Source organism: Lagopus leucura, unplaced genomic scaffold (genome assembly GCF_019238085.1).
Source record: "Lagopus leucura isolate 7727_CA_CO unplaced genomic scaffold, USGS_WTPT01 Super-Scaffold_100016, whole genome shotgun sequence".
In the NCBI taxonomy this organism is placed as follows: Eukaryota; Metazoa; Chordata; class Aves; order Galliformes; family Phasianidae; genus Lagopus; species Lagopus leucura.
The window spans coordinates 1,361,377-1,493,714 of NW_024962270.1; the positions used below are offsets into that span (position 1 = coordinate 1,361,377).

Here is a 132,338-nt window from a genome sequence, read left to right on the forward strand (position 1 = left end):
TGTGCAGGGTCACCAACCACCAGACCAGGCTGCCCAGAGCCACATCCAGCCTGGCCTTGAATTCCTCCAGGATGGGGCATCCACAACCTCCTTGGGCAACCTGTTTCCAGTGTGTCACAACCCTGTGTGTGTGAAAAACTTCCTCTGCATCCTCACACATAGCAAAGCTTTTCTTAACTTAGCTTTTTAAGTAGCCTGGTGGAAAAACGTGCCTTGGCATACAGTTTTGAAAGATGTAGTAAGATGAATTAACAGCATGTTGTTACAGAAACGTGGTGATGCTCCTGCTTCTCACCTTGCCCAGATGCTAGTGATCACCAAACCCTTCTGAGTTGTTTTAACTGAGTAACTGAAAGCAACTGAAAACAAGGAACAGCAAAACCTCTTCAGTAAGTTGAAACAGCTGCAGCCTGAGAGGATGGAGAGAGGGTAGGGTGAAGATGCGGGATTTGTGGCTAAAAGCAGAAGTGGGAAGCTGGAAACATCCATTCTTTGGTAACAGTGAGCCACTAAATCTGTCCCAGCTCCATATCTTACCTTTTATTTGCTACAAGTAATGCTGTCTGTCCGGACTTGCAAGTTTCCCCCACCTATATTAAGTAGTTCCCCCACCTTGCTATGGAATAAGTTAAAAGAAATTAAAACTGAAGTTCTTTTTTGTTTCCTATTGCTCTTCCATAACCTATAAGAATGCATGATTGGCTCAGATCGATGGCATCAAGTAAGGAGATCTCAGAGGACTTAGTTTGCAATGTGGATACTGAATCTGTCATTCAGTCTGATATTCCATCTGTACTAACAACATAGAGTATTTTCTCTAAATAAGCTTTGGAATTTCCTGAGAAATAATTTCACATTTACATTGGAGGCTTTTTGGCAGCAGGCTTGTAGATTGCAGTTCTGACACTTATACGTGTGTAATGGCACTGAGCTGCGACCCACAAAATAGGGAATTTCTTGTGAGAGGAAGGGCAACCAAAAAGTGTGTGTTAGCATCTGCATTTTCAGTTATTTCCTTACACATTCATGTTCTGATGATCAGCAAAAATACACAGGAATATATATATATATATATATTTTTTGCAGCATATACTATAAACAGCTTTTTGCAAAGTAGTGCAGATAGATTTACTTTCATTAAAAGTGTTATTTCTCATTTCCTCCCCACTGCCCTGCATAGGGAAGTTTAATAATTGCTCATATAGAAATTCTGAAGTGGTGACTTTGCTTTTTGGTTGCTTTACTCATTACTGCTGTGATGTGTGAGAGTGGAATTTTCAAGTTGTATGGAAGCTCCCAGTTCCCCCTCTTAAGTCAGTAACTACCAATGATCAAATCTCTCTCTGAAGGAAAGCACCATATCCGTAAGTTTGTGTATAACTGGTGCTTCGTAAGGATTAATTAGCAAAAATGGCAGAATTAGCTACCGAATGTCATTTGGTAATTGGCTGAGATAGCTCTTCTGAACTGATGATGTGTGTGAGCCGATGTGTGATGAAATAAAATGTTTGGAGACTTCTCCACTGCCTGCAGTGAGGTCTACATCCTTCCCTTCTGCTGCGGGTCTTTTGATGTGTAACTGCTTTTGGTATGATGTACGGACATTTTATTGTTTGCTAGGTCCAAAGCAATGTCTGCTTCTGTAAGCATCCTAGGAAAAGAGATCTAGGTGCCAGTGTAGCCAGTCAGTGAAGGCACCTGTTGGTCCTGTGGTCATTGGAGTGGGGATGGAGAGGCAGTGTGGCAAAAAACATCCTGACTGAACCTCTGTCACTCCACTATCAAAAGGCTGTAGCTGAAAAAAGGTCAAGGAAAAAACCTCAGAAGTTATTGTGGGCATGAAGGAGGATGGCAGTTGTGAGAGAAGAACATGAAGTCAGGCACAGTTGTTTGGATGCAGGTACATGACTCGCTTTATTTCTTATAAAGAAACACAGTTCACCTACTGTGTAATGAAGAATTGCTGAATACTGTATTTTGGGTACTGCACTAGAATTACTGGTGGGAGAGTGACTTCCTTGTGGCTGGTCAGTATTGGGATGAGTTCTGCAGCTGAATAAATACAAAGATCTTCTTGAAGTGTTTATCTGGTGTTCAGATTAATCAGACCTGTGCTGTTTGTGCAGGTGAAATAGGAATTTTCTTCCACTATTGCCCGATCTTTGCAGGTAACTTTTAACTCCTCTCTTTGTTAAACTGATGGTACTGGTGGTGTCATGTTAGGATACTGGAGTTAGAAGCCTTTTACTTGAAATGCAACCTGCAAAATCTATTATAAAATATTGTAGTGGAAATGCTAAATCATGGCTTGAAGCAGTGATGGAGCACCTGGTGGAAGGCAGGGCCGGCCCAGTGGAGTTCAGGTGTATGAAGTGTACCTGAGTGGATGGAAGGGCTGGAGCCAGGATCCACCCCTCATATCCCTCATGTAAGGGTTGGTAGCGGAGGTGGGGGCATCTCTGCATACCTGAGGCCTTCTGAAGGTAAGCAGCTTCTTCCCTTTGTTTCTGTGCCCACAGCTGTTGCATTTGAGCACATCCTCACTTGCTGCAGCCAGGGACCTTGCTGCTCTGCTGTCATTGCTGTGCTTTCCGTTATGTTACAAATATGTAATCCCATCATCTACTGAGCAGTCCTATGTGAAAGAAAACTAAATTTTTTGTGCTCTTCTGTGTTGTGTCAGAGCATCAATGTGGGATGCTGCTTTTGAGTGCAGATTTTCCACAAAGCTGAGTATTTGAAAGTTAAGGAATTTGGGAAGGGCAGCTACATTGTTTGACCTTCGTATGGTGTGTTACTAGTGAGGGAGTGATGTGCCTGCAGCAGAAGGGAGTGTGCTGGTAGCTGGCAAGTGTTGTGACAGGACAAGCGCTGTGATAGGAAACTGTACAATCTTGTCATCACAATAAGACTCGGTGTTTAAATATCTAACAGCATTCTGAGCTGCAGGTCTGGGATGTAGTGAAAGTTGACAGTTCACTGATTGGTTTACGTGGTGACCTGAAGAGAAGTAATTGCATGATGCCAGTCCCCAGAGATACCTCCTTTTTTTGTGTAATTAGTGAAATGAGAGGTCGTCTCAGAGTGGATGCTAATGCAGCTAGAGTGTATCAGGGTATGCATTATGTGTAATGGGAGATGATTTTAAATGTGTGCTTGGAGTAACATCGGTACACTAAGAAAAGGATGACAGAAAGATGGTTTGTAGAAGCTGGAGCTGAGAAACTGTCAGGGATTAGAGAATCTCCAGTGGGTTTATGACAGACAGAAGGGCTCTTTACTCTCTTTGGAGTGTTCTGTATAAAGGAGCAGTGTATCAGAAGCATTCACTGCTTGTCTGAATCATTAAGTATACCTCATTGTAAAGGAAGACCATTAAAACTGTTTAATACAAAGCTTACTGTTGAGATTTCTTTCCTGGAGCTCTGCATAAGTCTGTCTTCTCTTTCTAACAGGTCACCATCAAAGGTTGGATCCTTTGTATTGAAGGTGAGTTTCTTAAAATCAATCAGATGTAAGCATTTCTACTTAATGTAGGTGTGCTGTGGCAGTCCTGACATCTCCTTGAGGAATGGTAAGCTTTCTTTGCTGCAGGGAGCAAATGTTCTGCTTGTGTCTCTTGATGTTCCAGCTTTACTTTTGGGGAACTTTAACATGTCTTGAAGCTAATTTGATTCTAAAAATGAAATTTGCAAATTAATTGAGCTGTACTTGACTGCTAGACTATCCTCTTTCAGATGATTTGTGAATAGGAAGCACATTTCCATGGGACTTGGTTTTTTTTGGGATCCTGGTTGATCTGAAATGCTGACTTTATTCCCTTCAGTCTTCAAAATAAGAAAAATCTGTGTGTGTACTTCAGGTGACGTGAAAATACAGCACTATATTTAGCTGATGGAGATGGCATTGCCACTTCCTACACAAGTAATTGGTGTGCTGCATCTGTGCACAGCGACAGTCAGCTGAATGTGACACCTGTTAAATTAAGGAGTTGAATAGTGTACAAATGTCACTGTTTTTCTGGTCTCCAAAGAGCCAGCAGTGATACTTGTGCAATGCTCAGATGGAGTAAAGGAGGCTCAATATTTTGTCCTAATAAATCAAATGATGCATTTGTCAGCACTGTTAGAGAGTAGGTGATAGCTTCCTCTCTTCAGCTGCCAGCAAATCAGTCGTCTTCTTACAGTGATACCAGCTCCTATGGCATCTCTTGTGGAGCAGCCATCTATTTTGTGTTCTGCTTAATACTTTGAACGTGTAACATCCCTTTAACAATAAACCTTGCAAGAAATGTAGCTATCGTTCTTTCTAAGCTCAGTGCAGCCAAACTGACTTGAGTGTCTTGTTGGCTGAAACATAGAGGATTTTCATTACCAGGTTTTACATGTTGCTTACAGCTCTTTCTTTTTTGTATCGTCCTAAGTCACTGTTTCTGAAGCTGAATCACTGTTCTCTCTCTGCCTGGTACTGTATCAGTTCTCTGAGTGTGTGACTAATGGTACAGTTTGCCTTGGAGTGGGTAAGAAAGATTCCTGAAGTCCAAAGTTTAACAGGTGTGTGAGGTTAAGTCAACAAAATTAGAAATTAATGTAATGGGTTACTGTAGGCACTGATTGCACTTAAATTCTTAAGTTGTGTCTTTGAAGGTAAACGGTGATAAAACAAAAACAGAGTGGAAAAAAACGTATGGAAGGTGGTGGAGGAGTGGACAGAGAGGAATAAGATTTTAATGATTGCAGCTGTCTCTGCGTAGTAGGAAGGAGGAGGAGGAGGACAGTGATTCTGCATCTCTGCTCAGGGAGTCAGCCAAGATATGTTTGTTTTTTCTTAACTTTCTGAACAGGTGTTGGCTTGTTTGATAAACTCGAGCCAGTCACAAAAAGTCTTTCTCTTTTTCTGAGACTGCCCCATTAGTCAGAAGGATTACGTGTTCTCTGCAGGTCCCTTTCAGCATTGGGGGTTTCTATCAGATTCCCCTTTAGGCAGTGCTCTAGGCAGTGTTGTCAGTACTTCATGTCAACAGGATGCATGTGATGTGCAATAAACCATACTAACTGAGGTTGAAGTTGGCTTCTGGTTAAAGCAGTAACCTCTGTGGTGTCAACTGCTAGCTTTCCTGAGCATAGGATTGTTCAGAAATTGACAAATCCTTTCACTCACAGCTGGGATATTTTCAGTGTTAAGCCTCTGTATAGATGTGTGTACCTGATATACCCAGTGTCTGTTGTTTCTGGAGCTTATCCATAAGTATGATTGGTTAATTATTTTATTATGCAAGGTTTAAGACTCTTACAAGGACTTAATAAATTATTTTGGCACAACCTGCTTTACTGCATTATTTTTATTCCTTGTTTAACAGGCTGTGCCAACGTGGTGTTGCTGTTTGTACATTTCTAAACTACACTTACATTGAAAACTAATAATGTTTCTGTTGTAAGTGGTGATAAAGCAGTTCTGGGATCTTTTCCCACGCTTGACAGAGAGCAAAGTATGTTTATGTATCTTTGCTCCAGGTTCTTAAACATGTATGTTTCTCTAATCGGTTCTATTTTAGTTGAGGCTGGAATCTTTTAAAGACATAGAACTTAGGTCATTTATAAAATCCATCATTTTCCAAGTAAGATATGTTTGTCTTGGAGTCTTTCATCAGATTTCTGTGCATTACAACAGAAGCAGGCAGGAGGTTAAATACCAAATGTTGAATTGCCTTTTGTTTAGCAATGAGCACGCTGATTCTGAGTGTGCCAGTGTGAAATAATCTGCATGTGTACTGTGCATTACTTCTGCCAGATAGGTACTTACTCCATAATGGATGAATATGTGGCAGCATTGTTTTCCTTTATGCTTAATGCAGTTTCTTCAAGCTGTGTGTAATCTTACTCAAGACCTTCTCACTACCATCATCCTGTATCTTTTTTTCATAGGATGTGGACAGCAGGCTGCACAAAGCTGGAAATGAAACCTTTGTACAAGAAATGAAGCAAGATGATTCAAAAGAGGTTAGTTATGCTTCTTTACGCTTCCATCCTCACACTGGAAATATGAAATAACACTAATGAGTTGTCATCCAAAAGCTAACAGAATGTGTGGCTTCTGTTAGTGAGAATATTCATCTGAAGGGTAAACATCAAGCTAAAGTGTTCTAAAAACGTATCTAAGATTTGCAAGCATTGAATTATTTAATGTACAGAATCTTCTATGCTGGTATGTGAAATCTCAAACAGCTGAACAACTTTTGATCCAGTGATAGCTGTCTCTCAAATTAAAGAGGAAAGAAAATTACTCATTCTGTTTCATTGTTCAGATGCACCTATTCCTGCATCTAGGTTCTGGTCCTCAGAATTTTAGTCAAAATATGTTTTGTACACAAAGTAACTCCTCAATGAAGAGTTTTTCTGTTTATTGTATTACTATACAAACTATATGGTAAGTGTTCCCCAGAAGTAGCTACTGTTTAACAGTACAATGTTGTTTTAATTATTTCCTTAGATTATTGACAGTATTATAGAAGAAAGCCAGAAAGCACAGCAACTAGATGATGATTCTTTAGCCTCTAGAGGGAAAGGACTGACTGTTCCAACTTCAGATGCAAATGCTTGGATTGCTGGTGCAGGTATCATTAATAGTATTCCAGAAGTACTGCCTGCTAAAACTTCGTTACAAGAAGATCCAAGTGAACCAGTGCATCAGAGTGTGTGTGAGGACCCTGAGTTGGAAGCTGGGAGGCCTTTATTTACTTCTGAGGAACAGGAAACTGATAAACTAACAAAAGTAACACATACAACTGACCATAAAAAGGATGAAATTGAAGCACAAGAAGAAACACTGAAAGATGAGGACATAACAGACGAGAAAGAGGCAAATACTTTAGGACAAGTGACTTCAGATTTATCTACCAAAGACCTTCCTACAACAGAAGAAATGCCTCCAGCAAAACCACCAAGGCATCTTACTGTGGAACCTGATATTGTTGCTAGCACAAAGAAGCCTGTTCCAGCACGGCCACCACCTCCAACAAATGTTCCTCCTCCAAGACCACCACCTCCTGCACGGCCTGCTCCACCCCCCCGGAAAAAAAAGAGTGAACTGGATTTTGAAGTACAAAAACCTGTTTTAGAAGGCAAGTCATTTATTTAAGTGGCTTCAGCTATTTTTGTGTTCTGAGGGAAGAGTCGTTAGATCTTGTGTTTTCAGTCGACCTGCAAGCAAAGAAAAGCTTTAACAGTTCCAAATCCTTATAGTGTTTAAAAAAAAAAAAAAAAAAAAGCCTTTTGCATTACAAATGCTTCTAATTCTTGGACTCTCTTGCAAAATAACACTTTTTACCAAAAGACCTACTTCTGCAGCAAGAAGAATTAGCCATACCAATGCAGTAGCTAAGGAAAGAAAAGAGGCTTCGAATGAAGTATCTGTTATCTCTGTTAGGTTAGAAATACAAGTCAGTGTGTAGGCTGAGGACTCATGAAAATGAGTATCCTGGGTTACTAGGAAAATAAGCAAAAGAGGAAAAAAAAAACCCCAATTTGTTAGCAGAACTGAAGAAGACCAAGTGTGAAATAGCTGGAGGCATAGATGTGATATATGAAATATGTAGCTGTTAGGACAGATTTAGTGGTGGTTGATGGGGGGGAAAAAAAAAACAACTAATGAACAGAAAGTTGTCAGATAATGTCAGCACTCCAGTAATCTCTGTAGCCTGTCCGTGGCTCTTGTTATGCTCTTTTTACTGTTATGAATCTCCTTTCAGTTCCTCGAGAGACTTTCGCAGCTGGTGGTCTTTTAACTCCAAGTGCAGTGACTGAGGTCATGCCCAAGGATTCTCAGCCTTCTTTGGATTTGGCAAGCGCTACTAGCGGAGATAAAATTGTCACTGCTCAGGTATTGGGAAATGGCTTCAAGTCTGAGAATCACAGTAACGTTTTCTGTCATTCCATTGTTAGAGGTTATGTATCTTCTGTCTGCAAAATTTCAGGAGAATGGAAAAGCAGCTGATGGCCAAACGACAAATGAAGTGCTTGGACCACAAAGACCCAGATCTAATTCTGGAAGAGAACTCACGGATGAGGTATTAATAAAAGCAATCTGTACAAAGTATTTTTTTTGTGCTTGCTTTTTCCAGTCTGCTGAGTTAATTGCAGTATTCACACCTTGCTCTTGCCCTCTGGCCTGCTATAAGCTGTGGCCAGAGGCTCAGAGAGAAGGGATGGCATACTGACTTCATCCATGTAAGGACTTTGTGGTTCTTGAGTCATTTGGAGTAGTAATGTTTAGAAGTATGAGCTGTAATGGGTCTGCGATGCTGTGAATTTGTGCTTGTAACACATTGCAAGGTTAGTGTGAGGGAACGTTAGCAAAGCTGATAATTTTTTCCTGCACAGAAAACAGGAAGAAGTCAGCAACAAGAGAATGACTTTCCTAATATTGAGAAGTAATTTATTCAGTTAATAACTTCAGTTTATCCTAGTGATGCTATCAAACTGTTGTCAGCTTACTATTGCTCAACAGGTGTATTCGTGTTCCAAAAAAACCCATTTCTGTAGTACTTGATAGGTTTAAATACTCTTTATCTGTAGGCAAAGATTCTTTGCCTAAATCTGCTAAAATACCTGGAAGGTGGGGGTGCTTCAGAGTAATTTTATTATATGTTTGATTTTTAGCACAGCTTGTGTCAGGTAGTGTCTGATTTTTATATGGCTGCATTTCTGGTCTATGAAATCAAAGCTTGTGATGACATGTAATTGTTTATCTGTGTGTGGTGCTCTGTAACAATTGCAGTAGCATGCTGACAGCAAGATTAGCCTGAACTTTGTAAAATGCAGTGAACAACATGATCTCTCACTGCTGTAAATAATCTGTAAGACCGCATGATTTCTGTTTTCCTTTTGATGCCTGTTTGAGTCATCTTGACTTCACACCATATTTCTTCCATAGGAAATTCTAGCAAGTGTAATGATAAAAAACCTTGACACAGGTGAAGAAATACCCCTGAGTTTGGCAGAAGAGAAGTTGCCAACAGGCATTAATCCTCTCACTTTGCATATCATGAGGAGAACTAAAGAATATGTCAGGTATGAATGATGATAGCTTTAAACTCTTTCTAGTATTGTTTCTGTCGTATTTTTTTGCATACAGAGGACTCTTTGTGCAAGGGTCCCAATCCAGCTGTCTCTGATTTGCATGTTTAATCCCCTATTCTGTCTGAACTGGGTTATTTATTGAGGCAACAGAATTATTTATTGAAATTTTTCTAATTCAATCGAAAGTTTATGATAATACTGCAGTGTGGGCCTGTGGTCATTGTGGCTTCTACTGGAAGGTTTCCCTGCTCTGTTCAGAGCTTTGGGCCTTTCTCATCTTTAAAACTGAATGTTTGTTGTTTTTTAAATTGAATTTTATATTTTAATGATCATGGAATTATGTCAACTTAGAAACTGGACTTATTTCTAAGGCCTAGATTGATGCATATACATAAAAAATCAGGATTTTTTTTTTTTTTGCATTGCTGTTTAAAATAAAATTTCACTTCCATAGAACTGTTTCTTGGACATCTAGGACATATATGCAGTTTTACTGTCGAGATTCCTAAGAAATGAAAGACCTGTTTTATCATTTGGTCCTACTTTACTGGTTTTTTACTGTTTACACACAGTAAGATTTCATACTGAACACCAACTCCTGTATTTCCTAGTAACGACGCAGCACAGTCTGATGATGAAGACAAAATGCAGACACAGCAGACAGATACTGATGGAGGGAGGTTAAAGCAGAAAACGTAAGATGCTGTTCCATGTCTCTACAAATAAATGTCAGGTTTCATTTTAAGCTGAAACTCCCCTTCTTAAATCCAAACAAGTTATTTAATTGGTATCTGAAATTACTTAAGCCTATTTTTCTGCAGTTAAACTGAAGATTACATGACTGCTGGCAAATTAAATGCTTATTTTTAGAAGCAGTAATGGAAAGCAATAATGCTGCGTTTCAAATCGAAGCTACTGATTCGTAATAACAAAAAATAAGAATTTGCCACTGTTGTTGAATAAATGCCTCCCTTCTTAAGCACGCAGCTGAAAAAGTTCCTTGGCAAATCTGTAAAGCGAGCAAAGCACCTTGCTGAAGAGTATGGGGAACGTGCTGTAAATAAAGTCAAGAGTGTTCGAGATGAAGGTCAGTGACATGATTTCTGTGTGTTACTCCCCCACCCACCAAATAAATCTGTTTATCCTTGGGCTTCTCAAATTCAAAGCTGGCTGAAGGGTCACATACTGGTGTGTGCTACCTGAGTACAGTTGGCTTCTTCAAGTCTGTAGCTTGGTAGGTATTCTGAGGTTACAAGGCTGGTTTCTTTTGCAGCAAATGTTAACTTTTAGTTAAGCCAGTTGAATAGTATGATTTTTACTTTCATATCTAGACAGCTTTCTAACAGTATAATGATCTTTCTTAGAGTTATTCCAACACAGTTAGAAGTTGGGATTTTCTTAATTGCTTTAATGAAGTCACTTGGCCTTCTGACAATCAATGCTCTATCCTCAGACAGCTGGAACTCCTGGTAGAACTTTTTCTGAAAACAGCTGAGTTGTCCCTTTGTTTCAGCAGTTTTCCAGACAGGAATCTAGTACTTAACTAGGCCAGTTTAACCACAGGCAGAGACATAAGTGCCACTGAACTGCTGCACTTCAGGATCCTATATTGCCACTGGAATTTTGTGCCAGTTTTTCTGCAGTTCTGCTTCCATGGGCAGCCCACCAGGCCCTTTCTGCATACTGTAAGAAGAAACCAATGTGATTAAATCTGTAATTTTCAGCATGTGTTAAATTGGCAGAAATTGCGACGTGCAGGATGTACTGAATGCAAAACCTGGTGCAAGATATGAAGTAGAACAAAAATTCATGGCAGTTACTTTGGGTGTTGAGTGTTTGGATGTACTGCAAACCAAAAATAGTATAGATGTGTTCTTAGACCTTGATGCAACGTATTTATCTTTTGCTTTAAGGTCTTACAGCTGTTTATCAAAACTTGCAAATTCAAGACTGATTTGCTACTGAAATGTATTGGCACACATTCTTGTTAGTAGAAAGTGTGCTGCAACATTCTGAATTTGTGTTCCTTTTAGTCTTCCATACAGATCAAGATGATCCTTCTTCCAGTGATGATGAAGGGATGCCGTATACGAGACCAGTTAAGTTCAAAGCAGCACATGGCTTCAAGGGACCTTATGATTTTGAACAAATTAAAGTTGTTCAGGATCTCAGTGGAGAGCATATGGTATGTCTTAGATCTCCATTTTTGTTTTGTTGAATCTGTTCAGCCTAAAATTCAACTTTTAGCCTTTATCTACTTGATGACCTTCGTACTTTTTCTTGAAGGGCAGTTAGTTCCATTCTGTAAAATCAATATTCTGGCAAGAAATGAAAACTTGACTGGTTTGATCAAATTTTTCAGGGAAAAGAAAGGGGTAATCACATAATTGGGCATGAGAGATTCTCTGGAAGTTTTCTTCAAAAGAGTTTGTGTTGCATGGTACTTGTTTTCCTGATTTCTGTACCTAGAAATGTAAGCCACAAATAGGCTATGATCCACTAACAGAAGTGAGCACAGAACAGCAAGTTTGTCTAAGTCAGCAAAACTGAACTTATGTGCCTATAAGAAATATAAACATAATTAATGAACTGAAATACTGGATGAATTCTGCTGGCAAAAGTAGGGAGAGATTAATGGGTTGTATGAACTGCGATGATAAGGAGGGAAGAGACTGGAATGTGATATTTCCAAACAGGCAACTGTGGAGGGTAAGCAGCAAAACCTCCCATCCATCACTGTTCTAGTGCTGCACATTCACCTGTGGAGTCTGAAACTCATTCATTCTAGTATTGGACTCCCCAGGTACTTTTACTGACAGCAGATGTGACAACAATTGAAGCTGTCCCTCATCTTAAAGTGTTAGGCTGAGGATAAGGCATATAGCAGTCAGTTTCACTGGGGAGTTCAAAGCTGTCCTTCAAAACAAACATTTCCAAGACTGCATCTATATTAGTTTCTATCAAGCCAGTAGTTGAGTTCTTAAAACCTAGGAAGTTCCCCAAAAGAATTTGAAAAGGGAGCTGGGTTGGTGTGGTCGAATACCTGGTGTCTGTTCATTAAACAGAAGATGGAATACTGCTGGTGTGGTACCATGTTCTTATTGGTTGACTCTTTGGACTTTGCACTGGATAAAGAGTTGTCACAAGCTTTGCAAAATCCTCATTTAATGTATATACGTAGTACTTGTTTAGGGTGCTGGAATTGTTGTAAACAAGCATGATTTCTCCAAGGGGAAAAAGTGAAATGGTACCACAGCTTGAACTAACTTCAAGCACAGCTACAAATATTTGCTGTGTCTGCATGTCACCTCTGCCTTGCTATCCATTAGTAATCGTACCAGTTTCATGTAGAACACTGTGGTGGCACTGAGCAATGTTAAATCCTCACTTCTACAGCATTGTACCCTGTATGCTTTCAAACTTTGTGCAAAATGTGTTACGCTGTCCACCAGATGTAACCATTACTATTCAGTGCCTCAATCTGCAACTTGTTTTTGTGTATTATGTCCTGAATCACATCTGTTGACATTATATAAAAGCATTTTTTGTATGGGAAGGGTAGTTTATGTAACTTAAACCACAATCTCTTTATTTGAACAGGGCGCTGTTTGGACGATGAAATTCTCTCACTGTGGTCGATTGCTTGCATCTGCAGGACAGGACAATGTCGTGAGAATATGGGTTTTGAAAAATGCTTTTGACTACTTCAATAACATGCGAATGAAATACAACACAGAAGGTAACTTTCCATATACTGCTAGAGCTCTAAAACGTTAGAAATTCTACTGGTGTAGGAACTTGGTGCTGATTGTGGAGCTTCTGCTTCTGTTCTAGGCCGTGTCTCACCTTCCCCATCTCAAGAGAGTCTCAATTCTTCGAAGTCTGATACTGATGCAGGGGTATGTACACTAGATATTGAGAAAGGAAGACATGGTTGCACTGTTCTGTACTGCCAGGTCTTTATTGTTGCTTTATCCAAACACATTTTAAATAGTTCTTGGCCTGAGGCATAGACAAAATGTTTTGTCAATATTCTTCGGTCAAATACTGTTATCCCATGTATCTGGGAAGCAAGCAAGGAACCAAGTCACTGTACTTCATACATTTTTGTAGTCTGCCTTGCTTCACTGTGGCCTTCTGCAACTAACTTGTCTCCCAGAGCAGATTTCTGAAAGAGACATTAAAGGGGAAAAAAGTCTATTGAATTTCCTGGCATAGCATTTTGCCTTCATGCATTACTTACGGTTAACATCTAACTTCATATGCTCTTTTCTGAGGAAGGCCAAGCTGAACAATAGCATACTTAGAAGGCTGGCAAAGCATGATGTTGTTTGCACATCTGGATAGAATAAAACGGGACATCACAGACCAGAAGTGTGAAGACATTGTTACTTGTAGAGTGTTCAGATCCTTTCCTAATCTTGCCATTGAAATCAATGTGATCAGGGTTTTTCTGTTTTCGGTAGTGTAAGAAACAAATGATAAAACCAGGGTTTAACTGAAGCTTTTTAGCAGTAACATTATTTAATGCATGCTTTTGGTGGGGAGGGGGAAATCCGTCCTTACCCTTAGGTAACTGCATGCCATGTACACCAGAGGTGTTGTTTTAAGGCTATTTTTACACGAGCTTTTGTATGGGAAATTCTACTTTTTGTTTTGCCACCTGTCAATGCTGAAAGGCCCTTTTGTTAGGAAGTTAGCATTCTTGATGTGCATTAGAACACCGAAGCTTTAACGCGCAGTTTATTTTCTGCATTGAAATACACTTCTCCAATTTGGTGTACTTGATTCCAAAAGATTATCTTTGAACGTTTCCTTAAATTGCTGTCAAGTTTATCCCATTGAACAAAAGCTGTATTGATGGGCAGTGTGGAGCTGCTTGGTTTTATTTCACGAGGATGTTTCACAGTGGGTTTGTGCTTTAAAGTTACTGTGTTTATTAGTACAACGTTATTTTGTATCATTTAAGAGTCCTTCAAATTGTTACAGGCCCTGTGCTTCATGTTAGCAGTAACTGCTTTCTTTAAGTTTTCCAGCTAACATTTTCTAACATTTCTGTACCTTTATCTGATAGATTTGCAGTGGAGTTGATGAAGACCCAGATGATAAAAATGCTCCATTTCGTCAACGGCCATTTTGCAAATACAAAGGGCATACAGCAGATCTCCTTGATCTTTCCTGGTCTAAAGTAAGGCACCCTAAGACAGGCTGCACAGTTCTCCTGTGTTTTCATTGTTGTATCAAATACCATTAAAAATATTTCTGAACAATACAAAACAATTTAAGAGAAAGGGTTTGCAGAAACATCACTTCATCTGAAATAGCTGCAATAAAAGAATTAACTTCTTGGGCTTCTCTAATTAAGGCTTTTTATAAAAACAAGCTAGTAATGCAGTTGTGGTTTTATATCAGTTTTTGATACTGAAGTAAGTTGAAATGTTTAGAGTTGGAGGGAAGGAATTTTCACTGAGCTGTTTTGTAATTTGAGTTCTGGTGTTAATGGCTTTTCTTGTCTTCTGTATGCTTTGCTGTTTTTATGCAAAATGCACAGATTCTGAAAAACTGCTGAAGAGAAGTATGTATTGAAACTAGAGAACTGCCTTGTGCTTAACTATCAACACTTTTCCCACAAAGCTCAGTTGGGTAATTCTCCATATTGGAAGACTGTTGCTATTTTAAGAGTTCACTCTGGTTGAAGGATCTTAAGAGAAGCTCTCGCCCTGTCTCTGGAACTTGTTGTGCTGATTTTTCTTGTAACTACTTTTCCAAGTACTCGTTTCCACTGAGATTCTTCCAGAAAGAGTTTAATAACTGAGCTTTGGTGTTGTGGGCTTAAGGAAAGCACCACTCAGTAATGGACACTTCTATCTGAAAGAATAAAATGTTGACCTTCATGGAAAGGGAGGAATTGATGAGACCTGTTTCCATTAGCATTTAGGATACCACACCAAAAGAAACTTGATTTCTGAAGAGTTGCCTTTCCTGAAACATGCTGTGAATAGATGGGGCTTCCCTTGTATTTGCCCATGAGAGCAGGCAGTCCTGATGGCTTGCTGTGCTCTGAAGAAGCTTCAGAAATCTTCCCTGCAGTCCCACCCAGGTTTCTTCTGTAGCGGGGGCTGGGGAGCCTGTTAACATTTGTGTTATGGTGCATTACAGTTGTAGTCAGTGTCCTGGAAATGTTGTGCTAAGGAAAATTGCAGCATCTCAGCAAGTTACACAATTTAGTGAAACAGTGTTAAATGGAAACTGGTAAATACATTCATCAGTGATCAAGCATGAGAGCTTTGGGCTGATGCTTTTGCAGTTGCAAGAAAGCTGTACAAAGCACTGTAATTCAAACAAAAATGCATGGTATCAGCTTGCTTCTGTATTTTCTGTTACTTCTGTGCCCATTGCTAACCACGGAATCCTCCTGTTCCACAGAACTACTTCTTGCTTTCTTCTTCTATGGACAAAACTGTCCGTTTATGGCACATATCAAGAAGAGAATGTCTCTGTTGTTTCCAGCATATAGACTTTGTCACTGCTATAGCCTTCCATCCAAGGGTAAGTGTAATAGTCTTGTTTCTTCCAGAGGCAGAATTTGAGACTCTTACCCCTTTATTTATAACTTTAAAAACACATTGAATAATAGTTTGTGTGGTTTAAAAGTATCCCATTGGATACTATTCCAGAATAGTGTTCTCATTTTCACTAAGCATCACTGAGAGTGTCCATGTTTCACCATTTGTTGGAATAAGGTGGAAAGTGAACTGTCTGTAGGCAAACAACATCACAGCTGGCCTAACTTGGAATAACTCAGGGTTAGTATTTCTGCAGCTTGTGTTTGGAAGAAAAAATGTAGTTGTCCTAACAGTCCCAGCTGGAGGTATTTTGTTGTGAAGCCTGCATATATGTGTAATATTTTCAGAAATCTCTTAAGAAATTGAACTTGTCAGTAAGTTTAATACTGTCTTTTCAGTCATCATAAACTTCATAATGAACACATTTATGGGATTCCGCAAAGAAGTTTGGAAATCAGTTGGGATGGTTTTAAGGAAATATTTCTGGGCATCCTTATAGCACAAGCAGAGATTAATGCAGTGTTTCCTCTCAGGATGACAGGTACTTCTTAAGTGGTTCGTTGGATGGGAAACTCCGACTCTGGAACATTCCTGACAAAAAAGTGGCATTATGGAACGAAGTGGATGGGCAGACAAAATTGATTACAGCTGCCAACTTCTGTCAGAATGGCAAATATGCAGTAATAGGCACGTATGATGGAAGATGCATCTTCTATGACACAGAGGTAAGAAAGTTTTCCAGATTGTTTTCTCACGTTAAGCAATAAAGATTGAAAAGTGATGCTTCTTATTTAAGTATCAAGAGACAAAACCTGTTAGAACCTGAAGCAAAATCGGTTAAAACTTCAGTTTAAATCAAATTATTTGAAATAAACATAATTTTTAATTTCTTTTCAGCACTTGAAGTACCATACACAAATACATGTACGTTCTACTAGAGGCCGAAATAGAGTTGGAAGAAAAATTACTGGCATTGAACCCTTGCCTGGGGAAAATAAGGTACTGCCTTTCAGTAAAAGCTGGACTTGATACTGGAGTCTTGCAGTTATATCTAATGCTCATTAAGTTTTTGCTTGCTCAGCTAACCTTTGTTTGCCATAATCAACTTAAATCAGGATTCTTTTTACTCTCCTTAGATGAAAATGCTTTTGCCTATTTTGCATTGCAGGATACTGACTAGTGGTAAAATATATATTCAGTGATACTCTGGTCTGATTCATGTGAAGCTGAGGAAATGTTTATAGATTAAATGGCTTTCGGTGAAAATTTCTGTGGCATAACTAATGTCTCCAAATTTAATATTCATGCAATATTCTGCATTCTTCACCCTAGAGGTGTTCAAGGCCAGGTTGGATGGGCCCTGGCCATCCTGGTCCAGTATTAAATGTGGAAGATGGCCGGGGGGGTTGGAGCTTCGTGATCCTTATGGATCCTTCCAACCCAAGGCATTTTATGGTTTGTACAGAAGCTGAAAAAATGCTGAAAGCTCAAGGCAGATATTCCAAAAAGTGTACTCTGTTCTTTGGAATCAGTCCTTTTGCTTGGCTTTGCTCTGAGCTGAAGCCTTGAGTCGAAAGGTGGAGATAAAGATAGATAAAGATTCAGAATTCTGTGTGATTCTGTGTGAAAGGTGGAGAATGAACTCTGTTGCTCCTTCTTGTACATGCTAACTGCTTCCACTTCTAATTTTCCTTTCATTTCTTTCTAGATACTGGTGACTTCTAATGATTCCAGAATTAGATTGTATGACCTAAGAGATCTGTCTTTATCTATGAAATACAAAGGTTACGTCAACAGCAGCAGCCAAATCAAAGCCAGCTTTAGGTAAGACAGTATTATGGCAAGGCAGTTGTTGAATTTTGAAGGTACCATGGGTGAAGTACAGAGGCTTTTGTTTGAATAATCTGTATACATTGGTACAAATCTGAGCCTCTGAGATGTCTTAAAGCTCAGAATACAGAGGTAACTGAAGACTGTAATTCTATGAAAAGATCCTATAAGTTGTGAACTTGGTCTGACTGCAAGTCATCTGAAGAGCCACTGTAACACTTACTTGAGCATCCAATGAAAGTAATGTTTCTCCTTCTTTCTGTCTTAAGCCATGACTTTACATACATTGTAAGCGGTTCAGAAGATAAATATGTTTATATTTGGAGCACCTACCATGACTTGAGCAAATTCACATCTGTAAGAAGAGACCGTAATGACTTCTGGGAAGGCATTAAAGGTAAGAAGTCAATTATTTTATCAAAGACCTGAAAATAAAATTAAAACCTGGAAGACAAATACTTTTCTGAGCAGTACTGTTCATTTAGTTTGAACAAATAGTTAACATCATAAAGCAAGGTGCATTGTGATTTTCTTAATCACAATGGCTTCTTAATAAGTGGACTCAAAAACCTGATCCTCAGGAGACGTGCATGCGATTAGGATGCGTGGTTGGGATGGCAAGAGATGATGTGGCTTGGAGCTTTTCCAGCTTTAGTCAGATTCTGAATGAATGCCATGTTTCACTGGCAGAGCTGAGCTGTATAAGTGTGTAATCAAAACACTTATCAGCTCTTAGATCCCATATGTGACTTCAAAAACAAATGCAAGCATTTATTTACTTTTTGTCATGTAATGAAAGAAAAAGAGCAACTCTTTTGTTTATCCAGCCTCTGAATCACCACTCAATGCACAGGGCTTTTTGGGAAATGCAGGGCAGTGTTTATATCAAATGTGCTCTGGAACTCTTGCTAGTTAGCTTTGGGTGCTTACAGGAGCGTCAGAGGTCCTCAGAGTTGTAAAACAATGATAATTGTTTCTTGAATGATAAATTTACTTAGTGCAGCTAACACTGGTATTCTTGGATACTTACATGTATGCCTGCTGTTCTTGTAAAATGAACAATCCCTTGGAACAAGGTAATCAAAATTGGTTTGTCTTTCTGAAGCACACAACGCTGTGGTCACCTCTGCGATTTTTGCTCCCAATCCTGGCTTGATGGTGTCACTGGAAACTTCTGATAAGCAAGAAGCTGAAAGTAAAGGAGAAGATTCTGAAACAGCTGATACCATTCCCTCTGGTAGGTGTTAAGATGGCCTCTGCTTGATACCACAATATGAGAAGAATACTTTGATGTGGGAGGGAGGCTTCTTTGGAAGAGAAGTCATTGCAAGGGGCGTGAATGTTCTGGACATCTTGACTGCTATTGCAATGTAAAACTCCCAGACCAGGAAGTGAGGGATGTAGTTGTTGCCCTGTGTATTTTGGCAGTATTCCTGTTGACTTGAGCCATTAGGAGGTACAGCTTTGGATTGTATATAATGCAAAAGTCCCTTTCTTAGAAATGCGGGTGTTTCTTGAAGAAATGGTCAGATAATAAGAATGGGCTGGAGGAAGAAAAGTGTCAGCGATTCTATTAATGAGAGCTTGATTCATTTGTAAGAAATAACAGCTTATTCTCTTTCCTTAAGGAGCACTGAAGACAGATCACACAGAAGTGCTTTTATCGGCTGACTTCACTGGAGCAATCAAAGTCTTCATTAACAAAAAGAAATGTGTATCCTAATTGTTTTGCAACTGACAGTATAAAACCATGGTACTGTGGGATTAAAATTCCATTAATAACGTGGGCAGAAGCAGAGTATCTAATATAATAATGTTACAGGCTGATTTATTTTTAAAATCTTTATTTTATGGCTACTCAAATACAGGATTCTTGGAAAGCAGTGTCTACCTAATTAACACTTTGGCTTGTAGAATAGAAGGGAACGTGTAAGAATAATGCTGCCAAACATTAGACTCTAAACTTTCTGAAAAGAGGTGTTCTGCAATGTCATTGTGAACCTGCACGGGTTTCTGCACGAAAACATCTTCAGATCTGTGTGTGCCTTTTGGTTACATGCACTAAGTTGAAAATCTGTTGGAGGTTTTGGTGGCTCTTGTGGCCACTGGGTGTGGGTGGTGGGGAAGATGGAGGAATGGCTGTAAAAGCGGTGAATGATTCGGTCTGATCGTTGCACAAAATTCCATTTGAGAGAAATGTTGAATTTGTAGTAGCTGTTGTTCAGAGTTTTAAGTTATGCAAGTTTTTTGATGGGTCAGCAACAACGTGTAAATGTTTTTATAAATTTCTCAACTTCAGGACGTGAAACTTTTTGTTGTCTTTTAAGTGTTGTGGACTTTAGATTCCTTTCTTATATGTAATTTTTTGCACACTGGAGCACAATACTTGTGTAAAGAATTCTCTCATTCCTTGTTCATGGGCACCAGGATACATTCACCTTCCAGATAAAATCAAGCTGCATTAGAAAGTTCTTATATTTTACAACTACGTAAAATAAACTGTTTACATTTTTTTAAGCATTGTAGCTTAAAGTTTTAAGTTCTTGTTTGTTTGTTTAGTGCCACTGAATTTTGGAAGTCTTTGTAAATATTCATATAAAACACCTATGAAGTAACATTCTGGGCACCCTGACCCATGAAATGTTATTGATGGTCAAGTGTTTCAGAGGAAAAAATGTCATTAAACTTGGTCACACACTTGGAAAGTGTTGCTTCTTTCCCATTTTGATTCCTAAATTTGCCATTTGTCTAAATAGTGTTGGCTGCTTTGTGAGATCATTGGTCTTGTGTGCTCATTTTTCTTTTTAGTTCTGTTTTGTCCCATCCTGTCACTTCCTTAACAGCTGTGTCATGGGGAATGGAGTACTGGCACTAACTGTGGAGCAGAATGGAGTGCAGTTGTACAGTAATCTGATGTAAGGAGGAGGTTTCAGAAGCGTGTAAAGATTCCTGTTGTTGCCATTAGTGGGAGAATGAAGATATGGGAAGTCAGGGAATTGGTCCCACCATCTTAATTTTCTTCTCAGGTGTTGATGTATTGGCTTGAACGTGAAAGGGAATTGCAAGGGGTATATTGTCCAACAAAATAAATACAAAAAATGCTGTGTCCTTTAGAAAAGTCACAGTTGACACACTTGAAGTAAGTATAGCTCACGGATCTGAAAATTCCTGTATGCATGAGGCAGAAGCAAACTCTTGATTTGGTTTTGTTCTTGGGATTCTATTGACTGACAGAGGTGGGAAGATGGCACAAAGACATTTAATCTGTAACTCCAGAAGTGAGTTTTGGTAATAGGTTGTACATGCAGAAGGCTGTAATTTCTTTTTGCAAGGGTCTACTTATCCTTTTGTGCTTTAACAAAAGCTGTTGACATCCATGTAATCCAGAATCCACTTACAAAATGCAATTGAGAATTTTCAGGAGATAGAAGTGAGGATATGTATGAATCAACCCAGGAATCCATGAACTGAGCTGTCTGTAGTGTCAAAGATGATACAAAGGCTTCCCTTCCAGACCTAATTCCTGGTCAGCTGGTTCCTGTCACAGTTTATTCTGGCAGCAAGCAACTGTGACTGGAAACAGTTGTTTCTCTACTAGCTTTGTCTCTGAGTCTATGAGACAATTTGTCTCTGCAAGCTTGTGCATGTGCAGAGAACAGAAACAGCATATCTAAAGCAGCTCTGAGAAAAAGGGAACAGACTGTAGCAGGTTCTGCTGGGACAGGACATGGGGAAATGGTCTCAAACTGAAAGGGGCAAGACTTAGATTGGCTACAAGGGGAAAGTTTGTTATGCTGAGTGTAGTTATGCCCTGGAACAGGTTGCCCAGAGGTGGTGGTGGGTGCCCTGTTGCTGGAGGCAGGGCTGGATGGGGCTCTGAGCAATCAGGTCAAGCTGTAGGTCCTGTTCATTGCAGGGGAGTTGGGATGGATGGCCTTTAAAGGTCCCTTCCAACTCAAATTAATTTGTATTTTGGCAATGTCCATCTTCTATATGTATCTTTTTTTCCCCTCTAATTATAGGTAATTATAGATTGAGATTTTCATGCAGGCACGTTGGTTTTGATTCATTCTGTGAATGTGAGAACAAACTGGAGGGCTGTTGGCTGGTTCTTAGTAATGTGGTGCTGGAGCTGTGCTTCAGGATTCCTTATGCTAATGGCTACAGCTATTAATTCTGCTTTCCTAGTGTTTTCCTAATAGCAGTGGCTTGCTACTGGGATGCTAAGGCAGCTTTTCAGTTCACATGATTAGAAAATGGTCCTTTTCCTGTGTGTGCTTCAATGGCAATTCTGGCTTCTATGTGGAAATCAGATCAGAATGTAATGCTACGTATGTGGAGCACATAAAAGTAGTGAATTTTGCCTGCTTTCCCCTTCATTGTTTGGGGGAGTAGAGAAATCCTGAAGCAGCATATGGGATTTGTTTCTCCTGTCCTTGAGGAGCTGTGGCCGTGCAATCCTGAGTAAGTCAGCAGAGGGCAGCCCTTTAACAGCAAGGAGCTCTTAGCCCAAAGGTGGCATCGATGTGTTGCCATACAGCTGGAACATGCTCCCAGAAATCGTGAAGTGAGGATGTAATGTTATTCATAACTGTTCCTCCCAGCAAAAAGTCCTGCCTGGGTCTGGGTTACCGAATCATGCTGGCTCAGTGCAGGAACGCAGGCCTCTGTGCAATGAAGTGAAGCAGTGGGATTAATCACCTACTTACAGTTAATCACTTAGTTAAGTGTTTTTCTGGGATAGGCCCGTTTGAAGGTGATAAATAGGCACACAGATAACCAGTGAAGGCAGTGCAAAACAGGATTATTTTCTAATGATATTACCTGTCTTTTACCTTGGATGGCTTGTGAGAAATGAAGCCCTGAGCTTGCCTCTAGCCCTACAGCTTGTCTGAGGGGTTCTCAGTGATGGCCCAGGAGCCCCATATGTTTCAGATTTTATATCAGCGTCAGCTGCAAACTGGTGAGTTAGGCAAAAAATTGGTTGCTTTAGCTCATCCTCTATGTTACAGTGCTACCAATAAGTGGGTGAGGTTTTGCTGTTGGTCTCAATACAGTGTATGTGCAAAACTTGTTCTCCTGTAGTCTGTGCTGTCCTGAAGTCAGCCTGAGCTTGCAGCAGATTATTCCTTCAGAGAAATGTGTTCACTGTGGTTCCTGTACGTGCACAGACCTGGGAAAAGGGCAGCAGTCCATCAGCTGCAGCCCTTCAACTGGAGAGCCTGCAGAAGGCAAAGGGGAGGCTGCAGTTTGGGTCTTCGTAAGAAATGCACTGAAAAAAAACTATTATTTTACTAAACCATGTTTTGAAAAATGAAAATAGAGGTGATTTCAGTGATGGCTGCTTTTTGCAAGAGAGCCTATGCTTTCTGTCCTTTCCTGGGAACAGAACATTTTCACCTCTTGAGGTCTCCAAGCTCTGTTGATGCTGTGAGTTTCTTATGGCTGAGTTCAAGAAAGTTGTTCTCTCTGAGGTGATGCCTTGAGCAGTTCCACAGCACCTCCAGAAGCTTGCTGTGTTCTCACGTGTCGTTGTAATGCTGGTAAACTATCCCTGACCTTTTTTTCCCCATGCAAAAGGAGACTACAGCCACAAGCCTTGCAGCCTTGTGCATCCTCTTGTAGTAATGCTGTGGCTGCTGTTAGCTGCCTTAGTGCTCGTGGTGCCTGAGACTTTTATTCTGATGTTCAGCCTTCCTGAGATAGAGCTTTCTGCATGTTGTTTTCATGTCATGTGTCCTCACTGCTTCTATTTTCCTTTTGTTTCTGTGCTTAGCTCCACAAAACAGCCTCAGTTTGCTGGCTCTTCCTTGGCTCAGCTGAGTGGGATGGTGACTGGGCGCAGCCCCTTGCTGGCACTGCACTGAGCTCATAACCTCACTGGGAACTTCTTGCTTCTGACTGCATAAACAAGGGGTGGGTACTCCAGGGATCACTTTATTTCCTGTCAAATGCTCCATCATGGTGCTGTTCTCAGAGCTTTCTCTGATCTAGGCAGAAAATGGTACTGCCATGAGTGTAAGTCTCCCATCACTGCTGTTGCACTGGCTCTTGCTCTTCCACAGGGCCCAGGCTGTCCAAGTTCCTTCCTGCAGGCAGGATGAGCAGGGCTGCCCTGTTCTGGGGCCAGCAGCCATGTAGAGACTGGTGAAATCTCTGCAAGAATTCCTATGGCTGTAGAGATAAGGAAGTGAACTTCAGTGCTCCGTAGCTGCAATTGTTTGTCACAAAGCTTTCTGCTTCCTTAGAACTAGTTTAGACCGATTTTGAAAAGCCTTAAGGAAGGATATTAGTGAAAATGTTAATGCTCGAGTGATTAAACTTCCTCCTTTTCTGTCCCCCATCTAGATATTTCATAATCAAGTATAAACTTTTTGATTTGTTTTGCCTCTGTTGTAGAAGATCAGAGCGATGTTTAATATGAAATGGTGTCTGCTGCCCCTTCCATGAACTGCTAAAAAGCAGAACAATAACTGGCTTGCATGCTTTAGGAGTCACAAATAACAGTTTCCATGGTTTGGATCATAGTAGCTGTATTCATTACTCCCCTACATGTTGGCTCTTACAATCTAAACAATTCCTCTACATGTTGTGTGACCGGCAGTGTACTGGCAATTCCAGTGCAGTGGTTGTAAATAGGCTTGCAGATTCCATAGGGTGTGACTTTCATGGAATCATAGAATGGCCTGGGTTGAAAAGGACTATGATGACCATCCAGTTCCAACCCTCTGCTATGGCCAGGCTGCCCACAGCCACATTCAGTCTGGCCTTGAATGCCTCCAGCGATGGGGGCATCCACAACCTCCTTGGGCAACCTGTTCCAGTGCTTCTCCACCCTCTGTATGACAATAGGGCAGCTCTATTCAAGGCAGTATCTGTATGCACTATAAAGCAAAGCAATTTAGAAGTAAGGCACTAAGGTATAAAATATCTGCCAAAATGTAGAATAAGGTCAAAGGATCTCTCTGCCTTCTTCAACTCGCCATCCTCGGCACTGCACACAAAGCTACAGGGCGCAGGAGCAGGCATTAACTCCTTTCCACTCCTGACTTCTGGCCGAGCAACCAGGCAGCGAGCTGGGATCGTACGCGCTGTGATCAAAGCACTTTCCTACTGCAAATCCCATAGGCTGGAGATGCTCAGTAGCGGGATCTCGTCCTGCTGGATGCTTAGCCTAACAGGAAGGCAGCAGGAACCCGCTTTGGAGAGGACTGCGTGCGGAGCATGAGCCCTAACGGCACGGAAGCGCCTGTAAGCTCGGCTCTCTGCGGCCGGGAAGCGCCCAACACCTGCTGAGGGGACAAAGCGGGGCCGGGCCGGGGCGGGGGCTGAGCTCGGTCCCTCCTCGTCCCCGCCCGCCGCTCAGCGGCTCCGCCCGGCCCGGCCCCGCCCGGCGCTGGGAGGCAGCAGCCCGCGGCGCGGCCCCGCTCGGCTCGGATCCGCTCGGACCATGTCGCCATGTCGGAAGTGAGGAAGTTCACCAAGCGGCTCAGCAAGCCGGGCACGGCCGCCGAGCTGCGGCAGAGCGTTTCGGAGGCGGTGCGAAGCTCTTTCGTGTTGGTAAGTGGCAAGGAGGGGAGCTCCGGTTCGGTACGGCGCGGCGCGGTGCGGCGGTACCTTGGGCAGCTCCCAGCCCGAGGGAACGGCGGCGAAAGGGGCGGAGATGGGCAGGGGATGCTCAGAGCGGGAGAAGAGGAAGAGGAAAGGGATGGGCAGGGGATGGGGAACGCTGGGTGAGGCAGAAGGGCCGGGCAGGGCGCGGCTGAGCCGGGCAAGAGATGGAGGAGGGCGGGGCGGGAGCACAATGCCCTCTTCGGGTGCTCCTTCCCACGGGTTGTGCTGTGCCATCCTGCCTTCGGCCCCCGCTTGCTGCCTGCCATCGTTGTGCCCATCTGAACGTGCTCCAGAGGTGTGAGGATCGCAGGAACCGATGCTTCTGTCACCTTGGCTTAGTTAGGTGGTACTTGTGTGGAGGGAGCACGGATCGATGAGGATTCATCAGTGCAGGGCAATGAGCAGACAGGTAACGGAGCTCATCCTGGTTGGCTACAGGCATTGCAAAACTGGTAAACAAAGGGTGTGGGATTGAAGGGAGCTGGCATTGCTGTGAGCATCTCAGGAACTGTGCCCCAACATCTGGGATGGAAGCCACGTGTACTGGATGCGTTTCATCCCTCCATGTGGGATGCTGCAGCAGGTTGTCTTCGTTGTGTGCACAGCTGTGCAAATGTTGGCTGCAGTGCCCCGGGGGGATGCTGGGGGTAGTTCAAAGCTTCCCTGAGCTCTGTTGGATGTGTTTCAGCATTGCTCATTGCTCACTCTAGCGTGCAATCACACTTGACCTTGACTTTGATGGAAGGTTAGGAAATGGGACATGCAGAAAGTGCAGCACAAGTTGAGTGAATATTGAATTGTGTGTGAGCTAAATAGATGGAGAGTTTTAAAAATTTCTTAATAAAATAGTTTTCCTGTAAATTTCCTAATTCCTAAGGCCAAAAAAAAGTCACATTGGCAATCCAGTCTGGTTTCCTTGTGCCAATGCGATTGTTTCCTATGTCTTTACAGGTTCCTGTGGGGTTTGCTTTCACTCTTTCATCAACAATACATTCAGATAAATGCTTCATAATAACTGGTGGAACCTCTTGTTTAGAACCTCAAGAGCTTTGGTGTCCTACAGGCAAATGGTGGCACAATGCCTGTGCCGTGTGCCCTCTGTCAGAGCCTAGAGGGATGGGTGGGATTGCAGATGAGAATAAATGAAACCCTGACAGCAGCCTATAGGAGCTGGCAGGGTTCAGCAGCCACTCTTTCTGAGCCTCTCCAGGGTTTCATTGCCTGCACCACCTCTGCCAATTCTCTTTCATTCTCTTTCAGAAAGGCAAATCCCCAGAGCTGCTGCTCTGCTCGCTGCATTTGCAGCCAAGCACTGGAGGAGGATAGGGCAGGTGGCTCTGATTCCTGCTCTTGGCAGAGTTTCCTGCTTTTGACACTTCAGCAGCAAAGGGATAAATCCCAGCACTTCCTCATTCCTGGGAAGAGCCATAGGATACTGCAGCATTTGGAGAATGGGAAAGGAGGTGGTGTGAGCTTTAAGGACTGTCTTGGTTAGCACTTCAGACACCCTTAGCGATGAGGGATGAGGAGTGTGCTCCTCAGGTTGCTCCAGGTGGTTCCTGGAGCAAGGTGGTTCCTCTCCCTTCACGGTTTATAAGAAGTGGATGGGATTGGTGTCCATGATCTGGCTGTAGCTGAGTCCATAGGAAACTGTGAGGATGAGCATGAATGAAAGCGAAGTGTGGGGTGCAAAACTAGCACTGTGTGCACCAGGGCACTCATCTTCCTCCCAAGAGAGAGTGGGTGCCATGAAGCTTTATTGCTATGTGGTGGATTTCAGCACTTTGGGCATCCAGAGCACTCCCTCAGGAGGAGGAACTGTCTGGAATAAGAAGCCATTTGCAGTCTGTGGATGAAATACTGCTAAATGAAAACATCTCTGCGAGGAGAACCTTTAACGTCATGGAAAAGGTCAGCCTGCATGGAGCTGTAATTTGTGCATTAGAGGAGATGCATCTCCAGGCAGGAACACTGCGATGCTGCAAGGCAGAAAGGCAGCTCCCAAAGCGTGGTCCAGCAGGTGCAATGCAGCTCATGTTGTGCTCTTTCTGTTCCTGGTTCCCTAGTTATACTGGTTTAGCAGAAGGAGAACATTTATTTCTCTCTTTGGTGTGCAAACCTGGAGTGACGTCAGTCGGGGGGTGGGTGTAACTTCGCTCCTTGCGTCTGTGAAAGGGATGGGATGGAAAGAGCAATGGGATCTGTCCTGTGCTTCACTCCAGTCTCCTCCAGGTGCCCTGGGGTACCTGCGTCCTTCCTTTGCACCAGCTGCTGGGGTGCAGTCAGTGCTGCTCTTGTTACAAGTGGGGCCGTAGTCCTGATCTGTAGCACCCAGCTGTGGCAGGGAGCCCAGAGACACCTCAGTCCTTCAGTGGATGAAGAAGGATGAAGTACAGCTTTCACTTGATGCTTATCTATTCCCCTTCCTGTGCTCTGTTCCCAGTGGCATTCCTGGCTGGCATTCTGGCATTGCATTGTGTTCACAGATGCACTGGAACTGGTTGCCCAAGGGTTGTGGATGTCCAACCCTGGAGGCATTCAAGGCCAGGCTGGATGTGGCTTTGGGCAGCCTGGTCTGCTGGTTGGTGACCCTGCACATAGCAGTGGGTTGAAAATAGATGATCACTGTGATCCTTTTTAACCCAGGCCACCCTAGGATTCTATGATGCGCTGTGTAGAGAAGCTTTTGTTGAGACAAAAGTCTTCAGTAGGAATCCCTTGAAAGCACACACAGCCCTACAGAGCAGCACCACAGGAACCCTGATTTTTTTATGCCCACTCTTCTTTGCAAAGCCGCAGGGCAGATTGTATCAGCTTCAGCTTTGAATGGGCCTTGATGTATGCTACTGGTTATAAATCAACGGGTGGAAGTTTGGCAAAATAACCAACAAAGTCACTGTTTCAGTAGACAAATTTAGCAACAGCATTAAATTGGCTGGTGAGATAAATGGCGTGCAAAACAATGAAGGAAAGTTTTAAGATTTGGTTAGAGAGAGGATCAGGCCTAAGTGCAGTAATTTAAACCATTCCTAGTCATGAAATTACATGCAGTTTGAACCTTGGGGCAACAGTAGTAAAACACTGCGTTCAAACTACAAATTCATAGCTGAAGTGTTGAAATCCAGGAGAAGGATCCAGGTTGGAGCTCAAGGAGATCAGCCAGAGGACCTTTGGCAGTGAATGGATACTGGCGTTCTTGGCTAAGGCCTTCACTGAAACCTCCTTCCTCCCATTCTCTCCACACTTGGGATGTTACTGACTATTATGGGATGGGATGAGGAGCCCACAGTGAGCTGCCAACAAATGCGTGACCTGCGCAACCACAGCAGTGCCATGGGATGGAGCTCAGCCCATGCCCTGGGGATGTGGATGTGCACTCCGTGGTCTGGTGGAGGTATCCCTGCACCTCTCCTTTGCCTCATTTTAGCTTTCCCCCAAAACTTATTGGGTGGTGTAGAGTTGAGCAGAATGCACATAAATGAGAGCCGTAATCTTGTGGTGCTGCAGCATAGCAAATGCTCTGCCTTCTGCGTGGGAAGCCGGACCGGCTGCCTGGGGTGACTTATTTCTTTGGATGAATCATAGAAACATTCAGGTTGGAAAAGATCACTAAGATCTCCATGTCTAACCCCAACCCGCCCTCACCATGCCCATAACCACATCCCTCAGTGCCACATCCCCACGGTTCTGGAGCACCTCCAGCTACAGTCACCCCAGCACTCCCTGGGCAGTTGTGCCACTGCAGCACTGCTCTTTTGGAAAAGAAATTCTATCTAATATCCAGCCTGACAACATAGATTTGGGCCTCTCTTGGACCTCCTCTCCTCGCAGGAGCCATGCAGTGAGCAGTGGCTGAGTACCAGTATGAGAGGGTTGTCTCAAGCATGTTGCAAGTTTTCCAAAGGTGTCATTCTCTGAGTTGTGACAGAGAAATAAAATGTGTGGGAGAGGATAAGATCAGAGGAGCAAACGTTTGACAAAACACAGACAGTCCATTTTCCCACCGTGCTGCTAAAACAAGTCATCTGGTGGCAATTTTTGATCTCCCACGAGAGCTCTGCTTTTCTTTACATCATTTCTACGCAGATTAACTGAAGATACATTCACAGCTTTACTGAAGGACACGGCCTGGGAGCACCGTATCTGGGCAGCAGGCTTTCCCCATGCTGGGTGTTGGCCAGCTCAGTAGCACTGCTTGGTGACGTGCATGCTGTGCAGTGGGATGTGGCTGCAGGAGTGAGCCCCATGCACGTGGGCACGCTCCCAGCTTCAGCCATATGTCTGCCAGCACATCAGCTCCCAGCAACTGCAGCATGGGAGATCATCTGCGTGCAAACTGCACTGATTCTTGCCATCCAGATGTGAGAGCGCCTTCTCTCCTGTGTTACGCAGTGCTGCTGGTAGCTTTGACATGAGGCTGTGGGCTGCATGCCAGGAGGAGATGGGTTCTGTTTGATCCGGGCTGGGCTGGGCTGGTATGTACCACTCGGTTTCAGGCAGGCACCAAACAGGAGATAAAAAGCTTCCAAAGAGTGATGTTGAGAAGATTTTGACTGGAAGCAAAAAGGCGCTTTGTTCTCTCTGTGTTTTTCTAACAGCTTAATCTATATTATATGCGACTGAATTTATACTCCTGCAGAGGAGATCAGCTTTCTGCATAGGATCCTCCTTTAATAAGCTAAATTCGCTTTGATCAGTGTGAAGGCTGTTTATGTGCAGTGCTTGTAGTGATCTCAGTGCTCAAGAGAGACACGGAATATATGCATGTTCCCCTTTGGGTGCAGTCAATGTGCTGTGTTTGCATAACTTCAATAGCAAAAGAGTCGTAGTGGAGACTTGGGAGGAAATTCTGCCCCTGCTTCAGTGGGAGTTTTGCCTGCGGAGTGCCACCACCGCAAGATCTGGTGATTTCTGTGGAAGTGCTCACAGTGAGGTTATTACTCATAGAAAACACTTAAACGCACTCTTAAAATTAATCACTTGCCTTCCTGAGTTGGTGCTCTTGCTGTCAAGGACCTCGTTTAGCTCAGTGCTAAATGGCCTCGGGCTGTGTGTGCAGTGCAAGTGGTCAGGGCTGCTCCGTCTGAGCGCACAGCAGATGTGCTCTGGGTGAAGGGCATCACTTTGCAGAGGGCAGCAAGGCCTGCACACCATGCAGCCAGCTGGGGCTGCTTCCTGCAAACCTCAGAGCGTCTGCCACTGATACCCAGTCTGGGAGAGAGAATAATGCCTCCTCCTCATGCTGAGAAATGGGCACTGGAGGATGAACCACGTTCAGTGTGGCCCCTTCCTGAGGTTTTTGGAGGCTCCAACAGCTTCATGTAGACAATAAGTCTTATCCTTCCCAAAGCATCCTTGAAGTAGGTTTCCATGAGCTCATTATAGGAAGGCTCTGAGGATGTGAGCTCTGTGCACGCACCTCTTGCCACATGTTACAAGCTCTGTGGCTGTGCTTGTTGGGCAAAGCTGAGAGTAGTTGGTTGTGTGCTGGAGGCAATGCCATGGAGATGCAGTCATCCCTGCATTGACAGCATCTGCCCTGACCTGCTGCCAGCAGTGCCTGGAACAGATGGTTGTCAGCAGTGCCGGCAGCCGACCACCAGCAATGCAGATGGGGATTTGGTGTGCCCAGAATCCAGCAAGGGAATTGCTGTGGGGTTTTGTTTCAGCCCTTTCTGGTATATGGAGATATTTGCAGTGTACCCCCCGAGGCCCAGGAGCGTTTGAAGTTGGGCTGCTAGAGTGCCTATTACAGCATCCTTTTATGTAGGCAGTTTGGTGGCTCTTACGTGATTCCATTTAGCTCTTTGCACACTGATTTATCATCTCTAATGATGCAAAATTACACAAAGCTTTTGACATTTCTACGGCCTGAGAATGCAAATCACAATCGCACACAGAAGCTGAAGAGCAACCAGTCTTAGGGCTGTGGTTTTAGGTTTCCCTGCTTAATTGGCCTCCTCGCTCCTGTTCTGGCTAAGGAAAAGAAGGATGGGTTTGTGTGCCTTTGTGGGCACTGCTGTCATCTTAGAAATACTGGAGTATGATTCCCTGTCACCATCTTTCTCTATCTCTTTCATTCCCTTAAAAAGTGCAAATCAAAGCTCTCTCTTGCTGGCTCTTCCCTTCAGTACAGCCCTGTCTCATCTTTACAGCTTTTCTCTGCCTCCCGCTGCTTCTCTAATGGGGTCAGGTCTGCTTGTTCCTAACCTCTTTCTCACCCCTCTCTCCTTTCTTGCTGAAATGCAATTTCTTTCTCCCTCCTATTAATAACTCCTGTCACGGGGCTGTCCTTGGGGAGTGGCTGTGTGGAAGGAGACCACTGCTTGGGTCCAGAGTATCCTTGCTCCTTCCTCCTGCCCTAACTCCACACTGATTGACATCCCTACTGCAGCACCCTGGCCTCTCCATCCCCTGAGTAGGGACATGGCAAAAGTGCAGCTAAGGGTAAGAATGGCTTCTTTCCTGGACAAAGTTAGGACTTAGTCATATCGTGGTGCTGCAGCTTTTTTTCTGTGACAGCCGTACTTCGAGTTGTATTCTGGTGGTGGTCAGGAGACTGGGATGTAGGTTGGAGCTGTGCTGTGCTGGGAGAGCACAGATGGAGGAGGACAGGGCCACAACTTGCATGCTGAGTGCTTGGGGTGGGTGTACCCGAGGGGTAATGATGTCTGAAAGTAAAGCAAAAGCTGTGGCTCACCCATTTCTCAGGTGTTTGGTGGAAGTGGTGAATCTGTGAGTGGAGAACTTTTTGTGCAGTTCAACCCCGTGCAGCTGCAGAGCCACTGAGTCAGGAGAGGTGAAAGGAGCCTTCCACTGCTGGAGGAAGGTGGTGGAGAGGGCTGAATGCAGCACAAAGCTGGGTTTTAGGGAGGCAAACCCCAGTCCCCCAGGCAGCGGTTCGGAAAGTTACATTCAATCTTTTCCCCTGTGCTCCCTTGTCCCTTTGCATAATGCTGACATTCATATGGATGTCTTCATTCTGGGGAAGCTTGGAGGTGCCTCCACCAACAGCATGATTTTGGCTGGGCTGAAGCACTGCAGATCCTGCCTGGCAGCTGTGGAGCATACAGTCACACAGTGCTTACTGAGGAGAGAACCATTTAACTTAGCAGCTACCGCAGGCAAAGCTGAGATGGGGGCTATGCAGACAACTTCCTGAGCTGTTTCAATCACCGCCAACATCTCTGGGGCTTGACTTCACTGTTGTGGGTGTTCACCTTATTGCTAAGGCAACCCAAAACCCATCTGTGACTTCCTGCTCCAGTTCTTCTGCAGTGCTGAAGAGACTGGGGTGAGCCTCCAGCCATGGTTTGCCTGCAGGAGTGGCTGCAGGGCTGGCTTGGCCCAGAGCACAAGGTTTCTTGAGTGAAAAACAAGGAGTTTTGGGAGCAGGCAGGAAAGGGAGGAGTTCTGCTTATGTGCAATTAATTGTTTTAAGATGTTCTGTAGTTGGATCTTCTGGAACTGGATGCTAAATATAAAACTCGTACTACATAAATAAATGATGAAATAGCAGTGACATCTGAAAATCACTTTGGGGTGCTCCAGTTAAGAGCTTATATAAATAAGTATTATTGTTGTTGTAATTACTATTTCCCCCTTTTTTTAGCATTCCTGCACTTACAGAATGTTTTGAGAATTCATGTCTGGCAGAAATTCAGCTGTCCCATGGAAACCCGGAGCTTTTTGCCAATTTCTATTAGCTCTATTATTTTCAGAGGAGAAAATCAGAGCAGCCCTGCATTTCCATCTCTCTCACTCCCTGCAGGAGACGCTCAGCTGGATGCAGGTGCAGCTCTGCTGATGCAGGGATGCACTGAGCTCTGTTTGGTGGGCAGCAGGGCTGGGTTTGAGCCAGGATGTACCCTTGCATGCAGGAAGAAGTGGGATTTTGGGTGTTTCTGGGGACTGGAGATGCTGTGGCATGTCCCAGCTACAATCTGGTGGTGTGTTTCCTTTTTGATTGGGATGCTGCTTTCAGAGGTGACATGTGCAGGTTGGCTGAAACCCACCACTCTGTTGAACAGCTTTTTCCTTTAGCTCAAGTGACTGTGCAAGTTTCTCAGCTTTCAGGAAAAAAAAACGCATCTCTGGCCCTTGTGGTTGCAGATCTAAGCTTCAAAATGCGATCTCCTAAAGACTGTCAAGTGTGGAGTCCACTGCTAAATAAGTGGAAGGAAATGAAGGTTATCCTGACTTCCTATCATCTCCAAGCCAGTCTGAAGCCAGACCTTGACTCACTTTGATTTGCCAGGACTGAGTAATAATGGGTCTCCCCTGACATCAATATCTTGACCATTTTGTCAAACTTTCTCCAAGCTTTTATCTTGAATTGATGCTCTCAAAGACAACACTGATAACTACAAGCACTTCCTTTTTCGTTAGAGAATTGAGCATAACATTGAAAAAGTGGACATCCTAGTTCCAATCGATGCATGGTTCTGAGCTGGGTTCACCAGCTTGGATTCAATCCCAAATGAGTGCAAACTGGCAACATGCAGCAGCCCAGAACCCAGCATGTGCTGACCCCAGTGCACACGACAAAAGGGCCAGAGGTAGGGGGGAAAGGAAAGGTTGCAGTCACTTGATCTACTGTGGGTTTTTTGTTTTTTTGCAGTAGTCAGTCATCAAAATCCTTCATTTGGATGCCAGGATCTGCCTTAGAGTGCTCAGCTGAGGCTTCTGCCCTGTGTGCCCTGTCCTGTGGGAGCAGGCAGGTGTAGGCAGTGAGACTGCTTTGTGCAGAACTTGAACTGTGTGCTTTAGGATGGAAAACATGAGTAATTTTCACTGCAGATGTTTCCTTGCAGGGTGCCAGAACCGTGCACCCATCCTCCCTTCCCCATCACTTGATTTTTTATTCCACTGAGCACTCCAGGCAGAGCCAGCCCATCTCTGTTCAGTGCAGAGAAGAGAAGGGAGGAATTACAGCAGCCTTGTGTGGGAATGCTTGCTGAGGGAGTGCCGGGGATTGGGGAAGGAAGAATCTGCTGTGCCTGCCTTGACCACAGCTGGCACATGGCTGTTTCCAGGGTATGAGATGAGCAGCGCTGGGCGACCCTGCTGAAGGCGTCACCTAGCATCTCGCCCACACTGCCAGAGGGAGGATCTGTTTGCTTCTGGGACAGGTGCAAACAGATGAGCCGAACCCCTTCCTTCCTTCCTCCCTGCCCAGTGTCTCCTCGGCTCTGCTTTTCTCCAACCCCTGTCTCCAGACTCAACTCAGCCTTCCCAAGAGCTTCCCCACAACAACCGTTCCCTCTGCCTGTAACTCCTTCATGTCCTTCATACAAAGCCCTCCCAGGGTTTTGGGTCAGAACTGTGGCCAAGTTCTGTAGACTCTTCCTAGGTTGCAGGGTTTCGTGCCTCCAACACAGCTAGGATTCCTGTCTGGGCATTTGCCTTGTGTTTTTAAACCTCCTTCTCTCTAGACAGCTTAAAAATAGTCTTGGCCTCCTCATACCCAGCCGTATTGACTGTTTTTCCTCCCTGTGGTTTTACCATAGCCCATGTCTGCACAGCTCGCCCTGGGCCCCACGCTTCCATCCAGCTGACAGCCGTGTTTGCAGCACTGTCCCATGGGAGCTACATCTTTGCCTCCCTCCTGGCTTCTCCCTGAACGTGGCTGTGCTGAGAAGCCTGCAAACCACTTGGCAGCAGCAAGGCTGCGTTGTGTTGTGCCTGCTGCCATCTGTGCTGACTAACGCTGCTGCCCTGTTTGCCCTTCCTCCCCTGTTGCTCTGTTCCTACCTCTTTCCTTTCTCCTCTCCTTCTGAAGGCATTGTGCCAAAAACACTGTTTGGCTTTGTACTGGGTTACGATGGTTCCAGATGTTGGATAGGCAAGCAAAGCATTTCTCACTTTTTGCTGTTCTTCCTTCTGCCCAGGCTCCTGGGATGATGAATTATGTGTGAATCTAAGGTTTTTTAAATGAAGCACTCCAGCCTTCCTGCAAGCTGGAGCTAGAGCCTGCAAATGCGATCAGATGGTAGTGCTGGAGCTGGGGGCTGAGAAAGTGAAGAGCCACAGATGTGCTACTTAAATAAAAAAAACCTCTTTAGGACTGCATGGTCTGAGAGTGACACGACTGGTGGTCTCTGAACCCCTGCCTTTGGAAAAGCTTTTCTATGGAGTGAAATCCCTCACTTCCATTTGCCCATGCAAGTTGCCAAGTGTGTTTCTTGGTTCCCAGATTTCATGTAAACTTTCCCATGACCTTCAGGTTTCATGAGCAACGCCATAACTGGGGAGTTTTCTTCTCTGAGTGATCTCTCTGCATTTGCAGGTTATGTATTATGGTAGGACAGGGTCCCTCCCTGGGCTGATGTTGCTCTCGGAAGCGCTGTGTCTGTGGTTGGTACGGCCAAGGGGTGTGTGCTTCCTCTTTTTTGCCTCCTGAGCTTTGAATCAATTCCCCATTTTGAATTTGTCTCCTATTTTCTGTGTATTTCACCCACTTGGTCCTATGGGATTTGTTTTAATATCTATGCTTTGCTAGGTGTTGCAAGTGTAAGGACCTAAGTGTATTTACAAGGTTGCAGGTGAAGTAGTAAATGGGCAGTAAAATGCTTGCTAGATTTTGGGAACAATCTGAGACAATACATTGATATGTACATATTTCAGTGGTAAATGGAGACAGGACAAGGGGAAACAGCCGGAAACTGCAGCATAGGAAGTTCCACACAAATGTGCGCAAGAACTTCTTTACAGTGAGGTGACGGAGCACTGGAACAGGCTGCCCAGAGAGGTGGTGGAGTCTCCTTCTCTGGAGATGTTCAAGACCTGCCTGGATGCCTACCTGTGCGACCTACTGTAGGGAACCTGCTTTGGCAGGGGGGTTGGACCCAATGATCTCTGGAGGTCCCTTCCAACCCCTACAATTCTGTGATTCTGTGATATGGTCCATGCTGTTTCCTGTTCTTTCAGACACTTCAGAGAAGCATCACTTTCAATACACAGATTACTTGTGTCTCTAGCTGCTTTATGAGGGTGGGTTTGTGGTGGTGGGTCAAACTTCACTTCTCAGGATTGCAAAATCACTGTGTGCCAAGTGCTGCTGAGCCATGGAGTGTTTGGGTGGAGGCAGGGATGGCCATGCATCATACCCACTGGGGACCGTAGGGAAGAAGTGAAAGCTGAGCATGGTGTGTTCGTTATGCTGGGGCTGTGGGTTCTTCTGGGGCTGTGAGTTCTTCTGGAGCTGCCTTCTGCTGAGCAGGGGGAAAAGTGAGCTGTCAGCCCACGCGGGGCGGGTGTCAACGCAGTGAGAAAACTGGGTAATGCAGAGCCAAACCAGCTGGGTTTGCCATCAGATTGCTTTCTTCTCTGGATATTGTTTGTTTTAAATGACGGCCAGCCTGAAAGCACTGAGAATACACACGTTTCTGATCGTTTTCCTTAGGCTGCTGTTTTAAAATAACCTCAAATTAAACATTTTTCCTTCACTTTCTGTACAGTAGTGTCACTGCCGTTATACCCATAGTAATTCTGAGAGAACGAGAGCTCAGAAAAGCATTATTCACATAATAAAAAAAATACCACATTTGTACTGTTTAAATGCAGGACAGTAGAAGACAGGTGGCCACTGTGTTGGGAGCCGTAGAAGTAGAAAATAGAAATGCCCTTTCCAATTGAATGTGGGAACCCTTGTTCATAAAGCAAACGTAAGGATTTTCATGTGCTTTGCAAATGGCTACAGTCAGGAGATGGCTCAGGGCAGCGAGGCTGGAGACATTTCCATGGGGTTTTCCTGGGGCCCGGCTCTCCGTGCTGCCTTGCGCTGGCGTTCGTGGGCATGTTTCTGTTGAAGCAATTCAATTGAATTTCCTGTTAAAATGCCAGCCAGCTTGCTTCTTGGTGGAGAGTCAATAGTGTAATAGACGGGCTGTTGTTTTGCTCGTGCCATTGTCCAAGAGCAGCTTGTGACCCGGCCTCATGCAGGCCCATGCAGCACTGTGCTTTTTTTTTCCTGCAGAAACGCGTTGGGTTTGTTGCTAGACTGGCAGCATTTCTTTGCACTTAAAATTGGCTTTCCCTGTGGAGGAATTTGTGGTTTTAAGACTCTAATTGCTTTAGCGTAATAGTTCTTCCTCCGCTTTCATAATGGCTTTGGTGGGTGCCATCTGCTGTTGTGACAGCGCTGGGCAGCAGGGCTGGGTCTGGTTTGGGAGGTGTGCTTGAACACTGCTCATTAGAAGAACTAAGACTTCAAAATCTGCTTTTCGGGGCTTAGCGTTTTATCTCCTGCCCTGCTGGGACCAGAGGGGGAGCGGGGGCTCCCTCCTGCTCTGCTGCTCTGTTTGCAGGGCTCTGACAGACTGACGGAGGTGTCCGTGTTTCCGTGGCAGCAGGCAGAGGCCACACCACATCCTTTTCTCAGCAGTTGCTCTGCTTGCGTATGGCTTGACCTACATCCTTTGAGACGCTGCTGTGGTTCCCCTCACGGCCTGTGACAACTAAATCAGTTATGTCACGCAGGGTGCACTGCATGCAGCGTTGTCTTGCAGTCATGCTGCAAAGAGCCATCACACAGCTGAATTCGGAGTACCCAAAGCCACTACTTAACACCACAGGGCTCTTAGTAGGAATCTAATTCAGCCTTACCCTAGGGCAGGGTGAGCTGGTGAGCTGGTGTGAGTTTAAGCAGCTCATGCTGGGGGTGCTGGTGGGATTGCTGCGGGGATGGCAACAGAGCTGTTGAGATTTAGGGACACCAGACCTTATGCCCACAAATGGGAGAACAGTCTGTGAGCATCCCGATGTGTTAATTCACATTAACGTGCCAGGCTTGGCAAATCCGCAGCAGTGAGTAGCATTGTAATGAAATCAGACTGGTGCTCCGGATGATTAACCAAATTCAATTAAGCATTTAAGGAGTGTGAGGCTAACCGAGGAAAAACTGGATCCCTTCTCTCCATCTTCCTGCTGGGTTTTAGGGACTCCTGTTTTTCTGGTAGTCCTTTTCTTTTACGTGAGATCCCTGTGCAACTCAGATCCTGGAGCAGAAGCAGTGTTGGGGCTGGCAGCTCTCATACTACAGTGTGGGCTCTCTTTTGGGGCCACGCTGCCCTTCCCCAGCTGTGACCCACTGGGCTGTTCCCCGTTATGCTCCAGTGTTGCTCAGTAAGCTCTGGAATTTTCTTTTAGGACTGCATTAGGAGTGAGGCAAAGTTTTCCAAAGCGCGGTTAAGAGAAAACTGTTTCAACTGAGCAAATCCTTGCTGGATTCCTGCAAGCATAGAAAATAGGCATTTTGAATGCGAGAATGCCTGGGGCAGGAGGTGTACTTTCCCCAGACAAAAGTAAGACATTCTCTGCGGACAGATAGAAGCAGGGCAAAGCAGCTGCCCCTGAGACATCACTCATGTTGGTAATACAGGTTAGATTGCACACAGGCTCCATGCTGTCCTGCCTCAGCATCTCATCCTGCTGCTGGGATGCAGCCCTGAGAAACACAGTCTGAGAGGTACCCTCCTTGCATTTCTGAAGTGTTTTGGGGAAAATATTTCATCTTGTATTTCATTGCACATATCACAAGCTTGCCAGGTATGCGCCTGGAATGGAGGAACAGCCAAGAACAATTCATCCAAGGGAAAATATTCAGTTAAGTTTGGTGATGATTAAGGAGATTCTGACATTCCTTTTCTAAGAGTGGACAGCCCCACCTGCAAGGGCATGCTCTCCCTTGGGTAGCTGCCAGCCTGGCATCACGTTAGAACCATCTGTAGCATAGCCAGGCACGAGCAGACTTTTAGCTGGAATTCAGAGATAAAATTGGAAATTCCTTCCTCTTTTATTGTAACTATTCATGTGCACGTCATGTGTTTGCTTTCAGTGTACAGAGTAACCTTCTCAACTGCAGTGCCTGATTTGTACTTACAAATGCTGATGTCTAGGGTTGGAAAGCTGAGATGATGTTTTCCTACTTTGGAAGTTGCCTTTGTAGGTTTTTTTTAAGCTCTGTTTTCTGGACTTGTAGCATGAACAGAAGTAATACAAGAGAAAACGTGCTGGCATTCTCCTGATAGTTTTTAATGATGACTCCAGGGATTTTGGAGAAGTTCCTCTTGCTGCCCAGAAATGTAAATAAGAGCAAAGCCAAGCTCTAGAGTTTTCCAGCCATAGGTGTGGCTTATGCAGAGGGCTGTCCTGCATTTCCAGAGGGATCTTCCTTCCACAGAGAGGATCCCTGTGCTGGAATTGCAAGCAGCTTGTTCCCATCCTGCCAGCAGCACCCTTCTAAAGGCTCTCATCAGCTCATCAAGTGAAACCAGCTTCATGCTGGTGCAGGAGCCTGTGTCGCTGTTGAGCTCTGCTCATATTGGAGGGAGCTGGAGCTTGCAGCCTGTGGAAGAGGATTTCTTCCTCCATTAAGAAATTAGAGACTATGCCTGGGCAAGAGCAGTGCAGTACTTGCTTTCTTCCTGTAGATTATAACCAAGCCTGAATAATTTAACCCCTTGTTTCCATCACTGCAAAGCATGCATGCCAGTGCTTCCTTGCATCGTGCATGAATCCAATTGTTGAGTTAATGGGCAATCCACTGGTAACGTGGTTTGAAGACATCTGACTAAATTATGTAGAAGACATTAGTTATTGGTTATTTTATATATATATGTAATTGTTACTGTCTTTTATTTTTCCTGCAGGAAAAAACCAAAGTGGTTGAACCCTTGGACTATGAGAACGTGATCCTCCAACGCAAAGTTCAGATCTACAGCGATCCCCTCCGGGACCTGCTGATATTTCCGATCGAAGATGTGTCTGTGAGTTTATGCTGGCTGTTTTTTCTCTTTGAGACTCATTCATCTCCTGCTTACCTTGGAAAATTTCCACTCTTGGCCACATGTTGATTTTGGCTGTGTTACTGACACATAAAAGTGAAAAGACCCCCTGGTGATTTGGGCCCACTGCGTTTACTCAAAACAAGCTTCAAACCCTGGAGACCCAGTTTGCAATGAAACCATTTTTCCCTTTTCCCTGCAGCTCTCAGTCATCAGTCGGCAGAGAAGAACTGTCCAGTCTACAGTGCCAGAAGATGCTCTCAAGAAAGCTCAGAGCCTCTTTGTCAAAGAGGTAGGGGCAAAAGTCCACACAGTTCCTGCCCACAGCACCTTCTCCCTTAGGCAAGATGTTCTGCTGTAGCTGCTGTCTGCAAGTTGCAGATTGTCTTTTCCTGCATGGGAAGAGCTGCTTGCTGGCAGGGTGTTTGCACTAGCTAGTTCCCACCTGTGCATCTTGTGCTTTGCTCCTTCCCATCAGGTTTTGTACTCAGGCAATGTGTGTGGCTTGAGCTGCAAGGTGCAGATGAGCAGCAGGGCTGGGCTGCACAGCTTCCCTCGCTGCATCCTGAGTGCTGCAGGTTTGTTCTGCAAAATGCTGCTCTCTGGGACCATTCCCCTCCAAGGGCAGTGGAAATAAATGCTAAGTGATGGTCAGCATTGAATGAGAGGCACTGCAGTTCTGAGGGCATGAAATCTTTCTTGAGAAGCAATCCCCTCCCAAATCACTGCTCCTTTTTTAAAGTCTTGGAGCTCTGTAGATTCAAAATCAGTAGCTGTGTCTAGCCAGATGCTGTGTGATTTTTGTCTCCATACTGAGAAGTTTCCTATGAAGTTCTGTGCCTGCTTACCTCACCCAGCAGCCTGTAAACTTTTGGACTTGTGCATGGTTTTGTTCTGCTTGCTGTAAATCTCAAAGAGCTCTATTGTTTTCCTTCCAGTGCATTAAAACCTACAGCTCTGACTGGCACGTGGTAAACTACAAATATGAGGAATACTCAGGAGACTTTCGGATGTTGCCATGGTAAGTGTCACACTCCCTTGGAATACTAATGTGTGTTCACAGGGCCGTGGTTTGATCAGGCTTAGGAGAAACAGTCAAAGTAGGTCTGTTCTGAAGAGCCTGCAGAGAAGTGAGGCAGCAATGGAGCAACAGCACTGATCAAATCATATTAAAATTTGCGAATAATCTTGCAGCCTGATCTGGCTTCTCTTTCAGTGAAGGCAGATGGGCCTCCTGCATCCCTGTGCTGCATAAATGCAAGTCAGCAAAAGCTCTGAGAGACAAACAGATAAAACAGAAAGGTATTTGAGTGGTCTCTGCACTTGGCTTCCATAAGGTGTGCTCAGAAGTTGGCTCTCCCCAGCTCTAAGGGGTGGAAGTCTCCTAGCATCTTCTGCAGAACTTGCTAGTGTAACTGGCATGGGAAAGCCCTAGAGGATCTGTGTTCCCCAGTCATTAACAATTCAAATGTGTTGTGATTTCAGCAAATCCTTCAGGCCAGACAAGATTCCAAGCCACGTGTTTGAAATCGATGAAGACTTTGAAAAAGATGAGGTAAGGAGAAAATGTTTTACATATTCCACTCTAAGATCTGTTAAAAGGTTGATTTCACAAGGCAAAGTCAGAATTCACTTCCCAGCAGTGGTTTTCTGGTGAGGTGCTTCATACTACAGACATGGGGCCAGAACTGAGACATTGATCTAATTGAACGTGGGACAAGATAATCTGCCGGAACCAAGAGTCTCCTAAATTAGATGGAAGATGAGCCATCCAGTTTTTCATGGCTTTTCTACTTGATTCAGTGCAGCAATGAAAGAGAGAAAGAAAAAAAAAAAAGAAGCCAACTGACAAACTAAGTAAAATTCTTCATGGCCGTAATTTAAAGCAGACAGTTTGGTTTCCAGCCACATGATGCACGTAGATACAACTATATCAGGATCCTCTACTTCAAAAGGTTTGTGCTCTGCCTCATAATCTGCAGTTCTTACTTACTGTGTTTATCACATTTTCTGCAGAAGGAGGGTAGCGCTTTCCTATGGGAAGTTTAATTCACACACTTGGCATTAAGAATTCTTGGATTACAGTGTAAGGAGTTTAGTCCAGCTGTTAAAATCTGCATGGCACTGAGATGCTGCTGAGGAGCAGACAGGAACAGGGAAGTTTCTTTCTTGCAGTGCTGTAGTTCTGAAGAGTTACTTCAGCGTGCTTTTAGTAATTGTTTTGTATGTCCCAGCACAGTTCTTGTCTGGACTGAGACAGCTTTTTCCTAGATGGAAATGTATTGTCAAATCTAGCTTTGATTTTTTGGCTGTGTTGGTAGTATGTTGTTCACTTGCTCCGTTACCTCCTTAATGCTTTAGGCTGGAGACAGAGCTGAGTGGTATCTTATCAGCATGCCTCTGAACAAGTAAAGAGACAAGGATATGCTATCCAAACGTGGTGGAGAGCTTGCTTTCTTCTGATCAGTGTCCCAGATACACATACAAATGCAGTTACCATTGTTGGTAATGGAAGAGTATTCCAAGTACCTTGGCAGATATTTTGGCATTTATGTCTTTTGGCTTGGCCGTATCTAAAGGCTTCTGTTATAGTTTCCTGACAGAACATTTACATGAGGATATGCAATGGAAATTCATGTGAAAGAATTCTCTTGATTCTCTGGATGAAAAAAAGTTGAAACTTTTTGAAGGAGAAACTGTGGGTTGTTGTACCCAGGGAAATAAAGCATTATAAACATTTTTGAATTGGAAGTCTGGCAAGAAAAGAGTTGAAAAGCTGCTGTTTTGGATGCAGGAGATGATAAAAAGCAGTGCCTTGATAGCTCATGGGCAAATAGTCCAGGTTGACCTCTGCTGCTGAGTCATTGGAAGGGACAGGGCAAGTTTCCTTCTGTCCCTAGTGGAGGTCATTGCCAGGTATGGGTGGAGGGCTGCTCTCCCTTTCTGGGAGCACAAGGCAGGACCAAAGGTAGAAATCCCAGCCAATGTGCCAAGAACAGTGCAGCTGGGTCACTTGAAACCTTCCGGTTTGATAAACGTGAAACAAGTCAGTCACATTTCAGCTATTTGGGTTTGATGTTCTTTTGCCTCAATTTAAAATGGTAAGTTCATTTATGCAAAAAGGAAATGATGAAGTGAATCCGAAGTGCTGCATTTTGCAACTGTCCTAAGAGACCATCTAGAAAATGTCCTACTTCCCCAGCTTTTTGAAATACTGCCTAAGAACCAACATGCATTTCCTCATTGCAAAACCCCTGTGCAGCTCTGTCAGCATAGATGTATTTTTTCCTTTGAAAGGTGACCCAAACCAGCTTGTTTCTTTGTTGGAAAGAGATGACTCAGAATTTTCTTGGGATAACACTGTACATGTTAAGTGTGCATTCTACACTATGGGGTTAACTATCCTGCTGTGGTTAACAGTATTGCTTTCCAGTGCAGACAGACCCTTGTGTCCCAGGGGGATTTTACATGGGAGGCAGTTAAGCTGACCTGCTCTTTTTCTGGTCTTTTGCTCTCTTTCAGGATTCCTCATCTCTGTGCTCCCAGAAGGGCGGTGTGATAAAGCAAGGCTGGTTGCACAAAGCAAATGTCAACAGCACAATCACTGTTACTATGAGGGTGAGCCTTCTCCTGTGTTAGGTTAATTGTGAACAAGACACAACCTCTGTTAAGTTCAGATCCTATCTCTGAAGGCAGTGGGAGTGCAGGGATGCTTTCAGGTTTGGGTGCGTCCACCTCTCTTACAGGGCATCCCAAGATGGGTTGGAAAATGCAATCTGGAAACAGCTTTTGGTTCTTCCCTTCCCAGAATTTAAGCCCAGTGCACTTCAAATCACAACAGGCAAGCTGAGCAAGAGGTCAAAGTGTTCGCAAGTAAACCAAGATTGTTTTCAAAATGAGCAGTAGAGGCTAGGAAGAGGAAGGCAATTTAAATAACAAACAGCTGCCCTGCAAAGAAGACTCTCTAAATTGATAGTTTCCTTACTGGTAGGAAGTATGTACAGAGAGCAGCTTTAAATTGAAATGACAAGCCTTTGCTCTAAAAGCAGGGATGATGTCACTGAGGAGACAGAGCATTACTGACCTCGAAGCAACAGCTGCCTTGTCTCTTGTTTTCCCTTGCACACAATCTGGCCTGACATTGCTTAGGTTTTGCAGTGGAAATTTTTAATAGTTCCACTACAGGTTTTTGCCATGGCAAGAAGCCTGTCCGATGTTCCACCATGCAGCTGCCTTCTTACAGCGCAGAGAGAATACTGCGTAGTTATCCTCAGCTGTGCAGCTGAGGGATGGCTGCAATGAGGTTCCTTGCTTTTTGGTAATTACAGTTCCTGCAGCAAGCTACTTATCTAAATGATGCCAGAGGATATCATTGAGCAGGGTTAGGCACAGTTCTGTGCAAGCGAGCAAGTGGTTTTATTGAACATGTGATTGTGTCAGCAGTGATGGAGGCACAGAATTACTGGTAGTCTCCCGTCTGGGGTGACAAATGTTCTTTTGTAGCTATTCCATGTATTCAGAACAGTGGGAACACTTAGAGCTTTGCAATGCTGCTTCACCCTGGGGTGCTTCATGGTTCTGCTAAGAGTGATATCCAGCCACTGTGAGATGCACCCCGTGCCTCACACACCTGCCAGCATATGGTGCTGTCTTAACTGCTGCCAGAATGCTCTCCTGAATTATAGTCCAGTGCCTATGGGCTGACAAGTGTGAAGGAAGGTGTTCTGAGAGAAAGCTGGAGAGTGTGCTGGCTAATGAATTAATTCAGTCTTCATAACCATAACTCAAACATGCAGGTATCTCTCTCAAACTTACTGCATTTGAGGTGGGAACTGAACACACTAAGCCAAAGCCAGTTCATGAAAACAGACGTGTTAGAAAAAAATGGCCACACAAAACCACAGTAAATGAAACCACGAGCACTTGCATGGATTGCAGTATTCTTTGGCTTGCATTTGAGGGCTAGGAATTTCCACGTGTCTATTCTGAAGTCTTCTGGAGGCTTACTTTGTAATTCTGAGGTCTTTATAAAAAAAAAAACACCTCTAGAAATACGTGCTGGAGGGCAGGATGAATCTGCTGCACAAACTGAGGCTGAAGCCAGCTGAGAGATGAGCTAGAAGCCCTGGGGCTTTGCTTTGGATGGACAAACTCATAATAACAACAAAGACATTAAAATTAAAGCAGATGACAAAGTCTCTCATTACAAAACCAAGTAATTCTCAGAGGGGTGCATCTACAATGCTCAAGGGTCATCAGTGCTTCTTGTTAACAATATTTTCTCAATAGCAGGAGGGCAGAAACTGAGACTGTTGCTTGGGATATCCAGCAGAGTGAGTACTTCCATGAGTGAGATGTTATACTTTTGCAGGTATTCAAGAGGAGATATTTTTACCTGTCACAACTCACGGATGGCTCCTACATTCTTAATTCCTACAAAGATGAGAAAATTTCAAAAGAATCCAAAGGCTGCATTTTCCTGGATGCTTGTAATGATGTGGTCCAGGTAGGTGTGCCTGTACTTGGGCTGATGCTTTGCAAGCTCAGAGATGGAAATGTTCACTCTGTGACACTGAGAGGTGAAAGAAAGGGCTTACCAACTAACCCAAATGTGCAGCCCTTCGGGTGTACCACTCCCAAAGTGCCTGTAAGGTTATAGAAGAAGGTATTTTTATTGGGCTTCAACTTGGGTTGAGAGCCAAGTGTAGCAGTGCATCACTGCTGTGCCTTCTGCTGTTCCTGTCAGAGCTGAAGCTCCAAGCACCAAGTGTGGCAGAGCCGGCACACGGCAGCTTGAATTACTTTGGCCGTTTGCTTCAGCACAGATGAGTCAGAGCCGTTTCCATTTATCTTTCTGAACACAGCAAACGCAGAAGCGAAGATGTCTTGGTGGTGTACAGGATGTACTGCCCAAGTTGCATCAGATTTGCCTGGGTTTCTCATTTGGAAGAGCTGTTTAAAGACAGAGATCAGAAAATGATATTGAACCGCTTTCCTCTAAGATAGATTCCTCTAAATGTGCCACATTACTTATTGTGTTGGACAAATCCAACTCCTGGCTTCTCTGGGTAAATATTAAAGGTCTGATGACATAAGAGGGAGCCTGCTGCTGTTCCTCAGTGCAATGTCTGTGGTTCATTCTGGCTTAATTCCACTCTCGGAGTGACTGGCAGCAGTGGAGCTGTATTGCACATGATTGCAACCATACAGCCCTCACTGATTACTGCAGCAGAGGTACTGAGGAGGGTCCTTGTGTGGTGAGGTGATTCTTCTTCCCTGCCATAGCATTTCAGTTCAGGTCGCTTTTTCAGAGAGGAGCTTTGCAGAAAATACTGTGCTGATTTATTGAGGGAGGCATAACACAAAACTTGCCCTTTCTTCTTTGTTCAGTGTCCCAAGATGCGCCGCTATGCATTTGAACTCAAGACGATAGATAAGTACAGCCACTACCTTGCAGCTGAAACAGAGCAGGAGATGGAAGAGTGGCTGGTGACTCTGAGAAAGATCATTCAGAGCAATAGTGAGAGTTCGGTGCAAGAGAAGAAAGATACTGTGGAAGCTGCACAAGGTCAGTTCATAAATCAGCCTTCAACCTTCTCTAGCAGGAAGCAAGCAGGGTGCCTGCAGAAGCATCCATTTTTCTTTCTGGATTAATTGCAAGTGTTGTGGCTGACAAAGGATGCTATGCCAAATGGCTTAGTGTAATGCAGACAATATTCTGAAGGATAAAAGTGGAGAGAAACATGACCCTTCCTCTGGATGGGAAATCCATGGCAACGTTTCAAGACCCCTGGAAAGTTGGGCTGAAGTCCTGCTTTGGAAAAATCTAGCAGGCTGTTAATAGTACATTCTGCTATTAGTAACGTATGGAAAAATCTTACATCCAAGTGGAAAAGTCTCTATAAATTATCCATAAACTATTCTTGTGCTATTGTAAGCAAATATTTTAGGATGCTTTCTGGCAGAGGAAAATAGAATGGTGCTCTTGCAGTTGTTTTGAACATCTGCTTTTCGTGTCCTTGCAGATGATGAATCAAGCACGCAGGGAAAATCAGAAAACATCCTGGAAAGCTTGGAGAGAAGCATGCATCCAGAGCTGATGAAGGTATTGTGTTTGCAGGGATTGCTCTCCCAGCCCCATCTCTAGCTCTCTCCACCACTTCTATCTCCTACATGATCCAGAGTGCAGCTGCCTACTTCTGTCTGCTTTCTCAGTTAGCAGAGCCGCGTTGCCTTACTCTGAGTGGTGTTGGTAGATGCAGCTGGGAAGCCTTGCACCACCACAGAGGATACCTGAAAAATATTTATTTTCTCCCATTCTTTCATTGAATGGATGTGAGGCCAGGCAGTAATATCAATGCTTTTCTTTGTCCTAGTATGGAAGAGAAACAGATCAGCTGAACAAACTGAGCAGAAATGATGGAAGACAAAACCTCTTTTCTTTTGACCCAGAAGTCCAGGTAAACATTCCCCTGTTGGCAAATGTGAGGTTTTGCTCCCTTGGTATCGTGACTCTCCTATTTCCTTAAACAACCACAGCATTTGCCCGCAGATACAGCATGTTTTTTGGCAGGTTGGAGACTAAGAGTTCAGCCTACCTCCCTGTCAATGAGGTCTGAACAAACCAGTGCTCACCTGATAGCTCAAATAAAAGGAGCATTTGCAGTAGCCCCCCACGTGGCCTCCCTCCAGCTTTTCTGGCTTCTGTCATGCATGGTGTTGTTTCTGCATCTCAAACTCATCATTTGGGCCTCTGGGAGGATCCCACAGTGGGGCAGAAGCAGCAGAAGTGGGATTGCAAAGAGAGTTGCAGTGCTGCATCGCCTCAGCACATCTGGAGGAACGAACAGTAACGCTAGAGGTGAACTGCAGAGTTTTCACATGTGGGGAGGTACAAGCAGAAGAAACTCCACACACTGTTCTAATGCCCAAAGTAGGGGATTGGACACTATATGGTTTGTTTTCTGCTCAGCTTTAACCTCTCTGCTGAGCTCTCTGCCAAGACCCAGCTGTGGGATTTCAGTGGAATGAGCTGCAATTGTTAACACAATTGCAGAGAATTGTTCCAACTCCTCTCTTAGTTTCTGGTTCCCTTTCTGGAACGTTTTTTTTTTTTACTTGTTCACACCTGTGAAGAAAAACATCCTGGTTTAACAAGGAAGTGTAATTAGGTTTTAAAAAGTTTAATGGTACTAAATGAGCTTTTTTCCTGGCACCTCTTTAAAGTATTTGACAGATAGTCCTGAGGCATCCAGGAGAGATTTAGGTGTGGGTTTTTTGTTTGTTTGTTTGTTTGTTTTTCTAGAGAAGCTTGAAGAAGTTTCCTATGACTGAATCAAATAATAAAATGAAAATATCATTCAATGCAGCACACAGAACTTTTTTTTTTTTAAATTTTGGCTAGATTTTCTGCCCTCCTTAAGCACACAGAGCTCCACATCGTGGTGTGGGTCGGTCAGATCTGCTCTTAGACTGGACATCCAAAATCACCTCCCCAGTCAGTGCAGTGTGTACATGCTTGTGTGCCTGCTGCTAAGGAAACTGGGAGAAGGAACGTACACCTGCAGTGCATTTTCCTCATAGAAGGGAAATGGAGAAAGCAGTGGGAAGAGTTTCTCAGAATCAGATGAACAGTTACACCCTGTTTTGCACAAATTACTTGATTGTGAGATCTCAACTTTTGCAAGCAGGTTTTGCAGAAATTGAGGGAGAAAAAAGCAAATAGAACCGTGCCAGATCATCACTGAGAGATGTGCTGATGTTTAGGGGGGGTTGGTAACTGTGGCCCTGGTGCCCAGGACAGTGGGAGTGGTGAAGGTTATGAGCCTTCCCTTGGCTGATGGTATTTTGGTCACATATGTGCCTGCTCTCTGAGAAGGGTAGGCACTGAGGAAATAACTGGCCATGTGTGTGCTGGGTTAGGAAGGATGTGATGATAACCAAAGCTGTTTGGATTTCCCAACCAGCTCTGCGGGCAGCCCTTGTTGTTGCTAACCATACCACTTACTGCCATGCATCTAGAAATGCCTTCAGTTCAAGATGTTCGTGATCCCAAAAGCATGTGCCTTCTTTCTATTTCAGGCACAGGGACCATGTCTTAAACTAGTCAAATCTTCAAAGTGGAAGATACTTTTCCGAGGGTAACAACAGCTTATACTCCACTTTCTTCCCAAAGCTCTAAATGGTGTTTTGGGAAGATCCCCAAGGTTACAGCAAAGCAGGAAGGAACTGAAATCATTCTGAGGTTTAGTTTTCTGTGCTCTACAAACCAGATAGCTAAAAATTGATACATCCCCATGAATTCATGTCTTGAACACATTTGTGTAACATCACAAAATGGCACTCATCTGTGAACATCTTGTCCTTTTTGCACCACTTAAACAAAAATGGTCAAGGTCGTACTGGCTGTAATGTGACCCCTTAACATTTTTTGGGGGGTATGTTTTCTTTTTTAATGAGACCAGATTTGTTTGTTTGCTGTCTAGAGGCTCGACTTCTCAGGGATGGAGCCGGACGTGAAGCCATTCGAGGAGAAGAGCAGCAGGCGCTTTGTGGTCTGCTGCCAAGATTTGTCCCTCAACCTCCTTGCTCAGCTCAGCGACCAGTCAGAGGGAGGACCCACCAACGTAAGGAGAGCTCTGGCATTTCCTGCTTTGTCTACTGGCAACAAAAACCTATGGCAGGTTGATCTGGATGGATAAAGGAGTCCCATTCTGGCATGAGAATGGCAGGTGGGGCCTGGGCAGGTGCTGTCTGCTGGCCCAGGGTCTTTGCAGGGTTTGCCTGCCTTGGTTTTCTGGTGTTCCAGAATATGTCTTGGGATGGAGTTGCCCTAATATATCTTGGTCTGCCAGGAACTGGGAATACTAGGAAGTTCAGGTGCACAGGGAACGGGGGGGGAGTGCGTTTGCAATATTCTGGATCCCCATGAAAGTCCTGTTGGTAAATGATTAAGCTCCATCTCCAAGGCACCCATTGCTGTGTTTTATTTCATTTCCTCCAATGGCAAGGGATTTCCCTGTTCTGAAAGCTCCTGTCTCCCAGACCAACAGTATTCACACTCACTTTATTATATGCATTTGTTACTGTGCCAAAGCTGTGCCTTAGCCTAAAAAGCTTTTCCTTGTATCTTAGCCAGCAACTCAGAAAATTGTAGCTAGCAATTACATCTCTCCTCCGGCTTTGGTCTGCCAGACTTGAACAAACGACTCTCTCCCAGTCTTTTCTCCCAAGACATTCTCCCTGTTACCATGTCCTGCATCGGAGTCTGCCCTTGACACAAGGATGCCCAGAGCAGCAGATAGCATTGCAGGGCTGGGAGGCAGCAGCATGAGCTGACCAGTCTGTGCTGATGGTATCACAGTCCTGGTGGGATCAGCCAACACACCAAACTTGTTCTTCAGTCCCTTCCAGCAGATGAATGCATTACTGATAACAGATTGATATTATTTGATTGATATTATCAGCCCAGTGCTGGACTTAATCAGCATGTTTTTAGTACTGAGGTAATTTTAGTACTGAGGCCTCCAACTTATGCTGTAACATCTCAGATGTGCTACAGCCTCTCTTCAAGCCTTCACTTTTATCTTTATGTGGACAACACCTTCTGTGATCATTGAACTAAAAACACGTTGTATTGTTGCCACTTGCAATGTGCTGTCAAGGTCAATAGCTACAAAACAAGCTGAGCTTGGTGCAAGACAGCTTTCAGCTGTAGAGCAGCTCCCCACATGCAGATTTTGCACATAGAATTTCCAGCCTTGTGCTGGCTCTCCTGGCTGGGAGGTGGTTTGCACCTACTTTGCTTCTGTGCCCCCCGTGTGTAGCAGCAAGGGAATGTTCTGTATCTACAGATGGGCCACCCAGAGCTGATGGACTTCAGGCAATAAGAGGTATTCTTCAGCAAGTGAACATAAACATTCTTAAGCTGCTTTCTGTCCCATTACCAGGGTTAAACAGCTCTAACTGAGTAATTTGGATCATTTTTTTCTCCAAACTTGTAGTTTATCATTTATAGAAAACTCCCTCCCTTTTTTTAATGAAAACCTTTTTTAAAATTGATTAGATCAAAACAGAAGATAATGAATGGGAAAAGTGGACTTATGAATTTATAAAGCAAATAAGCGTGAATTGTAAGAACCCAGGAAAATTCTGATAGACAAAACTAACGGAACAAACAGATACAGGAGGCCTGGCTGGTGGGGAAGGCAATGCATGTGAATAACCTTGAGTTGGTACCATGCACTTTTTGACACATGGATTCCATTTGCAGGTTGAGCCCTTTTTCCTCAGCTTGGCATTGTTTGACCTGAAAAATAACTGCAAGATTTCTGCAGACTTCCACGTGGACCTGAACCCTCCATCTGTCCGTGACATGCTGCTGGATACATCGGCTTCCAAGGTGGAGGATGTGAAGGGGCGTTCGCCAGGCGAGAGCCTCGTGCATGGGATCCCTGAGTCCTGCCTGCGCTACATAAAACGGGTGAAGAACTGACTTTGTCCTCTTGTTCTTGTGTCTCTGTGAGGCTGTGGCTGTTCAGTAGCTTCATTTTTCAGTCAGTCTCAGCCTGATTGTTACTGTGGGCTCACAGGCACCAGCTAGAATTCTTTAGGAGCTGACCATTCTCAAGCCTTGATAGCTCCCATGGCCCATCCATGGTAGCTGCCAGAGTAAGGTCTGTGTCCTCTCTGGGAGAGGACAATCAGTGCTACAAGTAGGGTATCCCACTTGCTGACAGTCCCTGTCTTGTCTGTTGTAGGGTGTTTTCTCTGTGACCGACCCGCATGCGGAGATCTTCCTGGTGGCCCGTGTGGAAAAGGTGCTGCAGGGCAGCATTACACACTGTGCAGAACCATACATGAAAAACTCAGACCCGGGGAAGGTGAGGTGGGGCTGTGGGGGGGTCTGCTTGCTCATACTGTGTGCTGCTGTGAGCAGTAGTGTGGTCTGTAACGTGGGATGCTCCTGCTGCTCTTTAGCTGCTTTCTGGCAAAGTCTGCTCTCCATACATTCTGCTGCCTGTGCTGTAATAAATATGCATGGTGTGAAGTGACAGGGATTTTCTATCAGCTCCTCAGGCCATGCTATGCTGTGTGTATGCAGCACTGTGCATTGTGAAATACAGAGCATCTCCTCCCTGGTGAATGCAGCCCTCTCTTTTCTTTTCCCATTGCAGCATGGAAGCAGCGGCACATGCTCACCTTCTCTCTTGTGTTTTTCAGACAGCCCAGAAGGTCCACAAGGTGGCCAAGCAGGTGTGCAGTCGTCTGGGGCAGTACCGGATGCCCTTTGGCTGGGCTGCCAGGTTAGTGGCCTTGGACTGTGCTTTTTCTGGGTTGGGAGCTGCTGCTGTCAGTGATCTGGGACAGCATCAGGCTGATGTGGCTGAGTGGGCTGAGGGCCAAGCTGCTGAAGTCAGTGAGGCTGCGTGGAAGCAACAGAGGGCAGGATCTGGCCCTGACTTCTCAGGCAGAACGTGGATTGGCCTGAAATACTCTCTCTAGAATTAGAAACAAAATATTAAATAGTAAACAGTGCTGGGAAGACTGTAACCTTCCTGCTGACCTGCAGCTACTGATTTCGAGGCAGAACATCCCTGTGGCTGGGTCACCCTGTCCTGTGTGAGAACTGGTGCAGAAATTACCCCCTGGCACTATGCATTGCCAGGGAGGGGATAAAAGCAGAGGCAATCAGCAGAGTTACACCTCTATCTCTGGCTCTGCTTTAACTAATGTTCTTGGGAACAACTGGAGATAGTGACTATATTTCATTGCTGTTATTTCAGTGTTAACTCCCTTAAAACTCATGTCAAAAGAATGCCCTACAGGCAAGTTCAGTTCTCTGCCACTGCTTCCTGTTGCTAAATTGCCATTTGGTGCTGACACAAGGAACGGTAATGACATGGGAACACCAAATGACTGTCATAGTGGCCTGGGATTTGGTGGTGTGCAGCTTGCCATGTGTATTCTGAAGCTTGATTTTCCTATGCCTGCATCTTTACCATCATTTAGGGAACGTGTCTCTTCTTTTCTGCAGACCGGTGTTCAAAGACTCCCAGGGCACTCTTGATGCTGAAGGAAAATTCTCGCCCTTGTACAAGCAAGACAGTGGCAAACTCTCAAATGAAGACATGTTGAAGCTACTAGCAGAGTATAAGAAGTAAGCCTGGTGCAGAGGCTGAACAGGCCTTCTAACATACATTTTTAAGCAGTGGGTGTAAGCATGAGATAGCAATTTCTGAAATAGTCAGGAGGTAACTAAAAGCCCTGCTGATGGGCTCAGCACTTGAATTTTCAATATTCACCACCTCGCTCCTTTCTTCCTATTGCAGACCAGAGAAGACAAAGCTGCAGATCATTCCAGCCCAGCTGAATATTGTCATCAAGGACATCCCACTGGACTTCACAAGTAAGTATCTTGGATCTGAAAATAAATGCTGATGGTGCTAGCCTCGGGAGTTAGTGCGTGTTTGTGGAGCTTTTCTGTTTCATTAGCAAGAATATATTGGGGTTGAAATAAGAAATCAGTAATTCAACACAACCACTGACTTGTTTTTCTGACGGATTCTGTGGAGAGATGTGGTCTAAGTGCAGAGGTGTGACCTGAGGGTCTCACATTCTGCATAGCTGTCATATCCTAAACCTAAAGGAAGCCACCTGTCTGCTTTTGCCATTATTACATTGAGCTCAGATAACATTTTTGATCCATGACATTACGTGTTCAGTTTGATTCTCCACACTTGTGGTGTGTTCAGTGTCACATCACAGGATCATCCCATATCCTGTCATGGATTCCGTTATCTGCTTCCCTGTCTAAAAGACTTTTTAGCAGGGTTCCTTTCTTCTCCCTTTCCTCCAACACCATGACTTGAGTTAAAAACTCTTTTGATGGAAGCAGAGGGTGGAAAAGTTCTGACACTGTGGGACTTGTGCACTTTGAGAAGTCAGTCTCAAGCTGTTATTTCAGAAGTCCATCTTCTTTGGTCATGTGGTGTTTGCATGTTTTGTAAAGCAGTAACAGGTCAGATTCCTGGAGTCTTAAGATGGAGGTACTGAGCAGAGCAGCCATCCCTGCCCAGACATGGGAAGTCCGAAAGGCCCTTTGACTTTCCCCAGAGCTTCAGCAAAGTGACACTTCTGCAGTCCCCTCTGGCAAGAAGAGCAGAGCCCTGTGGTTCCTGTGCACCCATCTTTTCTCAGTGTTGCTAGTGCAGCAACAGATGTTACATGATTGAGAGGAGAATTTCCCCCCAAATTATTTTTATGGAGTGAGCCATACCTTGCTGCCTGCTCACGTGTGTGGCCCTGTGGTATGGAGGGAACTGAGTTCTTGGGAGCAATGGCAGTTTCAGACCTGCAAATTTCATGACACATGAGCTGTGCTACCCATGATTGTGCACCATGTGCTCATCCTTTCCTTCTCTTTCAGATTGTGTGACAGCTTCTTATATTCCTATAAAGCCTTTTGAGAAGAGCTGTGAGAACATTGCAGTTGAAGTGGAGGAGCTTGTCCCAGAAGTTGCAAAATACTGTTATCCCTTCACTGTCTACAAAAACCACCTGTATGTGTATCCCTTGCATCTGAAGTATGAGAACCAGAAGGTGTTTGCAAAGGTGAGTGACTTGGTGGGCTCTGCAGTGATGCTGCTGACCTGTGGATGTGGCTCATCCTCCTCTTTTCTTCTAATTCAGGCAAGGAACATTGCTGTCTGCATTGAGTTCAGGGATTCAGATGAAGCTGATGCCAGGCCATTAAAGGTGGGTACCTTTTATTTCTAGTGACCTGGGGCTGACGTTTGTTTGCAGCTTTGTACCATACGCCAGCCAGGCTGAGCAGAACAATAGGAAAATATTTTCCATGCTCACTGTTTCCATTCGGTCATCTAATTTAGGGTGACAGCAACCCTGAATCAAGCTTCTCATTTGTATTTCCAGTGTATCTATGGCAAACCTGGAGGCCAGCTCCTGACATCCAACGCGTATGCAGCTGTGCTGCATCACAACCAGAGCCCAGAGTTCTATGATGAGGTAAAGCAAAATGGTGGGAAGTAAACTTTCCTGGGTGCTACAAAGCCAAGCAGCTTTTCAGGATACGTCTTTTTCCAGGGCTGGGGGAAATACAGGTTAAAAAACAAACACCATCTCTTTGCACCTCAGTAGAAGAACCCAGCAGAGCCAGAGATTTTATCAATTTTTAATGCCAGTTTGTTCTGTGCTGTTTTTACTGTCACGCTTTGTGCACTCCAGTCACACATCACCATTAATAAGTAATGTGCAAATGTGCTGAAAATGGTAGTTGGGAGTTATTTAAGATGGTAGGAGTCTGTCTTGTGTAACTGCATAAAATGTAACATTTGTGAAATGAAATAGAACGTAAAATATTGTTCTGTGATTAAAAACACAGCCTTACCTATCATGATATCATTTTAGATTAAAATTGAGCTTCCAATTCACCTCCATCAAAAGCATCATTTGCTTTTCACCTTCTATCATGTCAGCTGTGAAATTAATACAAAGGCAACATCGAAAAAACAGGACACCATTGAAACTCAAGGTATGTTCACCCCTTACATTACTTCTGCTGGAGCATAATATTTGACTACACTTTTCTATCTATGTTTTCTTTTATGGGAGCACCCTAAGAGAAACTGTGGGTTTAAGCTGTGTATAGGAAAGCTCAAATTTTGCTGCTGATACCAAACATTCATGTATGAATGGGGAAATTGTCAGTCAAGTCACTATCAAGCACTTGGCCCAAGGTCAGGGCCTCAGGGGCCACTCCTGCCAACTCTGGGCATGTGTCAAAGACTGAAGTCCCTCTGGTTGGGATGCTTCTCCTTCCAACTGGTCTTTGGGCAACTAAAGGAGCTTTGCCACTTTGCTCAAGGCTTGCACATCATTTCTGCTCCTCAAACCCATTCCTGATCTCCGTTGTGCTGAATTTTGTTCACTGAGTCAGCAGGTAAAATATGTTTTAGCAAGGCTGACATGATTGATCCCTGTCTGGTAGGAGCCACTTGCACAACTGTGAGTTGGATTTTTGTAGGGTGAGATACATTTCTTTTTGGAGCTTGAAGTAACTGCGTGTCTGCTAACTTTGTCCATTGGTTGCCTCTGCAGTGGGATATGCTTGGGTCCCGTTGCTGAAGGATGGACGGATTGTCACCCTGGAACGGCATTTGCCTGTTTCATCCAACCTTCCACCTGGCTACCTGGGTCTTGGGGACACAGAGTCACGAAGGGTAGGGAAGACATTATAAATAGGCTTAAACATTAAGGGAAAAGGAAAGCTGAGCTTTTGCTGCCCCCGCAGGTTCTGGGTTTCTGCTTGTGCGTGGCTGGAAAGATCGTCACAGCAGTGTAGCCCTCCAAACTGGTGCAGTTTGTGATAGGTTGGACTGGGCTGTTGCACGTGGTGCACAGCAGGAGAGTGTTTTGTGAGCATGTTCTCATGTGGTCAACTCTGCCCATGGCTGAGTCGTGTCACTGGGGGTCCCCATTGCTCCACCTCAAACTTACCTTCTGACCTCTTGTCTGCCCGCACACAACCACAGTCTGAAGCCAAGCGCATGAATGTTGTCTGTTCACAGCAGTCCAGCGTGGATGCAAAGTGGGTGGATGGAGCAAAGCCACTCTTTAAAGTCAGAATCCACTTGGACTCAACCATTTACACCCAGGTAGGTTGAACATGTTATCTGTGTAGACTTATAACACGAAAGCAGAGGAAGGATTTGCTGTATCTCTGCTGTTTGCAGAGCAGTGCTGTGATACTTCTCTAGCAGCAGGTCTGGGATTCATTGATGGGGTTTTCTGCTTTGCCTGGGTGTGATGAGACAGCTGTGTGAGTGAATGAGCACTGGGAGGTGCTGGTGTTATCTTGGCCAGTGGCTCTGTAACTGGTAGGACAAGGGAAACATTTGAATAAATGAACTGCTTCACTGCCATGGAAAGGAAAATAACTGGTGGAGATGGAAGATTTCCCCCAAACATTAGACTGTTCATTGCCATACGAAGAAGAAGTTTTCTGACTACAGCAGACACTTTTCACAAGAAAACCGGATTCCTCATTTCCCTTTGAAACCAGTTTAGGCTGTTTAACCTACTCCTTAAGTGTTCTGCTGACTTTCAGTGGTGATGGACTTCCCTAAGCTTCATGTGATGTGCAGCAAAGATTCCTAGCAGATGCTCCAGGGCACTGCCTGTCTGCTCTGCCCATAGGGAAATGCCCTTGGCAGGGCTTGTTGTCCTGTGCTGGATGTGATCAGCTGCATTTACATTCACTGCAACTTGTTGTCAGCATAATCTAAACCTGTTTTACAGTCTTGCTGATTTTTACAGCACGTTATCTTCACTTCTCTTCAAGATACATTCCCAGATCCTTTTTGGGATTAAGTAATTAACTTTAGCCTGGGAGGAGGAGGGAGAAGAATGGGGAAGCAATGGCAATCATTAAGAGTTGAAGCAGTGCTGTAGTCCTGATGGGAGTGGCAGCTGGGGAACAAAAAGTACCAGTGATAATGACAGGGAGCTTGCTATGGACGTGATCCTAGCTTGCTGTTGTGGGTCTGGAGTTTCAGGTGTAAGCTAGAAAGCAGGGACTGACAAAGACTGAAGCTACTGCACTGAACTTGCTTTTCATCTCTTCCAGGACATGCACTTGCACAAATTCTTCCAGTACTGCCAGCTGGTTCAGGCAGGTGTGAAGGAAGTCCCTGGAGAGCTTGTTAAATACCTGAAGGTGAACAGTGCCTGTCAGTGAGCTTTATGTTTTTCTGCATCATCAGTAAATACCTGGAGCCCTATTCTGCAGGAACACACACTTGGGCAGTGCTGGGATCGGTTGTGCAAGATCCTTACCTTTTCTTACTGACATGACCTTCTGCTGTCTGTGTGCTGCTTCCTGCTACTTTTCCCAGGAGATGAAACAAGTCAGCATCACCCAGCTGTGCTCATGGCACAGCCTCCTCCCAGCAAACCTGTATGCTCCCCCCCCTGCTGCCCTACGTCCAATTGAAACTGCTAATGCTGTAGCACGATTCCTCTCTTTCAGGAATAAATCCATTCAAATCAGGACTTTTTTCAGGCCGAAAAAGATCAGTGAGATTGTAGCTTGGTGAAGCTTCACCATAGATGGGCTGTGACCCCAGACTCAGCTTTTCAGCACTCACTGCAGCATGAGTAAGGGCACTGGAGAGGCCCAGCAAGGCTTCTGAAGGGGTTGTGTTCCTTGGCTCTTCAGCATCCTTGCTTCCTTCCAAGCTGCCTGTGTTTGAGATTGCTGTTGTAGCAACAGCTCCACTTCCAGTGGTGGGGATTTATCATCACAGAGTTATTGGGTGTGTTTCACATAGTGTACAAATACCCTAAGCAAAAATATGGCAGGTTTGGGAGCCAAGCACTAAAAGAGCAGTTGCTTTGACCTCACTACAGTCTGCAGACAGGGAGACATTTTCATACTGACCACAAGTGGGAGCTTCTTACTTCTGTGACATCAGTAATTTCAGTAATCTAAATATTTACATACAGATTTAAGATTTAGATTTGCAGTTTAAAAACTGAAAATGAAGCACAACATCTTTTCTGGACTCACATCACGATACTCAGGCAAAAGAGGTCTATGTGACGGGTGAATGTTGCATGCACCAGATGATCCTGACCTTCACCAGATCTTAAATCCCACTTCCCATAGTAAGCTACGACCTCTAGAGAAAAGTCTCACTGCAAGCTATTGGGCATCAGATCTTTGCAAAGGCATTTGGGAAAATGGGACTTCATCCCATCAAATGGCACGAAGAGTTGGCAGCAAAACTTCACCCTTAAGTTCTGGGTTATTGGGGTCAGCTTGTAGCATGTGACCTCTAATTAAGTCACAGCTGCTTTGGCACATCTGAGAGCAAGATTAATACCTGCCAGGAGTGATTCACGCTGCTCCCTGAGGGCATGCAGCTGGGATCCATCAGTTGGAAGCAGGCAGTGAGCACTGCTCGGTGTCCAAGTCCCGCTGTCCCCTGGCAGCCTGACATCCACACCCCAAAGCATTTTCTAATGCCTGTTGTATTGCCCCAGAAATGTCTGTGGACTATAAATATTTGACATCTGCAAACTGTTGAACTAAAAGTGTCTGTGTTTTGAACATTTGTTTTAGTGTTTGCACGCCATGGAGATCCAAGTAATGATTCAGTTTCTACCTGTAATTCTTATGCAACTATTTAGAGTCCTTACAAATGTGACCCAGGAAGATGAAGTAGCTGTCAACTGCACCATGTGAGTATCTGGTAAACCATCTGTCTTTGGTTACAAATGCAAAGCCACAAATTACAGTGCAAGGCAAGGTGGTTTCCCAGTACAGGGTGCTAAGTGGCAGTGCTGGCTGTCCACTGCTGCCTGTTGGTGTGGTTGTGCATAAAGCACTGGGATGGCACGTCCAGGTGGCACAGGGCAGCGTGGGGTCTGGGAGCTGCCTGAGGGAAATGTGTGATCTTAAAGATAACTGCTGAGAAGGAGTGGTGGGGACAGCGAGGAGGTGAGGGGACAAACCCGGGAGCAGGGATTGGACGAACTGATTGATTTATTTGTGGCTCAGAGGCTTCATTGCAGAAGTTTCAGGCCAGTGGGATTTGCTGCTGTTGTGCAGCGCTGCTCGGCAGTGCCTTCAGCCCCCAGAGGGCAGTGCTGCCTTGTGCCCTGCTGCTGCTCCCAGTGGAGCTCGAGGTGCCAGAGCACTTTTCTGTCCTACCTGTGATCCCCGTGCAGGTAAACTGATGGGTGCATTAAACACATACACTTCCACCGTACGGCAGTGCAGAGGGGGATGCTGCATACCACTCCATGGAGGTCTTGCTTCAACTCCAGGTCACGTGCAGCCAAAAGCATTTCCCTCCAGTGAAACTAAAGGTCAGAGACTGAGCCCTGGGTCCCCAAGGATGAAGGACCCATTGTAGTCACAGTCCTGTGACATGGGCTGCGGGGACTCCTCCTGTGAGGAACACACTCCCACTCTGCTAAGGACAGAGGACTCCTCCTGGCTGATCAGTTCCCTTGTGTCCCTCCACTCATTTTTTCAAAGCTTGGCTTGATCCTTTCCAGTTTGTCAGTAGCTCATTAATGACAACTGTTTCCCTATCCAGGATTTCAGAGTGGAATTTGAAAAGCCGCCGTATCTGATAAACGGCTTGTAAACTCTGTGGTTTGGCTCGTGGGGTCTGTGACAGTGTGCAACAGTTTGTTGTTCTCTGTGACCTGGACTGGAATGTAAATCTCTGATATTGGCTTGGGAAACCAGGCTGCCTTCATCAGCTGCCTGGAGTGCTTCAGAGGGCTGGCATGTTCTCCAGGGGCTGTGTGTCCCCAGTGAACTGCCAGACTACAGCTTGAAAATAATCCAAAGTGTGTAACTGCGAGCAGGAGAGGATACATATCCTAGTTCAGTAAAAAAGAGCTTTCAGAATTAGTAAATCTGGGGGATCAGGAAGAGTATAGGGTTTGGGGATTCAGAGTATAACAACCATAGAACATTTTTCCCCACTTCTCTGAGCAGATTTTGAGTTATTTGATTTTTTGTTTTGTTTTGTTTATTTGCATAGTTTTTTTAATTATTATTTATTTGATGTAGTGCTGCAGCTGTAATAGTCACTCATACCATTATTAGGACAGGGCTCATGATGAGGAAAAACTCCGTATGCCATGAAGTATAGAGTGTGGATGAATCTGCAGCATGTGCACTAGGCAAAAATGAGTTTGTTCTCCAGGTAGCTGCTCTGAAGATGCATCTACTGTTGGGCAACACCAGCCAAAGAGAACTGGCTGAGAGCAGATGAACTGCATATTTTTGTTTTTGACTTACCTAATCCCTGAGTGTTGTTCAGGTGCCCAGTGCTCACTGCAATATGGGTGTAAGTAGCTGCAGGCTTTTATGCTGGCATGCATAAAGAGTAGGATGTGTCCCCTGCAGGGAGTCCTCCACCTCCTTGTGCAAGGAGCACTGAGCACCGAAGGCAGCGGGGCTGGGTGACACCAAGAGAAGAGGCTTTGGATGCTCAGCACTGAGTGCTCAGTGGGGAGGCTGAGCAAGAATGGTGCAGCCACAGGAGCTGTGAGGGACCTTGGTCTGCAAATACTGGCTGAAAAACCAGTGATGAGGCTTTTGGGTTGAGCTGGATAGGGCACACACAATGTCTACTTTTGCGTGTGGGAGGAACTTGCCCTCACGTTGTGTGCTGAACACATTTCTCCCCAGGGTTCTTCTGCACATCGTGTCCAAGTGCCACGAGGAAGGCCTAGACCACTACTTGCGCTCCTTCATAAAGGTCAGTCATGGCTCGCTGCTCCATGCAGCTCCGTGCTGGAGCAGGCACACTGCTGACACTGTCCTTCTTGCCTCCCAGTACGTCTTCCGAGCTGAGAAACCCAGTGTGACACAGGCAAAGATGACCCATGAAATCCTGGTCCTTTCCATGGCCACCATCTTGAAGCAATCAGCAGATTTTCTCGCCATCAATAAACTGCTCAAGGTGAAGTACAGGCAATGCTTTGTTGCTTGAGGTGGAAGGGAAGAAAGGGGGATCTGATACAAAGCCCAGTATTTCCACCCATCCAACCCCACCACAGGAGCAAAGCTACCAGGACGGCTCCTTGTGTCTGTGTCCGTGAAGTTCTCCCCTTACAACAGAGACAAATTCTTGCAGGGAGCCCACTGTGTTAAGTCTCACGGCCAGCCATAAGCAAGGGCTTTCCATTTTGCCAATTTTACCTCTTTTCTTCAAGCTAGATAGGGGAGGAAAACTGAGCTGCTGCTCCTCTGGGCATGGCTGGCCCCCCAGACTCTGCTGGCTCCTTGCAGGGTGCTGTGGGGTGCAAGGGGTTGGAGCTGTTCCTACCCCAGGTAGCAAAGTGTGCTTCCAGGTGCCTTCCCACGCTGAGCTGGCTGCTGAGCACAGCCATGCTTTCAAAATGCCATCTGAATGCAAACTCTCCCTCCCACACTGCTTTTTCCCCTCACAGCGTGTTCGTTCCTGTTGAGAAAAGTAATAGTATTTTTTGTTTGTTCCAGTACTCGTGGTTTTTCTTTGAAGCACTGGCGAAGTCCATGGCAATATACTTACTGGAGGAAAACAAAATCAAGGTAAAAACGAATCTGTTCAATGCTGCTTTACAGAACCACCGCAAACAAACTCTCCTGTGAATTTTTTCACCCAACACTTTTGCTTTCAGCTGCCCAGGGCCCAGCGGTTCCCAGCCTCCTACCAGCACGCCCTTCACTCACTGTTGCTTGCCATCATCCCTCATGTGACCATACGCTACAATGAAATCCCCGAAGAATCCCGAAATGCCAATTTTAGCTTGGCCAACTTCCTGAAGGTCAGCAGTTTCTTTCATTCTCCCAGGCTTTAATCAGAATTATATCTATATAGAAATAAGTAGCAAACAAACATACGTGTCTGTACTATCTCATCCCTTACGTCTCTTTGGTGATAAAAACTTCAGGGAGTTTCCTTCTTTCCTAGGAAAGACTCTTTATCTTTCTGGTAGACTGTGGCACTCTACATGCTATCTAGGCTTTTCAGTCCTGCCCAGCAACTGTTCAAAACCTGAGATGAAATACACGTGTTCTCATTTTACACATTTCTGTTGTCTGCTTGAGATTTAAGAGAGGTCGTCTAAATAATGTTGGAAAAATGGGAGCAAGCGAATTTTGGAAAGTCAGCAGCAGTCTGGAAGATCAAATCTGGCTGCTGGTGGGGTGGTGGCATGGAGATGATTTAGGGGGATTGCTTTCTCTTTTAATGATCGGTGACGTTCCACTATGTCTTCTGCAGCGCTGTTTGACCTTTATGGACAGAGGGTTTGTTTTTAACCTGATCAATGATTACATTTCTGGATTCAGCCCTAAAGACCCTAAGGTAAGCAGTACATTTCTTAGAAGCTTGTATGTGTCTGCATCAATCAAAGCTCTGTATTGATAATTTCATACCATGAAATTTTTGCCATTAATTACAGAGTTGCACTGAATGCTGTTTAGATTCCCCAGTCTTTGTGCAGGAAACACAACTAGAAGCAAATAAGCCAAGCTGAAAACATATTTTGTGTTTGTTCGGTTTTATTTGTTTTCTCAGCTGCTGGTTGAATACAAGTTTGAATTTCTTCAAACCATTTGCAATCATGAGCACTACATTCCTCTGAACTTACCGATGACCTTTTCCAAACCCAAGCTGCAGAGAGCTCAAGGTATGTCTTTTCTCAAGGGACTGGGCTAGAAAGCTATGGTTTGTCTTTCTCGATGGCTTCAGAGCAGACATAACTCTCTTTAGTGTCAAGGAAAGTATGCCCAGTTTAGTCTGTCTGATGTTAACCTCAAGATAAGATGTTGGTCTGGCAGTGTTACCTTAGTCAGCTCCAGAATGATCAGCAATCAGTCTGTATAGTATTTCCTACATTTAAGTTTGCAAAGGATTAACAATATCCAAAAGAAATTGCCCCTATTTCAGTAAGTACAGATTGTGCAAGTCTAATCTTTCATACTGTCAGCATCAGAAGGGTGTCCCATCAGCCAGAGTCACAGCAAACGGCAGTACGGGAGAACAGACTGCATTCACTGCTCTGCTGTCAGCTCTCTCTGTGGCTTTCTGCTTTCAGTTTGAACAAGTTTAGGGCTGTGCTCAAGCCTGGGCTGAACACAGCCAGCAAAAGTCTTGAGTCTGCGCCAATCCTCAATGCATACCATGCTTATACAGTGGCATCATGCACACCCAGCCTGTTCTCACTGTCACACCACACCTCCTCCTCTCCTGGTGTTGTTCTCTGCATGGCAAACGAGGTTTGCAAGTGCCTAAACTGAGGTATCGTGCAAATCTGGATGGCTGCAGCCATGCAACCACTGTGTTGAGTGCAGGGCACACCTCAACGGTCTCCTGAGGTTTCTACAGACAGAACTTTATGCTCTCTGGGTCATAGTTGTGCTTGATAAATACAGTACAGATTGCCAGCTCTGGGTGCAAGTAGCCTGGCCAAGTACCACAGAGGAAAGTGAGGTTTGGAATTCCTCACGTGAAAGCTCTGTGGATTTGTTTTGGTGGAGGTGAAGGAATGTCTGCCCCCAGGTGCAGCCATGCAAACCCTAGAGTGGTTATCTTTGCTCCCAGGTAGCAGAAGCAGCAATAACTCTCAGTTTTCCTTTACTCTGGTATGTCTCTCTGAGACACTGAGCTTCCTCTGTGCCAGCTGCTGACCTCTTACATCACTTTGGCTACTTGACTGGCATAGTTTAACAAAGTGCACTGCTAGAAATGGCTGGGATAGAGAAAAGCACACAACTATGGTGCCTCTCCTCTGCTTGTTAGCAGCGTGTTAACACAAGAGTGCTCTTCCTTGGTTAACATTCACCTTTGTGTTTGCAGTGGTGAAACTGAAAAGCTGTAGGAGCAGCTCATCTTTCCTCCTCTGTGTTACTGTGACTAGGACCTGCCAGTTGAGGTTTTGTTTTTAAAATATCCTCAGGTGTTTGTGCTCGAGCAAAGAACCCATGAGATTGCCAGGAGTTGCAAGTTAAGCAAGTGCCTTGGGGAAAACATTAAAACATGACACACTGTCCAATTTCTCCAAGCCTGGAGAAATTTTACTTACTCCTGCTTACTTTCGCTGTCTTTATATTTGTTCCTTTTCTTTTTGCATGCAAGTTAGATACTTGCATGTGCTGTGGAGCAGTACAGGGGTCCAACTTGGATGACTGAGTCCTCTAATGTCAAATTAGATAAAATATTCAGTCTCCAGTCAATTAGCTTGTATCCAACTAATGAAGTAGCCATGATGTGACACTTGGGCATTTGCTAACATGACTAACAGTGAAAGCTAGATAATACTCCAGATTGCTTTCTCTTTCCTCTGAATCAGATTTTCACAAGCCGGTAAGGGCAACTTATGAATCAGCCAACAATCTGAAAGTATTTCTTGCATGAAACAGTGCTGTTGGAGCCCTTTGGCTGGGACTTCCAAAGCTGTGTGTGTGCACCACAGAAAAGCTTTCACACCTGTGGGCTTTTCAAAAACATACCAGAGCTGAGCATCCGGGGTTTGAACCATCTGGGGGAGGAGCGCACAGCTTTGAGGTTATCCCTCTGGGAGGCTCAGAGCTGTAATGCAACAGTCAAACAGTGCCTGCTGAGGCTCTGATTAGACATATGGTCTGCCTGAAAGAGATAATGGTGGGTGTCAGGGCAAGGTCATCTGTAGCAGCCTGAGTGCACATGCAAACCGCACTGAAATCTGTGTCTCTGTCGCTTTTCCGCTGCATTATCTGGGCAAGTCAGTGACAATGATGTGCCCACGTTGCAGCCACCCCTTTAATCACAGCATAGGTAGAGCCCGAATCTGTGTGAGATGCAGAGTGCAAGTCAGTTCACCAGGATGGTTAGGTACTGAGCTGCCCTTCTGCATGGAGCTGTGCTTGGTGTCTGCTGGCAGAGCGCTAACGGAGCCTCACAGCTCCTGGCACACAGCTCCTTGGAACCCTGCCCTGCTTCCTGAGTCCTACAGTGGGGCTATGTAAACTGCTGGAGGTCACTTGGCACCTCGTTCTTGTTTGCATCCCTCACTCCAGCAGTGTTGGCCTCTGCTCTGCACTCTGACCCTGATGATAGCACGGGGTTCTTGGAGCTGTGCTGCCTTTCCCTGTGTCATCCATCTCTGACTTTACAGCTGGTCCTCAGAGCACTGAGGTTTGCAAAGCGTTGCGCTGCATAAATCCTTCATTTAGCTGCTGCTGAGGTGGTGAGGGCTGGAGTGAATGCCTCGTCTGAACTGGGAGATGACAAATTCTTTCGTATTACTTTGTGGTTGAGAAAGCTGTCATTGATTCAGGCTTCATTAAAAGATCACTGCACTGTGATCTTTTATCACAAGAAGAGTGATGATGAGACCGTACCCATGAACTGTTGTGGCTTACTTGACAGTTCTGTCTCAGTCTGAATAGATCTTTGGAACAGTTCCCTTAACCATTGCTTTGCTGTTTCTTTCAGATGTAAATCTTGAATACAGTTTAACTGATGAGTATTGCAGGCATCATTTCCTGGTGGGGATGCTTCTCAGAGAAACCTCTGTTGCCTTGCAGGACAACTATGATATCAGATATACGGCCATCACAGTCTTAAAAAATCTCTTGATAAAGCATGCCTTCGACAACAGATACCAGCACAAGGTCAGGCTTATTTTCTTGGCTTTTAAATGTAAAGGTCTTGAATTTTATGGAAAAACATCAGCTTTAGATTTTGCACCGTGCACTGAGGGTGTTCTCATTACTGTTCAGGGAACCGTTTTAAGTTACAGTTATGGCATTACAGGAATAGCTCTGAGAAATGATCTAGGAATACAAATAATGTGCCCGTGATAACTGCAGAGCTCTTATCCGTGCTGAGTATTTACATAATAAAGCCTCGAGCCATTAAAGGACTTGAAAGTGTTCCTAGCCAAGAGGCTGTTCAAAGTTAAGCAACGTCAGTGGTCTTCTGGACTTGGACTTAAATTAATATCCTGCGTTAATGTACTATAATTAGGAAGCAGGACTGATCTCTGTTAAAGTCAGCTGCATGTTTTGCCAATTAGTGAGCCAGAAGAGAGGATCTGTGGATTCTCACGAGATGTTGGATTTCCGCTGGGGAGTTTTCAGCTTCCTTTGGTCAGTGGCTCAGCATGTGGTATTGCTGAGAGCTTGGAGATGGGCTTGGTTTTTTTTTTTGATGCTGATCCCTGCTGAAACATATGTCCTTGAAAGCGCTGAGCTACCAGCACAGACACTATGTGTCTTTGCTGTAGGCTGTAAACATGCCTCTGTTAAGAGTTTAGCTCTTAAAATTGCTCCTAGTTTGCTACATTCAGGGTTTTACTTTGGAATATGGATAGCATCCTGGACACAAAGGGTGGGGACGTGACCGAAATGCACCAGGGACTCCTGCCCCTCCGCATGGACTGGAGCCAGCTCCTCTCCTCTCCTTCTCTGGACCTTTAGCAGCATAACTGGAAGGGCTGAGTGGGAGGTGGTCTTGTTTCTCTCTGCACCACGGATCCCCAGTGACTCTCACAGCCTGGAACAAAGCACAACACGTGGTTGCTGCCCAGACTTGGTGAAACAGGAGAGGTTTGCCAACTCTCTGTCACAGCTGGGTCAGAGGCAGCCTGTGTCAGCTCTTCTGGGGTGCCTGAAAGCTCTCATGCTAATTCAGAAACTGTTTGCTTCATCAGCATGCAGCAGCTCCCTGCCTTCTCAAAAATGCCACGTGTCTTAAAACTGCCCTGCTGTATTCTGGTGTGTGTCCTGCTCTGGGCAGCATGGCCAGAAGGCTGCATGGCAGGATGCTCAGCTGGTGTCTTGGAAACCAGTCCCGTTGCAGGCAGCAGACGCTGCTGCTGCAGTCTCATTCCAGCTAAGGAAACCTCATCCTCATCAATGGTTGAGAGAGGGTTTGCTGAGCCCATGGGCATTATCAAGGTCTCTCATATCTTTTGTCATACGGAATCAGAAGAAAATGTTGGGTGCTTATATCAAAACAACACAGCCCTTAGATATCTTTTTCTGTCAGCTCCAGGATAATCATTTTTTGACAAGAAAAGAACTGATGTCAGAGAGCCTTGCATTTAGAAATAGCCAAACAGACTTTTTTCAAAACTTCATAAACAATCTGTATCAGTTAATTCAAGTTTTCAAGTTAATCCCTTCCTCCAAACTGTTTTAAATAGAAGTGTTGGCTATGGAGAATTCCCAACTGGAAGCAATAGTCAGCACCTCTGAAGAAGCAAATGTTTTTATTTCATTACTGCGGGGTGTTGCACTTCAAAATGGAGCTGTGAAGTGCCAGTTAAAGAGTTAGGAAATCCGGGATTGTCCAGAACTGGGGACCCCAGTGCAAGGAAGTCATGGAGCTTTTGGAGTGGGTCCAGAGGAAGCCTGATGATGCTCAGAGGACTGGAGCAACTCTCCTCTGGAGAAAGAGGGAGGATCCTGAAGGATCTGGACTTGCTCAACCGGGAGAAGAATCCACAGAGACATCACTGCAGCCTTCCAGCACTGAAAGAAGCTTCTGAACAGAGAGGAACTGACTTTTTACACGGTCTGACAGTGACAGGACAAGGGGGAATGATTTTAAACTAAAAGAGGGAAAATTTAGGTGAGGTGTTAGGAGGAAATTTTTCACTCAGAGGATGGTGAGGCCCTGGCACTGCCCACAGCTGTGGGTGCTCCATCCCTGGAGGTGCCTGAGGCCATGCATGGGGCTCTGGGCATCCTGAGCTGGTGCCTGGCTCAGTGGGTGGCAACCAACCCATGCCAGGAGGGTTGAAACTAGATGATCTTTAAAGGTCCCATCCAACCTAAGCCATGCTATGATTCGTTCTATGATTCTATGGTTTGTTTGTCATGCTTCCTGTACAACTGGGAATGCCATTCAGCCCCCGAAATCCCTCATTTCCCAGAGCTCGTTGCTGGTAATACCCACTGGTGGCATATACACATTTTTGGCTGAAGAATTTCCTTTTTTTTTTTACTTTGTGGAAACCCTGAGCTCTTAGCTCTGCTCCTCTCCCCTTTTGCAGAACCAGCAGGCCAAAATCGTCCAGCTCTACCTGCCGCTGCTGGGGCTGCTGCTGGAAAACATCCAGCGCGTGGCCGGCCGCGACGTGCTCGTCTCCTGCACGGCTGCCTCCAGCCCTGTGAGTACAGCCCAGCGGCCCAAGTGGGCTTCTTTTTCTTCCTTCCATCCAGTAATGTGTTTATTTTGTTTGACCTTTTTCCTGTGATGGTTCTCTATTTGCTGCGTTGCTGTTTTCTTTGCTGTTGTATTCCTCTACGGCACGCATCGTGCTGTGCAGAGAGGTAAGTCCCTCCAGGTGCAATGAGAACAGGACTCAGTTTCCATCTGCCTCCCATAAGGGCTCAGGCTTGCAGATGAGGCTTCCCTGTTTGTTTAGGGCAAAGCAGTAACAAAAAATTTTAAAAAGTCTGAATAAAAACAACATCAAATCAAGTGATGAAAAATGAACAAGCTGCCATCACTTCCTTTAACGTGCCTTGCTGTTCTCTGTACTGCACCCCAGGGCGTTTGTTTCCTTATTAAGGATGTAAGGAATTTTCACCTGCGTTTTAAAAGCTGCTCTAATCTTCTTTTTTATTCCATTATTCTCTTTTATAAAAGAATAGCTATTATCTTCTGTTGGTCACAAAAACCTCATATTGCTTTACAGGCATCCAGGGATGAATTCATCTGCAATTTTGCATCCCCCTCAAATAGATCCAGCCTGATTGTGGACAAGGATTCAGGTAAATTAACTGTTCTAAAATTCTACTTTTGCTTTTATGTTCAATGCAGCTACCACCAGTCCTCAGCAGTGTGATATGTTGAGGAGTGTGGGTGCAAACTGCATCATTTGGAGTCTGTGTTTTTTTTCCAGCAGCACTTCCAAATGGCCATGGGATGAAGCGAGAGGACTCAAAAGGATCCCTGAACTCAGAGGGGGCAACTGGTTCCCCGGATCAGAGTGAAAATGTAATGTATCTGGGGTTAGAAAGGACAGTGCTCACTGCTGTGCATAGGCTGTTAGCTAAGGGGGACAAAAAATAATTGGTAACAATGAAAAAACAGCTTGTAAATACCAGGGAGACCTCATTGTGGCCTTCCAATATTGGAAAGGAGCATATAAACAGGAGAGGGTACATCTGTTTACAAGGGTGGATAGTGATAGGATAAGGGGGAATGGTTTTAAACTGAGACAGGGGAGGTTTAGGTTGGATATGAGGAGGAAGTTTTTCACACAGAGGGTGGTGGTGCACTGGAACAGGTTGCCCAAGCAGGCTGTGGATGCCCCATCCCTGGGGGCATTCAAGGTCAGGCTGGATGTGGCTCTGGGCAGCCTGGTCTGGTGGTTGGTGACCCTGCACATAGCAGGGGTTGGAACTGGATGAGCGTTGTGGTCCTTTGCAACCCAGGCCATTCTGTGATTCATTCTATGATTCTATGAAATACCTCTGTTTGGGAACAAACAGATTCATCTTAGCAGAAGCTGGGCTTGCTGGTCTGGTATGCTTTCCCTCTTTAAAATTCTCTGAGACAAAAATATAAGTGTTGGCAAATTATTTATGAATGGCAAAATGCATGAGGAAATTCTCTGCTCCCACGGTGCGTGTATCCACACACAGATGTGTTCTCTGTGCTGGGACAGGGCTGAGCCCGGTCAGCATACACTGAGTGGTGCTGGGAACTGGTTTTCACACACAGCTGGGAGTCAAAGCACAACGATGTGAGAGTTGGTGACTGCTGACGTGGGAGATGAGATAGGAGTAGGAAAATAAGCAGAGGGTAATACCCACAGTCATAAACTTGCATAAGGCAACAGCACAAAGAGGTCTGACTGCAGCATCCAGATGGTGTGTGCTCTCCTTGTTGGCAGATCGCACACATGGAAATCGGTATTTGTACAGACCAGCTCCTGGTTTGCCTTCAGGTGCTTTCCAGATGTGTTGTGTTAGCACGAATCCTTGATACAGCTTTAAAAACATTGGCCCTTCCAATGAGCAAAGCAAAGCAATGCTTATCCGGACTCCTGCTGACTGTGTCCTGACATGCTCAGGAGAGGTGGGGGTCCCCCACAAGAATCACAAGGCTACAAAACCAAGCACAACCAATTGCCTGAGCATCACACTGCAGAGCTCAGGGCATGTACTTCCACCCTGCTGGCAGCAACACCTGGCTGGGTTTGCAGAAAACATTTGGCTTTCAGCTCACCTCATTGCCACAGCCAGGCACATTCATCCGTGTCCTTGAAGGTATATTTTTCATAGTAGTAGAAAATAGCTTCTCTGTCAGTGCATATCACTTCCTCAAAGCCTTGTGAGAGCAATGCATTGTGAAGGAGCACAGCTTTAAGGCTCTGTAAGAGAGCAGACATTGTTTATTGCGGTTCTGTTGGAGTGTGTGCTGTCTGGATAATTTGGCACGGTTGGCAGCACAGTTCTGGCCATAGCACTGTATCTCGAGCCCTAATCTGAATGTTTAATTCTGTGTTCTTATGACTCACGTCCATAGCCTGCCCCAGAATAAACAACACATATGATCTGCGGGTCAGTTTCCAAACATATGAGGCACAGCTTTAAGAGAAGCATCCTTGTTAGAGCTTAATTGTATCCGTTTGTCAGAGGATATGACTAGGGCAAGCACAGAGAATGCCAAACAACGTGGTGCATCTTTAAAAGTCCCCTCTTTCCCACCACAGAATGCACAAGCCTTCCTTTCCCTCAAACACTGACAGCAGAAGACTTTCTTCGTGTTCGCCTAACTCACGAAAGAGGAGGGGAAAAAAACAAAAGGCACTCCCAAAACTCAGGAGGATAAAACAAAATGGTTCTTTTAAGTGGAAAGTTCCTGTTTCTTTAGTTACTGACAGTTTGGTTTGGTGCATACACATTTAACAGAAAGATTCTTGCTTTAAACCATGAAAGTGAATGAATTTTGTTTGGCAAAAACTTCAAAATCGTCGCAGAGCTCAGATGCTGTAGCAAGAAGGAGCGATAGCAAGGCTGCCATGCATTTTGCTAGATAAGGCATCCTTCTCTGCCCAGACATGTGTTTGCTGGGCAAAGAAAGCTTTGGCTGGATTTCCAGACTGCTTATCCCTAGATGGGACGTGTCCAAGGCATGTCCTACGAGGTGCTGTTGGGGACAGGAGGAGCGCTGGTGCATCTGGCACATGCCAGATCTGTCATGTCTGTGCTCAAGCACAGCCCAGATACCTGTGGCCACGGTGCCTCCACGTGACATTCCTGTCCCATTAGATCCGCAGGAGCTCCACGAGGAGCAGCGTGTCTCACTGCAGCCGCCTGGACCAGTTTGAGATCCGCACGCTCCTGATGTGCTACCTCTACATTGTGAAGATGATCTCTGAAGGTTGGTGGCTCTTGCTCCTTATGGGGTGTACCAGAGGGCAGCCAGAAAGACAAGAGGCCGTCGTGGGCTGCTTGGGTCTGTAAGGTCCCTTTTCTATTAAAAGAAAAGAATCTCAATGTATGTCTTTCTCTTTCTCAGATACACTTTTAGCCTACTGGAACAAATTCTCACCTCAAGAGCTGATCAACGTCCTTGTGCTTCTGGAGTGAGTATCACAAGGCTGCAGTTCAAACCCTGCACCTCTGTGCTGGCACCAAGGAGGATGAAGTGAGTGCAGCTGCCTCTCAGGATACACAGGGCCCTACAGAGCCCTAGAGGTGTCTGGCCAGGGTGTGATGAGGTGGCACAGCAGCAGATAGCTGGGGAGTCAGCAGGGCACCAGGGAGTTCAGAAGCAAGGGTCTGAGGTCTTGCAGCACATGAATATAGACCCCAAACTCTCATGTGTGGAGGAGTGTGTCCACAGACAAGGACTGGGAAGACTAAAAATGTTCTGGTTGTTCCTGATCTGCAGAATCTGTAACGTTTTTCTTTCTTTCTTTCTAGAGTGTGTTTATTTCACTTCAGATACGTGGGGAAGAGAAATATCGCCAGGTATTGTGCTCTTCCATCTGGGGTTGGGGGCCGTCCCCACTCTCCCTGCTGCAGCTCGGGCAGGAAGGGAACACTCACACCCACATTGGGCAAACCTAGCAGGCAGGGAGTCTATGGGGCCATGCTGGGACTCAGCTCAGTGCCATGCAATGAGTAGAATCCTCTCCTTGTAGCACCCTTCCCCTTCCCTCCCCTCTAGCTCTTGCAGGAGACCCCCAGCCCCAGGCACTTTTGGCTGCCTGTGCAGGTTTGCAGTGTACCCTGCAGCTGGCTGCAGGTGAGACATGAGGCATGGCTCTATCCCAGCCCTATGAGCAGCAGCTCTGGTGTTCTTAGCTTTAAGGCAATCTGAAGCAGGAGAGAGTAGTTCAGTCAGTATTGGGATGAGCCACATTAGTGCATGAGAGGGAGGCCAGGTCTCCAGGCAGGTGCCTCAAGTGTCACAGAATCACAGAATGGCTGAGGTTGGAAAGGACCTGAAAAGTCATTGAGCTCCAAACCCCTGCTGTGGGCTGGGTGCCCCCCCCACCAGGTCAGGCTGCCCAGAGCCCCTTCTGTGGCCTTGGGCACCTACAGGGATGGGGCACCCACAGCATCTTAGCCAATAGTGTCAGTGCCTGGTGAGTGTCAGTGCCCTCTGAGTAAAGAATTTCTTCCTAACATCTATCCTAAGTTTCCCCTCTTTTGGTTTAAAGCCATTTCCCCATATCTTATCACTGTTAAACCATGTAAAAAGTGCTTATAAGCTCTCCTCAAGTACTGAAAGGCCACAGTGAGGTCTCCCTGGAGTCCTCTCTTCTCCAAGCCAAACAAACCTAGTTCCCTCAACCTTTCATAAGAGAGGTGCTCTGGCTTACAGAGCACCTTTGCAGCTCTCCTCCAGACCTGCTGCAGCAGCTCCACATTCTTCTTGTGCTGGAGCCCCCAGGCCTGGAGCAACCTTTATCTCATCCTACAGCCTTCCTTCCCCTTGCAGGGTGCACGATGTCTGGGTGTCCAAGCATGTGGCAGCCGATAGGAAATCGCAGACAATGCCAGCACTTCGCAGCAGAGCTGGAGGGATGCAGGCACGGCTCCAACACCTGGGCAGCTTGGACACATCTTTCACCCTCAACCACAGTACGTACAGCAGAGCAAGGTGTGCCCATGCCATAATAGCCTGTTGAAAACGTGCATGCGTCCATTGGTCACTTGCTCCTCATTGCCTGGGGATGTGGAAAGGGAGAACCTTATTTGTATCAGCATTTAGATTTGGTGGGAACCAGAGTGTTGAGCACCATTTCCTCCCGATTTGCTTTCCATTCGCAGATGCAGGCACCACAGAAGCAGATATTGTGCACCAGGCATTGCTGGAGGGCAACATAGCAACTGAAGTGTGCCTGACGGTCCTGGACACCATCTCTTTTTTCACTCAGAGTTTCAAGGTCAGCTTTGAAATCAAAAGTGCCATAGAACAACATGCTGTGTTTCTGTGTGCCTGTTGCTTTCAGTGATCCGTTCTTTCAGACTGACAGATTGTGGAAGTGTTTACAGAAGTAAATCATTTGCAGCTCGTTGCATGGAGTGTTTCATGGTCCTGCCGAGCAATTATGCAATATCTCCTAATTGCTTCAAAAATGCAAGACCAGAGAAAATTATGTGGACGTTATGTTGTTTGTTATGATTGTACACATTAGCAAAATGGAAAAAAGGGAAACCACCATATAGTAAGGAGGCAGTGGAAAGGGAAATGAAGGTCTGGCACGTTTGAACAGTCACTGGCTTCTATCATTAATTGCTTATATTTAGATTTCTGTATGTTGCTGAATGTGGATGTCTCTAGGACTGAGGCATTCCAGCTGTACTTGACAGTCTAAATAGCACCAGTCCCCTCCATGTAGTGATTCACTTTTGTGACAGTCACTGACATTTGCAAGAATCAGAGCCTCTGTGATGGAGAGAGGCCCAGGCAGGCAACCAAGTACTGACATAGTGGTCCAGAAAAGCTCTTCCTCGAAGTTGGAGGAACTCATGAGCACAGTTCCTCCAAAGAGCATTGTGTTCTGCATGGTGTTGCAAGAACAGCTCTGTATCTCAGCGTAAGCACCACCAAGATTTCATTTTCAGATGTGCTGAGCAACACGAAACAAGTCATATCCTGTGCTTCTGTTACAGAGCAAAAAGTCCATCCTGGTGCTTCCATCTGCTCCATAGCAGCTTGGCAGCAGCAGAAGGATTTAGATGCAAGAGTTAAAGCTTGTTTTATTTTCACAGTTGCCTCTTTTTTAATATAGCCGGACCACAAGACAATGTGATTTTCAAACCACAGGACAGGCTGCATTCCCTTCTGCTTTAATGGGCTTCTGCTTTGCTTTTACGGACATCCATTGTTACCACACAGAAGTGTGCTGCAGTAAAAGTGCTGATGCTGTTCTTATTGACGGCTTAAATAATTTCAATTAAAACATGTGGATCGTAAATAAAACTCTTCTTGAGACTCACAAAGCAAAATGGAGAAAGCAGTGTCATGTTGGTAACTGCCTGTTTTATTTAAAGCATACCTGGACCATTGGTGAACGTTTTACAGAGCATTGTCCAAAACCTAACTTTGTTTTGGAATTAGTGATGCAATAGCGTCAATGTGGTTTTGTTCTGTTCTCTTAAAATAGCCTCTGGCAAATACTGTAAGTTAGTACTGATTGTCATGGTTTCTGGTTATAGTTTTACTGAAGGCTCTGCTCCACATCTGGCTTAAGAATTGATACGGTGCAAAATTATCTCTGTCATTTTCACCTTCAGGCACAACACTGCTGCGAAGTAAATTCTCTCATTGCTTTCCAGACCCAGCTCTTAAGCAACGATGGCCACAATCCCCTCATGAAGAAGGTTTTTGATATTCATCTTGCTTTTCTGAAAAACGGGCAGTCAGAAGCAGCTCTTAAGCATGTGTTTGCCTCCCTGAGAGCTTTCATCAGCAAGGTACGTAACACAAACCTGTGGGATTTCTGTAGGCATGACAGAGGAGACCAATATCTCCTGGACTTGGCTGCATGTGGGAGAGGGTCGATGGCTGAACTAATCCCTGCACTCTGCTGAGCTCAGAGCCCTGGAACACAGTGAGGCTGCCCAACCCCCCGTGCTCAAAGCCACAGCTAACCACACCAGAGCAGTGTGATGCTATTGCTGGCATTTCCTTCCATGTTTGTCACAACATACCACTTCTCATAAGCACATTTTCGATACCAGAGGTACACGCAAGCTCCATTGCTTCCAAGCTGCACAGTTATAATCAAACAAATGAAAAGCTCTGGAGTCACTGGAATGCAACACTTTGTTAATGAGATAAATTTGTGTGGCTTGAGATTGCAGCCCAACAGCCGAGCATGTGATGGACATGCAGCGATTATTTCCAAAGGAGGTCTTGCACAACTCACTGAACAAAGTTTGTTATAAGACAGAGACATCTAGAACTTGTTTTTCAAAGATGGAGAAAGCCTGTGCTATGAATATTTTACTGTAACCACACAGCAAAGCTAAGAGCTAATATGAATATGTCTAGGATTGATGTTTGGTTTGTCCTGAGCAGATAGACCAAAAGCAGAAAATGCAGAAGTCTCACTAGCTAGCTGGCTCCAGACAGCACAGTTTCCTACTTGAGGTTTTCCACAGGGCTTTTTACATCCTCCCACACTGGCAGCTGGAACCAGAAGGAATCACTCCATTTTTCTGCAGGGCATAATTGATGATTATTGCTCTGCCTTTCCCTGTGTCTGTCAAGTTTTCTGCTTGACCATGGTCTGCGTAGCCTTGAAATACATCCTGCTGCAGATCTACACACAGCCCACATGGACACAGTCCACCTGCTCCTCTCTCCCTTTAATTAGCTGAAATTTTATTTAGCCGTAAAAAAGAAATTCTGCCTACAGCGAATAAGAGATCTTCCTTGCCTCCCTGGCAAATTTTCTGTGGTTATTTAAGTGTGCAGCCAAACCTACACACCTGTTTCATCTGATCTCACCATCAGCCTTCACAGATGGAGCCCTGCGAGGGTTATATGCTCAGTTTCCAAAACACCGATTGCAGCAGTGCAGGCTGCACTCTGGGCTGCTGTGAGGATGGGGGTCCAGGTGATTTCCTTGCGTTTCTGCCAGCTCAAACCCACAATGGATTTGGCATTTAGGGTGCTGAGTCACTGGCACGGGCTGTGAAGAGCTGGGGATGCCCCATCACTGGAGGTGCTGAAGGCCAGGTGGGGTTGGATGGCCTTTATGGAACCTTCCAGCCCAAACCAGTCTGTGACTCTGCCATTCTATGATTTACTGATCCTGAGATCTGAAAGATTTCTTTCAGTTAATTTTTCACGTTTCCCCAATGGCAGGACACAGTGTTGCTTCTGTAAAATCAAGATATGAGCCCAGCAGATGGTATCTATGAGGAAGTGATTTCTTTGCCAACTCCGTAACCACATGGTCCCAAACTTCCTTTTAAGTCCTCTGAAGGGCTTTTCTAAGGCACACAGTGAGGATTAAATAACTGGGGGTGAGGATTACAGCATTTCACAGCTAGTGCAAGGATGTTTTGTTTTCCTGCCAGCTTGTTTTGAAATACAGAAATCGTGCTGTTTTGTTTTGAGTTGCATATCATGGCTAGCTATAAATTGGTGTTAACTTTGAGAAAGCCAAAAGTGCATTATATCTTTGATAGAGCTGGAATAGACAATTTCCCATTTTTTATGGCCTTCTGCAGCCATAATTACAATGAAAAGAATCCCCCTTTTATCTCGTGTCACAACAGATGATTGTTGGAGGGAAAAACTGAGAGCTATTTCGCTTCCTAAAATCTGTCTTAAAAATACCCTTCTTCCTTCACTAAACCTGGTCATTTGCTAGGAAGGAGACTTTAAAAAGATATGTCGCAAGAAAGCAAAGAACAAACAAGGTCTATAATTGTTTGCATGTTTGGTTCTGGATCTAAAACGAATGCTGCTTGCATGCATATGTGCTGGGAACATGTTTGGAGGCATCACCAATCCCAGGCCCTGAAGGAACAAGGCAGCAGAGCCTTGCTCTTTTTCTGCAACAGCTGATTGTATCCAACCACATCAAGTCTTGCTTTGCCTCCCTGTTAGTGCAATCTCACAGCAGCAGGCTAGAAACTTCACTACCTTGTAGGCTGGAAAAGGCAAGAGGGAGCATAAAGCTGTCTGCCCTGCTTTACTGGGGTTTATAATGGCCCCTGGCAGCTGTAACTCAGCAGCTGGCCAAAGCTATGGCAAGCACAAACCCTTTGGGTGCTGCTTAGGTGCCAGGAGTGACAGCATCTGCTCAGGATCAGTCTCCAGCAGGGAGTTGCCTGGGGATGCAGGCTTACTGTGAACAGGGCACGGGTTCTCCTCTTGGAGCAACACAAGGAGAAATGCACAGAGAGAAGACTGGAGCTTGTTCTCCAGCAGGTTCCCAGGAAAAAATTTTCTCCCTAGCATTGGCTTGGAAGTGTCTGATAAGTCTCTGCAGGCAGTCAGTGATTCATGCTGAGTCAATGCCAACCATATTCTCTTGGGTATCCCTGTGCTGCCTGTGCACTCCCAATTTCATATCACTGCAGCCAGCTCTGGGCTAATCCCAATTCTGAGCATGACTCCATCTCGCAATGGGGGAAGGACTGAATTACAACAGGGAATAATTACTTAATAGCTCCTTGCTCAAGTGCACACTTGATCCTCTTGGCCCCATTTTATTCATTTCTTTTCTCCCATTTTTTTTCCCCTGTGACTTTTTTCAGCAAGAGGCAGAGATCCCCAACTACTGGAGCAGTGTCTTCACACTCTTTTAACCTGTATGGCTCTGTGTAATGGTGGACTACACCCATGGAGTAGTCTTGCTAGACACAACTCTTAGTTCCTGTTTGAAAACCCATTTACCAGCATGCCACAGTGATGGCCCCAGCAGTTTGGCTTAGTTTGGAAAGGATCTTAATATTGAGTACATATAAGTTTTTCTGAATCACATATATTTAGCATAAAAGATAGAGGGCCAGGGTGACAGCTCCAGGCTCTGACTTGGAAGATGTGAGTGAACTCATGGGCAGTATTTACTGTCATCTCCTATGGGGAGAAGGTGATAGAACAGAGAATTGGCTCATGGACCATGCTCAGGAAGACGTGAACTGAGCAAACCTCTCCCCTGCATGGATAAAGCCTGTGGTTGTGGCTGTGCCAAGAAATCCGTAGGGCTCAGAGTGCCATCCCACAGTGTCCTAGCAGCCTTCACTACCCCAGCAGGCTCTGGTGTCACCCCCTGCAGCCACATCCCTGCGGTGGCTGCGGAGGCGGCTGCATGCCAGCACCAAACCCTTCCTTCTTCTGCTTCCCTGTGCCCAACCCAATGCAGTGGGGGTGGAAGGAAGCAGCATGCAGTGTCCCCTCCCCACCAACCACCACTCTGACCGCAGGTGGATTGGTGCTCCAGCAAGTCCTGCATAGAGGTCTGCTGCTCTGAAATAGGAGTTTGCTCAGGGGACAGATGTGCTCCAACAGTGTGGGCCGTTCCATTGCAAATCCCCAAGCCTTGCTCCCAACTGAGGTGACTCACACTGCAGTTTGGCTTTGTTCCACTGCTTCCTGGCGCCAGCTCAATATGGGGGGCAAGGGCATGAGTCACCGTGTGTGTTGGGGGCTTTGGGACAAGCGTGTGCCTTTTTTGCATGCTGGAATTCCTGAGGGAAGTAATCCTTTTAGGTGTTTTTTTTTTTCTGGGGCGTGTGGAAGTAGTGGTGCAGGCATCCAAGGACATGTTTGCCAGCAGGCCTTGTTGGAGGGTTCTGGCAGATATCTCCCACAGCAGACACTGGTGGAACCTCTCTTTCCTATGTTTAGGGCTTTTGTAAGGGCATGAGACGGAATTCTGTCTGTCTGATGTGCTGAGAATCTGCCACTGAACCCAACTGTTGTTTGGGATAGGGACAGATGGACATGCACAAGCACATCTCCAAAAAGCATGTCAGCTAAGGACAGCAAGGAAATGTGATCAAAAATAGGCTCTGAATGTATTCCCACAAATTACTTTTGAGCACAACACTCTGGCAGAAGTTTTATTTAGGCTTTCCAAGGTTGAGCCCAATGTACTGCGCCATGCTCTTGCCCCTCTAAGCCCTGTAGGTGTAATTCTGTGGTGTATATTCTAATGTTTGCCTGTCTCTTGTGAAGTTTCCCTCAGCCTTTTTCAAGGGAAGGGTGAACATGTGTGCTGCCCTCTGCTACGAGATCCTCAAGTGCTGCACTTCGAAGGTGACCTCCACAAGGAACGAAGCCTCCGCTCTGCTGTATCTGCTGATGAGAAACAACTTTGAGTTCACCAAAAGGAGGACATTTCTGAGAACGCACCTTCAGGTGAGCAGCTGGGGAAAAGAGGGCAGAGGGATGCCTGGATGCCTCAGATGTAGTGAATGGGTATCTCAACGTAGCTATGTCTTACCTCATGTCTACAGAGGAGCTCATCATTTATTTCTAAAAGGAGCGATCTTATACACGGACAAAAAGCTTCTGGATTTCCTGGCTTTGCCTAATGCCTGTTTTCAGTGATTGGCTCCGGGCTTTTTGGGTGCAATACAATTCCATCAAGCACTCCACGTTGTTGTGTTTTTGGAATTGCAGCTACAAGAAACACCTCTGCTTGGGATGCTGGCTGGGGTGGGGTGGAAGGATGGCATGAGACACCTTCAGGGCAGGAGGAAGGATTTTGCTGGAGCTGCTTTTGCAGTGTTACTTTTTTGAAGCAAATGTAGATACCTGGAGTGCAGATGAACGCTGTCTGGATTGTGCTAAAACAGGGAAGATGACAATAATCGAGGTACTTACTTCCACATCAGCATTCGTATTAAGACTGTTATCTCGTTAGTTCTGTGAACTTGCTGTTCAGCAAAGAAGTTTGGCCCTCTGAGGAGTGTTTGCCAACGGGAGGTCAGACAGTGAAGCCACAACAACGGCCCTTGCTTACACTGTGGGAAAGACACGATGTTTTTTATGAGCTTTTTACGTAACTGTGACAATAAAGCTCTTCTATTGGGCTCGTTTAAATTATGCTCCTTTGCTGTCCCAACAGATAATAATTGCAGTGAGCCAGTTAATAGCAGATGTGGCACTCAGCGGTGGGACGAGGTTTCAGGACTCCTTGCTCATCATTAACAACTTTGCAAACAGTGACAGGCCTATGAAGGTAGGTTGGAGGAGAGAGATCACATTGTGTGCTATCAGCCATTAATGCGAGATGGGGGATGCACTCAAGAAAATCATGTTTAGATAAGCCTAATTAGTTCTAACTGTAAAACTTAAAAGCCTGCACTGGGCTGTTTGCTCAGAAAAAAGGGATTATGCCAACAGCAGGTGCACTATGCCATGTTCCACTGTGATGCCTAATGCCAAGAGGAGGGAGCACTGTAATTCAGGTTACACTTTGCATGGGGTGCTCCTTTCAAGAGTGTGCAAAGAGCTTTCTAAGAATTTCCAGCTTTGACAGGAATGCCAGGGGAGGGCCTGTTGCCTAAAGGCCGTAATTAGCAGGAATTAAAATTATTTTTTTTTTATTGTAACTAATATTAATAATATCTTCTTTTGTAAACACTGATGGTTGTATTTCTTTGGAAAATAATTGTCCGCCCTTGTGCTGGAATAAACAGTTTCATCCAATCCACTGAATAATAAATTATCACTACAATTTGCTCTATTGCACCCAGTATAGCTGCCAATGCTGGATTGAGAAAAACAGGAAAAGTTTTACAGCTCTGTGATCATTCCATGAGCTAAAGGAACGGGATGCTGGCTGGGGTGGGGTGGAAGGATGGCATGAGACACCTTCAGGGCAGGAGGAGGGATTTTGACACCTCAGTTAGGTGCTAAATTGTGATACAACCAAATTATATTTCGGACAAACATGACAGAACCTCTGTTCCCTCCTGCACACAGATGTTGATAGGGGTTTTGCTAATCCCTGTTTTGCTGATCTTATTTTACATCATGCAACCATTGTTATATCCAGATTATGTACCTACATAGGAGCAAGAGTACAGGAGAGATCTTCCAGTACAGGAGAGATTCCAGGACACTGGAGATGGTGCTGTGCACAGACACAGACATAGCTGAGGAGTTGGCATGTGGGCGAAGCGAGGCTCAGCACAGGGAAGAGAAAGATGAGGGGGCATCTAGTGAGGTTTTAGAGAAGAGGAAGTCAGACTTGTCCCAGAGGTGCAGAGGGACAGGACGAGAGGCAACAGGCACGAGATGCTACAAGGGAAATTCCAACTTTACATAAAGAAAAATGACTTCCCAGAAATGTTCCCGTTTTGGAACAAAAAGGATATTAGATATTTTTCCTTGGAGATTATCAAAACTTAGCTGGACAAGCCTCAATCTAACCGCTTGTAGCAGAGGATCAGCTGGAGCCTGTGTTTCTTTAACGCATTCCTGTGGTGAGAATGCCCATGGGACTTTTGGAATTAGAGTGACCACATCAGACACTAACAGTCCACATGGTGAACTCAGTGGAAAATGCTTCAGGAATGGTTTATGGTTCCATTTTGTGGTGTTTGCATGCAAGAAGCACTTCTGTCCAACCCTCACCCAGTTCCTCAGCTCGCAGAAGTACCTGCTGCAGTTCAGCACTGGAATGGTCAACATCTTGTGCATGCCCAGGTGGAATCACTTCTGATTGCACATTAAATACTGTATGCTGTATGCACCGTGTGTTCAGTAGGTAAAACTGCAGTCAGTGTTATTTCCTATGCTTTGCTTTTTAGATTGGCAGTAAGTGGAGTTTTGGCTTATGGGTAGCAAAAGTCTTTGAAAAAGCCTGCCATACCTTTTGTCTCTGTGTTTGCTTCTAATTAGATTTGTTTTGTATCAGGCAACTGCTTTTCCTTCGGAAGTCAAAGATTTGACGAAGAGGATCCGTACGGTGCTTATGGCCACTGCCCAAATGAAAGAACATGAAAAGGATCCAGAAATGCTGATAGATCTACAGTACAGCTTAGCTAAATCTTATGCAAGCACCCCAGAGCTGCGGAAAACATGGCTGGACAGTATGGCAAAAATACATGTGAAAAATGGAGATTTCTCAGAGGTAATTCGCGTAATTCAAAACATGGTGCTTAAGGAGGCAGATGTGGAGATGATATTTTAATTTTCACTTTGTGCTTTGCAGGCAGCCATGTGTTACGTTCACGTAGCAGCCCTCGTTGCAGAGTTTCTGCACAGGAAAAGTAAGTGTTTGCTGTTTGAGGAGCGTGAGGCAATGCAGCGATGAGTGACAGTTTGGTAAATGGTTATTTGTGGATCTCTTCTAAACAAGCTAAAAAAGAAAAACAAAAACCAAAAAGACAAATGCATTGTGGCATGATGAAGGTATCAGATGATGAATAGTTTTAAAGAAGGTAATCCAAGTGTTACTGGGCTGGTCAGGTCTTCTTAGGTAGTCATGTTGGAACTTTACTGAGTAAAATAAGAACAGAAACATCACATCTTGGTTGAAGAGTTTGGATGTATTTCACATTAGGAAGTGTGCTCACGGGGGAAGCCCATGTTAAAAACTGTCTGCCAGTATGTTCATCAGAAGTATCACTGTAGTCAATATGGGAAAATATAGGAGAAAGCAGTCAAAATTTAGTCAAAAAATGAGGCTATAGCCTAACTATACAAATATGTAACCTAACTATACAAATGAGTAAAGAGCAACCAGGAAAAAAAAGGGAGTGTTGTGGTTTAATGCAAAACAGGAAGCAAGGACAGACTCACGTGTTCTCAAGTAACAATACAACGTTTTGCAAGTTTTCTTGTGAATATCAATTCTCCAGTTGATGCGCTGACCACATTTCACATCTCTATGTGAGCAAGTAGTGCTGAAAAGGACTTAGCTTCCCACTGCTTTTAATGTTAGGCTGCACAGAAGATGACTGCAGGCACTGCCTTGGCAGGAAAGGTCTCTAAGGACCTTGCTCAGGGGGCTGGAAGTCCCTCCACATTCTGTACTCTGTGTTGGCTAAGTGGGAAGAAACAGGGCATGCTTATTTGATACGTATACAAACTTTACATGGCTGCAGAGGGGAAAGCATTGAAAGTGGTCATTCTTTATGTGTGCCCTAGAGGGTGCTGACCACAACCCCCATGTGGTTGCCACCCCTTTGTGACCACAGTCACAGGAGAGAACTTATGAATAAGAAAAGGAACAAGTCAAAAGGAATATCAAGTGAATACCTTGAGTTATTTCTGTCACTGACATTCTACATACGTGTATATGTAAGGCTGGAAATGGTTCAGTACATGCTGAACTACTCAAAGCTTTGGGGTGCATCAAGAAGTGTGCCTTCTGCTAGGGGTGCACAATCCCAGTCACTTCCTACCCAGCTTTCCAGCACCTCATGATAGCTTTCTTTTTGCATCTTCTGTGCAAAAATACATCCTTGCTCTTCTCTCCTGACTATCAGTCAGTTGCAGGCCATCAAGTTAGTCAAAGGTGACTTCGGATAGCACGCTGGAAGATCTGTTGTGCTTGGTGTTAGTCACACATCAGGAAAGACTCCTGTGGCAAATGGCTGGGGAGATTCTGATGTGTTCAGTCCTAGTGTAGCAAATGAGCAGCAACAATGAGCAGAGTCATGTCCTCTGCTGCTTGTAGGACTTCATTATCAATAGACTGCTTCCTTGACCATTGAAGCAAGATATATTTGAAATAAATTATTCTATGAAACCATTTGCTTTCGCCTGCTACAGAACTCTTCCCCAGTGGATGCACTGCCTTCAGGAAAATCACTCCCAACATTGACGAAGAAGGTGCAATGAAAGAAGATGGCGGGATGATGGATGTACATTACAGTGAGGTGAGGTTACGTAGCACAGACTACAAGAGTTTTGATTACCAATTAAGACTTTTAGTTTTAGACTCATGTGAGCCGTAACAAATTACAGTTGTACGCTGGCATCTGCATAAAAGACTGTTCCATGGCAATTTCCCAAGAGAAATCTGCACTGATGGATTTTTTGTGTGCAATTCAGATACGTAAATCTGGTATAGCTTTTTGGTTCCTTTGAAAGGCTTTTCTAGCCCTGAGACTGAAAAAGCTACACCGCAAACTTTACTTGCCATGTTATGCAAATGCTAACTCTCGCCAGCACAGGACAGCACAGCATAGTATTTTCAAGAAGGTGCAGAAGGTTAGAAGTCAAGGTCTGCTGAGCAAGAAGTCAACTCAGGCTCCCCTTGAGTTAGGGCTGTGCTGCCATGGCAGCAGAACAGTCCAGAAACCAAAGCAGTGCCCAGGGGAAGCGAGAAGATCCTCCTGTAAATTATAAAGACTCACAATTACTTCTGCATCACAGCTGTGCAACCCCTGAGCCATGTGGCTGAGCAAGGTGGCTCTTGAATGTGCATTCTGCTTGAATGTCCATTCATCAGTGCTAGGCCTGGGGATCCCCAGCAGCACATCTCACTGCTCTTGTACACATGTTCTCAGATGTGCTTCTTAGACGTGTGCCCTCTTTCTTCCAACCGTATCCTTCCAGAGCTTTGGCATTTTCTTAGGAGGTACCTAAATAACCAAGGCATACTTGCTCACTATTGTGCAAATGAGTTATTAAGAATTAAACTTTTTAAAAAATTGTTGGTTTTTTTTTTTTTCATTCCAAACTTACAGAATACCTTTGGAAAGACCAAGGCCACACAGTGTTTAAAATTCTGTAGCTCTGGCCACAACAGTGGAACTTATTAAATTATCTGAAGCTCAAATGATTTCTCTTCTTTTTGACTTAACCACACCCATTCGATTTCTCTTGTAGGAAGTCCTGGTGGAGTTGCTGGAGCAATGTGTGGATGGTCTCTGGAAAGCAGAGCGTTACGAAACCATTTCTGAAGTTTCCAAACTGATCATTCCTATTTATGAAAAGCGGCGTGAATTTGAAGTATGCATTTTGAACTCGTCTGTGTGTGCCTTGTTTCACAGACTGCTAGGAAAAAGCAAAGTGCTTGTATTTCTGATGCTGAATTAATGGGTTGGCGTCAGTGTAGCACATGCTGTGCTTCAGTGCTGGTCATTAAACAAATTAGTGAAAGATAATACAGTGAAAGGAGTTAAAGCTTTGCTCCTTCCCAGCACCTGCTGTGATCTGTGCTGTGGTAAGGTTCTGCTGCTGAACAGTGCTTCCCTTTCCCTCTCCCATGACCCCTCCACATCAGGACAGCATGCAACTCTGCAACTGAAGTTTGGAGAAATCATGATCTATTTTTTTCATCATAAAGCTGTTTTTAATTTAAAAAAAAAAAAAAAAATCACTGAGGAAAATACTGCAAGTTTCTCTACCCTTAAAGGCTTAGTGCTTAAAGGGAACGTGCTGAGACTGTAGGTCCAGCCTTCTCTCTAGGGACAGTGGTTTTATTGCAGCCTGTTGTATCTTTCAGGCTTGAAGCCTGAAATTCTGGTTTGAATCCTCCAGAGAATTGTGTTCAGATATTTCAGTAGCTTCCAGCGTTAGTTAGAATTTCCTACTTGAAGTTCAGCTTTAAAGATGTCAAATTTTGCTTTCCAGAAACTCACTCAACTGTACAGAACGCTTCATGGGGCATACGCTAAGATACTGGAGGTGATGCACACAAGGAAGAGGCTTCTTGGAACCTTTTTCAGAGTGGCATTTTATGGACAAGTAAGCATAGGCAGAGGCTCACCAGCTACTGCTCACCTGGCATCCTTCCCCATTCAGCTGCTGCTCAGGCAGCTCTTAAGCTGAAAAGCCTGATAGCTCCTCAGCAGGGTCTGGTGCTTTAAGGTTCCTTCCAACCCAAGCCATTCTATGATTCTGTGATTCTAAGTAGCTGGAAAAATTGAGAAGATCTAGGGCTCAAAGTCACAAGAAAGAGTGTGAACTTATCATATCTTCTGAGCCTGAAGGCAGTTACACAGCTTTGTTATTTTTCCAGCTAATCTAATGGCGTGTGTTACATCTCATCTCCCATGTGTCTTTAAATGGCCCTCTTCTACTTGCAGACCCATAACTCTGGGGGAAATGCAGGTCACCTCTCTAGAAAATGCTATGTAAATGACACTAGCCCTGCCTTTCCTGGTTCCTTCTTTTACAGCAATTGATGTGTACCCCTGAAACCATCCTGAGTTTTTACCTTTGAACACCACTGTCATTTCACACACAACAAATCTGATCACTGACTTCTGCTGCAGCAAACGTTTGGTTCCACACTTTGTACTTTCAATATGTGAAAAGCAAATAAGTTAGCAACAAATTAAACAACTGCTAATTTGGTTTTCTAAAATCTACACAAAGAACTGGGTCAAATTACGCAAGCTAACATCATCCTGACAGCCAATGCTTGATCCAGTTTTGCACTTCAGAGCTTTGCCAGCTTTATATTGTCAGCTGCACAGAGATCCTTCTAACAGTCTGTCACAATTCCTGACCAGAGCAGCTTGCCAAAGCACGAGGCTTTCACAGTTTCCGTTACAGGAAGGACTGGTGATGCAGGCACAATCTTTGCTGCAAGTTTTTCTCTACTTACCACAAATATTCGGAGTTCCACTTCCCTGAGTACAGGAGAAATCAAAGCAGCGGAAACACGTTTCTCCATTTATTACTTGAGGTCCCCGTTGGCTTACACAAAACCTTCTTATTTCCAAATTTCACATGGCTCTGCTTTCAGGGCTTAGAAAATTTGTTTTTCTACTCATTCTCTGTGCTTTGTTTTTGTGCTTTTTGTCCTGGTTGCCTCTTTCCAACCTTCCTCAAAGACAACCTTTGGCCAAACCCTTCTGCCACACTGTTTGGATTTCTGGTTAGTCATACTCAGGCCTTTGTGCTTTATGATGATGTGTTTGTATTGGTCAAGGATAAAATTTCTTTACACGGTATTTGAAGGAATCTGTTAGACCACACAGAGTCTTTGTGCAAACCATAGCCTTCTAAGCCTTACTGACATTCTGAATTGTTAGTAGAAAGTTGCTTTCAAACCAGCAAATCTGAAAGAATGTTTTCCAAGCAAAGAAACTCATCTATTCCTCGTGACTTGTTTGTGATTAATGCTAGACGTTCTTTGAAGAAGAAGATGGGAAGGAATATATCTACAAAGAGCCGAAGCTGACGGGCCTTTCCGAGATCTCTTTCAGACTTCTGAAACTTTATGGAGAAAAATTTGGCTCAGAAACTGTAAAAATTATCCAGGATTCTAATAAGGTAAAATTAAACTGCGTGAACAAGCTAGTGAAATGCAGTGAACATAGGGGCTACATAGCAGATGAGTGTGACATAAATATTGCTCTCTAGGGCCTGGGACTACACTGGGCATAGAATATCTCTTTATGCTCCTTGGGTTGCAGCTATGGATTCATCTGGGTTACTAACAGCAATACTGGAGACCTCAAAGGTTTTGTGCAAGCCTGCAGATTTGCATGCTACAGCACAGTGCAGCACGAGTGGTAACTCATAGCCCAACATGGTTGAATTAGGAGGTCTGAGTAACGTGTGAATGTGCTGCATTGATGGAGAGCATGATATGACTGCTCCTTCCAGGTACACCTTTTTTGACACCAGATGAGCTATTTCTTGTGCTGCAACCTCATCGTCTTGTGTGTCTGCTAGCTCACAGTCTAGCCATCCCTGCTGAGGTCAAAGGGAGTGCCTGATATGTTATTCACACGCATGCAATGGGGCTGGGACAGCAGAAAATCAGAGTGTTCATCAGGTCCCAGGAGATAAATTAAACAATTGTAAGTAATTGTAAGGTATTGTAACCTTTGTTTTTCTAGAGTGTAACTCTCTTGTTTCACAGGTCAACATTAAAGACCTTGACCCCAAGTACGCTCATATTCAAGTGACTTATGTGAAACCCTATTTTGAAGACAAAGAACTTTCTGAAAGAAAGACTGAATTTGAAAGGAATCATAATATCAATAGATTTGTATTTGAGACTCCTTACACTTTATCCGGAAAAAAGCATGGCAGTGTGGAAGAACAGTGTAAAAAAAGGACCATTCTTACCAGTAAGTTAAAGTATTTGAACACGAGGCAATAGGTACCAGCAACTAATTATAGACTTATTTTAGCTCATAATAATATCCTAAAAGAATCAGAAATTTTCTCTGATTCTTAATCAGAATTGTAGTACAATAATCTGGTTGGGAGGGGGAATTTATCTTACATTTCTATGGGCAAATTTTCATAAATGAATGAATGATGCTGTTAAATTAGAGCTTTGTTCAGGATTTCACTACACTGAGTAAAACTGATCTATCGATACATACTTCTGTTTACTGAACAGCCTTTCAATCTGTAAACTTTCTTTGCTGTTTCTGCCAGCTTTGAACTCCTTCCCATATGTAAAGAAGAGAATTCCAGTCAATTATGAGCATCAGGTTAATTTAAAACCAATTGATGTTGCAACCGATGAAATAAAAGACAAGACAGCAGAGCTGCAAAAGCTCTGCTCTGCAGGTGATGTTGACATGATCCAGCTGCAGCTCAAATTACAAGGCTGTGTTTCCGTGCAGGTAAGGCTTGACAGCTCTTCAGAATCACATTGACAGACGTATCTCAGTGAGTCAGCTTTTCGTAGCACGGCGCGTTTGCTTTCCATAAATGATTAACTACCAAGTTTGCAGCACTGCAGCCAGCAGCCTGCCACTTACACCAATGGCTCGAGACAATGAGCATTTTGTCCAGTGGTGTTTGCAGTGCTAAGTGTTACCATACCTTAGTGGCCGTGAATGAGTGTTGAAATATACTTAATTCTTTACTAGTGCACTGGTAAATATCAGGCAGAAATAACCTCTCTGTGAACCTGACTTTTCCAGCCAGATATATGACTTTAAGACTCAGACCGTACTGCTTGCCAAGCAGAAGTGTGAGGAAAGTATGAGGAAACAGACTCCCTTCCTCTTCTTTATCTCTATTTATCTTTTGGGCTTTCAAAACCTAGATAGAAAAACTAATACTCAAGTTTAGAGACTTGGGCTTGCTCTGGTGATATTAGTAGCGCAGAGTTGGTGGCATTCAAATAACATGATAATGGTTTTCAAGCCTTAAGAAATCTTTCTAACCTTCTAAAATGCCCTTAGTGACTCAAAGCTGTGGCGTAAATGACTTTTTACTTCTTTGGTTCCAGGTTAATGCTGGTCCCTTGGCCTATGCCAGGGCTTTCCTAAGTGACAGCCAGTCCAGCAAATATCCTGCTAAGAAGGTGAACGAGTTGAAAGAAATGTTCAGGTAGGATTTCTAATGTAATAAAAAATAGCAGCCTGGGTTTTTCAGCTGTGTTTTCGCATGTCCCCCAAATCAGCAGATGCTGCATGCTCAGATGTATTTACAAAGATCCCCGTGTCACAAGCCAGTGTAACAATGTACGTCAGGTCTTAGGGTTGTGATTTCCATGCTTGAATGCCTTATCCAGTTATGTGCACGGGTATTTGAAGTGATAGTGTGAAGAAAGAGTGTTTGAAAACCAGAGGCCTGATAGTCACATTCAGGGCCCTTTCGTATCGTGCGTTGTTTTCCCATCTTTCCAAAGGGATTTTTAACTACATAATGATGAAGTGTTTTGAAACAAATCCCTTTTCAGTTTGTGGGGGACCATCATTCTTGATTCTGTCCCTAATTCTGGATACTACATGACTTGCACAGGCATTTTTCTATCTATCTCCAGCCCTTTACAGTAGGTGCTTTGACCATGGCCTTTTATCTCCCGCTTGAAACTGTCCCCAAGACCCAGTCAGGTGAAGCTCTCACATTACCTCAGTTCTATGTGTGTCCCCACACTTTGCCACACTACTTTCTGGACCTCCCAGCAGCAAGCAGTTGCCCACCAGCTCCTATATTTATTGCTTGGTGCCCATTTCACCCACTGGTAACTTATGGATAGAGCAGCATTTGGGTCAATCCTGTTTACTTCATCAAGTGACCAAACCATGGAAAGAATAAGTAAATAATCTCTGCAAATCTGCCATGCATGGCTGCAGGGCAGAGGTAATGTTTTTCTTTCACTCCAGCCCTGCTGTGCATCCAGGAAGAAAAACCAAACATAATCTGTTTCATGCACACACACACACAGAGGGAAGAAAAAAAAAAATCCTGGAAAATCCCAGAAATGCTTGTGATTTTGTTATAGTCTAAGATAAATTAATTAAATAGTTAAAAGGAGAACTATGCATGCGAAATGAAGAGAAGAAAATGAGAAACCATGAAATGAATAGCTGTAAAAACAGTATTGGAGCTCCACGTGATGCAGGGTGTGCCTGCTGCTAGAAATCTGACCTCAGATGGACCAAACCCTGTGCACCTGACCATGGCCTGCTTGCGACCCCAATGGCAGCTGGTTGGGCTGCCCAGGGAGCTGTGTGTGGTGCACAAGCTCTGGAGAAGGTCAGAGAGCACTGTGTTGGACTGCTGGTGTGTGCCACATTTAGTGCCATTTTGTGCCCATGGAGCCTCCATGGAGCTCCTTTGGAAAGCACTGTCCTGTGTTGCAGTCCTTCCCTGTTCCCTGATCCACTGTGCTCAGGATGGCCCTAGAATGTGACTTGGAGAAACAGGAAGACATGGTTATCTGCTTCAGTAGAAGATCAGGAAACAGTCGTGCCTAAAGTTCTTTCTTTTCCTCCCCAGGAAGTTTATACAAGCCTGTGGAATTGCTCTGGAGCTCAACGAGAGACTCATTAAAGAGGATCAAGTGGAGTACCACGAGGGACTGAAATCAAACTTTCGGGATATGGTGAAAGAGCTTTCGGACATCATCCATGAACAGGCATGTACTGCATGTCAGGAGCCCGCAGAAATGGTTCTCTGTGCTTGAAAAGTAGCTAAAGATGAAAACTCACTGACAACTAATAGAAAACACCTCATGTTATGTCAATGACATGGTTGGTTTCCCATTCCATCTTAGCTGCACGAACAGCAATGAGTGAGGGTAGCAGAGACTGGAACAGGGGGTTGTGGTGTCTCCTTCTCTGGAGATATCCAGGACCCACCTGGATGCTTTCCCACACAACCTGCTCTGGGGAACCTGCTGTAGCAGGGGTTTGGAGCCGATGATGCCCCTTCCAACCCCCACAGTCCTCTCATTCAGTGCCAGAAAGTCTCATCCTGGTGTTGGTATGCAGGATGGAGTCTTCAGTGATTGGTGTCATTGGTTTCCCAGATGTTGTGGTGATCAGAATTCTTATGCCATGTTTGGCTTCGTGTTTTCTATATTGCATGAAAGCTGTGATAAGTCACAGGCTGAAATTCTCTGCCTAAATTTCCATTTCCTCAATTAAATCCTGCTTGACTTCCTTTTTTTTTTTTTTTTTTTTCCTTTAAAGGATATTTTCTTTGAACATTGACCTAATACCAACCACTTGCAAGCGCTGTGAAACTATTTGTGCTGCCTTCCATCATCTGTTTTAATGTTCTCTTGGATCCTTCTAGGAAAACACATTTGAATTGTAGCATCGGTGAGGTGCACACCTACCTAGTATTGTGCTGTGAAATACCATGAGAACTTTCTGAAGTAGCATCTGCTTTCCTATTTTGCCTTCATTATGACCAAAACAAAGCTCATTGTAGTCGTACAGCAGCAACCCTGTGAGACGAGCAGTGCTGACTGTTGTGATTCATAGGACTTGAAAGTTAGGAGAGTTCCCAAAATCTCCTGCTGACGCAATGTCTTTTGTCTTCTTATGGCTTAGATAATATACGGCTTAAACTTCATTTATTTGCCTTCAATGCAACAATCCCAGGTGTGACAGTTAATTAAAACTGCAGCAGTCCCTGAAAATAGGTAAATCCCACAGTAATTGGAGCAGTTGTTCAAAGGAACACAGAAACACACAAGTGGCAAAATAAGCAAAGTGCACCAGGCTGCTTTTACTAAGTCAGACTAATACACAATAAAACAATGCTCAAAGGCTTTTTATTTTATTTTGTTTCGTTTTTTTAAATAGCACTATAGCATTTCAGGGGAACAGGATATGGAGTGTCATGATGGGGTTGGATTTTATTGGAGAGATATAAAAGAGGATGTGTTTGTGGATAGGCGACTGCCACGTCCCCTCTGTGTTGGGTTTCCCTGCTATTCCACTCAGAACCACCTTTCTCTTACTGGTCTTTTCCTTTAGCACGCTCATTTTTTTCTCATACATTGCCTACTTTGTTTACTTCACTGCTGAATTTGGTTGAGAGTTGTTTGTTACGGGAGTTGCCACCTGCTTACTGTTTGCAAATGCTTTCCTCCAGGACATCTGATTTGCATGCAGCTGCTGGAACTTCTGTGGTTTCTGAATTCTGCAATAGTCAAATTGGAAACAAATCACTCAGTTCTGCACTGTGGGAGCACTACGGTTAAAATTATCCTGGAACAAAGAAGTACCATTGTAGCATGCCCTATGATTTTAACATATTTACAAATGCATTGCCCTGTTCTTCGATTAATGTGCAGAAAGTACAGCAACCAAAATACCAAAGTGAACTGCTCATTGGGAAGGATATATTTTCACTTTCTTCTGTGGGGCTTTAGTATTCTGTATTAAAATATGGTGTTTAGGAGCACTGTTGTTAGTTGTTGTACAATGATCTGTAGATAACCGCTGACCTGAACTTTGTACTGCCATCAAACGGGCTCAGTATCTGACAATCTAAACAGTGAAACGTGTTTTCCTCTCCTGCGAAATCAGTCGGTTAAACATGAAGGTACATTATATTCATTAAGGGTTCTCATTACAAACAGCAGGCCCTTTTCTAAGTGTGTTCAGTGCCGCGAAGCACAGGCAGTGCACTTAGTGAAGGAGATGGGACAGATGGGTCAGCCTGTAACCTTCCTACTGATATTTTAATTAAGGGAAATGTGAAAACAACTGGTAAGCTGCAGGCAGATGGGCACAAGAAGCCTCCGAGTGGCTGAACACTGGGTGTCCAGAATGTGTTGATGATGGCCCAAGGATAGTGAGAACTATTGGTGATAGGTGGGTGGTTGGTCTTGGATAGGTGGATTGGATGATCTTGTAGGTCTTTTCCAACCTTGGTGTTTCTGTGACTCTGTGATTCATCTCAGTTTGCCAACTGTAAATTCAGACAAACTCTGATGAGTCACAGGGTAAAAACGTGCTCAGCTCTAGGACAGCTCTACTGGTGCATGTAGATTCAGTGCTGTAAGGCATCCTTCAGGTTAGAGAGTGCAAAGTCTTGGCACGTGGCACAGATGTAGTGGTGTTTGCTTAGCTGCATATACGGTACTTAGCTGCATATATCCACCATGCTTATATATATAAATATTTAGATCTGATTTTTATTGATGCTAAGATACAATTTAAAAGTTCTATACAGAGAAAATTGTTTCTTTCCTAGACTGGATAGTCATAACTGAAGGCTATCTGGTGATGTACAGAAGGGCAGATATATCTGAATGCTACAGAAATCGCTAAATCGCTGTTCTTTCTCATTTTTGTTATGCTGCCTTTGTGAAACAGCTCTGAAGACAAGGTTGGATATCTCTTTCCCATACCTTTTTAAACAACTTTTTTATAGGCAACAAACTGAAACTGTTACTGAGCTTGTGGCTGTTCTGTTCTGCCTAGATGTACCACGAAGACCCAATGCACTCGCCGTGGATGCACGACTCCTTGCACGTCTTCTGCGCCATCAGCGGCACATCCAGCAATGGAAGTTACTGCTCTCTCAGACCCACTGCTGAAATCTAAACGTATCGGCGACACTTTACAGAGCTTTCTCAGGAATATTTGGCACTGTGTAAAGGATTTTTAAAAATCCACCATGAGCAGAGATTTTGTTTTTTTTCCTCCCCCTTGAGTTTACCGTGCTTTCAGACAGGGTGCTTGCTTCTTCTGCTGAGCAACATGGAAAGTGCCTGGACATTGCACCACTGTGCTTCTTTTCTACCTTTTTTTTTTTTTAAAGCTAAATCTATGACTGGACACGGAAAGGCAGTTAACCAAGTATGCCTTGAATTGCAGAACAAGGAATTGAAATGATAATGGTACTATGTAAAGTTGTACAATGGGATATAATAAAATGTAAAACTACTCTGTAAATAGAAGGAGCATAGAGTATATAGACATTAGCACTGTATCATATTTGCTGCTAAAAGCTTTCTTGGGCAGGGGACGTGAAGGAGAAATTGTAGTCACTGTAGGAGACCTTCCCCTTCTAGAAAGAGACCTGGAGCCCAGATGTCCCCAATTGCACTCGCATGATGAGAGTAAAGTCACCCTGGCCTGGATAAGTAAAACTTAATTCAGAAATGATAATTATTGTACATCCTCTGGGCAGGTGGTCATAACCTCCACAAGAGCTGGATTTACTTTAGCTGGTTTGAATTCTGGGTAACCTTTCACATCTGCAAAAGGATGGATTGTAGCCACTAAGGACAACCCGAGAGATCTGTCATTTGATAGCAGTTTATCCTCTTTACCATTCATGGTCTCACACAGATATAAACTCTGAGGACACCTGAAAGTGGGCTGGGAATTACAACGTTCCAATAAAGTTCTTATTATCCATGAGATGTGTTTTTTACCAAAGTGCAGCGCATTGAAATGAAATAGCTCCGACCTGACTGGTGTTAACATCACATGATATAAATGGTCCCTGCCATGAAGCAAATCTGTTTTCTGAAAATGTATTATTTTTGTCCAACAGGTGTTGTTGGAGAAAATGTATTTGCCATCATTCTTCTACTCCTTTTTCCCCTCCCCATAGCTTTGATACATTGGCTCTGTCTCCTTACGGAAGGAGAAAACATATCAGGAATTCTTTTATCCGACAACATTTTTAAAGTCTGTGTTTTTCAAAATCCCATCAGTTGTAAATATGATTCCAGTAGTTCATATGGAAAGGCTTGGGGTTTCTAATGAGATGTAATAAAATGCCATTATAAGAAGACTCCAGCCTAGGTATTTAGCTTGGCTTTAGGGCTGATAGAATGTTAGACTTCTCATTTCTGTAAGAAGAATTATCTACAGGTAGTAAACGTACCACATTCCAAATGTTTATTGAGTGTGATTCTAAATATCTGAAATTGTCTTTTGAGAAACAAACGCTGTGATCCAGAAATCCACCCGTGAGCTGTTGCAAGCAACACACAGATCTGGCAACGTCACCACCAGCCCGCATTTCTGCTTGTGTGTGCTCTCATGCCAAACAGGCTCTGCATTTAGCTTGCAAGAAAGAGGAAGAGAGATTAGGACATGTAAGTATGGTTTCCTACCTTATTGATTTGAATCTTTCAGCAAAGGACATACAAGGGCAGAGAGTGAGAGTTTTCCTTTCTAAAAGGTGATGAAGCAGTTTTAATAGTGAATACGTTAAAAGGGGTTTTTTTTTGGAGCTAGTAATATTCCAAATACTGGTACTGAAGGCCTATTTTGAACATACCAAGCAATGATGGGATGTGGACATACTAAAACTCTTGAGCTATGCCTCTTAAATATGACAGAAAATCAAATTGTGCTCCTGGAATTGCAGTGAAATCCTTGTTCATGTCTCTGGATGTCTTGGATGTTCCACAATAACGTGTATGGATGAATTTTCCCTTATTATTCCTTATTTCTGCTGGAAATCCAGCAAAATTCTTGTTCATGTCTCTGGATGTCTCTAATGTTCCAAGTTGAATTTTTGTCTTCACTTCTAATTCTGTTGTTGGTCTTGGAGTTGTCATTTCAATTTAATGTTAATATAGAAAGAAAGTCGTCGCAGTAAATCAGCTAAAAAAATGTATTTAATTCAATTAGCATATATAAATGAATAAGAAAAACGCTCATACCTTAAGGATTTGTCCCCTGTTCTTGCAGCTAAATAACCCAACTGGATGCAGAACAGAAGAATCTCAATGGAAAAGGTGCCTTTTTGACACAGGATATAATGACACTGATGACAAACCAGCTTGGCCTTGCTTTGTGTTTGTACCAATCTGAGAACAATAGGGAATGATCAGTGGACTGCAGAGTGCTGCATCCGTCATTACTCCTATCTTTGGGCAACTCTGCCCGGAAGGTGCTCCCATTTTCCCTTCCTATCCTTTTCATAGGTAATTGTTACCAGTGAAATAAGCCCTGCGTTGTTTTTTCTTATTTCTGGTCGCGATAGTTTAATTCACAGACATTCCTTCTAACATCCTTATAGCTGCACGTATGTATTTTACAAGTAGGCCTCTAATTACTGTTGCTGCACAGTTGCTGTCTAACCTGTCAAGTCTCCACAACAGACACATCGGTCATTTTGCAATCGCTCTGCTGTTTGCACAAAGGGAGAAGCAGTGGGTAAGGTGCCTGGCAGCGAGGATTAGGAGCACCATTCTCAGCATCGGGACTTTTTTGGATCGCTGTGTGTTAGAGCCAAACAGATCAGGGCATGTAGAGCCACCCAGGGTCTGCCAGCACTCTGTACACAAGAACATGCTTTAGAGATTTGTTCACCTGCGTGATACGGAGCTGGCAAAGCCTCAGTATTTACTGCTGCCTCTGGCATGCGGCTTTTCTCCTGCACACAGATCAGAAAGCGGTATTTGAAGACATCATTCCAACGTTTCTTTCAAAATAAAAAAGCCTGGGACCTGGAATTTCCTGCAGCTGAGGATGTATTTCTGCACACTTGTTAACGTTCTGATTTTCTTCCAAAAGCAGAACTTTCCATGAGATGGGGTAATAAATGGGAAATCGTGGCTGTCAGAATTTCAGTTATTCTGGATGTAATTTACTCTCTTTGTACGTGGTTGACACCTGCTACTAGCAAGTCACAGCAGAAGTGCTTTTATGGTGTGTGCTGGGTGGATGTGCGTTGTACAGCCCTGCTTAACTTCTGGGATGACAGAGCAGCACCTCCCATTCACCTCTGCTGTGATCCAGTGTAACTCTGGCACTGAGTAATACACAAAGCAACTCCAGAGAATCCTGAGGTGTTCCTACACTGCTCTTTGTATCCTTGTCTTGTTCTTGGAGAATCAGTAATTCCAGCAAGAAGGGCAAATTCATGTTCCATTCAGCCCAAAGAAGGGAGAGTTTATTCCAGTGCATACTTAGAGACTACAAAATGGAAAAATAGGTGTTGCAAGCAATGTACTTTGCTTAGGTTCCTTTTTTTTTTCTTCCTTCTCTGAATAACAGAATGAAGAGCTGAAGCCAACACCACAGTAAGATCCTGGGGACCAAAATCACTCAGATGTGCCATTGCATGCACTGTCTCCAGGTTTAAAAAAAGAACCTGCAGATGCGTAAGCACACCAAATCTTAGGATTAGCACTGAATTATTCATTGGGAAGTGGAAGAGGTTAACTCAGAAGTAGCACAGGAGCACAAATGTCACGTGCCTTTCTCTGAAGATCCCAGAAATGTGATTCTTCGGGAAACCAATGACTGAGATACAGGAATGCATGCAAACTTAGAATAAAGTGTGATTCTCCAGTGAGGAAATCTGGAGGCAAATCTGCCTGTTCTCCTAAAAAAGAAAAATGTTCAGTAAGTTCACGATCAGGGTTTTGCTGTGCTGCGTAGTTCCAGTTCTCAAACCCAGACTTTCGCTCTTTGGGAACATCTCCAGTCACTCTGCTCCCATTAACTCAGCTGATGGGGAGATTGAGTTGCCAGGATATAATAAATATTCCAACCCAGGCATTTGTAGCAGCTATAATGTGATGCAACGGAAGTCAGTAATAGCACTGCTATCACCTCATTTCTACTGCTGCTTCTGCTCTCCTGCTCAGGATTCTTGCAAGTCTTGCTGGAGAATCAGGTTTGTTCCCACCTGTCTGGGAGCAGTGGGAGGTGAAGGAGTTGCTCCCTTGCCAAATACATGGGTGAATTAAACAGACCTTGAACTGATGCATGCATTCATAGTACCATGTTTTGGGGAGGGATACCATTTTTTACACAAGCACGCTTGGTTCCACATGTACCCAAAAGGGCTCTCAGAACGATTTAGATTTTATGCCACATCATTTCTGGATTTCAGAGGTGCTGGTAGCAGCTCACAGGCAGCTTGCTGAGTTATGAGGCTGTTAGGAGCACATATACTCTAAAACTCTTGGCCTGGCCGGAAGAACACCAAGGTCAAAAAGGGAGAGGCTCTCTGAGTCAGAGAGGGTTTTTTTCAGCAATGTTTTTGGATGTTTGTGTTTCTGATCCAACTTTATTGTAATCAAGCTGACTCTTCTTTGAATTGACCCCATCTGTCTTTTGAAGAGCCTGTAATGACGTCAGCTAAGATCTGAAGTACCCACAGAAGCTGCTGCAAGATCAGAAAAGACGAGGAAAGAACTTTGTGATTGATGTGGGGCAACTGAAGATCTCTGCTCTCAGAAAGGACAGTCTCCCCCTGCCCCACACTGCATATCACTGCTGCCTCTTCTTGCACCCAGTCACCATGCAGCCACACCACGCCATGCATCTCATCCATCTTTTAACCTGATTTAGAGGGGGGAAAAAAAAAGCATTACTGTTGTTTTTTAGAACTTGTCACCAACATCACAGTGCAGCCCTACGACTGCATGGCTGGACATGGCAGGAGCACGCAGCCAAGGGCAGCTCAGCAGTGTGATCTTATTCCGATGTAACCAGACGTGATGCCATGTGCCAGGTATTTAACAGAGCCTTTCAGAAACACATCAGGTGTGTCAGCATGAGATCCAGGCACTGCAGTGCAGATTCATTAGCTCAGAACATCAGGAAGCACGGGGCTTGCAACAGCAAGATGCAGGACAGGACTCACTGGGATTGGGAAACGGGGGAGGTGGTGAGGATCAAAGCGTTCGGCAGGAACTCCATTTGCATTGAGATGTGGACAGGAAAACTGATAGCATGAGAGCAGGGGCAGGGAGAAACATTGCTTCTGCCTCCGACTACAGGCAGGCAGCCAACAGGCTGAGCTGAGCCCCGGCTGTGCGCCTGGTGCCACATCCCAGGAGATAGAGTGGACAAAATAGAAAGGGGGAAGGAAAGAAAACATTGAGAAGGAAACTGAAAGCAAGATAGAGGTCACTGGGTCTGCCCTGTTGTGCCGTGCAAAGATCATCTGCAGCAACCATAGTCCACATCAGCTACATGCAGTTCTACAGCCTGACAGTATCGTCGTGTCCTGCAATGTGAAGTGGTGATTTTCATTTGTTTATAACTGGAGTCCGTGGATGTTTTCTAGCAGCAGCTAGGAAACTTGCTAAACCCTCCTGTTTTTCCAGGACTATCCAAACAAACAGGCAGAAAAGAAAAATTACAGCACTGGCCCAGGACATTCCTCTCCCTCTCGTAAAAAGATCCGCTTTCCTTTTTCTAAGTTGAGCTCTGAAAAGCAGATGAACTCTTGCAAAACTCCTTGAATTGCTGAGGAAATACTGAACAGTTCAGATGAGTGGGAACAAGCAATCCTCACTAATCAGTTTCGGTTTGCCTTGAAATTTAGCCAACATCTCCTCTCTGTTCCATGCAGTTTTCTATCTGTTCTCTGTTGATAACCAGGAGCAGGAATGCTAACCAGAACAGCAGGGGTCAGAGGAAAATGCCTTGTCCCGAATGTTCTCTTATCCTGGGATGTATTAAAAGATCACTCGTGGGGTATTTCCACTAATGTGGAAATCTGGGAAAACTGCAGCCACGTCACACCAATAAAAGAGAGCAAAAAGCAACCTTAATCTTGATTGCAAAACTGCTGAAGCAGAGGAAGTTTGGGAAAGTTTGTATAAGGAAGAGCTGGCATGGTGGGTAGGAAAAGGAACAAGGCACGTTTTTAGTTCGGATGGCAGCTACAGCGATGGCACAAAATTGCAGGAGGGATTTGGAAGCGACGAATTCTGCTGTGGGGGGAACTGATGAACTCAGCGTAACATCACGAGAGCTACCGGCGACTCACTTAACACGTTCAATTTCTTCGCGAGAAGACGTTAGCATCTCGGGCACGTTTCAATAGCGGTCGGAGCCGAGGTGTGAAAAATCACTTTTACTCCCCCAGACGCGATCTTTTCGAGCTTACGGCCGCGCTGGTGCCTGAGGGAGGAGCCCTGGGGGGCACCACAGACGCGCTGGGCGCCCATTCGGCTCCGCGGTGCGGGCGCTGGACGAAGCGGCACCGACGGGCAGCGGGCACGGCGAGGGGCCGCCCAGGTGGGCGCGGGTTGGCCGCAGCCGCCCTCCGAGGCCGCCCCCCCTCGGCTCGGGTTACCTGGGCGGGCCGCGGCGCGGCTCTTCCCGTCTGGCCCGCCCCCCGCGACGGGAAGTGCGAGCGTGCGGTCGGTCGCTGTCGGACGGAGGGAGCTGTGGAGCGATGGAGAGCCGGGGTTCGTTCGGAGCTCCGCTGCGGTGTCGGTTGCTGTTCCTCGCCGCGTGTTTTGCGGTGGCGGCGGCGGTGGTTGCAGGTGAGCTGGGCCGGGCCGGGGGGAGGAGGGCAGAAAGAGCCGGGTTCGGTGCCGGCGGGGAGCGGTCATCGGCGAGAGACTGCGGGCGGACGGACCGACGGACGGCTGGGGGGGCTGGTTGGCATCGTCTACCGAAATCAAAAGCTTTCGTTTCGTGGCTGCATCGCCCGAAGTGCGTGAGCTTCAGAGGGATCGGCACCCGCACTGCGCTGCGCCTCTTACTGGAGCGGGGAAGGGAGATGCTCGGAGTTCTGCATCTCTTTCCCTGCAGGGCAGATCGCAGATATCTTTTAAGCTCGGCGGTTCCTGGGGCTGTCGCTGCTTTAAGAAACCCGAGCCGAAGCTGTGCGGGCATTGCGGTGTGCGCTGGGCAGCGGCGGTGCTCCGAGCCGCCCCTCCGCACCCCGAATTCCTTAGGAAGGGCGAGCTGGAAAGCGGAGCGGGTGCGTGGGGGGCTGATGAGAAGCGGGGGGTGTCCAGATGCAGGGGATGAAGCCCTATGGCTCGCTTTGATGCGTCCGTACGGCCTCAAGCGTTTGGGAATTGCTGCTTTATAACCGGGTGCGATTCGCTTTATAACCACGAAGTGCGTCTTAAGAAAATAAAGGACAAGGAGAAAGGGCTTTGCTTGTTTGTTTTGTTCTTTTTTACGACGTTTTTACAGTAATTCATACAGAACGTTCGTTGATGTTTCCACCTGATGGTTTTTAAAAGGTTTCGTGGGGTTTTGGTGCTGTTTATGTGCAGTATTGTTTCAGCTCTGCTGTTTGCATTACTGCTGTGCTTTCTTGGAAGCTATCACTGCGCTGTTTGGTTTTGGTTTTCCTTTTCTTTTCTTTTCAAGAACGATATTAAAGCTTTGGAATGGTATGTGTTGGAAGGGACCTTAAGAATCACCCACTTCCAACCTTCCAAACTGTCGTATCTTTCATGTTTTGTATTTGGCTGTTGAGGTGTCCTGCCAAATTGCTGTGCCAGTGAGATTTGAATAACGAAGTATTAGATTGTGTCTATATTGTATGTAAATATATGTGTGCATGTTGGACTGGATGCACAAATAAAAGCAAATTTTCAGCTGAATGAAAACCCACACAACTCTTAAGCTTCGGCTTCAACTTGAGGCTTTTTGGATTTAAGTTTCTTACACGGATGCAATTCATGTATTTATAAACCTTGAGTGTTCCCAGTTCTCACTGTGGGCAGGCAGAAAATTCTTGCCAGACCTTTTAAATGGTGACCACTGAGAAAACTCACTTCTTTTAATGATTTGTGGCTTTTGTGGGTGATTTCAAAGAAAGATCAGGAGAATACATTGCTCAGAGCGCTGAATAAATATTTGGTGGCACGTTTTGTTTCCTTTGTGTTATCTGAAGAACCTCCATGAAGCAGCACTTGGAGCTGACAGGCTCAGGCCCTGCTGCTGTTTGGAGGGGCTTTGCTGTGGAAGAGGCAATAGGGAAATGTGTTCTGCAGTGGGACAGGTGATGGGGATGGTGTTCTGGCTTGGTGTTCTAGAAGGAGACTATTTTGTAAGCTTGGTGATTCAGAATTACTGCGTGTTCTTTGCTTCTGAGATCAGCTGTTTAAAATAACAATAATAATTCCACAAGCTTTGTCTGCTCAGAAAAGCCAGGAGTGTTTGGGCTAAGGCAGCAAATCCTGGTGACGCTTCTCATTTTTGTTCTGAACGTAAATTGTCACACAGATGGTAACATCTGAGCTCTGCTGCTGCCTGTTCCTTGGCTGTGCAAATTCAGAGAGCTGGATTAATTTTCTTGGAGCTTCAGCAGAAATAGCTCTCAGGACATTTAAGATAATGGTATGACAGACTCTTGCAGCAGAATTCTTGCTGAAGGAACCTTTTTTTGCCTTTTCTTCCATCCCCTTCCTTCTGCTAGCAGAAGCAAATGCGGTTGCATGCCGAACTGGATGGGAGATCTCCTATCTATGTCATTGTTTTCCCTTGTCACACACGTTGCCCCAAATGTTGGAGGGGGTTTTGGGACACGTAGCACCGGTTGGTATCAGTTTCAAGTGTTTGTGGAGCTGCTGCACAGCAGGGATACCCCTTCCACAGCCAGCAGGTAGCAGTGAGACCTGAATGCAATCAAGAAGCCGTCTCGTTTGGCCTCTTATTAAATATCTTTTAGTAGCACGCTGAGGGTTTCTTAGGGAGTCACCAGTGGCTGACTTTTTCTAGAATGCACCACGCTTTAGTTTTTCCTGCCAGTTTTTTACTTTCTGTCTCGTTTCCTTCTCCATCTGACCTTCGAGCCGTGATGAGCTGTTAGAAGGCAGTGACTCAGTGCCCAGGTCTGGAAGGTTGGAGGCACAAATGGGTTTATCCCAGCGCCTCTGAGTCACTTTCCTCTGCTTTCCTCTGCTCCGTCGTGCTTTGGAGGAGGCAAAAACATTTACCACTGAAGCACAGCCGTGGTGAATTACTGTTTTTCCATGCTAAGTTGGCTCACCGTGTGAGAGCATGGTGTTAAATGTGAGTAATTGAAGAAGCCTTGTGGGCTTGTTTGTCTGTTTGTTTGAGTAACACTCTTGGTTTTGATTAGATTGGGCTGAACTGTGGCTCTAGCCTACTGTTGTTGCTTACGAGTGGTGATGGCTTTTCTCTTTTTGAAGTGTTCTTTTTGAACCTGTACTGATGGCTGAATTGTGGGTAGGATAAAATATCAATGGCTTCATAGGCTCTACATACATTTGCAGAAGATTTGGCGTTCGTGATGCGAACTCACAACAAGAAATGGGAAACGCGGGCACTGAGATTCATCTTTCCCTATAAACATTGGTTTCTTTGCCACAGATGCTCTATGCTGTGATTTCCTTGAAATCACTTTAAAATATATTCCGTGTTTCTTATAGTGATAATCAGTGGGCCTTGTTAATGGGAGTGGTGGAGGCGTTGTGGTGGACAGTAGCTTTTCTGATAGCAAACACGGAAGAATGCTCTTTATGTTCTGATGAAGAGCTAAAAATCTGTCATTATCAATGGTGAAATGTGGAGCGATGGGGTTGCTATAGCAATAACTTCTTCCTTTTAGGAGAAAAAGTTCTACCCCCTCCATCCAACCTCAACTATTCATTTATCCAAATCTGCACCTTGAACTGGACATGGAATCCCCCAGAGAACATCAGCAGTAGCTGTGACCTGGAATATTCCAGTGACATCCTGATCGATGAGGTGTCTCAGCACAAAAACGTGAGTTCCTCTTGTCCTGCTGCTCTGCAGCAGGTGCTCTGGTGAATATATTATTGTGATAAAGCTAGGTCTGTGTGTGTTATATTATTATATCTGTAGACATGTTAAGAAGTGCAGTTGTATTACAACTTCTGATTCTTGTTGTGGGATCAAAACCTCAAAAACGAGTCACTCCAACATGTGGAATATGGAGACAAAAATCTGTCACTCTCTGATAGTGGAACTACTCCTGATAACACAGGAGTATTGCAGTAATAATGTGGGAGTGCGTGTGCGTGCCTGCCCTGCCCCAGCACTGTGCTTCCAATTGCTCGTGGGCTTTGTGTTATGAAGACAGCATGGAAGAAATCTTTATCTTTTGAAAATGGGTTCATTTGGCTCTCCTGCTTTTCTTTCTGTGTTGGGTGTTTTGCATCCCAGGTGTGATTCTCGGTGTGTCTCACTATAGATTGAGAACTCTTTGATCACAATGACAAGAAGCGTTTCTGTGACACTGAGGGGGCTGTAGGAGAGTTAGCAAGATAATTTTCCATCCCTCAGTAGTTTCAAACGGTCTGAGTTTGAAGCTTGAAGTACACACTGACCGTGGGGCCAGCAGTGCTGGGCATGGTTAAAATCAATGGAACGCCCCTAAGGATGCCTGCTGAAATAATCCTTTGTTGTTGAGCTGTTGTTCATGTTCCTAATGGCCTTTGCACTGTGACTGCTGTGTTCTGTCTGAGAGCCCCAGGATGTGCTGGGATTTGTGGTTTCACAAGCAGATAAGCTGATAGGATGACTGGACACTGCTAAAAGGGTTGTATGTCATTTTTGACAGCCTCTCCTCTAATGATCGCTGTCAGACCTTTCTGTGAGTCAATTGAACTTGCTAACTCAGCAGAAAGATATTTACTTCCTTAATAGTTTCAGTAACTAACTGGAAGCCTGCTTGGATTGCAAGTGGAATGGTCTGTGGGAGGGTCTAACAAATAAGGTCAGCAGCAGTGAAATAGCTGTTAGATCCATGCGGACTTATTGCAGGATCATTCTCCTCCATATGTGCTAAATCTTTGATCCCTTACCCCCATTGTGGTAGGGTTCCTTGCTCCCATTACAATAGACATGAACGAGCACACAGAATTCTCTTGCTGAGTTGGGAGTGTGTCTGATAAGGAAAACAAACATCTAAGTGACATCAGTTCTTCCATGTGTGGTCAGATATTCGTGTCACTGGGCTTTTCATTGGGCTTTCAGTTTTTTTTTTTTTTTTTTTTAATGGACTCAAATGTGTGTTTGTAGTAATTTCTGTGTATTTGATGCAATATTCCAAATGTTCTGGTTTTCTTTTCCCCCATCTAAACTTAGGAGTGGAGAAAGAGTCTCTTTCGTGTGACTGACACAGTCTTGAATAAGGAGATGCGTTTCAAAGTGAGAAGTGAGTGCAAGAACAGTAATGCCACCAATCACAGCCAATGGGTGGAGACCTCTGTTCCACCAAAAGGTAACGCAGCACAGCAAGGCTTGAGGCTGGCGTGCATCTCTTGGGTGAGGAGATGGAGCAAAATATCATGGAAATACATCAGAGCAAAATATGTCTGAGAGATACGTGTTCAGCCTGGAGAAGAGGAGGCTCAGGGGAGACCTCATTGCTCTCTATAAATTCCTGAAGGGAAGTTGTAGTGAGCTGGGGGTCGGCCTCTTCTCTCGTGTCATTAGTGATAGGACCAGAGGGAATGGCTTCAAGCTACGGCAGGGGAGATTCAGGCTGGACATGAGGAAGTATTACTTTTCAGAAAGGGTGGTCAGGCACTGCAATGGATGCCCAGGGAGGTGGTGGAGTCACCGAGCCTGGGGGTGTTCAAGGAAAGGCTGGATGTTGTGTTGAGGGGCATGGTTTAGTGGGAGCTGTTGGGAATAGGTGAACGGTTGGACTGGGTGATCTTTTAGGTCTTTTCCAACCTTGGTGATTCTATGATTCTAAAGGGAAGGTCAGTTGGCAGAGCTTAACAGAATGGCACACAATGGCATCTTCTGACACTTGAAGTCTCACAGGCAAGCTCTTCACATTTAAATGCGCTTCCAAGGTGTTGTGATCACCATCATTCATCTTCTACCTGCCATCTTGTGGTTGTGCAATAAGAGGGAACTTATGTTGATTTATACCCACTGTTCAGTCACTAGCATGTAAGTTTATTTCTATGATTGGATGTCTAGGAGTATCAGTGGAAATTCCAACTTACCCCAGTGTTTGTCCGTAGTTAGGAACTAAAGGTATGTCTATAATCATAGAATAACTAAGGTTGGAAAAGATCACTAAGATTATCTATTCCAACCATTCAGAATACTGAGAAAGTAATGTTTTTGTCCGGAGAAGATAAATATAATTGACTGTTTTTAAGGAAGGTGTCCATAATAATGATGATAAACTGTGCCTACGATGGTTGTGTACTTTAATTCCTTTCTGAAGTATCTGTAGTTCAATAGAAACAAAATATTTTCCTGGCTCGTCACCTCAGGTAACTGAGTAGTAATTCACATGGGGTGGAAACTTTGAGTATTGCTGTTAGAGTCACTGATGTTCAGGAGCTGTCCTGGCGAGATGTCAGTGAACAGCTGCAACTGATGATTTGCTGTGCTGGAGCAACACGAGTTGGGACATTACTCTTCTTTTGCCTTTTGCACCTTTTCAGTTACATAAAAAGGGATGCTTGACTTTTGGAAAGCAGTGAGAAGACTTTGGTAAAATCAAACTTTCAAACTTGCCTTGCAGGTGTTCCAGGGACTGCTGCTGTTGGCCTGAGCTGTGTCTGGCACAACCTGGAGTACATGCTTTGTATGTGGCATCCTGGAGAGAATGCAAGTAGGGATACCAATTACAGTTTATTCTACTGGTTTGTATTAACACTTTATTACCAACCCTAAACTGCTTTAGTGCTAATCTGTAGTTGTAGATTACTTAATGCATTTTATTTCCTGTTGTCCTGAAAGCTCTGTGCACAGGGGTGTCCTGTCCAACAGAAAGCTCAGCTGCTGGAGGCTGCAGAAGTTGCTACTGCAGAGTCCAGGAAATTGATATGTTTATTATGTGAAGGATTTGCTGCTTCTAAAGCCCTTTTACTGCTTTTTTTTTTTTTTTTCCTAATTGTGGATTCAAACAAGGAAAAAGAACAGCTGCACTGGGGCTGTATGTTGGTTCCTCTCCTTGCAGCCCCATAGGCATGGGCAATTTAAGTCAGAATTGCTCACTAGTGCACGTCAGCTCTTAAATCATTGAAAAATGGTATGGAAGCATTAACATTTAGTAGTTCTGTTTGTATCTTCTATGTCATAAATAACTGATTCACGCTGCATGTAATGAAGAGCATCTTTTTATCATCATCCACGCTTGCCAGCTGACTGCCATAAACAGACTCTTGTTCCAAAGTCAGAGGGTTGCAGTGCGGTCAGAAACTTGGCTGATGGGGCTTGTGGGATGCCATGGGTATAATGTTAGCTGAGAATAAACAAATTGGGTCAGTGCACTGCAGTCATTGCTGAAATGGAGGCTTACCAGAGCAGGTTGATGTACCTACACAGCACTGCCTACTCCGAATGCTTCTCTTCTTTCCTAGACTCAAATTAGAGATAAGAAGAACAGAAACAAGAGGGAACCTGAAAATAGGATGAAAAAGGCAGTTGTGCCTTTGGCAGCCCTTCAGTAGGGCAGTGTGAAACAGGGAAGCATCATTCCTACTGTGCTCCTAAACGGAGCCCAGGTTGCTGGTTTGAGAACAGTCCCCTCATTTTCTGTGGAGGGAAAGTTACTGGAATGTTTTCAGTGGAACCCGGGGAGGCAAGGAAGAAGGCAGTCGTGCTATATGCTGTATGCTATAGCACAACTTCAGATCTGCCTTCAGGATTTATAAGAGCTTTATAAATAAGCTTGCCCCTTGCTTCCTTCTCTTCTGAAGTTAATTTTATTTTTTTTATTATTCCTGTAGGTTTGATGGTTTGGAAAGACATAAAGAGTGCAAAAATTATTCTGTGAGCCAAGGAAGCTTTGAATGTGCCTTCAGTTTTGCCTTCCCTCAGGCTGCCAATAGGTACCCACTGATCAGTATATTGATCAGAGATGACTCCGAAAATATTATGCCTGTATGCGTGACTGAAAATCCTACCACCCTTGGTGAGTTGAATGCCATGTAGAGGGGATGGGAAAAAATGGTGGAGGAAAAGAAGCTTGCTGGTATGTCAGTGTGTTTGAGAAACAGAGTGATTAGCTGTTCCCTTCTTCTACCCATCTTTGATTTAGAAATTATATAGATAAGGTTTGGTTCTCAGGAAGAGTTTTCACTCATTTCTACTCTTTGTCTTGATTCTTTATTTTTTTGGTGCTTTTTCCTCTTTCTGTTGCTAAGCTGGTATATGTGTAACATTATGCAATGTAGGACTTCTGTTCGCCTCTGTAACCAATGCAATATTGTCTTTAATTATTTCCATTTATTTCTGTTTTGTATGTCAGTAAAACCTGCCACACCAACGATAGCTAAACTATCATATGTTAACAATGGAATTCACCTGCAGTGGAGTGAATCGGGCACCATTCCAGCAAATTGTCTCAGTTATGAAGTGAGATACCACAAGGGTGACTTGACCACTGCTCAGACAATTCAAGTGAGTTTTCACTGCTTACATCTAACAGTCGTTTTTTGTTTTGTTTTCCCTGTGCATAGAATCACAGAATGGCTTAGGTTGGAAAGGACCTTAAAGATTATCCAATTCCAACCCACTGCTGTAGGCAGGAGTGCCTTCTGTAACTTGTGTTGATGATCATAGTAACTCATCCTTTGTTTAGAAACGAATGCTATGTGCTGTGTGTGCATGGGCTGGTTGCACTAGCTGAAAGCATTGTGTGGATTTGATAGATTTTTCTCCCACATGGTAGTTTTCCAGTAGTAATATATATACAACATAATCCATGGTAGTCTTCCAAATCCATGCTGTTGTCTATTACAAAGCAATAAATTGTAATAACTCTCTGGTAAAGAACTGTATGTTCAACTGAGTAATGACACTCACCAGGAAATATATCGTAGTGCCTAAGCATTCCTCTTTGATCAGGAACTTTGGTCTGGTGGCATTGTGCTTGCCTGCTATTGGTCTGCTCTCTGCCACGTCACTTGTTTGTCCTTAGACAACATGGCTCAAGTACTGTGAAGCAAAATTAATTGCACACAAGATGACAGAACCTTGTACAGAAAGTTGTGGGAGATTAAAAGTGACAACAGAGAGTGGGTGTGGAAAAAAAAGTTGTGGGGGTTTGAATTTATCTGTTAGGAATCTCATACCTTGCCTGATGAGTTAAATATACTGATAATACATACGGATAAAAAGCGTTGACTTTGGTGTCTGGATGTACGCATGCCTGAATCTGTGTAGTTGAACTGACTGTGCTGGCTGATCAGAATGGTAAACAACAAGATAAATTTAAAAGCAAGGTGCCAGTCTTGTCCAGCAGAGCATCTTTAGCAAACTCAAATTACGTTAACAGTTCTCAGGGAACTGGCGTCTTCTATCAGAAATATGTGAAGTTTGAGCCCAGCTCTCTATGGAGGCATCGCAGAAGAGTTTTTCATGGTTAAATTAAATCAGTATTGTTGGCCTGTCTGAGAGTGGGGCAGGCAGTGCAAGTCATAGATATTATATTGAAAAGAAAAAAAAATAGAACAAAAGGCACCTTGTCAGACACTGAGTCTTAGTTGAATCATTTTTGCCAAACGCTGTATGATAGGTACAGCAGTGAGTCAGTTTAAATCTTAGCTTTGGGATCTCTGTTTAGGCACTCTGCTGGTTAGATGCTATCATGTCCTTTTCTGCGAAGCTCAGTATTCATAAGAAGATCTTCCATCAAAACATCAGTATTACAATAACTGCAAGAGGGAAGGGGGCTCGTTATTGTTTTTTTGTCGTTTGTTTTTAACCAAAAAACTATATTGGTAATCATACAAAGCAAATTACCTTTTCCTGTTATGCTAGGTTAAATTTAATTCTACATCGATTCCTAGTGTTGACCCTAATAGCAAGTATACCTTCCAAGTGAGAGCACAGCCCAAGGTTGAATGCTACAGCAGCAAATTCTACAGTGATTGGAGCGAAGAAAGGAGCATCGGTGAGAGCAATTCTTCCCTGAATTTGAATTTATCTGTTAGGAATCTCATACCTTGCTTGATGAGTTAATGGGTGTCCTGGATCATCTTCCTATGTAGGTATTTAAATTTGCATGAAGAGAGATCAAAGGAATTCTATTATTGCTTACACTTCTGTGTTTTGGGTTGCCGTCCATTTAGCTGTGCAGTCTCCTCTTTCAAGTGCTGTCTCTTCTTCAGCTCTGAGTCTGTTTTTCATTTTCTTGCCAACTGTATCTACATTACAGTATCACATTCTGAAAAACGAGTCCTTGCCTACGAAAGCATTACTGTGTTTGAAAAACATTGTCTGTGAGTTAATTAGACTTAATTTGTTCATTGTCATTTTTTTTTCCTGAAAAGCCTCCCAAAACATCCCTAAGTTTGAACAATTTTTGTTTTCCAGGTGAGAACCCAAACTCTGCGTTCCATTTTCTTTTAATTATCACCATTCCATTAATAGTGACAGTGTCCACAATAATCCTACTTGTTTACCTTAAAAGGTAAATTATTATATTGCTTTATTTACAGTCCATTACTTCTGACTGGCCTTTGATTTCTGTTGTAACACATCTGTCTTCCAGTTAATTGCTCACAGTGTGACATGTTTCAAAAGTAGTTGCTTTTTCAGTAGCATGCAGCAAATAGCAAGAATGGCAACGCCATTGTGCCTCATCCATTGGAATTAGAGTAGTAGGCCAGATAGGTGCTCTGTTTTCCTGCTGGTAACATTGCTTATGTCTGCTTACGGTTAGATTCTTGTTGTACAGGTGTCACGTCCTCTCTTTTCAAGCAGTGAAGTCTAAATTCAAAATTAATATACGTGAAGTGCACATACAAGCGTGGAATTAAAGAATTCCAGCTGCAGTTGTGTAGAAGCTAAAAACAAGCTGGTGGTGTCAAAGCTGACTCCACACATTTTCTTGTCTGCACCCAATTGTGACTTGGAAATGATGATTTTTCTTTTGTAATGAATTCATTTGAAGTTTTTCTTCTTCATTTTCTGAAGGCTTAAGATATTAATTCTTCCCCCCATCCCGGACCCTCGGGAAATCCTGAAGCGCATGTTTGGGGAGCAGAACGAGGATCCCCAGGTTGGTACAAAGCTGTTTGGTGAGCTTATCTATGGAGCCGGAATCTGTAAGCTTCCACTTTTCTTTTTGATACCATTTATCTCAAAACCAACACGATATACATAAGACCAAGTAATTGCAATGGTAAGAGCTGTATGGAAACAGTTACCTAAAGCTTTATGTTGTGAAACTGGTCTGTCTTCTGGGGGGGTGAAAAAACAGTTCTCACAATAAAAAAAAAAATGCTGCTAAAAAACATTGCTCTTCTCTTCCAGAGCTGTGCAAAGGAGGACTGTATGAGTGGTTACGACAGGTTAATCAAGGAAGAAGAAATTCATTCTTTAATTTTAATAGAAACTCCTGAATCCTCTAATTCTGAAAAAGAGCACCGATAAACTGCTTTCAGAATAGAAGATAAGTGAAGATTTCCAGAGTTGCTCCTTTAACTCAGGTGACAAAGTGGATGTGAAAAGGCCTGCGGACCATTCACCAACTCCTACTTCCGGAGTCCTTTCTGAGCCTTATTTCTTTGATGCTCAGAAGATGCATCACCATTGTTGGCCATTCTTCCATCTCTGCTAGCAAAATTCATCTTGGATCCTTTGAGATGAGCATGTACATAAATTTCATCTGACTGCATTGCAGTGTTTTTTGTTCAGCCTCTGACCTGCTCTGCCCTGTTACTTGTCACCTGCACCTGTGTTTGTGCTGCACAGTTTGTAAGCGTTGGCTGCTTTTTGTCAGGTTTTGTTTGTTTTGGAGCGTGTGCTCCAAAGTGTTTGGCTTTGTTCCTCAGCAGGTGAGGCAGGGTTTGATAGCAGCAGGTGAGTCACTGTTGAGCTGCACACGGAGCTGCCAATAGATGGGATGCAGAGCAGCAGCCCTTTGGGCGCCCTGGGCAGGGGGTTTGCAGGAAACATCCATGGACTGACCTTCCCAAGCTGTGCTTCAGCCGTGGGCTGAATAAACCCAGTATGAGAGTTGCTTTTTCTTGAGATACGTGTGAGACACCTCCCCACCTTCCAGCTGGTATCCAGACTGTTGACAGAAGACTCGCTTTGGCTTTTTTTATCCTTTCAAGTGCCTTAGCTACAAGGCCTTCATGAACTTTGAGTGTTAACGAAACTTCTTAAGTGATAACCATTATCTTTACCTCTGTTGTGCAGTGGCTGGTGACTGTCACCAGACTGTCATCTTGTTCTGGCCATATTGGCCAAGTGACTACAGGAGCTGAATCATAGGGAGTTTATCCAGCAGAATTACCAGGGTGGATGCTTGAGTCCTAGACCACAGAAACTGAGTGAATGCGAGGACTTCAAGATTTGCCTGTACTGCTGTGCTGAGGGATTTGGGGAAGGAGATGATGACAACCTTGGCCTGCTTTCTTGGGGACAAACTTTGTTGTTTCAGTAATGATATAGAATTGTTAAGGTTAGAAAAGACCACGAAGATCATCTGCTGATGACATTTGGATTCCAGTTTCCTCTCTTGGGACTTTGCAGTTTTTTTTAAAAGGTGCTTATTTGACTTCAAGGAAAACTTTTTTTTGACTTTTTTTCTTTTTTTTTTTTTTAATCATGAATTAATTTGTTCATTTTTTTCTTGCATGGTTTTATTTTGAGGTTACTTTACCCAGCAGAGCCCAGCAGAAGTTTTCTGGCACAACTGTGACTTTTCTCTGCACTGAGTTGCGAGCGTTTGGTTTGTGAGCTGTGCTGCAAGGCTGCTGACAGCAGAGCATGGTTTGTGCTGGAGGCAGAAAGCTGTGGGGAGAAAGGGGCTGTGCTGAGGGGCTTCTTGCTTCTCCCTCTTCTTCCTCAGCATCACAGTGTGGGTGTGTGGGTTGTTGAAGCCTGTTGAAGCCACTGACTTCCTCCCTCTCAATATTTCCCAGTCCCCACTGAACCACTCAGATATGCAGTTCCTTCCACATCTCCTGCCTACCTCCAGCTGCTGATGGTGGAAAGGGAAGGAGAAGTGCAGCAGAACTAACAGATCACATACTACCTTAAATCTTCTACTTGCAAACATGCTAAAAATGTATAAATTGGTTGATGAGACAAAACAAGAAGTCTCAGGGATTTCAGTGCGATAGAATGACGCTCAGGTTATACAGAGTCAGCTAGCAGCACTGTTTGGTATTCCAGAGGTAAAAGAATAGCATGGAGGAAAAGGTATTAATTTCGTTCATGGACTTCACTCCCGCTGCCATGCAATGCTCATGTCATTATAGAGAGATAATGATTTCTCACATCTACCTCATCTCAAATGTTGCTCGTTGTAGACCGCTAGACAAACAAATGTATGATTTCAGTATCAGTAATCATAACATACCGAAAGCCACAAACCTTTATGTTATATCAATCTAGGAAGATAATCCTTGGTGCTTTACCCTGAGTTCTTTTGGCTTTGTTCTGGTGCTTATGGTAAAACCAAAGTGTGTTTGTTTGGAAAACAAACAGAAATCCCGCAAGGAAAAGGAGGGGGTAAAAGCAGACTTGAAGTTCTAGGCTGAAAGAGCTTAAATACAGAGGATGGTTTGTATCAATAGAGAAATGTTTGGGGTAATCCTTTGTTTTTGTGTAATAGCAATTGACACACTTCCCGATGGACGGGTGCTCTTCCTGAGCTTGTGTTTCAGCATGCAAAGTGTCTGTGTGTATTGTGGTCTCCAGCACATCTTGTTTACGGTGAGGGTTTTCTCCCCAGTTTTGCTGTTGTTTGTGTGCTGTTTGTTGCAGTTACTTGAGCTGTATGTTTGTTTAAAAAACGAATAAATACGTTGGAATATTTTTCGATAGAGGTGTGTGGCATTTTGTTCTTGGCTTGAGAAAAGACAGCGGTGGTTTGAGAAGGAGGCATGCTTGAGGCAGCAAAACACAGAAGAAAAGCAAAGTGTAGCTTTGCTACCTCTCCTCTCAGTGAGCCCAACCCATGTCATCAATGGGCAACAGGAGGATTGCTGGTTTGGGGCTGAAATAATGAGGTGGAGATGGAGCTGTGCACACGATGCGCGCTCTTGCCCTGTGCATTCTCACTCCAATGCTATTTTCTTCCATTGGTGTGTTTTTCTGTAATACAGAAGTAATAAATAGTACCTTCTCAGGCAGAAATTTGACTCAGTTTGCTGTAACCATAGGAGTAGTTTGAGTATTTCATGTGCCTGTTAGTTGCTGAAGTAATTATAAAATGTCAAGTTGCTAACCTGATGATAGCCATGGCCTGGCTGCTTAGACCCAGATGTGCTCAAGTGCCAAATAAGCACTTCAGCAATGGCTTGTTTGAAAGATTCTGTGAAATGTACACGTTGTTCACTTCAGTGAGCAAATCATTCAGAGTTAAAGAACAAACTGTGAGGATAAATAGCAAGGCTATTTGGATTTTTGGTTTCTGGTTCGAAAATTCTTGTGGCAGTAATGAGCAATAATGATTTTAAACACTCCTCAAAAATTGTTCTCTGTTTTTAATACACTGTGCTCGATACAGAATGAAGTTTTCTGTATCTGACTTGTCCGGAAAAATCCAACATCTGATTTACTTGTAAATGTTCTTAGCTCTCAATTAAGGTATGACATGACATAGTTAGGTAGCTTAAAAGGAATCAGTAGGTGGATACCTTAGTTGTAAGTTAAAGTATTTCAGTGCTTAACAGGTACAACTATTCACAGATGGAAGACTTTCCAGTGAATGGAAATACCCAATAAATTTAGTTCTGATTTAGCACTTGAAATATTCAGAATTTCCACTGGAAGGAAAAGGTTGATTTTTCTTTTCTCTTTTTTTTTTGTTAAAAGGCTTTCAGTTTTGGAGGGATTTTCCCCTTGCCCCAAGAAAGAGGTGGGTGAAAGGGAGCCAGGTACGGCCATGGCACTGCCAAAACCCCCCAGCACTGTGCTCAGCAGCTGCTGCTGCTCTGGGAGTGGGCACAGCGGGGCTGGGGAGAGCAGGAGGCCAGTCAGCTCTATGAGGTCAGCTCATCAAGATGATGACCATTTTGGTTTTGCTCACTTGGTTTTTGCTGCAAGCATTCGGTCAGAACAACCCCTAGTGAGCGAGTTGCCAGCTGTAGAAATGCGGCTTCTAGATGAAAGCTAAAATCCAAACACAAAATCAGATTAAGGTATTTCGATTTGGGCGAGTTTCCTACGAGCTCTGTTGAATCATGGTGAAAGTAGATGGCTGAAGATCAAGGTGATGTAACTGAATCCACGCTGTCACCACAGCAAAGCGATGCGGGTTTGGGTGGGAGGCACAGGAGAGAGAAAAACTTTCTTTCAGGTCCGGAAATGGTGCACTCAGGTTTGCAGCACGAAGATCTTGAAAGCTTGTTGATGGCTTCTAGGTCTCTTCTATTTTTTAATTTTTTTTTCCACCAGTTATGTTGGTTTAGGTTAATGAAATATTTTCTCTTTGCTGCAAACCTAGCGTGTTTATCACTAAGGTATCCTCTCCGCGGCTGTGCTGTAATTATTTCCAAGTGGTGCTCTTAAGGTAATAACTCAGCAGGGAAAGCTAATGACTGCTGTCACAGCAGAGCTGTAACCCTGCCAGTGTATTCTAGTAATTTCTGCTCCTTGCTTTGCTTTTGCCAAAGCACTAAAATTATTTTGACTCTTGCGCAAAGCATCTATGAAGAGATGTTTTCCAGCTAAGCCGTGTTTCGAGTAATCATCCTCTTAGCCTGATGCACTGAAGTTTTTGTCGTATTCAACTGACCCTAAATGGCTAAAATAGTCTTGACTAAAAGCATGGGATTAAAAATAGAGATGAAGAGGTTTGTTATGCTCGGGCAGCGTCACTCTTTGGAACTTGGGCAGATTGAAAAGTTCAATCTGCTGAACCAAAGTTAAATTACTGTGGAGCTTTTTAAAAAATAATAAAATTGAATGTGTGCTTCATCCTGGAAAACATACTGATTTTTTTTTTTTATTATTTTTATTTTTTGGGATGTGCACTGGGTGTCTTTTCCTACCGATTCAATCAAAGATTAATTAGACCACATATTATCAGCTTTTTCTCACTGGTGCTTTCTGTAAAGTCCAAAATACGAAACTCCAGTGCTTCCCTACAGCACTCAGTGTGTCCCTGCCCCTTCTCCTGGGGGCTCTCTGTGCTTGAACAGAGCAAGTTGTAGGAAAATAGTTGTTTTTTTGACAGTGGCAGTGGGAGCACTGAAATTAGCTCCTAGTCACCATGTTTTGCCTCTTGGAACCTTTCTCCCTCCTACACATCAAAGCCTCTGAGCATCACCTATTTCCTTCCTTTACACAAAATGTCAGTGTAGAAACTTAAAAAATACCGAGGAGGTACTTCTAAAAGCCATGAAACTGCTCAGCTCTTCAAATATCAACCTGTCCATCTGCTACAAGGAACATTACTCACAGCGTGGCTACTTAATTTTTAATTTACATTCTATCATAGAATCACCAAGGTTGAAAAAGACCTACAAGATCATGGAATCCAATCATTCACCTGTCACTAATAGTTCTCACTAAGCCATGTCCCTCAATACAATGTCTGAATGTTCTCTGAACTCCTCCAGGCTGGTGACTCCACCATCTCCCTGGCAGCCCATTCCAGCACCTGATGCTCTTTTGGAGAAGTAGTATTTCTTAACGTCCAGCCTGAATCTCCCCTGGTGCAACGTGAGGCCATTCCCTGTAGTCCTATCACCAGTTACAAGAGAGAAGAAGCTGACCCCCAGCTTGCTACAACCTCCCTTCAGGTAGTTATATCCTCTTCCACGAGAACATTCAAATGTAGGTAACCTAGTCTGGATGGGCAAATAATAGAGCAGTATCACTAGCTGGTGTTTTTCCAGGGCTGATTTTCACATCACTTTTATTGCACGTACAAGGCTTTGTGGCTTGTGTTCCATCACCTATTGGTTAAGGCTTTGTGGAGCTGGAGGGGCTCTCAGGACACCATTGTGGTTGTTTGCTTGCAAAAGAAATCTCCAGTGAAGGAGGGTCTCCCAGGCTCCTATTCTGCTGTGTTTGCCTTAATTAGAAAGCTCCCCTAGTAACTGACCTAAATTGAATTTGCTGCAAATTGAGTTGATTCCTTGTCCTTCCTGCCATTGCCGCAGTCTGTGGCTGTTCAGCAGCTGTTCTGCACTCCTGAATGTTGCCCTGACTTCAGTCTGCTTTCACTTTTCTGCTTTGAAAAGATCTTTCAAACTCATTGCCTCAATCGTATTTTCTAAGCAATCTGTCATTCTTTTTGTCTTCCTTGTAGTGCCTCTGCTGTATTCTAAGCAAAACTGCATCATCCCTCAAACAGAATTTGCCTGGTTGGTTTGCCAGTCCTCATTTCCCAATACGTCCAGAATTAGGAGCATTTCCTTCTTGCTGCAGTGGATTGTTGCACAGTCATTTTCTGGCTTCTGACAATTTGTGATTATTTTTTAGCAATGCTTCTACTCTGTCTGTGACTTTTCACTGAGTAATTGATTTCTCTTGCCTAAGAGGAATGCTTTTTATAACTTTTGTCACTTACATTTCTATGCCAGTTGAAAACCATTGCAACTTTTTTTAATACTCTAATTGTGTCCCTGGACATCTTTCTAACCATTCTTCATTCAATATGATCAGTGCAGGGCATTCTTTCACATGGTTCGGTTGTTCAAAATACTAAATGGAGCTATTAACCTGACAGATTCCTGTGAAATAGCATTTGCTGTCCTACTGGATGGCCAAGAGCTCTTTAGGAACTGTTCCTGCAGACACCTAAGTTCAGGCTGGAGGGCTCTGAGCAGTGATGGAGCTGTGGGTGTCCCTGCTCAGTACAGGGGAGCTGGACCAGATGGCCTTTAAGGCTCCCTTCCACCTCAACTGTTCTACAGTTTAGCAAGCTGTGTGTCCACCTTGGTGATAAGCTGTTGTAGTTCCTCGAGTTGATTGGAAGGTTGCCCTGTGTTTGTGGCCTACCAAGAAAAAAAAAAGGGTGTTGGTAGAAGCAGTTGTTAAGGGTTTGTAAGCAACGTGAAGAGATACAGAACTGCTTACTTTTTCCCTATAGAAATCTTAGAAGAAGAGTTGGATAACTGGATGAATAACTTCTCGGAGATCTCCTTTCTGCAGACAGTCATGATGTTTGTCATTCAGTTTTTAGGGAGAATTTCCATCTGTTTCAAAGGGACATGCAGCGTTTCAGGCGGCTGCAGTATTGAGGTGGTTCTGTGCTGGGGGATTAGCACGGCCCTGCCCACCCGAAGACACACACTTTGAATGCTCTCCAGCCAGTTCATCTGGATGTGTCTTCATTTGCCTGCTGAGGTGCTCTGATTACAGATAATGATTTTTTGCAAGGACTGAAACAAAAGGAAAATGGAATGCACGAAGATTCACTGCCTGTTCCAATCCCATTGAGTCTACACCCCTATTTCACTTTCTTTTCTCCTGCAGGGTACACACCTCAGGCAAGGCTCTTTCCTTGCCTGCTTCACCCTCTGTTACAGGATGCCCTTAGCCTTAGTACAGAGCAGAGGCAGGGCATGCTCAGAAGGAACGAAAAACATCAGATCTTCCTGAGATAGAGACCACAAATGACAGCATACACAAAGCAGGCTTCATTGCCAGTGCCCTGCCAAGGCAGGCTGCTGCTTCTTGCCTTGCATCCTCGTTGTTCTACCAAATATGGCAGGAGGATGAGGTCTGGTGCCACCTATTGCTGCATGTTTGTCAGTCTTCGCTCTAAGAAGATGTAGAAGTGGATGCAATGTGGATTTTTGCTCTGTTGCTGTGTTCTCAAAGTAGAATTAGAATGGGACGTGCACTATAAAAAACAGAGAGTTGAGGCTCTGGTGGTCGCCTATAAAATAAGCCATAATTAACAGGAGGTTTTCTGCTTGCCAGTGCCCAACTTTGTGCTGCTGGCCTTTATATCTTCTTATTTATACCTGCAAGCTTTTATTTTATCTGTATGTTGAGAAGCTGTATAGCATCTTCATAGTGCATGTGGACTTTGTTGTGGTTTTGTTCCCTTTATTTAAACAAAGCCTTCTAGAGTTCCTAATTTCCAGCATGAGTGTGGCCCCTGTGGATTTGTAGATGGCTGTAACAGTGGGATTAGAGTGCATGTCTCTCCTGGGGTGACTGAGGTGTATCTTTCACAATCTGGAACTGACTCAGCACTCTTTACACTCAGTACAGCTTTTCTTCCTCATGAGAAAATGTAACATCTTATCTGGGTTGGGAAATGTGATTTTTCTTTTTTTTTTTTTTTAGCAACTAGGGAGAGGAAGCAGCTGAGAGCTCAGTCCCCTGTGCAAAGCGGACCTTTGGGCTAATGTCCATCCCACAGCCCAGGGGGGGATGTGATGCTGGGAGCTCCCCTAGTGTTCACACGCAGCCACATACAGTCCCATTCCAGATGGTCTCCATGTGTAGCACTTATTTAATTTTCTTCATCACAGACACGAATAAAGGTGTTTTATGGATGATTCTGTGAATGTGCTGCTGCTTAAATTGTGCTCCTGTTATCTACCTCCTGATTTGCCAGTGGGTTTTCCACTTTTCTTCCCCTCGAGCCCAACACTATGGTTTGACCCCACAGCAGCTCAGCATTGCTTGCTCTCTCCTCTCCCAGGGGAGACAATCAGAAAGGTAGAAGTGTGGGAACCTGTGGCTTGACATAAAGACAAAGAAAAGCCACGGTAAGAACAAAGGAGAGCAAAGCAAGCAGTTTGTTCACGGCTTCCCCATCAGCAAGCAGCTCAGTCCCTTCCGAGAAAGCAGTGCTCATTGTGCATAAGCTTCTTGGAAAGATGAACGCTGTCACAACGTGTGTCCCCTCCCTTCCTCCTTCCTTCTCCCAGCCCCCAATGCAGAGTGTGCTGTCACATAGGATGGGGCAGCCCTTTGGTCAGCCAGCTTCTGGCTCTGCCCCCCAGCCCCTCACTGGCAGCGTGGCACATGAAGCAGAAAAGTCCTTCAGTGTGAGCGCTGCTCAGCAACAACGAAACACTGCTGTGTTATCACTGCTGTTTCCATCAAAAATCCAGAACACGCTACTTCTAAGGAGGGAATTAACTCCATCCAAGCCAACACCACGGCATCAGAGAAGTAGAATAAGCAATGCAAAGCAGCATTGCCTTCGGCGCACACAGCTCATGATAGCAAGCAGTGCTGTAAGCAGATTCTCATCTGAAGGCACCTGCCTGGTATAAGTCAGTTATGTGCGGCCTCTACAGGAGCTGGCACAAAATCAGTGCTTTCATTGTACAGCTGAGGTGTCGTAAAGTGCTTCTGAGTGCTAACAAAGTGAAGGTGGAAAGTTGTTGCTGTGTTTAAGCTAAAGCCATGTACTTTCATCAGTACGGATCCTGAATATTAGGAGTAAAACTTCTCATTTCACCAGGGAAAAAAAAAAGAAGAAAAAAAAAAAGCCTGTATTTTTAATGGTAAATCCAAATAAAATGGAGTAGTTCAGCATGTTGTGTCTCCAAAAGCACAGAACCTAAGCTGGCTTACTCAGATTGATACAACACGGATACAGATGGGTCACATCACACTCATTTTTTTTCCTCCCTTGGATTCTTTGCCTTTTTGGTGCAATTGAGTCAGCCCCTGGCTCTCCCTTGATTATAAGGTAAAAGCTTTCTAATGGAAGCTGATGCCATTTGTCTCCAGGACTCTGAGCTGCGGGGGAAATGTCAAACACTGTGAGATCCATGGCAGGCCTTGGTGTTACTTGCACCTCATTTACAAATAGAGGCACTGCTCCTGCCAGCTGCAGCTTGGACTCATCAGGAATTATTAATGCTGGAGGATAATTTGTTCTTAGGGAGAGCCAGAGCTCCTGCTACATGTGCTTTTCTTAGCTTGGAGGGGGGCACATGGAGACAGGTACCATACTTTCCTCGCCAACAGAAAGGCTGTGCTGAATGAGGTGTTGATATCTGCAGCTCTGTGCCTTGTGCTCCCCAGTAGACAGCCACTTGGCAGGTGGGGGGTTGGCAGGTGTTTTTTCTCACCTGGTATTCATTCACAGGTCTCATCCATCTCCTGTTTTACAAGCTGGAAGGAGACCTCCCCTGCGAGGACTGGCTGAGAGCTGGGGCTGTGCAGCCTGGGAAAGAGAAGGCTCCATGGGGACCTGACAGCAGCTTGTCAGTATCTAATGGGGTCTATAGGAAAGAAGGGTCTGTTGTGACAGAAGAAAGGAAAGTGATTTCAAATTTAAAGAGGAGAGATATAAAGGATATAAAGGAAAAGTTTTTTACTGTCGGGGCATTGAGGCACTGGCACAGGTTGCCCAGAGAGATGGTGGTGGTGATCCATCTCTGGAGACACCAAGGTCAGGTTGGATGGGCTTTGAGCAGCTGATGGAGCTGTGGGTGTCCCTGTTCAGAGCGGGCAGTTGGACCAGATGGCCTTTAAGGGTCTTTTCCAACTCCAACAGGAAAGCTAAAAGTGCCCGAAAGTCCAACAGTGAAAATGGAGGGGATGGGAAGCGATGGCCCCCCTCTGAGCCTCAGAGAAGTGACGTTTGCAAAAGAAATGGAAGTGTAAAATTGGAGCGTAATCCAACATATCGCTACAAGGCGACCGATGACCAAAGAGCAGGAGGATGTCACAGCAGTTGCGTGCGTTCGTTCATTCGTCGAACCGATGTCAAACTCTCTGCAGAACAGCGCAGGCGGAGCGGCGGGGCTGCCCGTGCAACTGGCACTGCCCGGGGCCGACACTGGGGGGCAGGAGTCTCCTACGAACGGGTCCGCGCTGCTCTGCTCCGTCCGTTCCCAGCGCGGCATCTCCGGGCACTTCGCACTCCCACCCCCAGGAATGCATGCCTTGCCACCCGCTGTGCATGCCTAGCCCCCACCCCGAGCACGCCCTGGCACCTTGCACGCCTCGCAGCTGCCAAGGCTGGGTGTGCAGGTGTGCTCTCAGACGTGCTGCAGGGCACGGACTGCAGAGGGGCTGGCGCTGAGCTTTGGAGGTGAATGGAGGCTGTACATCTTTGGGGATAAAACGTTAGGGTGTGCATCTTTCCTGTCTGAGAGCAACTAACAGCTCCTTGGAGCGCAGAGACATTCTGTATGGAGATGTCGTCGTTCCATGGCATATTTGTGAGTTCCTCGTGCTCTTTCCCCTTCTGGGCTTCACATCCCCCATCTGAACGACTCGGTGGGGTGCGAAAGGGCTTTGTCAAGGTGCAGAACACAGCCCGGTGGTGAGAGGGGGCAGGACTGGTCCCTCACAGAGTGCAGTTGCTGGGCACTGCCTACAGTGCCCAGCATTGATTTCTATTTTGATTTCTAGCATTGATTCCATTTGATTTCTATTTCAAGTGAGCAAAGTGGCTGCGTTAGCCTGAAGTTATCCAGTGTGGGCAGCACGTCTCGCGTTCCCTTTAGCAGAGAGGGCTCCTGCAGCTGCCTCTCCTGATACTTTAACAGTCTGAAAGCCTGAATTAGTAGAGGTAAAGCACACCTGGGAAACACCTTAGAGGCACAGCAGGGTGCCCAGGCCCTGTTCAAAAGCCTAAGATGACAGGGAACTATTACATTTTATTAATAAGCCACTAATGACAGTTTCTTTGGTGTTTCCTGAAAATGTAATGTGTTGGCTTTGCCTTGCCTTCTGCTCACGGAGAGCTCTGATGTCAGCAGCCAGAAATCCTGCTGAACCGGCCTAACCAGCAAATGAATGAAAGTCGGTGTAATCTGCTCTTATCTCTCCTCCACCCCCAAATCCATCCACTTCAGGCATCACAGGAGGGCTAATTGACTGCTGAGCTTCCTTTTGGTGCAGACACCTTGGGTGACTTGGCTATTTTCTCTCAATTTTGTTTCCTAAACAAGTCAGCTTCAAAGGCAGTGCTGGTGCAGGTGGCAGTGCTTTGTGATAAGCATCTCTGACATAACTGCGGGAGAAGTCTCGCTTCATCAAGTGCTCACTGTTGGTAGTTGTGCTGCCTCTCCCAGGTAACAACAGTGAGAATTAGCACTGGGAGGGATACTGGCTGCTGCTTTTCTTCCCTATTCCTTTAGCCCTCAGAGCAGAGACAGGTAGGGACTTTTGGGTGGAAAGGACTGGTGTGGAGTGGCTTGTCAGAACATGAGACCTTTGCAGGGACATGGCACCGTTCCTCAGAGCAGCTTTTGTAATGAGAAGGGCAGACATCTGTGGGAATGGCCTCATGGTTGGGGGCTCTGATAGCCACCTTACTCATCCTCCTCCACCCTGCAGAGCATGAGGCCGGATATGCTATATTTTCCATTCCTGGGCTGAAAACACAGTGGAAGCTTAGAGGTGAGGGAGGCTGAGCTCTTTGCCTTGGCACTGGTTGGGGCAAACTGCTCCCTGCCATCCTGCAGGAGTGAGCAAATGGGCAGGCTGCACCACGTCTGTGCCAGGTGCAGAAGGGGACAGGTCTCAAAAGCCAGCTCGTGGCAAAAAGGACCTACATCAAGGTCTGGGGAACCACACAGAGCACCCCTGTGCCATGGCCTATGCTTCAGCGCAAAGCATGGGCTGAGAGGCAAAGCTGTAGGGCTGAAAATGTTTACTGAAGGGATGGGATTCAGGGCCTGGGCCATTCACATAAATATTTGCATACGTGCATGTGAGCCTTGGTTTTTCTTTTGGTAATGCCTTAGCAGCAGTATCCAGCTATCACTAACTGCTCCAAATCATGGCTACAATGGGTGTACCAGCATGGGCACACAAGGACAGAGAGAAGTGAGATGCTAAGAGCTGAGAGAGGAGCACATTAATCAGAGTGGGTTAGACTTATTTACTTATACAGGCAGCTCTGGAACACACCTAAGGGGTATGGGTAGGAAGCAACCAGGAACAGGAATGAGGACTCCCAGCACCCAAGTGGGTGCATATCTCCTTGGTGTCATTTGCTGCTGCTGGCCAAGTCCCAGCTTCCTCTGCAGCCCTACATCACAGAGGAGATTTCTACTCCCTTTGTTCATCACTGCAAGGAGAAGTGAAAGAAAAGCACTGCAGATTAAGATGTAGCCCTAGAGTTCTTCCTTCCCAGCACGCTGTTGGTTAAGTTGGTGTTTTCCAAGGGACAAGCCAGCCAGCAGCCACATGCATCCATCAGGGCAGCCATAAACCACCACACCGCAGCAGGAGGAAACGTGCTGGAGAAGACATATGGGTATGTTGGACCTACATCACCCAAGTGTGTCCTTGCAGACCTCGCTGCTGTCACCAAACGGTTCACAGCTACAGTAGGGTTGTGGCCAGCAGTTGAAGCACAAACCTCCAGGCACTGGGTAAGGCTAGATATGGGATTTGTCCTTTCTGACCTTACACTGCAGATTGGTGACCTGTCTCCTCCTGGGGAGCTGGCAGGGGAGGAAATCACCCTGCAGGGTTTCCCCTTTCATGGCAGCAGGATGTGGAGGACGTGTGAGGGCACCTGCTTGCCCTGCCTGCCAGCACCCACACCCATCCCTTGTCCCCAGGCATCCCAAGCCAGAGGCACAGGAGCACACAAGATGGGCAGCCAGCAGTGTCAGAGATGACAGTATTTCCAAAGGCTGGCACTATATTTCATCCTCCCGGCTTGTGCACAACCTTTCAGGAGACTGGCTTGTTCCTTTTATCTGTAAGCTGATGTTTAACCAAGTTAAGCATATTTAGCTTTCATCTTTCTTCACTGGCACTGTTGACTTCAAGCCTTCTCTCTTCTCCTCCCCTGAATTTCACAGTCTGTAAGCATCATGCTTGATTTGCCTTTCTGTGAACACAGGCTTGTCAATGTGATGCTGTATTTCATGTTCATTCTGTTTGGTTTGCACAAACTCCTGGATTATTTCTGGTTGTCTGTCCACACCATGGTAATGATGGTTGGACCACGGCTTGATGGTTGGACTAGATGATCCTGGCAATCTTTCCAACCTTAGTGAACCTGTGATTCTATGAATGAACAGAAAGTGGAAAGCTCTGTAGAGAAGTTTCCTAAGCAACTCTATTCTTCATGTAATTCAGCAACTGCCATTGCAACTGCAGAATGGCATAGTTTCCTTTGAGTTCGGAGAGTAGAGGAAAGATGCAGAAAAGGGAAAATGAAAAAAGAAGATGCTGTCTGGGAACAATCGGACTGGTACAATGCAAAACTATGGTGTTCCAAATTTTCTTGTTTGAAATTGCAAAACCAGAAGGGTTCTGCAAGATACAGCTCTACTGTTTCCTCCCCAGGGTTACAAAATCTGCTTGCAGGTCACCATGCGACAGCCAGAGCTGAAAAGGTAGAGCTGTGCCCTGGTGGGCACTCCAGGTAGGAGAGCTCCCAGAGAGCTGGCGATAACCTTGCCAAGGGTAGGTGAGTCCATCTGTTCACTGCTTTGTTGTGCACTTTTTCCTACGTGCAATAAATACAATTTTTATACATAAAATTAATGAGTGAAATTGGGTTAGTCACAGGACTTCCTGACAAAGCTCAAAAACAAGCTTTCCTCACTTCCTTCTTATGAAACTTTATCTCCTCTGCTGCACTGACTTCTTTGTTTCCCTCTTCTCCCACTTATCTCCTGATTCTGATTGGTATCTGAGTCAGTCTAGTAACCATTTTGCCTTGCAGCAGCCTTTCCAAACACAGCAGGAGGATGAGGCTCCGGAGTGCTCTCTCAACACATCTCCTGGGGATCCTTTTGCACTCTGGCAGATTATTCTGCCGCCTTCCTCATTCACACATTGAGAAAGAGAGAACCAATGTCCCATGTATTCAGCAACTCGTTAGCAATGAATGCTAATGGGGTCTGCAATGTTTCCTCTTCCCTATCTCACTCACATCCTCTGTGTACTTGAACCTTTGTAGTGGCAGTTTCCTGGACTGAACACACTGCTGTAGGAGAGGGTACTTACCGAAGTCTCACCATTATTTACATTTCATTTAGAAGCATGCCTACTTTTTTGGATGCAAGACCAGTATGCATGGAGGATGCACCAACTGCTGTGAGTTCTATAGATGCAGCTGTCTGTCACCCTCATGCCATTTAGTCTCCCCAGTAATCTTGCTGGCCTTGATCCACATATTTATGCCTGACTTCCTCATCAGCACAACAGGTAATTGTACGTGGTAGTTGGATCAGATTAAGCAGAGCTCCCAAAGCAGCTGGGAGAGAAGTAACTTATGATTAACCTGCTCTTGGTCAGTCCTAGTTGGAAGAAAAATGACTCCCTATGCACAGTGCTGTACTTGAAATTTCCCTTCCCTCCTTCAGTCTCTACCACTGAACCCACTTAGACCAGCTCCCAGTGTTGGTGTCTAGGCTTTATCCATTCACACAGAAAGACCCTTGCATGGAGTTCTTTGTGTTTTACCTATGAGGCTCTGCCCATACAAGAGTGATTGCAGAACTGAGACAGAACTGTCAGCTCTTCTGTCACCTTGTTTGCTCCTCAGCCCAGTTCTGGGCTGGTTTCAGCATTGCTTGAGACTTCATTTCCTGGTAACAAGAACTGCGAAGGCAGGAAAATTTCCAGATCACCTTACATGCTGAAATGGCAATGAGAAGCCAGCAAGCTTTTTTGGAAGCTCCATTTTTCCTCTCTATTCCTGTTATATTTTATGCTAAAATAAGCAAAACTCTGAACTGTCCTCAACCTCTCAGCTTCTCAGTGGCCTCTCTTTCCCCCTTACTGACCTTGATAATGTCATGAGCATCTCCTGGCTTCCTCTACATAAGCCACCACCTCTGATGTTTAGCAGCATGCCCAAAGCTGGGCACTTGCTGTTCTCATCAATTGACAGCCCAAGCAAAACATAGATGTTGAGCCTCATTTCCCACAACCCAGTGGATTCTGAACATTTTTCCAAAAGATTTGTTCCATATTCTCTTCTTGTTGAAAGTCCTCCTTTGACAACCAGCTCAACTTCACATGTCTTTCATGCAAACAAGAATTTTCTTCTGAGGTTCCCAGTGAAGGCCATGTTTGTCTCTTTGTTCTCTGGGAGAAATTTGGGTAAGATGGACCAGAGACAAAAATCTCTCTGTTCCCTCTCCTAGGAAGGTATCAGCTTCCTGCATACAATGTACATCTCTGCTCTGGAGAGGAGCTCAGGAACCACAATATTATCAGGCTCTCTCTTCACATCAGTTCCTGGCTCAAACACATTCAACTCATTCATTAAAAAGACTTGTTGCCATCATTACCAAGTTCCAGCTGGAGGCTCAGGTGGGTCTGAATGAGCCAAGCTACGGTCCTGTCTCTATTAGGACATTGTCATAAATAGTAAAGGTACACAAGACAAATACAGCGCTGGGGTCTACTAGCTGTGGCAGTAATACAGTCCCAACTATTCAAGCTCACTGTTTCTTTTGGGCTCAGCTTGCAGGTGGGTAACACTTTCCGCTGCTGGGAAACAGGAATGCAAAGGCAGACATGGAGAGCAGAGGGCTCTGCAATTGGTGCCCTGCTCTGGCCTTGCAGAAGCTGTAGGCAGAGACAATGGCAGGGGGTCTCTCCCATTTCTGACAGCTCCTTGAGGAGTTGCGTGATTCTTTTAACTGAGAGCCACTAAATCCTTGCTGCTCCTCACACAGATGCCAGGGACAAGTGCTCTTCTACAGCCACATCCCAATGCCTTCTCTCCCTCACTGATTTGGGGCAACAAGAAACTGGCTGTAGTTTGGGGTGATCCCAGCCCTATGCAAGAGCTTACAGTGCTGCAGTCTCTTCCTATCTGCCAACATCACTGCAGGGGCAGTGAATTTCTAAGCTGTATTCCTCCAAGGAAACCATGAAGTTATTTCTAGCTTTGACCAAAGTTTTCTCTTCTGAGCATCCCCGTCTGTGCTCCCCACCAGGCTGTGGCCGCTCCGCCAGCCTGTTTTCAGCAGGTACCAATAGCTGTGATGTGCCAGGAGCACTTGGAGGGCTGCCCGTGCATTTTGCGAGCCCCGTTGCCACGATACTGAACGCAGAGCAGATGTTTATTTCAACAGAGATGGCTTTGATTCCTCTTCAACTTTTCTCTTGAGCTGCCACTGTGTGTGAATGCTTCTTCCCAGGAGCCAAGCGCTGTCGGGCCCAACAGGCAGCCCTTGTCACTTCAACCAGCGTGAAGGGAAGCGGGCTTGCAAGGCATGTGGCAGGGCAGCACCAAGCAAACCGATAGCCCTGGCAGGTTTTAAGCCTCCCAGGAGGGATGAGATGGGCTGAAAATGGGTGTGCTTAAGTGTGCATGTGTCTGTATGTGGGCACAGCTGTGTGTGTACATACAAGTGCTCGCTTGGCTCTGGCTGGATGATAACAGCTTGGTAAGGCGAGGGAAAAGCAGTCTCCTGCTCTCAGCTGGTGCTCCTAGCAAATTCATTGTTCTGGTCCTTTCTTCCCAGTTTCCTTCACCATAAAATTGCTGCCTTGCTGCAGGCCTGGACCAGTGTGCATGGGGTGCATATCTTCTGGATAGCAAGAGGAGCCAGACACCAAAAAGATCAAAGGTGCAATAAAAAGGTGAGTAGATCCCTTTTAAAATGAAACAAAACAAAAACCAAAACAGTAATTCCAAGTGAGAATTACTGAGACAAGCTGCTACTTCTCTCTGAAGCTGTCTTTCCTATTCTTTTTTCATTCCTCTTCCTATTCCCTTCCTATTTCTTTCCTATTCCTTCTTAAAAAGTTCCTCTCTTTCTACTGTCTCTCTCCCATAACCCATCCCACCTCTCTCTCTCTTTCCACCCTTGGCTGGGTGATGGCAGAAGGCTGCTTCGGGGTATCAACCCATGTGGAGCAATTGCTTTTTCATAAAGACATCTGGATCTACCAGATCCAGTTTCCTGTTGCTATTTCCTTACATAAAAATGTTTTTAATTCTATAAATACCTTATGTATTTTACTTATATATATGTCTGAACCAGCTATGCAAACAAGCTGTGCTGCTGGGGCTGGCATTCTGCTTGCCCACTGGCAGGGCCTCTCACTCACTTCCTTTACCCCCTCCATTGCTGTGGCCAAAGTATTTTTGGTATTCCAAGTGCGCGAGCTTTGCTGAAATTTTGGTTTCCTGCTATGGGGGGAAATTAGAGCAGAGAAGAGTTATTTAAAAGAATAAAGTATATTTGCAAGCAAGGAGGAGAGTATGTGAGAACATTCCTTCATGAAGATCTATGTTCTGTGATGTTAAACTACTGAACTGTATATAATTACATATGTGTGTGTATAAACACACTGTTTATTTTACAAATGAAAGCATAGGTAAAGCGTATATGTAATGACAATGCAGAAACACAACATTCAGCACTATCTCACTTCTGCACAGGGCTACCTTACAGAGGACTGGCTTCTTTAAGCCAAATACTACACTGAAACATGAAGTTCACTAGGACAAGGATCTTTTTATGACAGAGGTGGAAAATTTGCCCTTGAACCTATGAACAGACCATTTGAGTTGTAATCTTTAGTCACATAGTGACTCACGGCTCACCACACGGGCACAACATGCATTCAGTTAGCTCAGCACCTGCGTAAAGACGACTTACTGATATTTTGATTATGTCCAGGAATAACTCCCAGGAAAAAGATGGTGAAACTGAGCTGCAGGATTATTTAGGACCGTGGATATGGTGTCTCCCTGTTCTGGCAGAGCAAGCAGCTCTGCCTACAATGGCAGGAGAGCTCTTTCATTCCAGCTGTGTGCTGTGTGGCCAAATGTTAACCCTCCAGGTGAGACTTCAACACAGAAACGGGCAGATTATGCCAGACTGAATTCCTGTCTGCCATGGCAGCTTGTCTGACTGGAGCCAGTGGCAGCGACTTTGGGAAAGAGTGTGAGAATGGAGTTAAGCCTGGCAGTGCTTGCACACGCCTGCAGGGTTTTGCAGCTCGCATACTTCCTCAACCAGAGGTGCTGGTTTTATAAATAGTATTTCCCTATGTTTTTTTCTTTCTTCCATTACATTGTCCAGTCACTTCTGGCCTGTAGCAAAGAGTTCCCCAGTGTAACTATACCCTCTATGAAGAAGTACCTACTTGTGTTTGTTTTGAATTTGGCACCTGCTTGTTTGATTTAATGATTGTTAGTCTTTGCATGGAAGGAGATGGTGAACGAGCATCCCTCACCCACCCTTTCCATTCTAGGTGTTTATCTCAGCCTGATTATTTTCCTTAAAACTGCAGGAAGTGACAATTAAAAAAATAGTTCAGCTGTTTCTAAGACTGCAGGAAGACGTGTCATTCTGCCCCTCTAAGGAGAAGAAACGTGTCCCCTTGCTTTTGAGGGAGGATGCAGAATGTGGTAAAGCAATCATCGCTGTGGATGTGCCATTGTTGTCTTCAGGATGAAGTGCACGGTTCAGATACATCATGTGAGAACTGGAATATCTAAACACTTTGCTGACACTGGCAGATGTGGGTAGCTGAATTCTCTCAATAATCCATTTGTGCTGTAGGAGCTCCAAGCACCTGCTGGCCAGGGAAACCCAGAACTGGAGAAGGCTTTTTGCAGCCAGTTCTTCTGGTGGCATCATCATCTGCTGTCACTGTGCTTGGAACAAGGGGAACCTCTACTTTATGTCCTGGCACTCACCTATGTACACGTAGACAGTGGGAGGCTGGAAACAATTACACAGATCACAGAGGAAACAGAGAAGGGCGGATGCTGCAGGAGCTGGAGAATGAGGGGAGGCAAGGAGTTTGGATGCAGGATGTCAACAGGGAAGGCATGGGAAGAAGTGGATGTTTCTAGACCAATGGCAAGGTTTTACAATTTTAACATATTGACTGGATGTAGAAATATCAAAATTGGGATTGATGAGATCTACATCTATCTTCCACGTGACAGACTACCAGCGATTCCCAGCAGCAGTACTGGAAATTCTGCAGCTGCTGAATAACTTGCCTCTAAGTCAAAGTGACTCCTAGTGCCCATGAATCAGAGACTGATTTATGTCAAGGAATGGAGAAATTATATCTTTCCAAAAACTTTTTCATTCTTCCCTTTACATCTCTGGTGACCTCATTAATAAAATAAATATATAAATATGCAGCCTTTTTTTTTTCACTCAACTTTCAGCATCCAAAGTGTCTTCAGTGGAGGTTTCCAAATATAAAGACATGGAAGGCATTGTATTTTACCAGTTTGGGATGCAGTTTTCTGCTTTTATGGAAGGACCTTTCAGCTATGCTGCTTTTATTGTGAGGAAGGTATGAGGAGTCCCTTGAGCCCACAGCTATAAAATGAGATATTCTTCTGCTCACCAGTGTAATGGCATTCATTTAAGTTTGGAAGTGAGAGAGAAATCTCTGCTGTGTTTTATGATAGGTCTAAAGCAGCAAATGTGGTACAGGTAATCCCAAAGAGCCTTGTACTTTTGCCAGCTCCCTGCGGCCTTCTGGTGAAGAAACAATTGTGCTTTCACACCAGCAACACCAACACAGCAGCTGAATTCACGATACAACAGAAGATCTGATTTGGGTGGCACTGCTACTGTGAGGCCCCAGGAGTTGTCTTGTGTGGATTATAGACACAATTTAAGTCTTGGAAAACAGCAGCAACAGGCATTCACATGGCGGGCTGTGACGGGGCAGAAGCCTTTCATACAGCAGTATCAGCAACTGACCATCTGGCTTTCTTAATGAACGAATGAGATCTTGCTAATTACAGAGTGGCACACAGTATTACAACCCTTTTCTTAGATGTTATGGTGCCAGCCTACCTCACTCCTCTGCCTGGCTTGGTGATTCAGTCCTTACGTGCCTGTCTGATTTCTCAAGATTCCCTAGCAGACTTTCCTTCCTGGCTGTGCCCCCTGTATCATCCCGTGGTTTTCCTGGTGTGTGTGGCATAAACACGTTGTACCGTGCATCCCAATAGTCCTGTTCTTATCCTATTAAATACATTTGTTACAGAGCCTTTGTTGTATGTGGTTTTATGCAAGTCTGAAATGCATAAAAGGCTGAAAGTCTCAGTATACGGCCCTAAAACAGAAAGCATGAATTGGCAATTCGTACTCTGATAAAAAGTAAAGAAGTGCCTTCAAGATGGAGAAGAGAATCCAGGCAAGGCTGTGATAACTGGTTAGCAGATTTTAGGAACAAAAATCAAGGTAACTAAAAGAAAAGCAGAGCTTCAGAGCCAGAAAAAGGAACAGAGGGAAGCAGAATGGTGATGCATTAGCAGTTGGAACAAAACTGCTCTATTTCCTTTCCAGGATTTTTTCAGGGATCATCTTCTAAAGATCAGTACGAGGTACGATGAGAAGTGACTTGT

The 132,338-nt window shown here is 44.7% G+C and overlaps 3 protein-coding genes across 4 annotated transcripts in view; all 3 read left to right on the top strand.

Annotated features, from left to right (window-relative positions):
* Positions 1 to 20,178, top strand: part of WDR44 (WD repeat domain 44) — a 21,129-nt gene extending 951 nt beyond the window's left edge. Inside the window, exons 2-20 of the mRNA XM_042876553.1 lie at positions 3,456 to 3,489; positions 5,925 to 5,999; positions 6,490 to 7,120; positions 7,748 to 7,878; positions 7,973 to 8,065; positions 8,932 to 9,068; positions 9,689 to 9,772; positions 10,058 to 10,164; positions 11,111 to 11,262; positions 12,678 to 12,816; positions 12,912 to 12,976; positions 14,152 to 14,265; positions 15,504 to 15,626; positions 16,177 to 16,368; positions 16,541 to 16,642; positions 17,352 to 17,467; positions 17,743 to 17,870; positions 18,579 to 18,710; positions 19,102 to 20,178. Of these exons, the coding sequence (XP_042732487.1) occupies positions 3,456 to 3,489; positions 5,925 to 5,999; positions 6,490 to 7,120; positions 7,748 to 7,878; positions 7,973 to 8,065; positions 8,932 to 9,068; positions 9,689 to 9,772; positions 10,058 to 10,164; positions 11,111 to 11,262; positions 12,678 to 12,816; positions 12,912 to 12,976; positions 14,152 to 14,265; positions 15,504 to 15,626; positions 16,177 to 16,368; positions 16,541 to 16,642; positions 17,352 to 17,467; positions 17,743 to 17,870; positions 18,579 to 18,710; positions 19,102 to 19,196 (2,650 nt within the window). The 3' untranslated portion in view covers positions 19,197 to 20,178. The remainder of the gene's footprint in view (positions 1 to 3,455; positions 3,490 to 5,924; positions 6,000 to 6,489; positions 7,121 to 7,747; positions 7,879 to 7,972; positions 8,066 to 8,931; positions 9,069 to 9,688; positions 9,773 to 10,057; positions 10,165 to 11,110; positions 11,263 to 12,677; positions 12,817 to 12,911; positions 12,977 to 14,151; positions 14,266 to 15,503; positions 15,627 to 16,176; positions 16,369 to 16,540; positions 16,643 to 17,351; positions 17,468 to 17,742; positions 17,871 to 18,578; positions 18,711 to 19,101) is intronic.
* A 4,726-nt stretch (positions 20,179 to 24,904) lies between these two features.
* DOCK11 (dedicator of cytokinesis 11) lies at positions 24,905 to 94,894 on the top strand. Of its 2 annotated transcripts, none has more exons than XM_042876447.1 (53): positions 24,905 to 25,033; positions 39,739 to 39,855; positions 40,076 to 40,165; positions 40,812 to 40,894; positions 41,359 to 41,428; positions 43,396 to 43,491; positions 45,245 to 45,379; positions 46,264 to 46,441; positions 46,899 to 46,978; positions 47,250 to 47,333; positions 49,359 to 49,499; positions 51,146 to 51,355; positions 51,633 to 51,755; positions 52,096 to 52,178; positions 52,910 to 53,032; positions 53,205 to 53,281; positions 54,302 to 54,486; positions 54,565 to 54,630; positions 54,808 to 54,900; positions 55,303 to 55,426; positions 55,993 to 56,114; positions 56,463 to 56,549; positions 57,521 to 57,610; positions 59,018 to 59,136; positions 61,109 to 61,178; positions 61,257 to 61,382; positions 61,922 to 61,993; positions 62,083 to 62,229; positions 62,688 to 62,771; positions 62,985 to 63,096; positions 65,883 to 66,061; positions 68,449 to 68,565; positions 69,097 to 69,172; positions 69,304 to 69,398; positions 71,681 to 71,792; positions 71,931 to 71,997; positions 72,338 to 72,385; positions 73,362 to 73,504; positions 73,694 to 73,809; positions 75,206 to 75,343; positions 79,569 to 79,751; positions 80,464 to 80,577; positions 82,261 to 82,476; positions 82,558 to 82,615; positions 84,123 to 84,229; positions 85,185 to 85,307; positions 85,932 to 86,045; positions 87,435 to 87,581; positions 88,177 to 88,387; positions 88,704 to 88,894; positions 89,509 to 89,609; positions 91,005 to 91,143; positions 93,950 to 94,894. In XM_042876447.1, exons 1-53 carry the CDS (start codon positions 24,932 to 24,934, stop codon positions 94,070 to 94,072), a joined length of 6,207 nt encoding a protein of 2,068 aa, XP_042732381.1. In that variant the 5' UTR covers positions 24,905 to 24,931; the 3' UTR covers positions 94,073 to 94,894. The 2 variants fall into 2 exon arrangements, with proteins under 2 accessions (XP_042732381.1, XP_042732382.1); XM_042876448.1 differs by having other exon boundaries at positions 69,307 to 69,398.
* A 5,694-nt stretch (positions 94,895 to 100,588) lies between these two features.
* Positions 100,589 to 113,948, top strand: IL13RA1 (interleukin 13 receptor subunit alpha 1). The gene is made up of 10 exons (XM_042876819.1): positions 100,589 to 100,728; positions 103,782 to 103,939; positions 105,284 to 105,419; positions 106,689 to 106,809; positions 107,899 to 108,083; positions 108,420 to 108,571; positions 109,934 to 110,066; positions 110,489 to 110,585; positions 111,092 to 111,176; positions 111,431 to 113,948. The coding sequence occupies exons 1-10, from the start codon at positions 100,638 to 100,640 to the stop codon at positions 111,548 to 111,550; spliced, it is 1,278 nt and encodes a 425-aa protein (XP_042732753.1). The 5' UTR covers positions 100,589 to 100,637; the 3' UTR covers positions 111,551 to 113,948.
* The last annotated feature ends 18,390 nt before the right edge of the window (positions 113,949 to 132,338 follow it).

Coding starts and splice junctions, on each gene's coding strand:
- DOCK11 (XM_042876447.1), top strand. CDS start 24,932: ATGTCGGAAGTGAGGAAGTTCACCAAGCGGCTCAGCAAGCCGGGCACG. Junction 46,979..47,249: donor TGCATCCAGAGCTGATGAAG/GTATTGTGTTTG, acceptor TCTTTGTCCTAG/TATGGAAGAGAAACAGATCA. Junction 69,399..71,680: donor CCCCGGATCAGAGTGAAAAT/GTAATGTATCTG, acceptor CTGTCCCATTAG/ATCCGCAGGAGCTCCACGAG.
- IL13RA1 (XM_042876819.1), top strand. CDS start 100,638: ATGGAGAGCCGGGGTTCGTTCGGAGCTCCGCTGCGGTGTCGGTTGCTG. Junction 103,940..105,283: donor AGGTGTCTCAGCACAAAAAC/GTGAGTTCCTCT, acceptor ATCTAAACTTAG/GAGTGGAGAAAGAGTCTCTT. Junction 111,177..111,430: donor AGCAGAACGAGGATCCCCAG/GTTGGTACAAAG, acceptor CTTCTCTTCCAG/AGCTGTGCAAAGGAGGACTG.